The sequence below is a fragment of the Musca domestica genome, unplaced genomic scaffold (assembly GCF_030504385.1).
Source record: "Musca domestica strain aabys unplaced genomic scaffold, Musca_domestica.polishedcontigs.V.1.1 250, whole genome shotgun sequence".
In the NCBI taxonomy this organism is placed as follows: domain Eukaryota; kingdom Metazoa; phylum Arthropoda; class Insecta; order Diptera; family Muscidae; genus Musca; species Musca domestica.
The window spans coordinates 165,436-308,130 of record NW_026712278.1 but is presented as its reverse complement, the minus strand read 5'-3'; the positions used below and the strand labels follow the sequence as shown (position 1 = coordinate 308,130).

The following is a 142,695-nucleotide window of genomic DNA, read 5'->3' as shown; positions in this document are numbered from 1 at the left end:
AAAAAAAAAAATAAAATCCGTTAAAAATTCTGTTAAAATCTTAAAAATACCCAATGCTTATGCGACGACGTGGAGCTGCATAGGAAACTTTTGTCATAAGTTATTACAATATTTTAATGCGAAACTTGAAGAAAAATCTGTTTATAATGTAGCTAGAATCATCAAAAAACACCGAATATAGGGGGTACCGTTATATGGACCTGCACAGAAAATTTTCTGGCATGGACTGAAGTATCCATTACGAACTTCACATGCGAAATTTGAAACAATCCCGGTAAATAATGTCGCTAAAATCATCAAAATACCGAATACCGCGGGGTATGGTATATGGGGGCAATACGAAGACGTGGACCTACATGGCCCATTTTCTGTTTTATGCTGCAGTATCTATTACGAACTTCAAATACCAAATTTGGAACGATTCCGTTAAATAATGTTGCTAAAATCATCAAAATACCCAATATCGGGGGGTACCGTTATATAGTGGCTATACGTGGACCTACACAGATTATTTTCTGTCTTAGGCTATAGTATCCATTACGAACTTCAAATGCCAAATTTGAAACGATTCCGGTAAATAATGTTGCTAAAATCATCAAAATACCGAATATCGGGAGGTACCGTTATATGGGGGCTATATGATAACTTAGACCTACATGGCCCATTTACGAACTTAACTTGCCTACTGGCAAAATATACATGTTTGCAAAATTTTAGCCTTCCATCTCAATTTATTCGAAAGATAGCGCGATTACATCAGACAGACAGACATGGCTAAATCGTCTTAGAATTTTACGCTGATCAAGAATATATATACTTTGTTGGGTCTGACATGAGTATTTCGAGGAGTTACAAACGGAATGGCAAAATTAATATACCCTCCATAGTATGGTGGAGGGTATAAAAATTGGTTTTGAAATGTGTACGAATGTTACAAAATGGTACTATATTTGGTTCTGGTTTGAAATCTAAAATTTGGCATTAGGATCGCTGTACATGTGTATGTGTATGTAATTGTTCGAAAACTATATTAAGTGGTATAAAATTAAGTATTGGGTCAAAGAATATAGCTGAGATTCTGAAATTAGATTGAGATGTCGCCGTTGTAAAAAGTAGCTGGGTTTGGATATGCGTATTATGAACGTACGAAAACTGTAAAATTCCAAAAAATCTGTCATTGGTTGTTTGAATAAAGTTGGAATTCTTAAATTTGGTATCAACATCACTGTTGGTGTTCAGGGTGGGTGGCCCAACTTTGAATTCCACCATTTGGAACGAATTTGGTAATGCAATGCAAAAATAAAATCCGTTAAAAAATTCCTTTAAAATTTTAAAAATTCCGAATTAGTCAGTTACCGTTATAATGAGGACTATACGAAGACGTGGACCTGCATAGGCAATCTTCTGTCACAGTCAGTAGCACCCATTACGAAATTCAAATACGAAATTTGAAACAATTCCGGTGAAGAATATCGCTAAAATCATCAGAATAGCGAATATTGAGTGGTGAGAAGAAACAACTGCAACAAACTTCAGGCTGCTGTCATTTCTAAGCCTCTCGTCCGACAGCTGTTAAAATTATTCCAGTGAGAGCTCATTCTATTGTCTACAAGCGTACAAAATCATTTTGGTGAGAATTTTCCAGAAAAAAAGTTATTCGTGGTCGAATTCATTCTTTATATTTGGCTGGAAAACCACAAGTGGCTATCGTTAGAGCACTCCAGCATTTAAAAGTGAATAAATCTTTTGTGTCTCGTACCATCGCTCGTTACCGTGATACTGGTAGCGTAGCCCGACGTCAAGGAAGTGGACGGAAGAAAACAGCAACATCAGCAGCAGAAATGGTTCGAAAAGTAAAGAAGCGACTTGATCGAAACCGGCGTCGCAGTGGCCGAAAAATGGCTCGTGAGCTGAACATATCGCAATATTCCATTCGGCAAATATTAAAAAATGAGCTCGGGGTAAAGCCTTTGAAATTCCAAAAACGTGCAAGAACTTACACCGCAACAGAAGGGAAATAGACGCAAAAGAGTTAAAGAGTTGCTTCGCTTGGCCGAAAGTGGCGGTGAACTGTCGAATTTGGTTTTCTCCGATGAGAAAACATTCGTTGTCCAGCCGTTTGTAAACAATCAAAATGATCGTGTTTACTTGCCAAAGAGGTCAGCTGAAAATGTGCACCTTCAGTTGGCCACCAGAACTCGAGCGCCGGTCATGGTGATGGTGTGGGCCGCCATAACAGCCGACGGTCGCTCTCTGCTCGTATTAATCGACCGTGGCATCGGAATAAATATCGAATATTCTCGCGAAAATATTTTATAGGGTGTATTAAAGCCTTGGGCACTCAAACATTTTGGCCGCAGACCTTGGACATTTCAACAGGACACAGCCATCCATCACACTCAGCACGCGCCATCCAAGAATGGTTACAAAATGAGGTTCCTCGCTTCATTTTCAGAGCACAATGGTCACCCAAATCTCCAGATACCAATCCGTTGGACTATTGTGTCTGGAGTATTTCGGAAACCAAGGTTGGTACTAAAAAATACCAAAGTCTCAATCATCCCAAGCAGGCGTTTCGCCGAGAATGGACCAAAATACCGCAGAGCAACATTCGGGCATCGCGTGATGGTTTAATTGGCCGTTTAAAGGCCATAAATGGTGTCAAAGGTGACCAATTCCAACAAATCTAAACTTATTCTAAAATTTAACGCTATTTCCGACATTTTTTGCTTTCATTCAATAAAATTTAAAACTAAATGTAAAAATTATGGCTTTTGACTTTGTTGCAGTTTTTTTTTTAACTCACCCTGGGACCTATAGACGTATCTGAACCGATTTTCACAAAATTGTAAATACTTTCTTCTCGGCGGAATTCAATCGAAGATACATTCACGAATATTACACATATGGCGCACTATCAAATTTAAATTGGACAAAAATATATATGGGAGCTGTACCTGGATCTTTTACGCATTTCGAGCGACTATAAAGGGTGATTTTTTTGAGGTTAGGATTTTCATGCATTAGTATTTGACAGATCACGTGGGATTTCAGACATGGTGTCAAAGAGAAAGATGCTCAGTATGCTTTGACATTTCATCATGAATAGACTTACTAAGAAGCAACGCTTGAAAATCATTGAATTTTATTACCAAAATCAGTGTTCGGTTCGAAATGTGTTTCGCGCTTTACGTCCGATTTATGGTCTACATAATCGACCAAGTGAGCAAACAATTAATGCGATTGTGACCAAGTTTCGCACTCAGTTTACTTTATTGGACATTAAACCAACCACACGAAGGCGTACAGTGCGTACAGAAGAGAATATTGTGAAGAGCAACCAGAAGCCGTTCAAGAACTGCCCATGCATCCCGAAAAATGCACTGTTTGGTGTGGTTTGTACGCTGGTGGAATCATTGGACCGTATTTTTTCAAAGATGCTGTTGGACGCAACGTTACGGTGAATGGCGATCGCTATCGTTCGATGCTAACAAACTTTTTCTTGCCAAAAATGGAAGAACTGAACTTGGTTGACATGTGGTTTCAACAAGATGGCCACACAGCTCGCGATTCTATGGCCATTTTGAGGGAAAACTTCGGAGAACAATTCATCTCAAGAAATGGACCGGTAAGTTGGCCACCAAGTCTAAAGTCTACAGAAATAAGCCAGCAACTATTCCAGCTTTGGAAGACAACATTTCCGAAGAAATTCGGGCTATTCCGGCCGAAATGCTCGAAAAAGTTGCCCAAAATTGGACTTTCCGAATGGACCACCTAAGACGCAGCCGCGGTCAACATTTAAATGAAATTATCTTCAAAAAGTAAATGTCATGGACCAATCTAACGTTTCAAATAAAGAACCGATGAGATTTTGCAAATTTTATGCGTTTTTTTTAAAAAAAAAAAGTTATCAAGCTCTTAACAAATCACTCTTTATAAGGGAATTATGCCAATCTGATCCGATTATTACCAATTTAAATAAGGTTTAAATAAGTAAAACCATTGTGAAAGGGTATAACTAATATGCTCTTCGGTAAACTTTAAAACGGTAGATTTTGAAGACATTTTAGTGGAAAAAGTAATAATTTTTCGATTATCCTTTCGATAAAGGAAAATCTTGTCCATTTTGAGTACAAAAATGAACTGCTGGTGAACGAATCTAAAATTTTAAGGTGAACTCTTCGCTGACGAATCAGCGGGCACTTGCTAGTTACATATAATTAGTTCGGAGGGTTCGTTAATATTTAAAATGTATGTATGAAAACCTGTTGCTGATTTTTTAATAAGTAAATCCGCCTATAAATTGACATGCCGAAATTCAGGGTTGAGTAATTAAAAGTCAGTCATATTGAGAATATGTGTCCTCAGATACCTATACGATTTTATTTATAACTCTCCTTATGGGAACTAATTTGGAAAAGTTAATTTTTATATTAAACAACAATTAACCACATAACCCCAAACCTCTTCCTATTAACATATTATTATTAAAAGAAAGAAAAAAATACACAGGCGGTGTAGATGACTAAAGAAACACATTTACGAACGATTAAAGAGCAACGCATTGAATTGGATGGATATCAATTCCATGTTGAGCCATTGGAGAGCGGCCAGCCACCGACTGCAACGATTTATGGTCGGTGGTGTAAACAACCAAACAAAACAAAATCTTGGTGACAACATAAGGCTTAAATAGGCTTATCAGTTCATCAACATCAATTGAATGGCTGACTAACTGACTGGCTGGCTGGCTAGCTGAGCGATGATGGCTTCACACTGCGATGACCTGGTACATTAGTGCTCATCAATAGATGTTCGAACATCTTATTTAAATCCCATTGCCGGTTTTCTTTATTTTTATTTCTTCGTTTAAGACATCATTCAGTGGCTATTGTTGCCACTATTTTGTCTCCAAAAAATCAGACAAAAAACGAGGTGGAAAACAAACTCAACATTTCCAAAACATGGCCCAAACGAATGATGTCGATGCTGATGCTGATGACGATGAAGACATCAACACATAATGATTAGAAAAACTAAAACAACGGTCAAACACTAGCTCCTTTCATCAATGCATTTGAATATCTTTTAATTTATGAGCGAACGGCCGTCCGTCCGTCCGTCCAGCTTTAACTTCAATCAAATACAAATTTAGCATAATTTCCAATCGAATCGCTGTTGGACTAAAACTGTTTGAAAAATGTCCACAAAAATTTAAATATGAATGGAAACAATGCCCCCTCCGGTCATAAAATCGATGACAATTCTTTTGTGATATCGAATTCATGGCTGGAGATCAATAATTGCTTACATATAAATATTTGTGTGCTACCTAGCCATAATGGGCACCCCAAAGCTAAGCAAATGGTGAATATTTTTTGTTGGGTAATTTGCCTAATTCGTCTGCTGCTGCTGCTGAGGCTGTATTGAAATGGAGGGAATTTATTTCGGGGACAGCAAATACAAGAGATGACACAAAACTCGCCTACTTTCTACAAAAAAAATATAACTGGATCAAATCACATGGCATAATGGTCTAGAGCCATTGTCCTCAGGGTTTTATTTTATCGAAATAATACTTTTTTGTCACCAGACTTTATTTGTTAACAAAAGTACATTTATTTCGTAAATATTGGGATTTATTATTTTTTTAAGATAATAGGTGCTTTAGCTTAGATTCCCACGTGAATCTTCCCTGGATACAAGCTTTTCTACATGTAGCATATATTTGGTATTCACATGATATAATTTGATTTATAAGACTTCAACAAGATTTATATAGAAATTCTAGAAAGAAGATATTCACCTACGAATTGTCTGTAAATAGATAGTGGGTCTACCAAAGAGATAGAGGTACATTTTCATACGAAAAATACCTTTTCCAGTACTTTTACAGATCGTAGTCATTTGCCGATCCTTCAATATATAGAACACATCTATCAAAAATATAATATTTAAGGACCAACAATTTGAAAACTTCCAGGGGTGTACCATGCATGGATGTTGGTAGGTAATATTATACAAGTGTATAATGTATGAATGACCGTTCCGGCTGCCTTTAAAGATAAAATAGCTTTACAAGAAATACTTTTAACAAATATCTAATAGATATATAGTCTATAAATTAAAGAGATGTGACTCCTCTTAAAGGTCTTATATGCAAAGAAAATATTCTACACAATTTCCTTAGACGTTCTTCTACAGAAAAGAGACCCTCACCATCTTATCTATAGGTAGAATTAATTCAATGCTTCCTGCACCGGAAGACATTTGTAGATGTGGGGTTTTTATGGATTGAGCTATTTAAGATTAAATTCACACGAACCTTTTAAATCCGCGCTATACAGGGCGAGATAAAAAAACCAGAAAAGAAATTCTTAAGGTCGGGCGGGGCCGACTTTATGATACCCTACACCACTTTGCTAATTTAGTAGAGCTCCGCATAACAATTAATAGTTTTTATGGGAGAATTCAATCATACTCGCCATGATTATAATTATAATTTAAAGTTCAAAGGACCAAATATGCCGAAGCATTTGTATCTTTTAAATTCGGACTTGTACTGCCCATTTGGTGCACAATTAATTTGAAATCGGATAAAGATATATATGGGAGCTATATCCAAATCGGAACCGATCTCGATAAAACATGGCAAAGATATTTCTGAGCTGTAACAAATTGGATGAACAATATATATGGAAGCTATAGCTATATCTGAACCGATTTCAATCAAATTTGGCATACTCATTTTCAGGTCCAATCTGATCGTACGTACAAAATTCCATACTATTCAGACTGATATTACACGTTTGGTGCACAATAAAAGGCAAATCGGACGAAGATATATATGGGAGCTATATCTAAATTTTGACCGATTATCTCCAATTTGAATAGGGTTCGTCCTTGTGCCAAACAAATGATTTGTGCAAAATTTCGTCTGGATAGGACAATAAATGCGAACTGTACTTTGTTTAAAAATTACATGGACAGACGAACGGACAGACGGACGGACGGCGGACATGCATAAATCGACTCAGAATGTGATTCTATGCAGATCATCAAAAGGAACTATGGGTCTACCTCGTTTCCTTTGCCTGTTACAAACAAATGCACAAAGACATGATACCCTGACCGCCTTGTGGTGTAGGGTATAAAAACTGCAACAAAGTCAAACGCCATAATTTTTACATTTTTTTAAATTTTATTGAATGAAAGCCAAAAATGTCGGAAATAGCATCAAATTTTAGAATAAGTTTAGATTTGTTCGAATTGGTCACCTTTGGCATGAATTATGGCCTTGGACTTCAAACGGCCATTGAAACCGTCACACGCTGCCCAAACGTTGCTCTGCGGTATTTTGGCCCATTCCCGGCGAAGCGTTTGCTTGAGGTGATCGACACTTTGGTATTTTTTAATGCCAAGCTTGCTTTCCAAAATACTCCAGACACAATAGTCCAACGGTTTGGGATCCGGAGATTTTGATGGCCATTGAGAGCTGGAAATGAAGCGAGGAACCTCATTTTGTAACCATTCTTGGGTGGCGCGTGCTGAGTGCGAAGGTGCTGAGTTCTGCCGGAATGTCCAAGGTCTGCGGCCAAAATGTTTGCGTGCCCAAGGCTTTAATACACCCTCCAGAATATTTTCGCTATAATATTCGGCATTTATTCTGATGCCACGGTCGTTTAATACGAACAGAGATCGACCATCGGCTGTTATGGCGGCCAGCACCATCACCATGGCCGGCGCTTCAGTTCTGGTGGCCAAACGAAGGTGCACATTTTCAGCCGACCTCTTTGGCAAGTAAACACGATCATTTTGTTTGTTTACAAACTGCTGGACAACGAATGTTTTCTCATCAGAGGAAACCAAATTCGGCAGCTCACCACTTTCGGCCAAGCGAAGCAACTCTTCAGACCTTTTGAGTCTATTTTCTTTCTGTTGCGGTGTAAGTTCTTACTCTTTTTGGAATTTCAATGGCTTTACCCCGAGCACATTTTTCAATATTTGCCGAATGGAATATTGCGATATGTTCAGCTCACGAGCCATTTTTCGGCCACTGCTTCTTTACTTTTCGAACCATTTCTGCTGATGTTGCTGTTTTCTTCCGTTCACTTCCTTGACGTCGGGCTACGCTACCAGTATCACGGTAACGAGCGATGGTACGAGACACAAAAGATTTACACACATTTAAATGTTGAAATGCTCTAACGATAGTCTGTTGTGGTTTTCCAGCCAAATATAAAGAAATCACACTATCACGCTGGAATTCCATCACGAATAACTAACTTCTGGAAAATTCTCATCAAAATGCTTTTGTACGCTTGTAAACAATATGATGAGCTTTCACTGGAATAATTTTAACAGCTGTCGAACGAGTGGCTTAGAAATGACAAGAGTCTGAATTTGGTTGCAATTTATTCATCTCACCCTGTATATGCTGTCGTTTTGGTGTGGCCCCCATTTAAGGGAACTCCAACCACTATTTTATTTTTTGAAAACTCTAACTTAGTCCTCCTTCCGATATTACTGGAGTTTGTAGTTTGAAGTGGAACAGATTTGAATCCAGAAACTTCTGTATAAAAAGGTTTAATTTTCCTAATGGTGGAGGATATTAGAAGTTCGGCCCGGTCGAACTTAATGTATTTTTGTTATACTTAATTTTAGTTGGTAGAAATATTACGATGGGAAAATTTAGAATAAATGAGGCATACCTTTAGAACAGAAACTGCCTTAGAAAACATCCAAACGCAAGTGCATGGCCTAATCGATGCCATGTATTTTGATATGGATTTCATTCAAATACATGTGAAGTTCAGAGCACCCCCCCCCCCTTTCGCTTTGAGATTGAATATTGTTACAAGATTCTAGCAAGATTTGCAAGTATAAATCTGCTGATATTTTGCAATGTAATATTTCTTAACTATTTCGGAATTTTTCTTTCCTCTCAAAATGATGTCTTCTTTTTAAGGCATTAAAGGTGTTTTTTTCGTAAAACAGCTGCCTTGTCGATAACATATCTAATATCCCCAAAATTATGGGTTAATAATTTCCTAAAAAAAAGAACCATTACGAAATGAAAGAAAATTTGCCGATCTTTATCTCCAAAGAAAACACATGGATTATTTACACCTTTCTTGTGAAGTTTATCCTTGCCATGTTCTTTTTTCTCTTCGTATTTCTGGCTAACCGATTAGCAAAAAAGGGGGATACAAACCTTTCATCTGTGTTTTTTTTTTTTTTTCAAAAAAGAGAAAAAAATCCTAATGTAAACCTGGATTATATTACGCAACACACATGCTTAGGTTAGAAAAGAAATCTTGGATTACATCAAAGCCTTAATGGAGGGAGAGAGAGAAGAGAGAATGACAGAGACTGAAAAATCGCATAAAAGACCTGTTCATTTGTTTGTTTTTTGCTTTCTTTAAGAGTTTTGGGGGTATTGAAGAGATCTTTACATATCTGATTACAGATAATCGCAATCAATTTGTTAAAAGGTAAGGTTGGCAATGAATTGATCTGTGATTGAAATGTGGAATCATATGGCTTGGAGATCGAAAGATTTGGAATTTTTTGTTTTAAAAAATGAATGGTGTTCTTTTCTTTTTTTGCACTTTACCCTCCGTGGCGGCATGTGGGTATCTAACTAATTTCTGTTTTCATTTCAAAACCAGCGGCTTTGAATTATGCCGCATTGAAGGCCTTGAAAATTCAATACTTTTTTGTCTTGCTATCAGAGATCGAATGGTGTTTAGAATTTTGAAAATATTGGTAAATTCGGCACCTTTTGGTAAACATGAGCCCTTAACTATTGTCAAAGAACGCCCCGTTTTTTTTTTCAAGCCTTGTTAGAATGGTCCGGTGTTCTGTAACTCATCACAAATTTCAGGAGGCAAGGGTTTGCCATTAGATTTTGAGCCAAAAGATTTTCGAGATCATTTTACCTCATTCACATGTGATTAAATAATCCGAACACATATATGCACACAGAAAGAAGCGAATGCGTATGTGTAACAGCACACATGCAAAATTTTTGAAGAGAAAGAGTAAAAAGGGTTTCCTGGAGACCTAGAGGAGAGGGGTTATAATTTGAAAACTAATTAGCAGCACGCCTACTTTTTATGTGGCACAAAAGGGATTTTTTTTTCTCTGATATCTAGATATGAGTAGACAAGCTGGCTGCCAGCCCAGCCTAGGTAGTGGGCTCACATATGTGTCCTCATAATAACCATCATCATCATCATCATCCTCACCATGCATTGAATTGAGGGGGGGAAACACATATGGTCTCACATAACCATGGCTCACATGTGTCTAATTCCCAAGGATATGTGATATTTTTTTGTGATCCACCAAAAACCCGTCTCCTTGTTGCTGTTGTCGTTATTTTTTTTTCCTATTTTATTTTGCCATATTATAAAACAATAAGACATCCTGTTTTCCAAACAACCATTCAAATATTTTGACTCACTTTTCCATTAAGGAGTTAATAATTCAACAGCCAGCCAACCAACCAGCCAGCCATCCATCCAACAATGTCACAAAGGATATCATTTGCCTACAATAAAAGGATGACCTCTGATATCCTGTAAAAACACACAGGTGATTGGAAAAAAACCCCGCTTTGCTTTTAATGAGAAAGCAATTTGAAAAAATAAATACAAAACGAAGGAAACTTTCCACACTGTAAAGCTCTCCCACCACCCCCCACAACCCTCTTCGGGACGGGGTGTCCCGTCTATTTATTAAACTTATACAATACAACACTCTGGCCAGGGTAAAACATTTACAAACATCAGTGTTATTGTGTTCATGCTATTATATGATGGTCTTTAGAATTTCAAAAGAATGAAGGCAAAAAAAGAATACAACGCTCCAAAAGGATACAATTATTGATGACACTGATGACCCGATGCGAACATTTCCATATGTGACCAACAGAACATGCCATGCATGATATTTTTATTTTCCTTTTTTTTTATTTCACATATTTTAAACAAGTTAAATGCTATTAGCGCAACTCCATAAGAAAGTGGTTGTACGGCAAGTGGGGTGGGGGAGAGGAGGTGGTGGCCCATTTCTTGTACGTCGGAAAATCCACACCGAAAGATGAGTTCAATGTGTTTTCGTTTTTGTTGTGGCGCAAGTCCTTATTTCATACATTCACACCGTAAGCTCAATAGCCTGAAAGTGCCCACTCATACTTTCACAGCTCGCCGCCGCACACTTGCCATTGTTGAAAATTACTCTAGTAGTTTTTTTCTTTCTTTCTTTCTCAATTATAAATTGTTCTTATTATTTTTTGTTTCAAAGAAATAATTATCTTTACAAAGAGACAAAGGAGAACAGGGGGGGCATGCCAGTGGCACTAAAAAAATATTTTTAGAAAAATTTAGGTATATTTTTCAAATGGTCAGTGAAAAAGTATTCTTTGAAAAATGAAAAAAAAATTAAAATTTCACGATTCTAGCCCTAATAGTCCTTGATAAAGGTATTTGAAAAATCCTTAGTGTAGCTTTGAAAATTCATAAAAAACATTCCTAAAAATCCCACAATTATCGGCCTGCTGAAGGGCGAAGAAATGATTTTGACAATGTTGTTTCAGGTCTCTGATAATTCTCTAGAAAATATTCCACTATTTAGCTCAGTTGTCCCAAAGAAAAATATTCATAAAGTATTTAATCTTATAGCTCTGCTTGTCCATGAAAAATAGACCTAGATAGAAAATAGACCTCACAGCATATAGTTTCTCAATCTCAATATGTATATTCAATAGCAGTAAATTTGGCCAGGCCGACCCTTGAATACTCTCTACCATTTCGAAAAAAATTATGAATTTTCAAAAAAGCGTTTAAAAACTGCTCTTAAAATCATAAAAATACCGAACATAAGGGGTTACCTTTATATTGGGCCCCATACGAAGACCTGGACCTGCATAGATAATTGTTGTCATAGGCCATTAGAATATTCAAATACGAAATAGGAAACAATTCCTTTGGATGTACAGTTATATGGGGTATATACGAAGACCTGGACCTGCATGTGCAATTTTTCGTCATAGACTGTAGTACCTATTAGGAACTTCAAATATGAAAACATTTCCGGTAAAAACTGTGACACAAATCATCAAAAAAAAACGTGGACCTATACATCCCATTTTCAATAGCAAAAATCATGCAGACCACACACTCATCTGAGTAAAAGCTAGGGTGATCTCCACAGACGGACATCGCCATACAATGCTGATCAAGAATATATATATATATATATATATATATATGCAATATATATGCAATGTATATTTCGAGGTGTTAACAAGTTAAAAAGCAATTACTTCGGCCGCAATTAAAATACCCTCCACCATTAGGAACGAATTTGAAAATTTTCAAAAAAAAAAAAATTTAAAAGCACCGAATATAGCCATTATATTGGGGTCTATACGACTAGGACCTACAAAGGCATTGTTTGTCATAAGCCATATTCAAATTCGAAACTGCGAATAAACGGTGAATAATGTAGCTAAAATCATCAAAATACTGTATATAGGGAGGTGCCGTTATATCGGAGCTATACGAAGACCTGGACCTGTATAGACAATTTTCTGTCTCAGGCCGTAATATGGGGGCTATTCGAAGACGTGGACCTGAACAGAAAATTTTCTGTCTTAGGATGTAGTATCCATTTCGAACTTCAAATACCAAATTCGAAACGATTTTGATGAAAAGCGTTGCTGAAATCATCAAAATACCGAATATTGGGAGCTACCGTTTTATAGGGCCTATATGAAGACCTGGACCTGCATACAAATATTTACAGTCATAGGCTGTAGTACTCTTTACGAACCTTAAATATGAAATTTGAAAAATCCCGGTAATTAATGTCGCTAAAATCATGAAAATACCGAATATCGGGAGGTACCGTTATATGGGGGCTATACGAAAACGTGGATGGGCATGACACATTTACGAATTTAACCTGCCTTCTAGTAAACTATTCATGTATACAAAATTTTAACCTTCTATCTAAATTTGTTCAAAAGATAGGGTGATTAAAACAGACAAACGGACGGCCATCGCTAGATCGTCTTAGAATTTTACACTGATCCAGAAAATATACATGTTGTAGGGTCTATTATGAATATTTCGAGGAGTTACAAGCGGAATGACAAGGCTTATATACCGTCCATAGAATGGTGGAGGGTATAAAAATCCACATCGTCCTTAAACAAATATTATTCAAAATTCATCCTTGAATACAATTTCTTAAAAATTCACGTCGTCCTTGAACAAATATTCTAAAAACCCTTAAAATTTTTTTCTTAAAAATCCACGCCTCTGGAAAATATTCTTTAAAATTCATCCTTGAATAAATATTACTCAAAATTAAATTTTCTTAAAAATCCACTCCTCTAAAAATATTATTCAAAATTCAACCTTGAATAAAATTTCTTAAAAATTCACGTCGTCCATGAACAAATATTCTTAAAAACCCTTGAAAAAATTTCTTAAAAATCCACGCCTCTTGAAAATATTCTTCAAAATTCATCCTTGAATAAATATTACTCAAAATTAAATTTTCTTAAAAATCCACTCTGAAAAATATTCTTCAAAATTCAACCTTGAACAAAATTTCTCAAAAATTCACGTCGTCCTTGAACAAATATTCTTAAAAATTCTTGAAAAACTATTCTTAAAAATCCACCCCTCTGGAAAATATTCTTCAAAATTCATCCTTGAATAAATATTTTTTAAAATTCATCCTTAATAAATTTTCTCAAAATTCCACTCCTCTGAAAAATATTCTTCTAAATTCATCCTTGAATAAAATTTCTTAAAAATTCACGTCGTCCTTGAACAAATATTCTTAAAAACGCTTGAATTTTTTTTTTTTTCTTTAAAATCCACGCCTCTGGAAAATATTTTTCTAAATTCATCCTTAAATAAAATTTCTTAAAAATTCACGTCGTCCCTAAACAAATATTCTTAAAAATCTTAAAAAAAATTTTAAAAATCCACGCCTCTGGAAAATTTTCTTCAATGTTCGTCCTTGAAGAAATATTCTTAAAAATCCAAGTCTCTCGCTCCGCTGATCCTTGAAAAGAATATTTTTAAAAACCTTCAAAATTAAATTGTTATAATCGAAGCCTCTTGTAAAAACATACTTAAAACACGCATCAGAATCAGGTTGTCCTTGAAAAAATTATTATTAAAAATTCTTGAGAAAATATTCATAAAAATCCCAGATTCTGACTCTGCTGGTCTTTGAAAAAAAAAATCTTAAAAAAGCTTTTGGCTCTGCTGATCCTTAAAAAATGGTCTAACAAAATCCTTTAAAAAATCCACTCTTATGCCTCTGGTCTTCGGAAAATGCTCCTTAAAAATGGTCCTCGCAAAAATATTAAAAAAAATCCAATCAGTAAAAAATAAATCTTAAACAATTACATTTGAGGCTCTTCAAGCCTCTGGCTCCGCTGGTTCTTGAAACAAAAATTTTCTTAAAAATACATCAAAAGAAAATTCTTAAAATCGACGCTTCATGTAAAAATATACTTAAAAAGAACGCTTCTGGATATGGATCATTAAAATCTTATTCTTAAAAATCTTTAAGAAAATATTCATAAAAATCCACGACTCTGGGGCTACAGGTCTTTGAAAAAATATTCTCAAAAAAAACTTCTGGCTCTGCCGATCCAAAAATGTTCTTAAAAATCTTTAAAAAAATCCACACTTGTGGCTCTGGTCTTTGAAGAATATGCCTTTTAAAACCAAGATCTACTGGTCCTTGAAAAAAATATATTAAAAAATTAATTTAAAAAAATACATTTGATCCTCTTCTTGCCTCTGGATAAATATTAAAAAAATCAACGTTTATAGTTTTGAAATATTCCTATAAACTGAAGATTGTAGCTCTTCTCTCCTTAACAAAATTATGGAAATTTAAGTTTAATAATTTGATATTTCTCAAAAAAAATCCTGAAAACCCACGCTTAGATTATTCTCGAAAATGGAATTCCTATAGCTGTGATAGTTCTACAAAAAATGTTTCAAAAATACACGTTTATAGATGGATTATTCTCAAAAATTATTCTAATCTTCTTTGATTCATAATTTTAGTCAGTGTAAAAATATGTTGAAAAATATCAACGATTATAGACCAGTTAGACCTTCAAAATACCATACCAAGACCACAACTCTCCTGTTTCATCAGAGATAATAAATAAATTCTCTCCAAATGCTCATGAATATCCAACATTTCAACAAATATTTTGATATATCTAACATCCTAGTGCTCGTGCTTGCTTCCCCCCTCAAAAAGAGGAATTCAACATCCTGTTCTGATGTTTATTGAAAAACGTAACAGGCGTGCGGCGGACATTGAAATATTTCCAGGGGAATTGAAATGAAATGCCAATTTAGATCATTAGCTCACTTTCGATGCTTGTAAATAAATAAAAGCACGGAATAATCCTTTGGAGTTGGATTTCCTGCTTTCGCAGACGACAACGCATTGCCATGGCTTTTCCTTTTAGCAATTCTCTCAACAATACGTTTGGGTAAGGCATTACAATCTCTTGGGATTTCGGTTGTTGGTGGTTCAAGTACTTGTGTTGTGAATTGTATATATATGTGTGTGTGTGTTTGGAAAACAATAACAAAGTAAAAGCGTTAAAATTGTGGTAATTGTATTGCTAACAGCTAATATTTTATTGATTAAATGCTTGCATTTGAAGCGGCTTGAGGGGGGTCGGAGAAGGAAAGATGAAGTTAAAGTTTGAAGGGGAAATGGTGAAGATAAAGCTGTACTACAATGCCAGGACAATGAATAACAAACATTTAACAAAATAGTAAATATTGATAGGATATATTGCCTTTGGAAAATCAATATTGCAATATTTTGCGTTTTGGAGTGGAATATATATTTTGGAAGAAACCACTCTAAAGAGCTGTATCCCTGGATTTTTTTCAATGCTATAGTTGCGGATATAATTCACAAACTAGTGTCCCGAACCGACGATAATTGTGGACGTTTTAAGAATATTTATTAGAACTATAAATGTGGATACCAGAATTCAAATGGTGTATGTTTTTTAAGGATTGTTAATAGTTATAGTTATATATTTTTTTAAAAAAAATTTTAGGGGGTTTCTCAGAGCAATATTTAGGATTGACTTAAGATGGAGTTTCAGGGGATACCACAGCTTTGAGGACCGTGGGTTTTTTAGAATATTTTTAGAGATATAATCGTGGATGTTTTAAGAATTATAATTAACTTAATTATAAATTTTGACGAATTTTTGTATGAGCTACAATCGTGCATGTTTTTAAGAATTTTTTTTTTTTTCAAAATTATCAGACTGATATATTTTTGAGGGCATTCTGTGTGGATTTTTAAAAATACACATTTTTTAATTTATGGTTTTTCTGGTATACTTTTGAAGATCTGGTTTTTGTATTGTTTAAGTCTGGAGTATTCCCCAATTGGCTTAAATTCATATTGCTATCCATTACAGATAGCAATGTATTTCAAACGAACTGACAGCTTTACAATATTTGCCGATAGCTATCAATTACATGATTTCATCCAGGATTTTCCTTGGATTTTTCAGCTTTTTGATATGAAGAGTTTGGCGAAAAGCAAGCAGATAAAAATCAAGTGTGAAGCATGTGAATGCGAATCGCACTCACTTCATGCCTTCCACAAAATCTGAAAACTCCCACAGTAAATTTTTCTATTTATTATTGAAGGTCTTTCAATGTGGAGGTATATGTCTCAGTGAGGATTGTCAGAATATTTTAAAGGTTCACAATATTTTTGAGGGTCTCAGCAAAAAGAAGTTTCAAGACGTTTCCGCAATATTTTTCAATTTTTCCCGGCGTGGTCTATTCAGAAAATGTCTTGATTTTTTAAATAACATTTAAGTTGTCTCAGTATTAATTTTTCGGAGTCTTTTGAGTATGGGTCATTTGGAATTTTTCTGGAAGTCTTACAAAGTGATTTTTCGGAATGTTTCCAAGCAGTTTTCAATATTGACTTTTCAGAATATAATTACTTTGCTGAATATTTTTAAAGAGGTTTGCTAGAGAAATTATTTTAGAATATGGTTGCAGAGTCTCTTATTGAATAAGTTTCAGAATTATCTTTTTTAATATTTTGAAGCAAAATGAATGTTCAGAATATTTTTGTAGAATTTTTATTTTAAAATGGTCTTATCTCTCTCAGATTTTTCAAGAGCGTTAAGCGTGGATTTTTTTAAAAAACTTTGTTTTTTTTTTATTTGAAGAAGTACTTATCGACACATATTTTTAAAGATTCTCTCGAGAAATCTCCAGAATATTTTTGGATTATCTGCAAGCCCTTTCGATTTTTAAAATATTTTAAAAATCTTTCAGTTTTTGAAATTAGTAAAATTCTCAGTGATATTTTTTCAGGATTTACAGAATATTTTTGAGGGATCTCAGTGGAGAATTTTCGAAATATTTTTTAAGGAGAATATTATTAGGGCTTCTCTGGTTGTACATTTTTTAATATTTTTGAGACCTATCGAAGTGGACTTTCTTGAATGTTTTTAGATTTCCAAAATAGTTGTTTAATGTGTTTCAGTGACGAGATTTCAAAGTAATGACAGGTCTTCTGTGTGTATATTCCAGAATATTTTTGAGACCCCTCGGCATGGACTTTCGCAATATTTCTGGATTTTTATTGGATCTCAGAGTATATTTTGAATATTTTAGCAGGCCTAAATCGTGGATATCGAACAATATTTTAGAGTCTCCCAAAATGGACTTTTCCGAATATACATTCAGAACGCTTTTGGATTGGATTTAAGCGTGGATTATTCAAAATATTTTTGTATGGAGGTCCGCTCGTAAATATGTTTCATTATATTATATTTTCGCTCGAGAAGTTTGGAGAAATATGTTAAGGTATCTCAGAGTGGAATTTATAGGACCTCTGTGAGTATTTTTCAAATTAGTTTAAGGTTTATGTTTTTTCATTAATCGAAGGTTGCTAAGTGTTTATTTTACAGAAAAATTTCATGCGGATATCACGTAATCTTTTCAGAATAGTTTTAAAGATATGATAGCGCGCCCTTTTAGAATTCTAAGGATCCTCAAAGTGGATTTTACAGACAATTTTTAGGAGGCATTCATCGTATTTTTTTCAGTCATTCAGAATGACTTTTACAATATTTTTAGAAGTGATTTCTGTATGCTATGATTTTAGAAATTAATTCTTCCGAATATTTTTGAAAAGGTTGAATAATGGCATTTTTTAAAAAGAAGACTTTCGACATATATTAAAAGAAATCATTGAAGAATACTAGGTGACATAGACATTTTAAAACAAATTTTAATTGACTATTAGTGTAAATGTTGTAAAATATGTTTTCCTTCAACCTTAAATCTCCTGATATTATTTCCCCGTACACAATGTTGCCCACCTCAGCGTTAGTCTATTGACCGAGCGGAAAATTTAAAACGAAGAATAAAATTAAAATTCTAAACTGCGACGCACACCAATCTACCACCCACTACACGCTCTCCAATCACCACCCCTTCTCCGCGCACATTGTTTCGTGGTTTTGTTAAATAATTATAGTGTGACTCTGCGCTGCGGTTTATTCATCCCCCTCCTCGCGGCTAAACATACACCAACACCAAGGGGGATGTGGGTGGCAGGGAAGAGTTTCCGGTAATTTGTTTATTTTCAAATCGGACAAACTAACAATTTATTAAGTTGAGAAATTAGTGTATTATTTATTTAGTTTCTTCCATGTCATTAGTCCAACAAATGGTCAAGGATCATCTTGACATGCAAGTTTGGTTGGTGCTGCTCAAGAATTTTGAAAAGAGAATTATTTTAAGGACAAAATGTAAGAAAGAATAGAAACATAATTGTAAAAGTAGACTTGTGAAACGTTTCCACATCAAATCGCAGGAAAATGCTTAAACATTAAGGAGCTCTTATTTATATGTAATACAGGGTGAGATGGAAAAAACTGCAACGAACTTCAGACTGCTGTCATTTCTAAGACACTCGTCTGACAGTTGTTAAAATTATTCCAGTGACAGCTCATTATATTGTTTACAAGCGGACAAAAGCATTTTGGTGAGAATTTTCCAGAAAAAAAGTTATTCGTGATGGAATTCAAGCGTGATAGTGTGATTTCTTTATATTCGGCTGGAAAACCACAAGTGGTTATCGTTAGAGCACTCCAGCATTTAAATGTGCATAAATCTTTTGTGTCTCGTACCATCGTTCGTTACCGTGATACTGGTAGCGTAGCCCCCGACGTCAAGGAAGTGGACGAAAGAAAACAGCAACATCAGCAGATATGGTTCGAAAAGTAAAGAAGCGACTTGATCTAAACCCACGTCGCAGTGGCCGAAAAATGGCTCGTGTGCTGAACATATCGCAATATTCCATTCGGCAAATATTGAAAAATTAGCTCGGGGTAAAGCCATTGAAATTCCAAAAAGTGCAAGAACTTACACCGCAACAGAAAGAAAATAGACTCAAAAGAGCTAAGAGTTGTTTCGCTTGGCCGAAAATGGTGAACTGTCGAATTTGGTTTTCTCCGATGAGAAAAAATTCGTTATCCAGCAGTTTTTAAACAAACAAAATGATCGGATTTTTACTTGCCAAAGAGGTCAGCTGAATCTGCGGTTGACCACCAGAACTCAAGCATGGGTCATAGTGATGGTGTGGGCCGCCATAACAGCCGATGGTCGCTCTCCGCTCGTATTAATAGATAGTGGCATCATAATAAATGCCGAATATTATCGCGAAAATATTCTGGAGGGTATTTTAAAGCCCTGGACAAGCAAACATTTTGGCCGCAGACCTTGAACATTCCAACAGGACTCAGCACCATCTCACTCAGCACGCCACCACTACCACCCAAGAATGGTTACAAAATGAGGTTCCTTGCTTCATTTCCAACGCACAATGGCCACCAAAGTCTCCGGATACCAATCTGTTGGTCTATTGTGTCTGGAGTATTTTGGAAAGCAAGATTGGCTGCCATAACATCCGATGGTCGCTCTCTGCTCGTATTAATCGATCGTGGCATCAGAATAAATGCCGAATATTATCGCGAAAATATTCTGCAGGGTGTTTTAAAGCCTTGGGCACGCAAACATTTTGGCCGCAGACCTTGGACATTCTAACAGGACTCAGCACTATCGCACTCAGCACGCGCTACCAAAGAATAGTTACAAAATGAGGTTCCTCGCTTCATTTCCATCGCACAATGGCCACCAAAATGTCCGGATACCAATCCGTTGGACTATTGAGTGTGGAGTATTTTGGAAAGCAAGGTTGGTACTAAAAATACCAAAGTGTCGATCTTCTCAAGCAAGCGCTTCGCCGGGAATGGACGAAAATACCGCAGAGCAACATTCGGGCAGCGTGTGACGGTTTCATTGGCCGTTTGAAGGCCATAATACGTGCCAAGGTTGACCAATTCGAACAAATCTAAACTTATTCTAAAAATTGATGCTATTTCCGACTTTGTTTGCTTTCATTCTATTAAATTTAAAAAAATGTAAAAATCATGGCGTTTGACTTTGTTGCAGATTTTTTTTATCGCACCCCGTATTTGAAGAGCTTGAGGAAAATTGGACAACCCTTCATTATTTTGTCCTATTTTACTCCATTTTTATACCCTACACCACAAGGTGGTCAGGGTATTATGTCTTTGCGTATTTGTTTGTAACAGGCAAAAGGGAACGAGATAGACCCACAGTTCCTTTTGATGATCTACATAGAATCACATTCTGAGTCGATTTATGCATGTCCGTCCGTTCGTCTGTCCATGTATTTTTGTAAACAAAGTACAGTTCGCATTTATTGCCCTATCCAGATGAAAATTGGCACAAATCATTTGTTTGGCCCAAGGACGAACCCTATTGAAATTGGAGATAATTGGTCAAAATTTAGATATAGCTCCCATATATATCCTCGTCCGATTTGCTTTTTATTGTGCGCCAAACGTGTAATATCAGCCCGAATAGTATGGAATTTTGCACATACAACCAAATTAGGCCTGAAAATAAGTATGCTAATTTGATCGAAATCGGTTCAGATATAGCTATAGCTCCCATATATATTTTTTATCCGATTTGTTATTTTTGTCCTCCGCAGCCGTAATATGCACTCTGTAACAAAAATATTTGGGGAAATATACCAAATACAGCCCAGAAATACATTTGCTAAATTTTACCGGGATCGGTTCAGATTTGAATATAGCTCCCATATATAACTTCGTCCGATTTACCTTTTATTGTGCACCAAACGTCTAATATTTGTCGAAATGGGATGGAATTTGGTACTTACTTACTTATTGAGTCTAGAAGCTAGTGTGTCAAATTTGGTGAAGATCGGTTCAGATATAGCTATAGCTCCATATATATACTGTTCATCCGCTTTGTTACCCACAGCCGTAATATGCACTCCGTAACAACGATATTCAGGTAAATATATCAAATACAGCTCAGAAGTATCTCTGCCAAATTTTATCGAGATCGGTTGCGATTTGGATGTAGCTCCCATATATATCTTTATCCGATTTCAAATTAATTGTGCACCAAATGATCAATACAAGTCCGAATTTAAAAGATACAAGTGCATCGGCATATTTAGTCCTTTGAACTTTAAATTATAATCATAATCATGGCGTGTATGATTGAATTCTCCAATATAAACTTTTAATTGGTATGTGGAGCTCTACTAAATTAGCAAAGTGGCGTAGTGTATCATAAAGTCGGCCCCGCTCGACTTTAAGACTTTCTTTACTGGTTTATATTATTTCAAGAAATTATGTTCCCTGATAATCTGGAGAGAATATTATGGGAATGACCAATAAATGTTGAAGATGAAACAATTATTTCATTCTTTAAATATTTTATGTCCTGTGGGAATTGCGGTAAAACGACGGCTTACTATCTATTCGAAAGAAGACCACCCTTGTTATTGGCTGCTAATGATATTTATTATGTCCTCTGTATTGATAAGATTAGGTCATTTTTTACTATGTTTCTCCAAAAAAAAAATATGAAAAAATACAGATTTATTTTCAAAAAACAAAAAAACGACCACCCACATCAATTTCCCAGGAGGAATACACATTTACGGCAAACACACCAAAAAGAGAGAAATAAATTGAAACATCACTTTCAATACTCCCATCATGTCAGCAAGCTAGTTGCTTGTCACTCTAATCTGCAGTGATTAATCTCCAAAGGCAACCGAACTACCTAAACTAAGAAGTACCATTAGTACCAACTAAGTACTTAGTTAGTAACAGACATTAAATGCAATCATGTCTCTCTCTCCTTTGAGAGAGACAGGAACACACACAATGCCTAAGCCAAGACCTCAGGAGCAACACTTCATTAAGGCACATTAACGCCTGCCACTGTGTGTTATCGATGATAACAGGGCAGCCAGATCCTTTGCATTTGTGTTCACATGCCGCACAGTGCCCTTTAAAAAGGACAATCACCAATCAAGTCGGCATTTTCAGTCCTTTTGATTTTTTTGTTTTGTCTTGCGAAGCTACTCTTCTTCATAGATCAATGATAAGCTTGGTGAATAGCAAAAAAATCTTCAACTACAATATAGTTAAAGTATAGATTTCACTTATTTGTTATCCTTTCTGCTCTCTCTCACTCTCAACGGTTAATGGTTGCTTTGTTTTTGCAAGGCTCTGATGTCCTTTTGAAGATGCGCCACAATGTTTTGTTTTCGAAAAACAAAACTGAATACCGATCTAATGGTGATGATAAAATTCCATAAGACCGATAAGAAAGGACACACACATAACGAGGTAAAGAAGACAAATAATGTTAAAATGAGAGAAAAGGATTGAAAATTACGAGTATATTGTGTCTCAATTAAAAGGATATATGTATATGCTCTTGAAATTTAGTTTGACTCCACGTTAACGAGGAGTTTCTTTAAAAAATATCGTCCGATCAAATTATGTGAATTTTTTTACTAAAACAGTTAAGTTCGAGCGTTAAGTTATTTAAAAAAAAATCAAAACCCAATATGGACGGTAGCATGCTACAGGAGGTAGAACCCATTACAAACTCTAAATACAAAATTTGAAATAACTAAAAATATTAAGTTCAACCGGGCCGAACTTTTAATAGCCTGCAATAGTGCAGGGCAGGTAAGAAAACATTTTTATATAAAAGGATCTGAATTCGAATGTGTTCCGCTTTAAACTAAACTTAAACTTTCCAAAAAAACCATAAAGTGAGTGGGCCGTTATATGGGGGGCCATACTAAAACGGAAGACAGACCGTTTTATACTTCAAGGATTGTCATCCACCAAATCTTCTTAAATACAAATTTGAAACTATATCGTGTGTAAATATGACTAGGATTATTAAAATACCGAATATCGGTGGGTATCGGTATATGTTCGCTTTAGGAAAAGGTGGACTTAAATGTTTATTGCTTTTAGACAATTCGGTGTAGAATGTGGCAAAAATCAAAAAAAGCAAAAATCATCAAAACAGCGAATATCGAAGACGTGGACCTATAAATACAGTTCCGCGACTGGAGCTAGAACCCATTAGGAACTACATATTCCCTTTTTTATACCCTCCACCATAGTATGGAGGGTATATAAAGTTTGTCATTCCGTTTGTAACACCTCGAAATATACATTTTAGACCCCACAAAGTAGCGATGTCCATCCGTCTATCCGTCGTGGAAATCACTCTAGCTTTCGAACGAAATGAAGTAGGTTGATAAAATTTTACTCAAATGAACATGTCTGCAGGACTTCTGGTATTGAAAACGCCTTCGTATAGCCCCCATATAACGGCACCTCCCGATATTTTTTTTTTTTGATGATTTTAGCATTATTATTCACCGGAATTATTTCAAATTTGGTATTTGAAGTTCGTAATGGATACTACAGCCTATGACAAAAAAATTATATGTGCAGGTCCACGTTTTTTATACCAGCACTCTTCCCCCCCCCCCCCCCCCCCCCCCCCCCCCCCCCTTGACTGATCTAAGAAAACCCCATGTGCATAATTTTTCCACAAAAAAGGGGAATTTCGTATGGAAGCCTTTAAAATTCTATAATCCAATTAATTTTTTTCTGCAGGAATGCAATTAATTAAAATTTTCATGCACTGAAATATAAATCTTTCTTGGAATTAGTTTTATATAACAAAAACTACAATTCATATATTTTACAGATTTATAAAAATAAGTGTTTACTAATTAATGGGTTAAATAAATATTAATAGTTGGTAATGCGAATTAGCGGTTAATATTTGAAATTAAACCACTCATATAAACCACCACTAGATGGCGAGCATCTTACAATGGTATATGTCTTTGCTACAATTCAATTCGTCACTAACTATAAAAAGTGATTTGTAGCTTTTGCCCTAACCTTAAACATTGGAATATAAAATGTTCTATTCCCAACAGATGTCTCTCAGCGCATTTTCCAAGCTAAATTATCCACGTAGTTTATAAATTCAAATCTACTGTGTAGGAAATAAAAACGATTTGAGCATATTTTCAAGAAAATAAGATGAACTGTTATGCGATAAAAATCTCTCCCTTTTCTTAATAGCTAACAATTGACATTTACAATATTTAAAATTGAATTGGGAACTTTTGAGGATTGGTGGCTCTTTCCGAAATCTAGGTATTCCCTGTCCTACCCCCTGCTAAATATTACCATCGTTCTCCACTAATAAAAACGTCGTTTTTATAAAAAAAACAATAAAGGGATTAAGCCTGACAATTTTGCAACAACAATATTTAAATTATAAATATCATAAAAATCGAAGAAGGTGAATAAACTTATAGTTTGGAAGGAGTTTCCTTAAATGTCAAATTAGATACATTTCCATCGTAAAATGGGTTAAATCACTCGAAGGAACGAATATCAGACTGTACTATTTAGGGGGACTTTTCGAAAAGTGAACCAATTTTAAATTTCTTTGCAAGAAAAGTTAAGAAATACCAAATATCTAAAAGTTGGGAAAATATAAATATATTCTTAAGTTTTGAATAAGGCAATTTTTAGATATTTATAAATACTTACCTTACCATAAAAATTGTAACTGTTATTGCTGTAAAAATACGCTCACAATTTTCTGAATACGACATACTTTTCCCAAAAGACATTTTTTTCATATATATATTTTTTTTATTTTCCAAATGATTTTGACTCATTTCTATTGGTATTATTATTTCTTTCACACTTTTACCAGAGCAACACAATCCACCATAACATTTATTTGCAAGGGAACCGGAAATATATTTGACCGCCGGAATGAACAATTTTCGCTCCAACCAGAATTTTCTTTTCAAAACTACTATGATATTATATTATTATTATTATTATTATTATTATTATTATTATTATTATTATTATTATTATTATTATTATTATTATTATTATTATTATTATTATTATTATTATTATTACTATTATTACTATTATTATTATTATTATTATTATTATTATTTTTTTTTTTTTTATTTATTTATTTATTTATTTTTTTTTTCTTTTGATAAAACATAATTTTTTTCCACTAAACATACACCCCCGATTTCATGGGGAAGCATAGACAAATAACAACACATACGACAAGATCACGACATAACCGTTTTCCTAAACAGAACCGCAATTTAAAACGACGAAATTATTTCTTTGATTTAGGTATTAGCAAGGCCTTTGATTGGTGCGAAAGAGACAACACTTGTCTAGAAACTGAGCGGACACGGAAAACGATTGATGTTAAGGCACACGATTCGCTCTTACAGATAAATAGGGCACACGAGTTGGAAAATGTACTTATTTGTTTTGATTATTCAGTCACTCGATTGGCGCCTTTTTCGCTAAGCTTGAAGATTAAGCACATACACACACATGTTCAAATGGATACAAAAAGTAGTAGCGATTCAATTTAAATTTTTTTCACACAATCTTTAAGAGAAAATATTTATATGTTACAATTTTCAAATTATTATGACATTTTTTTTCATTTCTTTAATATTTTTTTTACAATTTTAGCAGTGCACATTACATTACCTAAATGAATATGACGAAAGAACTGAGTGTATATCCATTTTTGCTAAGTCATTATAATTGCACGACAGATTGGAAAGATTGAGGAACGACCAGGATACGAAAAGCTCTTAATATTTTTAGTTACATGTCACTGCGAATATCGCCGACAAACGAACAACTCATTTCTCTTTTACACACAACTCCCTCTCTGGACCTATAAATACAGTTCCGCGACTGGAGCTAGAACCCATTAGGAACTACATATTCCCTTTTTATACCCTCCACCATAGTATGGAGGGTATATAAAGTTTGTCATTCCGTTTGTAACACCTCGAAATATACATTTTAGACCCCACAAAGTAGCGATGTCCATCCGTCTATCCGTCGTGGAAATCACTCTAGCTTTCGAACGAAATGAAGTAGGTTGATAAAATTTTACTCAAATGAACATGTCTGCAGGACTTCTGGTATTGAAACGCCTTCGTATAGCCCCATATAACGGCACCTCCCGATATTTTTTTTTTGATGATTTTAGCATTATTATTCACCGGAATTATTTCAAATTTGGTATTTGAAGTTCGTAATGGATACTACAGCCTATGACAAAAAAAATTATATGTGCAGGTCCACGTTTTTTATACCAGCACTCTTCCCCCCCCCCCCCCCCCCCCTTGACTGATCCAAAGAAAACCCCATGTGCATAATTTTTCCACAAAAAAGGGGAATTTCGTATGGAAGCCTTTAAAATTCTATAATCCAATTAATTTTTTCTGCAGGAATGCAATTAATTAAATTTTCATGCACTGAAATATAAATTTTTCTTGGAATTAGTTTTATATAACAAAAACTACAATTCATATATTTTACAGATTTTATAAAAATAAGTGTTTACTAATTAATGGGTTAAATAAAATATTAATAGTTGGTAATGCGAATTAGCGGTTAATATTTGAAATTAAACCACACATATAAACCACCACTAGATGGCGAGCATCTTACAATGGTATATGTCTTTGCTACAATTCAATTCGTCACTAACTATAAAAAGTGATTTGTAGCTTTTGCCCTAACCTTAAACATTGGAATATAAAATGTTCTATTCCCAACAGATGTCTCTCAGCGCATTTTCCAAGCTAAATTATCCACGTAGTTTATAAATTCAAATCTACTGTGTAGGAAATAAAAACGATTTGAGCATATTTTCAAGAAAATAAAGATGAACTGTTATGCGATAAAAATCTCTCCCTTTTCTTAATAGCTAACAATTGACATTTACAATATTTAAAATTGAATTGGGAACTTTTGAGGATTGGTGGCTCTTTCCGAAATCTAGGTATTCCCTGTCCTACCCCCTGCTAAATATTACCATCGTTCTCCACTAATAAAAAACGTCGTTTTTATAAAAAAAACAATAAAGGGATTAAGCCTGACAATTTTGCAACAACAATATTTAAAATTTATAAATATCATAAAAATCGAAGAAGGTGAATAAACTTATAGTTTGGAAGGAGTTTCCTTAAATGTCAAATTAGATACATTTCCATCGTAAAATGGGTTAAATCACTCGAAGGAACGAATATCAGACTGTACTATTTAGGGGGACTTTTTCGAAAAGTGAACCAATTTTAAATTTCTTTGCAAGAAAAGTTAAGAAATACCAAATATCTAAAAGTTGGGAAAATATAAATATATTCTTAAGTTTTGAATAAGGCAATTTTTAGATATTTATAAATACTTACCTTACCATAAAAATTGTAACTGTTATTGCTGTAAAAAATACGCTCACAATTTTCTGAATACGACATACTTTTCCCAAAAGACATTTTTTTCATATATATATTTTTTTTTATTTTCCAAATGATTTTGACTCATTTCTATTGGTATTATTATTTCTTTCACACTTTTACCAGAGCAACACAATCCACCATAACATTTATTTGCAAGGGAACCGGAAATATATTTGACCGCCGGAATGAACAATTTTCGCTCCAACCAGAATTTTCTTTTCAAAACTACTATGATATTTATTATTATTATTATTATTATTATTATTATTATTATTATTATTATTATTATTATTATTATTATTATTATTATTATTATTATTATTATTATTATTATTATTATTATTATTATATTATTATTATTATTATTATTATTATTATTATTATTATTATTATTATTATTATTATTATTATTATTATTATTATTATTATTAGTATTATTAGTATATTATTATTATTATTATTATATTATTATTATTATTATTATTATTATTATTATTATTATTATTATTATTATTATTATTATTATTATTATTATTATTATTATTATTATTATTATTATTATTATTATTATTATTATTATTATTATTATTATTATTATTATTATTATTATTATTATTATTATTATTATTATTATATTATTATTATTTTTTTTTTTTTTTTTTTTTTATTTATTTATTTATTTATTTTTTTTCTTTTGATAAACATAATTTTTTTCCACTAAACATACACCCCCCATTTCATGGGGAAGCATAGACAAATAACAACACATACGACAAGATCACGACATAACCGTTTTCCTAAACAGAACCGCAATTTAAAACGACGAAATTATTTCTTTGATTTAGGTATTAGCAAGGCCTTTGATTGGTGCGAAAGAGACAACACTTGTCTAGAAACTGAGCGGACACGGAAAACGTTTGATGTTAAGGCACACGATTCGCTCTTACAGATAAATATGGCACACGAGTTGGAAAATGTACTTATTTGTTTTGATTATTCAGTCACTCGATTGGCGCCTTTTTCGCTAAGCTTGAAGATTAAGCACATACACACACATGTTCAAATGGATACAAAAAGTAGTAGCGATTCAATTTAAATTTTTTTCACACAATCTTTAAGAGAAAATATTTATATGTTACAATTTTCAAATTATTATGACATTTTTTTTCATTTCTTTAATATTTTTTTTACAATTTTAGCAGTGCACATTACATTACCTAAATGAATATGACGAAAGAACTGAGTGTATATCCATTTTTGCTAAGTCATTATAATTGCACGACAGATTGGAAAGATTGAGGAACGACCAGGATACGAAAAGCTCTTAATATTTTTAGTTGCATGTCACTGCGAATATCGCCGACAAACGAACAACTCATTTCTCTTTTACACACAACTCCCTCTCTCTAATACTCTAATAGATAAATAGGGTTCACACAATCGAAAATGTCACAAATGCATTCTATTGGCAAGGACAGCAACAAAAACTCGCACACACTCATTTATTGAGGATGAAAACCGAACAGCTACACATAAAGCAAATTAATTTCATTATTTTATTAACCTTTTCTCAACTTTTGATGCGTTGAAACATTAATTCATTACACAGGTTTAATTTTAGAGCACTTTTTATAAATTTTTGAAGTATAAACCACTTGTTTCACATATTTTTAACAAAGCACCGGAATTCGCGACCGAACGAAATGAACACGACGAGAAGACTGATTGGAGTGTCAAATTTTACAAAGCTTCTAATGACTTTTAATAGGAGAGAGACGACATTTGATGCAATTTGAACCATAGACGGACGTTAAAATTAACTAAAGGAATATGACGATATAACTGAATGTATTTCCATTTTTGCTAAGTCATTAGAAGTTATGCGAGAGATTTGATTGTGGTGGGGGAACGACCCGGAAACGGAAAGCTTTTCATATCAGTTGCATGTTACTGCGAATATCGCCGACAAACGAATAACACATTTCTCTTTTACACACAACTCTCTCTTATAGATAAATAGGGTTCGCTCAATCGAAAATGTTACAAATGCATTCTGTGGGCAAGGAGAGCAACATTATTCTACAAAACTCACACACACTCATTTAAAGACGAAGAAACCCGAACAGCTACACATAAAGCAAATTAATTTCTTTATTTTATCAAATTTTTATTACTTTTCCGCACTATTTGTTGCATTTAAACATTAATTCATCAATCACATCTAGTTTTAAAACACTTTTTATATATTTTTAATGCATAAACCACTTGTTTTACATATTTTCAACGGAGCACCGGAATTCGCAACCGAACGAAATGAACACGACGAGAGAACTAATTGGAATGTGAAATTGGCGAAGTCGTTGATGACATTTAATGGGTGAGAGATGACATTTGATGCAATTTGAACCAGGGACGGACGTTTTAATTCAGCAATTACATTTTAAAATGTATGTATTTTACTTGAGACCCAGTTGTTTTTTATATCTTTTATACCTCCACCATTCTATGGAGGGCATATTAACTTTTTCAGTCCGTTTGTAACTCTTCGAAATGCTAATGCCAGACCAAACAAAGTATATATATTCCAGATCAGCGTTAAATCGATTTAGCAGTGTCCGTCTGTCCGTGGTGATCTTTTGAACCAATTGAGATAAAAGGCTAAAATTTTGCACACATATTTTGCCAGTAGACAAATTAAGTTCACAAATGGGACATATTGGTCCACGTTTTCGTATAGCCCCCATATAACGGTGCATCCCAATATTCGGTATTTTGATGAATTTAGCAACATTATTTAGCGGAATTGTTTCAAATTTTCTGTTTGAAGATCTTAATGAGTACCTCAGCCTATGACAAAATTATGCAGGCCCACATTTTCATATAGTCCAAATGTAACGATATATCCCGATATTCGGCATTTAAATGATTTTAGCGACATTATTCACCGAAGTTGTTTCAAATGTCATATTTGAAGTTCGTAATGAGTACTACATCTTATGACAGAAATTTGTCTAGGTTTGTCTGCCTATAGCCCACATATAACGGTAACTCCCTTTATTCGGTACTTAGCGGATATTAGCGACTTTATTCACCGGAATTGTTTTAAATTTCGTAAACGACGTTCGGAATCGGTACTACAGCCAATAAAAAAAACTACTTATGCAGGTCCGTGTGTTCGTATAACCCCCATATAACGGTTTTCATCTAAGAGGTATTTTTCGACGGATTTTTTTTAATAATTACAAGTTGCTTCTAAATGGTATTAAAAGTTTGTTTTTTTGCTTGATATACCCTCCAGAGAATGGAAAAACTCATGATTAACCCTACAAAGTATATACATAGATTCTGGATCAGCGTAAAATTCTAGGTCGATTAAGCGATGCCCGTTAGTCTGTCCGCGTGTATGTTGTAAACTCGCTATCTTTCAAACGAATCTTTGGCAGTAGGCAGTTTAAGTTCGTAAATAGGACATGTCGGTCCAGATTTTCGTATAGCCCCCATAAATTGGTACCTCCCATAATTCGGTATTTTTATGATTTTAGAGACACTATAGACTGAAATTGTTTCAAATTTCGTATTTGAAGATCTTAATGAATACTACAGCCTACGGTAAAAAAATGCATGCAACGATATCTCTCGATATTCTGTATTTTGATGACTTTAGCGACATTATTCACCGAAGTTGTTTCAAATTTCATATTTCAAGTTCGTAATAGGCACTACAATCTATGACAGAAAATTGATTATGCAGATCCACACCTTCGTATAGCCCACATACAAACGGTATCTCCTTTCATTCGAAAAATTTTATCATATTCCATTACCTACACTTTAGCTGGTAAATATGGCTGGACTATTTAAGTATCAGAAATTAGTCTGCAATACTAAATTAGACTTATGTCAAAATGGGTCTTTCAACTGAGAATCGTGGGACCTACCTTAAAACATCAACCATTGTGGACCTATATTAGAAATCTTCTACAGGATTTTATATATTGAAAACAATCTGAAATGTAAAATTATATTAAAATTGGTCCTAACATATGAAACTAAATCCTACTCTTTGAATACAGCAATAATTATTCAGAGGATTATTATATTGTCCATTTTCGCAGCAAAATTAAATATTAATATGTGTGAAGTTTCAATTAAATTCGATCTCCCTCCGTTTTTTGCCAAATATATATTTTTTGAAAATTTAGCAAATTACGTGGAAATGCCGGCATGTCCTTCTATGAAAAGTAAGATTTTTGAAAATGTTGACCGTTTTTGAGAGAGTTAGCAGATTCATCAGTCCTACATATTCTGTCTTTACTCTAGATCTAATGTTGGTTGAAATTTTGAAAATTAAAGATATTAGCCAATCAAAACTTGGTAACCATGCATATATTTTTAATCGAGCAAATTTGTCTGTTTAAATTTTTTAATGTTTCCACCATTAATCCATATTTCCCTTTCGCCAGTAAGTTTTACTATTTTTTTTTTTTTTTTTTTTTTTTTTTTTGATTCGGTATAAATAATAATAGAAATACTTTATTATATTTTTTCTAAAAAAATTATATTAATGTTTTCTCAATTCGAATATCGAAAAGAAGTTTGTTAAAATTGTATTAATTTATTTTAAAATGTTCACTTTTAATATAAGGATTAAAAATGTCATACTACCCTAAACAGTTTTCTTCATCTGCTTTTTGAAGTATTAAAATTGCCATCTCTGGGCCCTTTTAAGCATTTGTCATCTTCCATTTCTCCTTTAATATCCCATACATGATCCAAGTATAAGGTCCCCCTTCCAGCTCAGCTGATTACCAGACGATCTGTCAATTAAATTTGAATTCGCTGCAACAAAAACAAACTTCAAAACGATGGTAGAAGAATTCAGGTAGTCGCATTGCATAGCTGCTGTGGCAAAGAACTGTCAAAGCAATTTTTAAGTTAAAAATTTAAAATGAAAAATTATTCAAAAAATTATTGCAATGCTTGGGAACATTGATATGTCAAAATTGTTAAAATGTTTTGTGAAAAATAATTAGATTTTTATACGTTTTTTAAATCCAACGCAAATTGGAGGTTGTTATGATATGCAATTTTTACAAATATCAACAATTTTTCGTTTAACATTTTTAATTTCAAATTCGGTTTGACGATTCATTGTCCCAGCAGCTGCGTCGATGCGTCTACCTGTATTTTTCTACCATGTGTTATACATACAAAAATGACAACAAACATATTCGCCACAAAATTCTTCTGTCAAGGCGAAAATATTTATTTTCGCCCCAAGCATGAATTTTGACATTTCATCTGGTAAAATAACAGCTGTTTTTAGATTAATTCGCTCGGAGGAAGACCTTATAATTGGGCCATGATCCCATATTTGCAACAAAACCTTCTCTCTTTCTCACCACAGTTGAGCAAATCTTTCATTTCAGTTAGTTCTCGTGTCGTGTTCAATCTGTGCGGTCGTGCATTCTCGTGGCTCCATCCAAAATTGCTTAAAATAATTAAAATGTCGCGAAATAGTCAAATAATTACATAACTAGTGTATTTTCGGTATCAATTTAATCGTTTCGAGCATATAAACTATTACATTTCAAGTTATTAGTTGGTTTTTATGGTGTTGTTAACATTTTCTTTCTCTATGAACGTTTGTGTGTGTATGCATATGCTTATTGGAAGAGCTTTGCAAAAAAAAAGGCGCCAAATGCATTGTTGCATTCGTATAAGAAATTAACACATTTTCGAATGTGTGCACCCTATTTAGCCATCTCTTAAAGAGAAAACGGCTTTAAAGAGGAAGTGAGTGCTAAACAAACAGTGATCTACAAAAACAATAAATTGAAAGATTATTGACATTGTGCATTGTACAAAACATTTGTCAGTTCCTTTCGTACAATATTTTCGTTCATTTTCGCGATAAAGTATGTGCATGTGTAAGAACTTTGCAAAAAGGCGCCATCCGTTTCCAATTGACATTATCGATTTCGTGTACCCTATTTATCTAACTCTCAAAGAGAAATATGATCTAATGAGAATAGCAAAAGAGCAATGGCTATTTCCTTTAACAGAGGCTTCCGTATTCGCTATACGCAGTTATTTCGTCGTGTCCATTCAAAGCGGTTGTAAATTTTGGTGCTTATCAAATCGAATCAAATAATTACTTAAATAAAATAAATTTTGTCAATATGTTGCAGAAAATTAATCAAATACAGTGTTGTCGGTCTTAATTACATATTTCATTTAAATTTAGTGCATTAAATTACAAGATATTGTATAATTTGTGAAAGTTGTTAATTGGTCGCTTCTATGTGTCGTGTGTGTGTGTGTAAATATGGTGGTTTCGCCAAGTCTTACAAAAAAGGCGCCATTTGTTTGCAGTCTTAAAGAAAATGATATTTTCGATTGCGTGTGCCCTAATTATTAATCTCTGTGAGAGAGTGTGAATTAAAGAGGAACAACGAATATATGAATTTCCTCTTTCTGTCATATTTGCCATTTTTCAGTTTTCTTGTCGCGTTCGTTAGAGCTATTGTGAATTCTGATGCTTCCATAATAAAATCGATAGAAATAAAGAATCAGCGATGAAAATATAAAGAAAAGTGTTGAAAAGCAAAATTAAGCTTATATATTTGGGTCATATTCAAATCGTTAATAGTTAAATGACAAGATATTCAATATTTTCATGTTAATATTGGCTAAAATCGGTTGTGTGTGTGTGTATTCTAATTGGAAGAGCTTCATAAAAAGGCGCCAACCGTTGGCTTTCTTAATAAAAAGGTGGTGACATTTTCGATTGCGCGTACCCTATTTTGCCTTCAAGGGGAAATTATGAAAAGTGTTAAGAAATATTGTACAAAAAACGCAATAATTCGGGTTTTCATTGCCAAAATCGTGAGGTATCCCGTTAAAAAAATTAGTAAATTTTTATTTATTTGATCGTAAATTAAAAAAGGTATCAAAAATCAGACAATTTGTCTTATAAAAATATTATTGTCGGGTTCGGGTGTTTTTCGCTGATATATATTGAAATTGATATATATTGAAAATATTCAATAATTTTTATTTGATATTATCAAAAAATCGTTTGTGTGTGTATTCCAATTGGAAGAGCTTCGTAAAAAGGCGCCTACCGTTGGCTTTCGTAAAAACAAAAGTGGTGACATTCTCGATTGCGCGTACCCTATTTTGCCTTTATAGGAAAATTATCAAAGTGTTAAAGAAATATTTCACAAAAAGAACCAAAAATTCGGATTAAAAATTTAGTAAATTTGTATTTATTTGTTCGTAAATTAAAAAAAAAGGTATCAAAACTCAGACAATGTGTGTTATAAAAATATTCTTGTCGGGTTCGGTTGATTTTCGTCGTTAATGTCGGTTATGGAAAGACATTCGTAATAAAAGGTATTTGCAACCTTCGGTTTGATTCGGGAGTGTTTGGAAATTCAAGTTTTAAGCTGTTGTTTCAACAATAAAAATGGTGAGTAATTTAACAGCATAATTTTTAACATTTAAATATTAAAAATGTTTAATACAAATGTTCAATAAGAAAGAGCCCGAACTCAACTTCACTTAAGCTCTAACGTCAACACTTACCAAATCAACTAAATTTTTAATACCATTCACATATTTATTTATTTAAAAATTTTTATTATCAATAATTTATTTCATTTGCAACATCGAGTTCTTGGTGTCGCCATTGCAAATGAATTTTGAGTTAGTTCTGTTGTCGGTTTCAGCTAAATGTTGGATTAAACATTTTTTAAAAATAAATTCAATATACTACAGAATTTGTTCAGTTGTAATAGTAGCAGTAGTAGTAGTGGTTGACTAAACAACGGCTAACATTATGAAGCTTTAATATCAGTCTTAAGTTTACGTTCTGTTGTAGTTTCCTAAAAAAATCAAAAAAGTGCAACAATTTATTTTCAAAATCCAAACCATAGTCATGGAAACCTCTTACATGTTGTTTCGTCTTATTTGGTACCTTGACGGGGAAAGTGGCTGGCATTTCCTTGTGATTCGTCGGCTGATGAGGATTCACTTTCGTTGAATTCGAAACATCTTTTGGTTGCATCACCGCTTCATTGGTTTGGGCAGCAATGTTGGTAGTGTTAATAGTATTTGTTGTTGTAGCATTATTATTATTCAAAACATTTGAATTTTCCTTTGAAGGCGTTTCTGTGGCATCTTTTGGCATATCCGCTGCATTAAAATTTAAGACGGGGATGGGTATAGTATCGTCGGTTACATTGACATCATCGGGTTTGGGTTCTTCTTTCTTTACATGCATAACATCAATCTCGGTCACATGGTTTTTGGGTTCCTGGCAACAAAAAACAAAAGAATATGTAAATAATATTTAAAAGATTTAGACGTCTTAAATCATCGCGGATATTCGATTACGACGGTGCTCTTGAAATCTTAAAAGATCCATGGTTGTATGCCCACCTTCATGCCATCCTCGGCCTCGATGGACATCTGTGTCTTTAGCTGGTGTCTAAAATCTGATTTTGTATTAATTTTAGTCATTCAGAACAGTAGCACATTTTCTTTCCGGACTCCGACTTCAGCAGAGGAAATCGAGCTCTACTCGAAGCCCTGGATATAATCAACAGAATAGTTCCTGACTTGGTGGTCTTTATAGAAGAGGTGAAGGTCGTCGAATTTATAGACGAGCTGTGAAGGTCGTCATCTTTATAGAAGAGCTGAAGGTCGTCGAATTTGTAGACGAGCTGTGAAGGTCGTCTTTATAGACGAGCTTTGAAGGTCGTCTTTATAGACGAGCTGTGAAGGTCGTCTTTATAGACGAGCTGTGAAGGTCGTCTTTATAGACGAGCTGTGAAGGTCGTCTTTATAGACGAGCTTTGAAGGTCGTCTTTATAGACGAGCTGTGAAGGTCGTCTTTATAGACGAGCTGTGAAGGTCGTCTTTATATACGAGCTGTGAAGGTCATCTTTATAGACGAGCTGTGAAGGTCGTCTTTATAGACGAGCTGTGAAGGTCGTCTTTATAGACGAGCTTTGAAGGTCGTCTTTATAGACGAGCTTTGAAGGTCGTCTTTATAGACGAGCTTTGAAGGTCGTCTTTATAGACGAGCTGTGAAGGTCGTCTTTATAGACGAGCTGTGAAGGTCGTCTTATAGACGAGCTGTGAAGGTCGTCTTTATAGACGAGCTGTGAAGGTCATCTTTATAGACGAGCTGTGAAGGTCGTCTTTATAGACGAGCTGTGAAGGTCGTCTTTATAGACGAGCTGTGAAGGTCGTCTTTATAGACGAGCTTTGAAGGTCGTCTTTATAGACGAGCTGTGAAGGTCGTCTTTATAGACGAGCTGTGAAGGTCGTCTTTATAGACGAGCTGTGAAAGTCGCCTTTACAGACGAGCTGTGAAAGTCGCCTTTACAGACGAGCTGTGAAGGTCGCCTTTACAGACGAGCTGAAGGTCGTCTTTATACACGAGCTGAAGGTCGCTTAGAAAGACTCACTTCAGTTCGCTGAGAGAGATTTCCTTCAGATGGTCTGGAAAGACTCCCTTCAGATCGTCTGGAAAAACTCCCTTCAGATCATCTAGAAAAACTCCCTTCAGATCGCCTGGAAAGACCTACAACTCGTCTAAAAAGAATCCCTTCAGCTGGTCTACAGAAACTACCTCACACTTTGTCTTTAAATACCCCCTGTGAGACCGAGATCCTTCGACGAATCAAAAACACTTCACGACTCATATCTTAAGACTCTCCTCGATTCGTCTATAAAAAATCTCCCTTCTGATCATCTTGAAAATCTCCCTCAAGAAGAACTACCTTCGGCTCAGCTATAGAAAGACTTACCGTCCAGAAATGCTAATGTCTATAAATACTGACTTCGGGTCTTCCATAAACACATGATTCTGGTCGTCTATAGGGATTCCTTTCTGCTCATTTCAGAAAAGTGTCTTCTGCATTCTCTTAAAACTTTCTTCCACTGGTTTAGACAATCTTATCTTAAATTCCTGAAGAGCTTTAAAAGGTTTCCATATTTACTCAGGCCCTCACTTCAAGCCCGTATATCTATTATTTTATAAATCTTTCATTTATATACCTTTTCAAAAGACGCTTCGGCCACTATCAGATGATAATTATCCCGGCAATATTGTCTCAGCAACTCAATACCCTTCTCACGACAGTGGCCATAGCGATGTTCCCAGGCATCGAGCAGACGATTATAGTAACGCGGATTATCAACAAATTTCAAATAATTGAAGGTATTTGGTGTTGGAAATATTCGCTCCAATGGACTGCAACGATTCAATTCATCTTCACTTAACAGCAAACAGCGCACATCATCGGGTAATAAATGTTCCAAGATGGCATCCAAATAATCCTCTCGCACTTCAATGGAACGATTGGTAAATTGATTATGTTTTCGAATTTCTTCATTACGTAGGCATGTGGTAAACAGACGTCTATCGAAACACAACGGACCCTCCAGCTTCAGCTCTTCCAAAATATCTTTTTGTTGTTTTTCGTTGAGTTTGGGTGGCACCTGATAGAGGGCAGTGTTTAAGACCGCCTGTATCAGTGGTCCCTTGACGTGTAAATCTAATGGCAAATCTGAATGTAATGAAGGTGAAATATTTATCTCCAACAGCCATGGCACCAAGTTCTCATCCAGCAGCACATCGAAACCAAACAATTCGAAACAATTATAACGGAAATTTACATTCTGGCGATACATTCGATTAAGGCCCGCCTCACCGCTAATCAAGGCTTTGATCACCAAATTACGCAAGGTGGCCCATAGGCGTTTGGTGTTCACACCACGTTCCTCCAGACATGACCACAACGATTGCAGGGTCCATTTGTGACCCTGACACGCATTGACATCTTCATTTTTGTCATAACTTTCGGAGAATTTATTAATGCTATAATTGGTTAGATGCATACACACATCGTCTAGGCTATTCAATTCAGAACTGTATTTAACTGAAAATAGAGAACACATCATTACACATTTACCGAACATTATTCAAAATGCAGAGCACTTGCCGGAAGCAAAACGTGCCAAACCATCTTTGTACATGTACAGGCGCAATGGATTTATTGAGGTCAACACAACATAGATACGCATATCAAACTTATTGTCGTTTATAAGCAGGGGACGTTCAATGTATCTGGAAGGACAATTTAAAATATTATAGGGGAATTCTTATTTTATTACTCATTGCTGACTTACTTTTGTACAACTAATGGTAAATCTTTGGGAAATTGTGACCATTTATTTACAATACTTATGCCGGTTCCTCGTGCACTTGCCGGTGGCTTTACAATCCATTTGGTGCGACGTGCCACATTTCTGGGCCATGCTTTTCTCAACAGCTCTAACTCCTCTGGCATGACATAGGATCTGGAAGTTAAAACAAAAAACACAAAAAAAAATAATGAACAAGTTAAAAAGTTTCGGTCGGTTTTGCCGACAGATGTATACCCTCAGCCAATGTTCGAGTATTTTAAAATCTGTTGACTTCTGGTTTGATTGATCAAATATTTAAACCTTTATGCAGTTGGTTCCGAAGGAATTGGCCATTATTGGCCATTTCGTGTCGGGCCTAAATAAATATAATATAAATATTGCGACGTGCTAGGTTTGGGCTGTGTTGTGTTAATGGAAATTTTGGGATGTACCAGGTCATGAATAGAATCGGATGTCAATTTCGCTTTTTATGAGCTTCATGGATTTTCAAAATTTTGAGCCTTTGTGGGGGAGGTACCAGAATGAGTGGACCGATATATCCCATCTTCACAACGGATGTTTTCTTAGTGGAAATAATGAGATGTATGAAATATAAAGAGAACCTGATTTCGGGTTTTATAAAAGTTTTGGTTATTCAAAACTTTGACCCCTTGTGGGGGAGATACCAGAAAGAGTAGACCGATATATTCCATCTTAACACCAGATCTTGGATTTAGGAAAATATTGGAATGTGTGAAATTTTAAGACTGTCGGATTCCAAAATCACACTATAATTATTCAAAATGTTTACCCTTTGTGGGGGAGGTACTTGATGGTGTGGACCAATATTATCCATTTTTATACCAGACCTAGAACTGACGAAAATATTAGGATTTGCCAAGTTGAAGCAAACCCGGATTACCGCTTCTCTTTCTGCGCAGAAAAAAATATTTTTTTTTCTTTTTTTAAAGTTTTGACCTTGTATGAGGGAGGTACCAGAAGGAGTGGACCGATATTGTCCATCTTGACACCAGACCTTGGGTTAATATAAATATTGGGATGTGTGAAATTTGAAGACAATCGGGCTCTTACATCAAATTTTACGAGAGTTTTAATTATTCAAAATTTTGACCATTTGTGGGGAGGTACTTGATGGAGTGGACCGATATTGTCCATTTTCACACCTGACCTAGCACTGACGTAAATATTAGGATATGCAAAGTTGGAACAAAATCGGATTATCCTTTCTTTTTCTGTGCAAAAATATTTTTTTGAAAATTTCGACCTTTTGTGGGGGAGGTACCAGAGGGAGTGGACCGATATATTCCGTCTTAACACCAGACCTTGGGTTAATATAAATGTTGGGATGTGTGAAATTTGAAGACAATCGGACTCTTACATCACATTTTATGAGATTTGTAATTATTCAAAATTTTGACCATTTGTGGGGGAGGTACTTGATGGAGTAGACCGATATTGTCCATTTTCACACCTGACCTAACACGGACGCAAATATTAGTATATGCTAAGTTGGAGCAAAATCGGATTATCGTTTCTCTTTCTGTGCAGAAAATATATTTTTTGAAAATTTCGACCTTTTGTGGGGGAGGTACCAGAAGGAGTGGACCGATATTGCCCATCTCCGAACTCGATCTAAGTTTGACAAAAATATTACGATGTACCAAGTTTGGACCAAATCGGATACTCCCTTCGAGAGTTATCGTTCGCACCAGCCAGCCAGATAGACAGACAGACAGACGGACGGACGGACGGACATCGCTAGATCGACTCCAAATGTTCTGAAACGGATTTGGTCCAAAGAGACCTAGGGTCTAAAACCGTTATTTCCACTAGGCACGTTTTGACCGTATCAAATGATATATACCCTCTGTAGCCATATGGCTGAGGGTATAAAAAATAGGATCTGCTAGGGCTAGTTTGTATATAATGGATTCTGGATTTTGTGAATCTATACAGGTTTTGTTTAAAATGATTCCAATATATATATAAAGATATTCTTAAATAGTAGTACGTAAGAATCCGTTCCTAACGACACAAAGAGTAATGTTGAGTAGCCTTAAAAAACTTATTTTTAGACCTTTAACAGTACTACCTTCTAGTCGTCTATAAATATTCCATTCGCCTATATATAAGTCGTTTCAACTAATCGTTAGAGACTTATTTCATGCTATCATACATGCTTCCTTCTCTCCTCATTTACAAACCATAAAGATTTTTAGATCTAGAAAGGCTTTGCCTGCTAATGCTAACAAAGATGTCAACAAAGTCTCCAAAAAAACTTATTTGTATCTTTATGTATTAGAAGACTTATTTTTGGGCCTTTAGAATTATTCCAAAATAAATATTCCTTCTTGTCGTCTATAAATGCTCCCTTCCTATAGTCTATGAGTCGCTTCAAATCCTCTAAAAAGACTATCTTAACCTCGTCTCGTCTTTCAAGACTTGCTTCAACTCGTCCATAAAGCCTTGCTGCATCTCGTCTACAAATACTCGATTCAACACATCAATCATTCTTGCTTTAGCTCGTCGATAATGGCTCTTTTCAGTTTGACTAAATACTCCTTTCAATTCATCTAAAAAGATTACCTTTAATTCGTCTAAAAAGACTATCTTCAGTTCGTCTAAAAAGACTCCCTTAAAATCGTTCATAAAGACATCCTTGAGCTCGTCTATAAAGATTCCCTTAAGCTTGTATAAGAAGACCCACATCAGCTCGTCTACAAATACTCGATTCAATTCATCAATAAATTATTGCTTTAGCTCATCGATAATGGCTCTCTTAGCTTGTGTAAAATATTCCTGAGTTTGTCTAAAACGACTCCCTTGAGTTCCTCTAAAAAGACCACCTTCATATCGCGTAGAAAGACACCATTCAACTCGTCCATAAGGACACCCTTCAGCTCGTCTGAAAAGATTTCTTTCAGCTTGTCTAGTAAGACTCCTTCAGCTAGTCCATAAACACTCACATCGCTTAGTATATTAATACTTCCTTCGGATCTTTTATAAAATATAAAATATAATAGTATATCTCCCTCCAAATCATACTTAAATAACACTAGCTTTAGTTCTTCCTTATACACACTATTTGGGTCGTTGAGAAGGACAACTGTTCTGTAACCCAAAAACACTGCCTTCACCCTTTAACTTAGGTATGTGTCTCTGTTTCAGCTGGTCTATGAATACTGTTTTTTCAACTAGTCTATGGAAACACTCCGGCTATTTATAAAAGGACTGTCTTTCCAGTTTTGCGCGTACGAGCTTAAATAAGACTTTATCCTTGAAGAAAGTCTTTCTTTATTTCTGCGAAAATTCCTCCTTAATGTATGTCTCTAGAAAATTCCTTTTAGCTCGCGTGTGTAAAGACTTAGCTCGTTTGACTCCCTAAGACAGCTCTGTTGTAGCTAGTCTATGAAAAACACTCCGTTTCAACATGTATAAGTTTCAGTTCGTCTAGTAAAAGACTTCTTATTTCAGCTCTTCAGGTTATCAGGTTATCTATGAAAATACAGCTTGATTCAGCCTGTTTCAAGTAGTCTATAAAAATAACGCTCTGTATCGAGTAGTCCTTAAAAGTCTCAAATTTCAAATTGTTGATGAATGCCCCCAAAAAGACACCCATTTTTGAAAAGACATACTGTTTCGTCTAAGAATACCCCCTTTCCTTTCAGCATTTATGACGAGAACTCATTCTTTACCCTCGTCTAGGAAAAGACCTCATCCTTTCGTTGTACCTAAGAATAGACCTTTCGGGTCGTCCAGGAAACGACGCAGTATAGGAGCTTATACTCATTACTGAATCTATGAGAAGACTTTTCCTCATCTAGGAAAAGAATCTTTCTTCCACCTCCTATAGTACAATTCTTTTTATAACATGTCTAGAAAGACTATCTTTCAGAAAGTTCGAAAAAAAACTATTTTCTGATCATTTATACTTCAAACATTCAGGACTTGATTCAACCTGTTTCAAGTAGTCTATAAAAATAACGCTCTGTATCGAGTAGTAATTAAATGTTTCAAATTTCAAATTGTTGATGAAAGCCCCCAAAAAGACGCCCATTCTTGAAAATACATCCTGTTTCGTCTAAGTAAACTTCCTTTTCTTTCAGCATTTATAGGACGAGAACTCATTATTTACCCTCGTCCAGGAATAGACTTCATCCTTTCGCTGTACCTAAGAAAAGACCTTTCTGGTCGTCCAGGAAACGACCCAGTATAGGAGCTTATACTCATTACTGAATCTATGAGAAGACTTTTCCTCATCTAGGAAAAGAATCTTTCTTCCACCTCCTATAGTACAATTATTTTTATAATATGTCTAGAAAGACTATATTTCAGAATGTTCGAAAAAAAAAACTATTTTCTGATCATTTATACTTCATTCATTTTCTCCTCTATAAAAGACTCGCTTTTTGTTCGCTTACGAAAGTGCTTTCCATCAGCTGGTGTATATTAGGATTTACATTCTTCTCCTCTTTCAGATAGTCTATGGAAAAAACCCTCTGCCCAGCTAGTCTATGAAAAATACTTCCAATTCTCTCGTCCAGCTCGTGTAGAAAGTCTCTCATTTCAGCTTTTCTAAGAAAATGCTTTATTTTCTGATAGTCTCGGAAAAGACTCTTTCCTGATTCAAATTTAGCTCGTCTTAGAAAATGATCTCTCTCAGCTTGAAAAAGCTTTTTCTATTCTGCTATGAAAAATCTTTATTCTTTCAGATTATCTAAGAAAAAGTTATTTCAGGTTGCCCTTAAAACAACTTTCTTCTTTCAGCTCGTTTAGGAAAAATTATCTTTGTTTCAACTGTTATAGCTCATTGCGAAAATCATTTTTTCCTAAATGTATAAAATGACTATTTTTTAGTTTAACTAGACTCGCCTCTTCCGACTCCGTCGCTCGTTTAGAAAAGGAATCCTTCCTTTCCCCTCGTCGATGCCAAAAACTTCGTCCAGAAAAGGACTTATTCCTTTCAACTCGTCTAGAAAAAGGTTACCTTTAGGAATGTCTATTAAAATACTTATTTTCAGATATGGTAGGGAAGACTATCTCCTGTACATCTTTATTTAAAAGGATTCTATATCCCATCTATTTAAGGACTTTATGTCCTTCATCGACCTTTTACCCAGTACATAAAAAATCCTTTGGGTTTTCATATTTTTATTCTTTCCTAAATTCATTCTTCCCCCTGGGTTGTCCAAAAATGCCCCTTTTCGACATGACTGGAAAAGGTTTCTGATTTTCTATGAAGAAACCTAAGTCCTTCTCCACTTTTCCGAAACTCACTCACTTTTGCATAAATCCAAATTCCTTTTTGCCGAATTTCTTCATTTTGTCATTGATGCTACGCCACATGCTGTCCTTGCGTCCAATGCGAAATGAGCCAGGCATGTGATTGTATTTCTGATGAGAACGGATTGTTCGAAAGCCGGGGCTTTTCATGTGTTTCTCCCAAACGGCCATCCAATCAGTTGTATCTGTAAAAGAAGACGATTTTTATACAGACTTCGTTGTTCAAACTCTAAAATCCGACTTACTTTTAATTATGCGAAATCCTGAATTGAGAACAACTCTCTTGACAATTTTTGGCATTGCTATACTCAGTTTCCATTTAAGAATTTTATGCAGTTGAGCTGACATGGGTGGTCCTCGCTCGGCATGGGATGAATAGTTCAGATAGGGTGCAACATTGGGGAAAAGACTTGGCGAAAGTATTGTTGTGGGGGTGTAGTAGACATAAGGCTCTGAAAAGAGTTATAGATTTTTTTTATTTCAAATCATTGTTGTTTTTTTTTTTTCTTTACTTACTTGTTTTGCTTTGCAGCGTTTCATCACCATCCTCCTCCAAATGGAATGGCTCTCCAACATAGTCCTCCTCAAAATCACTGTCCGTATCGGGATTGACATCATCTATGGCTGGAAAAAAATAATTTCAATACCATATTAACAAATTGAATATTTTTCAATATTACCTGCACTTGGATCATCATCATCGGCATACTCACTGCCATCGTGCTTTGTGGCACCACCATTGATTCCTTGATTAGCTAAAGAGACACCAACAAAATTACTACCAGTAGTACCAGTCTCACCTTGGTTAGAAGAACGCACAGCTGGCATACCATTGGAAATGTTATTGTGTGCCTTATCAGCATTCAAATAATTGGCTGCATAAAAGCTAGCCTCATAGGCAGAGGCTGCGGTGGCTTTGCTGGGTTTCAAGCCATTCAGGGTTAGTATTTTCTCTTTTTCCTCCAATTGCTGACCATTCAGCAGGCTACTGGCATGGAATTGATTGACAATGATTTTGGCATTATTCTTGGGACTCGGGGTTAACGATGCGGATGGAAAAGGAGATGGAGGCATAGCGGCGTTGGCGGGTGTATAAGCAGTTGCAGCATTTAAGCTATTCTTATTACTAACAGTGTTTTCAGCAGTTGTGACTTTAGAATTTGATCCCGTCATTACATTTTTTACTTTACTAGGACTTTGTGGAGCAGTGTTGACATTGGCATTTGGTTTGGCCATGGCCGCGGATGTAGGAACGGCATTCGACGTATCGTTTGTACTGTGACCCGAACGCTTGGCATTAGGATGACTAGAGTTATTGGCATTTGGGGAGGTAATTTTGCCACTTCCCGCCTTTTTCGTAGGCGTTTCTTCTCGTGGTCTCTTTAATTGCAACTTTAGATGATTAGTAAAAGCAAAACGAGTAGGAACAATTATGCACATGAGAGGAGGTGTTGGTATGGGGTGGGTGTGTGTGTTTTTTGGCAGCGATTCAATCAACAGGCAGGTCCATGTGGGAAACGTTAAATAAAGAAAAACGTACAATTATTGGGAAAATGTTAATCACAATTCGAGATTAGTTTGGGATAAATTTGTGTTGTTTTATTTGATACAGTTTTAGGACTTCAAAGATGCTCCCTAACTTATCTATAAAAATTCCTTCTCAATGGGATATTAGGTACTTGTTTTCTGTCGTCTTTAGAGACTCAAGGGATGCTTTTTCCAAAGTCTAGATTCAACCTAAAACGAGAACCAGTAAGGAAAAGTCAATTGTCGGGGAAGGTCGACTATGTTATGGCCTACACCACAGTGCATATATAGTAGAAGTGGATCATACCACCTATCAACATTTAGCCTTAGGGCAGTTATAATTTTTTTTGGAAGGAACTAATATATGTGAAGCATATCCAATTCTGAACCGATTTTCACTAAATTTTCTGAGCTCTATAAGATATCTGGTACCAAGTATAATTGGTATCGAATGTATATTACGATTGTGAGGGACTTAAAGGCCAAATCGGATGAAACATATATGGGAGCTGAAGCTATATCTGAAGCGATTCTCTCCAAATTTGAAGTACTTGCTTCTAGAATACAGATTCGGTCGGTTGTGCCGAAATTCAGGTCATTTGGACTGATATTGGCCATTTGGTGGGCAATTAACCCGAAATCGGTTGAAGAAGCTATATACAAATCTGAACCGATCTTGATAAAATTTGGCAGAGGTATTTCCGAGCTCTATAAAATATCTGGTACCAAATATCATTCTTATGGAGTGCATATTACGAATGTGTGGGACTTAAAACCCAAAATCGGATAAAACATATATATGGGAGCTATAGCTATATCTAAACCGATTTTCTCCAAATCTGATGTACTTGCTTCTAGACTGAATTCGGTCGGATGTGCCAAAATTCAAGTCATTTGGACTGATATTGACCATGTAGTGCACAAATAACGCGAAATCGGTTGAAGGTATATGGGAGCTATATCTAATCTGATTCGATCATAACCAATTTCAAAAGGGTTCGTCATTGAGCCAAACAATATTGTTTGGAAAATGTCATCTCAATTCGATAATAAATGCGACCTGCATTTTGTTCACAAAAATGCATGGATGGATGGACGGGCAGACATGCATAAATCGACTCAGAAAGTGATTCTATGAAGATCCTCAAAAGTAACTATTGGTTTATCTCGCTTACTTCTCCATGTTACAAACAAATGCACAAAGACATAATACCCTTACCACTATGCGGTGCAGGGCATAAATATTCAGATAAAAGCATTCGGAGGGTTCCAATAAGGGTCACACTAGATCGAATTCCTGCAGCCCTTCTATGAAATACTAACTTAGGTCTCCTATGGCCAGTAGACCTCTAGGTGTTTCTATAGCCAGTAGAAGACCTCTAGGTGTTCTATAGCCAATAGAAGAACTCTAGATATTCCACAGCCAATAGAAGACCTCTAGTTCTTCTATAGCCAATAGAAGACCTCTAGGTCTTCTATAGCCAGTGGAAGACCTCTAGGTCTTCTATAGCCAGCGGAAGACCTCTTGGTCTTCTATAACTAAACAAGTTAAAAAGCAGTAAGTTCGGCCGGGCCGAACTTTTAATACCCTCCACCATTTGCAACGAATTTGGAAATTTTCAAAAAATAAAATCCTTAAAAAATTCTGTTAAAATTTTAAAAATACCGAATATAGCCGTTATATTGGGGTCTATACGATGTGGACATACATATGCATTGTTTGTCATAAGCCATTGCCATATTCAAATTCGAAACTGGACCCGCACCGACAATACCAAATTTTAAACAATTCCGGTTAATAATGTCGCTAAAATCATCAAAATACCGAACATAGCGAGGTGCCGTTATATGGGGCTATACGAAGACGTGGACCTGCACAGACAATTTTCAGTCTTAGGGTGTAGTATCCAGTTGGAACTTCAAATACCAAATTTGAAACAATTTCAGTGAATAACGTCGCTAAAATCATCAAAATACCGAATATAGGGGGGTTACCGTTATATGGGAGCTATATGAAAACGTGGACCTACATGGCCCATTTACGAACTTAACCTGCCTACTGGAAAAATAAACATGTGTGCAAAATTTTAGCCATATATCTCAATTCATTCGAAAGATAGCGTGATTACAACAGACAGACAGACGGACAGACAGACAGACGGACAGACAGACGGACAGACAGACGGACATCGCTAAATCGACTTAGAATTTTACGCTGATCAAGAATATATATACTTTGTTGGGTCTGACATGAGTATTTCGAGGAGTTACAAACGGAATGACAAAGTTAATATACCCTCCATAGTATGGTGGAGGGTATAAAAAGACATCTCGGCTTTTATAGCCAGGTCTTCTATAGGCAATAGAAGACCTCTAGGTCTTCTATAGCCAGTAGAAGACGTCTGTGCTTTCTATAGCCAGTAGAAACCTCTAGGTCCTCTAGGTATAGTATAAGACCTCTTGGTCTTCTGTGGACTATGGATAGTAGAATACTTCTAGGCTTTCTATGGACAACATAGATCTGTGGACAATAGAAGACCTGTTATGAGCAATAGAAGACCTCTAGCCCTTCTATCGACCTCTAGGTTTACTCTTGGCCTTCTATGAAAAGTAGGATCTTGGGTCTTCTATACTCCTCTAGGACTTCTACGGACCTCAAAATACATCTGGGTTTTCTATGGATAGTAGAAAACCTCTCGGTCTCTTTTGGACAGTATGGACCTCTAGGACCTCATCTGTGTATATCTTTTATGGACAGTAAAAGATCTCTAGGCCTTCTATGCACAATAGAAGATCTCTAGGTCTTCTATGGACAATAGAACCCTCTTGACCTTTTATGGACAATAGGAGACCTTTAGGTCTTCCATGGACAATAGAACAGCTATAGACTTTCTATGGACCTCTAGGTCTACTCTTGGCCTTCTTCTCGGTCTCTTTTGGACAGTAGAATACCTTAGAGTCTGTTATGGACAGTAGAACACATAGGGGTATCCTATAAGAAGTAAAAGACCCCTGGGTCTTCCATGGTCAGTAAAAGACCTGGGGGTATTTTATGGACAGAAGGAGGTCTGTAGGTCTTCTATGGACCGAGGAAGACATCTAGGTTTTTTTCTTCTAAATATTAGAATAATCAACTGTCGCTAACTGTCAATATCGAAAAAGTTGGTTTAGAATGCATTTTTGTGTTGGGAAATGCGTTTAATACCAAGATCTGACCAACATCTCAAACAAATTTAGTTATTTCAAATTAAACAATCGAAAACAACAACAACATTCCGTAATCCTTCAACAATAAACATAATTGCAATATCAAAAATAGCCACACAACTTACCTGATGTCCACCGGATGCTTGAGATTTCGCATGCTTTGTCGCTGTGTCAGCAGATGCTGCCAATGTTGGGGTTACTTTCACTCTCGTGTTTTTGTTGTCGCTCACATTTCGACGTTTGACATTTCCATTGGTAACCATATTTGCACGGCCACTGGTGGCTGTTGTATTTGTCTCAGACGATGTTGACTTGTTGTTGTTGTTGGATGCAGTTGTATTTGTTGATGCCATCGGATGTGACGACATTTTATTGGCACTTGAATTGTGTTGTTGTTGATGATGATGAGTATTTACCGCCACAACATCTATTTGGCAGCCTTGCGGTGTATGGGCATGATTGTGCGAACCAAGCAATTGAGGTGGCGGCACATGTTTCTGCTTCTGACCATGCATCATATCCTTGTACACTTCCATCTCCTCCAGCCAAGATTCGTGAAAATCTTTTATTTCCAAACCCTTGACATTGGGGCTGGCCATAACTATGCCATTGCTGCGTAACGCTGCAGCCGCAGAGGCATTCTCCTTGGCATGGTGGTGGTGATGATGATGATGATTGCTCTGGTGGTGATGGTGATGATGATGATGATGCTGCTGCTGTTGGTGGTGGTGTTGCTGCTGTTGATGACTCAATTGCATTGTTGGTGTTGTTGGTATTATAATGTCGCCTTGTTGTTGCTGTGCTTGGTTTGACATTCTTTTTTCACTTATCGGGGCCATTATCTTTCAATTCACTTTGCTCCACTTTCAATTTAGTTTTCTACCAAAATAAATGTTGAAAATTTTATTTTTATTTTAAATAAATTTATTTTATCTGCTGTTTTTAAATTCATTCGACTTCAGATTTTTTCCTAAAAATTCGTCAACATAAATTCCAAAACATTGGTCGTTCGCTCGAAAGAATTCGAAACACAGTATGAATATGAAATTTAGTTATTTTTCGTATCGCGATTTTTCATTCGAAATTTTTTTTCACCGTCGTCTTTTCGCTGTGACACAACCGAAATGTTAAAAAATGCAAATGCAACTGAATCAATCTATTTTAAATGTGGCACAGCCCCAAGATTTAATTTTTTTCGAATTTTTATTCCATCTCTTTTGTTAGATTCGGATTCTCTAAATGAATGGGAGAAGAGTGAGAGCGCGCGAACGCATGCCTCCTAGACAAAAGGGGGATTTATGGGACAGACACGTTTGTTACTGCTGCTTCCTGTGATGCATCGTATCGAAGATGCAAATCAATTACAATTTTCTGCCGATCTCTTCTATGTTTATCTATTCTAAACATCAACGATCGATATGTCTAGTTAGCATTGCCACCGATCACAACTTTTTTGTTTTCGTTTCGAAAATTTTTAAATTGGCTAGAGATTAAGAGGAGGAGATGATCAAAAAGAATTAGCGTCTTGTAGTTCATCTTTTAGAGGGAAAGTATATATGCATCCAAAGGAGACTATCAATCGAGCTCGGCTGAATATATTGTTCAATCATTATTGTTGTAAGAGAGTGAGAGAGCAACAAAACGTACTATTTACTTTCACCGTATTGGATTCATTCAAAAAAATACCTGGAATTTGACATTTACAGATATTGGTAAGTATCGACTCCCTCGGCTACTACTTGGTAAAGACCCAACATAGCGGATCCTTCTGATTCAATTTTTTTTTTTGTGGGCTTCGAACGTATTTTCAAACCAAATAAGCTTTAATTTTTCGTTATAGGTTTTCAGAAGACATAAAACATCCCTGTAGAACATTTTCAATAAAAAACAACTATTTGATATAGAAAAAAACTGACATAACATTTTATTGAATGAAAGAAAAATGTCGGAAATAGCATCAAATTTTAGAATAAGTTTAGATTTGTTCGAATTGGTTACCTTTGGCACGAATTATGCCCTTCAAACGGCCAATGAAACCGTCACACGCTGCCCGAATGTTGTTCTGCGTTATTTTGGCCCATTCTCAGCGAAGCGATTGCTTGAGGTGATCGACACTTTGGTATTTTTTAGTACCAACCTTGCTTTCCAAAATACTCCAGACACAATAGTCTAACGGATTGGTATCCGGAGATTTTGGTGGCCGTAGTGCGCTGGATCACTCGATCAAATCGCTTCTTTTTTATATACTAACCATTTCTACTGATGTTGCTGTTTTCTTCCGTCCACCTCTTTGACGTCGGGCTACGCTACCAGTGTCACGGTAACGAGCGATGGTACGAGACAAAAAGGATTTATTCACATTTAAATGCTGGAGGATCACCCTATCACGCTTGAATTCCATCCCGATTAACTTTTTTTCTGGAAAGTTCTCAGCAAAAATGCTTTTGTACGCTTTTAAACAATATAATGTGCTGTCACTGGAACAATTTTAAGAGCTGTCGGACGAGTGGCTTAGAAATAACAGCAGTCTCAAGTTGGTTGCAGTTTTTTCATCTCACCCTGTATATAATAATACTTCTTGATTTTTGGTATTTTTATTGTTTAAATCACAATTTCACACCGAATCACATGCAATGTTGCATTTCGGATTCTGAGCAGATAAAATCTCTCCATACAGAAAATTGTGAAGATGGGTTCTATATTTGGTCCTAATTTCCGGTATTTTTAAGGATTCGGCCACATCTTCAAATCAAACCACTCAGTTATTCATACTTTTTGACGGAGGACGTAACATAAATATTAAGACCTATTTATTCCAACTCTAAAATATATATACTTGAGTCATTCTATACGAGACAAGCAAGTGCTAGCTACTTCGTCAACGAATAGTTCAACATAAAAATTTAGATTCGTTCCAACAATTCAGGAAAGGCCTTTTCATAGCCTCCACCATAGTATGGAGGGTATATTCAGATTGTCATTCCGTTTGTAACACCTCGAAATATTATAGAGTTTAGACTCCACAAAGCATATGATCAGAATACAATTCTATGTCGATTTAGCGATGTGCGCCCGTCTGTGGAAATCATTCTATCTTTTGAACGAAATGAAGCAGGTTGATAAAATTTGGTATTTGAAGTTCGTAATGGATAATACAGCCTATTACAGAAAATTGTCCGTGCTGGTCCACGTCTTCGTATAGCCCCCATATAACGGTATCTCCCGATATTCGGTATTTTGAGGATTTCAGCAACATCATTTACCGGAATCGTTCCGAATTTCGTATTGGAAGATCTTAATGGGTACAACAGACTATGGCAAAAAAAATCGTATGCAGGTCCACGTCTTTGTATAGCCCTCATATAACGGTACCTCCCGATATTCCCTATTTTCATGACTTTTTGCGACATTATTACAAATTTCGTATTTAAAGTTCGTAATGGGTACTTAGGCCTATGACAAAAAATATCGTATGCAGGTCCACGTCTTCGTATAGCCCCCATATAACGGTTTTCATTTATCTGGTAGTTTTTTCGGATTTTTTTTTTTTTGAAAATTTTCAAGTTCCTTCCAAATGGTGAAGGATATTAAGAGTTCGGCCAACCGAACTTAATTTATTTTTACTTGTTACAATTACATATAACAAAATATTTGAATGTACCTAGTTTGAAAAAAACGGAGACTAATTTTACGAACTCGATCCAAGTTTGATAATAATCCCCATCGAGAGCTATACCAGCTACTCATGCAGACGGACAGACTTCGCTAGATCGTTTTGTGGTCTATACTAGTTATTCCATTGAGACACATTTTGGACGTATTGAATGATATATAACCTCCGTTGCCATATGGCAGAAGATATAAAAATGGTGAAAATCTTGCAGTCACAGTTCGCAAGGCTTTAGTTTTGAGTCTTTGAGAAAGGCCAGGTTAGACAATAATAAGAAATTGGTAAACAAATCGAGCTCCTGGGTCAAATTAGACAAACAAATGCATGAAAATGAACTGGAAAACCGGAAACGTTTACTTTACACAAGACGGTGTTATGTGATAAAGATGTTTTTTCTTTAAAATAACCAAAATCAAAAACTTTTTTGAAAAAATTACACAATGCGACACGAAAATTATTAATCACCGCAGCATGAAAGATGACCAAAAAGGAGAAGACACATGTCACGCTGTTTCTCCCTATCCCATCGACTTTGCTGTTATGGGCCATCAAAAATGTTGTCTAGATGTAAGGCCCATATCTTGCAAACCGTTTAGAATTTTGATTTTCTGAGATAAGTTGAAAGCTATTGTCATACAGAACGAAATTGTGATCCTAAAAATCCATAAAACTTCAAGGTCAAAATAGTTAGCGTTAAAATTGATTTATATATTTTTCTCGGGTTCTGTGATAAAAACTCAAACAAATTATCAACGGCGTAAATATACCTGAGGTTTCAATAAAAAAAAACTTTTTGGAGCACATGAATTTTTTAAGAAAGCATCTTCCAAAGGGACTAAAAAAATAGACAAAAGAACTATAAACACAAAATCTTTGGAAATTCAACCAAATTTTTGCAATGTTGATTTTTATAGTTAACTCCTCCTCATCTTAGTTTTAATACTATGACGTTTATTTTTCGTCTTTTTAGCAATATCAGTGAAAATTTTTTCCACGAAGCCGAAAGAAACAAAACTAAAGATAATTGATTTGATATAACTGTATTACCCAGCTGCATGTGAAATGCATTACTGAACCCTTTCAGGTTAAATATCGTTTAAAATGGCACGTAGGGTTATTATGGAACATTAGGATCAAATTATAGTGATATTTTTTCGAACTTTACAACGTAAAGTAGCAAATAAATTCAATTAATTCCATGTCATTTGAATACGAAATTTAAATTTAGCCTTGAATTGGATCCAATTACAGTTGCGAAGTATCTACCCTGCCAATTTATGCTGATGTATTGGCATATTCATCAGACATGATGCAATCTTGGGAACAATAAACAAAAGCAGCAACACATGGCACCCAATTTCGGGTAATGTTGGCGAACAAATATAATTATGTTGGCACAGTTGGGTCTAACGAATTGCAAACTAAATATTTAAGATTAATAGAAAAAGGGAGCAATAGCTTTATCTGAACGGATTTTTACCAAATTTAACATACATATTTCGAAGATACGAAGACATATATGGGAGCTATGTATATCTAAATTTTGACCGATTATCTCCAATTCCAAAAGGGTTCGTCTTTGGGTCAAACAAATGATTTGTGCAAAATTTCATCTGGATCGGGCAATAAATGCGACCTGAACATTGTTTATAAAAACAAATGCACAAATACATAATACCTTGACCAACTTGTGGTGTAGGGTATAATCAGATAATGGATTATTAAATCGATGAGTGCAGGTAGAAGTCATGTTACAGTACAAATAAAGAACACCTAAATCGTGAAAAATGTATTCGGCAAATAGATCATGATGGAGTTTTCATTGTAGACGTGGCTTAAAATTCGAATTGCAGACTCGATTGAACATTTCATCAATTGTCCTACAACAGGCAGCTAGCTTTGAATTCCGTTAAGTCCCTAAAAAATCCAGTTTGAAAATTAGGTTTCGTCTGACAAATCTCTATTCCCTCTTACTTTCTGTAAATTGTTTATTCTATTTTATACGTGTAACCTTTACCCAGACCCCTCTGTCTTGCAATAATTAATTAATTAATACACATGCAATTACCGCCCACTTAACAAGGCGACCGATACGTAGCACACAATTGTCATTATCGATCGACACATATCTTGAATAAAATACTTGAAATAATTTCTCAACAGTTTAGTAATTTCAAAAAAAAAAATAAATAAAGAGGTCATCCTTCTGTAGTTGATGCCAATAGCATGTTTTTGGTCATAAAGCAGAGCGAAAAGAATTTTCATTCAATAAAAATGCATTTTGCCACTACGAAGTCCCCCTTTTACTAGAGTGGCCAGCAAGATGTAGTGGGGATGGCTGGTGGGGTCGGGTGCCGGGATTTGAGTGACATCCCAACTAATTGTTGTTATGGTCACTAGAGACACACACACACACACAAAGCAAAACAGAACAAATGCTATCGAATGCAGGTGAAGGGCAATTCGAATTGGGAGAGATGAGATTATGTCAACACTAGTAGATCTAGCAGCAAGTAATGTCACAGAGTAATCTTATGCTAGAACATTTTTCATATTCTATTCTTACGAACCCAAACCATAAAATTTAACAAAATTCAGTTGGAGGAACGTTGTATGGAATTATTCCTGAAATTTAACCGATGTTGAGAATTATTTTTGGGTCAGCTTGTCGACCATTTCTTCCAACTTCGAAGAGATCGACCTGTATGACTAAAATGCTACTCATACCTATGTTAGCCTGCAATTTTTATGAGATTGGAATTGGGTTATATCGGTCCACGATTTCATATAGCCCCATAGAATGGTACCTCCCGATATTCGATATTATTTTGACGACTGTAGCCAATTTTGAAAACGGAATTGTTTGTAATTTAATATTAGAGCTTCTTAGTGGATTTCAATCTATTGGACAGGATGTTGTTTTTACAGGTCCAGGGATTTGTATAGGCCCCATATAAACGTACCTCTTTATAATCGGTAATGTAAAGATTGTAGCCAAATTCTCTACGGTATTAGGCCATACCTTATGGCCACTATTTTTTATTTATTTATTTTTTTTTTTTTTTGAAAAATGTCTCAATCCGTTTTACAATTTCTACCAAAATAATCTTTAATGCAAGGATTTGAAGCAGTCTTTAATCTAAATCTTAAAAGAATCACAGGTATTATTTTTAACTAGACTACGGCAAAGTAATTGTACTTGGGTACATACCCGGTTATTCGACCCAAACATACGCATAAAAAATCCGTGTTTTATCCACGATATCGTATAGTCCCCATAAACCGGTACCCCAGATATTTGGTATTTTGATAATTTGAAACACATTTCTCAATAGATTTGGCTAAAAATCCACACGATGAGTTCGTTCTGAGAACTTAACCTTAAAAGAGAATTGTTTATCCCGACATTCGGTATTTTGATGATTTTAGCCACATTTTTAATTGAAATTGTCTGAAATTCTACACAAGGAGTTCTTCGTAACTACTTTACCCCTGAAAGAGAATTGTCTGTATAGGTCTTCTATAGCCCCTATACAATGATGCTTTTTTATTCGGTATTTTAATGATAACAGCGACATTATTCACCGAAATTGAGTCAAATTTCGTATTTGAATTTCGGAATCGTTATTACAGCCTATGCAAAAAATTACATATCATCACCAAGTCTTTGTATAGCCTCCCTATAAAGGTTTTGATTTGATCGGTATTTCTCGACGGATTTTTTTTTTTTTGAAAATCGGCCGGCCGAACGTTGCTGTATTTTTAATTGTTTGCTCTGCTTTCATAATTCACGGGTATTTCTGGTAATTATGAGAAATGTTTTCTCGGACAGTGTTATTTTTATGTTCAGAATTATTCTGACAAAAAGCACTTTACGGCAGTTGATGTTGATGACTTGTATGCCCCAATAAGAGACAATAAACTCCCAAAACTAAGAGGATGGTCATTTATTTGGCTTGTAACCAAACTAAACAAAGATTTTTGACCCGAAAGTCCGGGTTCAAGACCCGGGCTGGACCCGGAGCCACTAACCCGATATAGTCAAAATAGGTATTGTTTACAAGCTTATGAAAATACCACCAATATCCAAAAAATTTGGAAGTTGTAGTCAAATATATTGTTTAATATTATTTTTTCCATTAACATTAATTAACAACAAACACATGACTGTTTTTTCTTTGCTGCATTTAATTTGATTACTCCTGATTTTAAAAAACCACTTCTTCTAACTGACATGTCTCGTATGCCCCAATTCACAGGTGTTAAGTTTGCCGGAAAGAAGTGTGTTTAATTTATGCTAGGAACACAATTGGAGCGAACGACGAATTTCGCCCTACGCGGCGACAAAATGAGCCGCGAAAATTCGTCGTATGGAACACAATACCGACGAAATTATAAAACAGCTGATGAAGTTGTTTACTTTTTGTTCATTTGTTGACTACAATGAAAATTATACAAGAACTCACAATTCTTTATAATTTCAGTTATGTCCATCTTCTCTATTATAAATTCACTGATATCCATCCTCACTCAGGCGCAAGTGCACAAATAAATAAACAAATTATTTATGTTTTTTTATACGAATAACAGATAGTAGAGTGACCATAACAAATTTTTAAGTAAAAAGTAACTTTATTTACTAAAACACATAAAATTCGTACAAGTATGGCCACCTTGTACTGTTTTGTTCGCCGGTCGCCGGGGTATGAAATAGAAATAAAGCTAATTGAGTTCGCGGCGACCGACGAAATTTTCGCCGCCGCCGTGATTGTGTGCACTTCCATATACACATATGGTTTTTATTTTTGACGACGAACATACGCCGCGAAAAAATTCGTCGTTCGCTCCAATTGTGTTCCTAGCATTAATTGTTTTTATTTTTCATCACTTTTAAGCACTGCTCTTGAAATTGGCAAATGGACAATTATTCTCTTGTATTATTATTTTTTTCACAACAAACAAGTGCCTGTTAATTGCTTTAGTTGTTATTTTTAATATATTTTTATATTTTCTTTCGGTTTAATTGGAAAAGCGCTACATAACCCATTTTAACAGCTGTAGTTGACGTTCAAATTATCACCAAATTGACCACACTGTCTTTGCCGGCATCCAAACAAAACAAACTCTCTCGCTGCTTAAGGCCTCCAAAATTTGTTTCTCTCTATCTTTATTCCCATGCTCATCAATCAATAATAACAAACACATGCTACGCTGCTTTTGATTTGATGCCCAAGAATTGTTCACATTTCGATAACTTATTTATCTTCTTTTGATTATTGCACATCACGCATTTGTTGTTGACCACGTAAACCCCTGCCCTTGCTCCTTCTCAACCAACAACTCTTTCATTGATTGCATTATTTGCTGCACTTACCCCTCTCACACTTCACTGAATACACACAGATAATTTCCTTTGATTGATTCTTTTTTAGGCTTTGCAACAAATTTGATGGGAAGGTTGGTTGGTTGATTCTTTTGGGGGATTTGTTGACATTGAAATTTTAATTGGATTTGTGGCAAAAAAAAAAACAGAATGGAATATAAAAACACCCACTTGCAATTAATGCAACAATATTTGCGAGTTGTGTCGGGATTATTTTTTGTTATGTCGGCTAATTTTGTATTTGGCTTTAAATTCCAAGCACACTTATTTATTTTGCATTCGTTCTTGACATTTAATTTTTGATTTTATTCTTTGTTAAGTAAGAATTTTTTTAAGATTTTCTTCACGCAATTTCTTCACTTGTTTCTATATTTAGTTGAATCATTTATTTATAGCTTCTTGTTTACATATTGCAAATTACATTTTATAACCACCAGTTAACGCACAGCCTGCCAGCCACCGCACAAAAATAAAAGAAAATCGATACCGAACACACCAGGCAAAGCATGTGTGGCAGCAGCCAACCAACGTTTATTTATCTTTGAATGACAATTCGAGTTCTCCTATCACCCATCATCAGCCGCAAATGCAAATTCAACAATTGTTTTTGCAAAAACAAATCGTAATTAGTGAAATCAGTAACATGCGTACGTACCGTTTAAGTACACGTAAATGCAACGTAGATGTGCAAGCATGGCGTAACCAGAAAAGGTGTTAAATTTCGAAGAAAATGGGAAAAATACAGTTACGTTGCCGTCTGTGTCTGAAATGTATACCATAGACAGATCTTCATGCAAAACTAGATGTATTCCCAGCCTTAGGGTTATTACCATAAAACTTAAAACTGTTAAAGAATATGTTGTCGGTGTTCCTGAACTTTGTACCTGTCCATGGAAGAAAGTCTTATATCTCGGCCGAAAGTCTGCTACTTAAAAAAAAAAAATTTTAAGAAAAAGTTCGACCGCGTATTTGCAATTTGTATCTGTCTATAGGAGAAAGTGTAAAAATCCCGGTCGAAGGTTAAGGATTTTTATTCCCTACACCACATAGTGGTAAGGGTATTATGTATTTGTGCATTTGTTTGTAACATGGAGAAGGAAGCGAGACAGACCCATAGTTACTTTTGAGGATCTTCATAGAATCACTTTCTGTGTCGATTTATGAATATCAGTCCGTTCGTTCATGTATGTATTCTTGTGAACAAAATGCAGGTCGTATTTATTATCCGATTGAGAAATTTTCCAAACCTTATTGAAATTGGTTATAATCGAATCAGATTTATATATAGCTCCCATACACCTTTAACCGATTTCATGTTAATTGTGCACCAAATGGCTAATATAAGTCCAAATGACCTGTATTTTGGTGCATCCCACCGAATCCAGTCTAGAAGCAAGTAAATCAAATTTGGAGAAAATCGGTTTAGATATAGCTATAGCTCCCATATATATGTTTCATCCGATTTGGGGTTTTAAGTCCCTCACATTCAAAATATGCATTCCACAACAATGGTCTTTAATACCAGTTATCAGATACAGCCCAGAAATACATCTGTTAAATTTTGTCAAGATCGGTTCAGATTTGGATATAGGTCCCATATATATCTTCACCTGATTTTGGGTTAATTATGAACCAAATGGCCAATATCAGAGCAAAAGTCCTGAAGTTTGGTAATTCCGACCGAATTCAGACTAGAAGCAAGTAACTCTAATGCGGAGAAAATTGGTTCAGATATGGATATAGCTCCTATGTATATGTTTCATCGTATTTTTTTTTTTTTAATTCCCTCACATTCGTAATATGCATTCGACAAAAATTATATTTGGTAGCAGATATCTTATATATATATATATATATATATATATATATATATATATATATATATATATATATATATATATATATATATATATATATATATATATATATAAACTGCAACCAACTACAGACTGCTGTCATTTCTAAGCCACTCGTCCGACAGCTTTTAAAATTATTCTAGTGACAGCTCATTATATTGTTACAAGCGTACAAAAGCATTTTGTAAGAATTTTCCAGAAAAAAAGTTATTTGTGATGGAATTCAAGCCTGATAGTGTGATTTCTTTATATTTGGCTGGAAAACAAAAAGAGCACTCCAGCATTTAAATGTCCCTCCGTCTTTTGTGTCTCTTACCATCACTCGTTACCGTGAGACTGGTAGTGTAGCCCGACGTCAAGGAAGTGGACGGAAGAAAACAGCAACATCAGCAGAAATGGTTCGAAAAGTAAAAAAGTGACTTGATCGAAACCCGCATCGCAGTGGTCGAAAAATGGCTCGTGAGCTGAACATATCGTAATATTCCATTCGGCAAATATTGAAAAAATGAGCTCGGGGTAAAGCCATTGAAATTATTATAAGTGCAAGAACTTACACTACAACAGGAAGAAAATAGACTCAAAAAAGCTAAAGAGTTGTTTCTCTTGGCCGAAAGTGGTGAACTGCCGAATTTGGTTTTCTCCGATGAGAAAACATTCGTTTTCCAGCAGTTTGTAAACAAACAAAATTATCGTGTTTACTTGCCACAGAGGTCAGCTAAAAATGTGCACCACAACTCAAGCGCCGGCCAGGGTAATGGTGTGGGCCGTCATAACAGCCAATGGTCGCTCTCCGCTCGTATTAATCGACTGTGGCATCAGAATAAATGTCGAATGTTATAGCGAAAATATTCTGGAGGGTGTATTCATCTTCATTTCCAGCGAACAATGGCCACCAAATTTTCCGGATACCATTGTGTCTGGAGTATTTTGGAAAGCAAGGTTGGCACTAAAAAACACCAAAGTGTCGATCACCTCAAGCAAACGCTTTATTCCAAAATTTGAAGCTATTTCCGACATTTTTTGCTCTCATTCAATAAAATGTAGAAAAAATGTAAAAATTATGGCGTTTGACTTTGTTGCAGTGTTTTTTATCTCAGCTAAATACGGGAGCTAAATCTTAACCGATCTTGATACAATTTGGCAGGGGTATTTCTGGATTGCATCTGATATCTGGTACCAAATATCATTGTTGTCGAATGTACATTACGGATTGAGGGACTTAAACGCCAAATCAGATGAAAGATATGCAGGGGAGCTATAGCTATATCTAAGCTGATTTTAACCAAATTTGATGTACTCGTTTCTAGGCTGAATTTGATTGGATGTGCCAAAATTTAGGTCATTTCGACTTAAATTGGCCATTTGGGCGCACAATTAACCCGAAATCGGTTGAAGATATGTAGGAGCTATATCTAAATCTGATCCGACTATTACCAATTTTAATAGGGTTTGTCCTTGGGTCAAAAAGAAAAAATTCATCTCAATCGGATAATAAATGCGACCTGCATTTTGTTTACGAAAACATATGGACAGACTGACTGACATGCTTAAATCGACTCAGAAAGTGATTCTATGAAGATCCACAAAAGTAACTATGGGCCTATCTCGCTTTCTTCCCCAAGTTACAGAAATGCACAAAGATATAATACCCTTACCACTATTGGTCTGTCCCTGAACTGCAAGAATGTAAAAGTTTTTACCACTATAACCGATTTTCGCTCTATGATATTCAAAAAATAGCAAACCTAAGGTAAGAAATGAATATTTTTTTTTAATTATTTACAGTTTCATGCCATTAATTTTCTGAAACTACTTTAATTTCATGAAATATTTTTCCATTGAATTACTCATGATCCAAGTATAAGGTCAAGCTGATTACCAGACGATCTGTCAATTAAATTTGAATTCGCTGCAACAAAAACAAACTTCAAAACGATGGTAGAAGAATACAGGTAGTCGCATTGCATAGCTGCTGGGGCAATGAACTGTCAAAGGAATTTTTAAGTTAAAAATTTAAAATGAAAAATTATTCAAAAAATTATTGCAATGCTTGGGAACATTGATATGTCAAAATTGTTAAAATGTTTTGTCAAAAATAAGTAGATTTTTATACGTTTTCTAATACGACGCAAATTGGAGGTTGTTATGACATGCAATTTTTACAAATATCAACAATTTTTCGTTTAACATTTTTAATTTCAAATTCGGTTTAACGGTTCATTGTCCCAGCAGCTGCGTCGATGCGTCTACCTGTATTTTTCTACCATGTGTTATACATACAAAAAATGACAACAAACATATTCGCCAAAAAATTCGTCTGTCAAGGCGAAAATATTTATTTTCGCCTCAAGCATGAATTTTGACATTTCATCTGGTAAAATAACAACTGTTTTTAGATTAATTCGCTCGAAGGAAGACCTTATAATTGGGCCATGGAATTACTCGTATGCAGGCCAAGAGGTTAATTTTGAAAATACAACGTAATGCTAGGAACACAATTGGAGCGAACGACGAATTTTTTCGCGGCGTATGTTCGTCGTCAAAAATAAAAACCATATGTGTATATGGAAGTGCACACAATCACGGCGACGGCGAAAATTTCGTCGGTCGCCGCGAACTCAATTAGCTTTATTTCTATTTCATACGCCGGCGAACGGCGACAAAACAGTACAAGGTGGCCATACTTGTACGAATTTTATGTGTTTTAGTAAATAAAGTTACTTTTTACTTAAAAATTTGTTATGGTCACTCTACTATCTGTTATTCGTATAAAAAAAACATAAATAATTTGTTTATTTATTTGTGCACTTGCGCCTGAGTGAAGATGGATATCAGTGAATTTATAATAGAGAAGATGGACATAACTGAAATTATAAAGAATTATGAGTTCTTGTATAATTTTCATTGTAGTCAACAAATGAGCAAAAAGTAAACAACTTCATCAGCTGTTTTATAATTTCGTCGGTATTGTGTTCCATACGACGAATTTTCGCGGCTCATTTTGTCGCCGCGTAGGGCGAAATTCGTCGTTCGCTCCAATTGTGTTCCTAGCATAAATCGTAATTGTTCAACGTTTACGTTCCTTACGTTACTATTATATACTTTGCACTCCGTCACCCACTAACCAACCATTTTAAAAATAACGCCAAATTGACAGCACTGACAATTGAAACAAATCTCATTCTCACTCTCTCTCTCTCTCTCTCTCTCTCCCTGAAGGGGTAAAATAGAAAACAAACATAAACAAAGAGCTGCATTTGCAAGAAATTTAATTATTTTATTTGTTGTAAATCGGCGATAGAGTAACAAACTGCAGCGGATAGTTTTTTTATTTCTTATCGCATCGCGGGGCCAGGATAAGAAATGTCTAAAGTTTATTTGATACCAGTTGCTGTTTTTCTAATATTTCAAGTTACGTTTCTGGGAACGTAAGTTTTGTTGTTTTCCGCAAAGGAGAAAGATGATTGACTTTTTTGCGTTGTGGTTTTTTGTTGTTGTTTTTTAATGGATACTGAAAAATTAGTAAATTGTTGTTAACATATTTTTCGGTTCTTTTTTTTGCAGTTACATAGCGGCAGTAGTGCAAGGTCATGTTGTCCCCACCGTACCCTATATCAGTGATGCAGCCACCTATTCACCGGAGAGTTGTGTATTTGGACAAATGATAAATATTGGCAGTGTATTATGTGAGTATGCGGGTGGAGTGGGATTCCCCTCGAAAGTTTTATGGTGTCATGATTCATTAACAACTAATCGTGAAAATATTGTTTTTTTTTCAGTGGGCATTACAATCTACATACGTTATCGCCAAATATTACAACTCTTTGAACACCATCCTGATTTGGGCAACAATTTGTTACGCTACAATCGTATAGCGGTGTGGTTTGGTTTTATCTCATGCCTGGGCATTAGCATTGTGGGCAACTTCCAGGAGACCAATGTACGGGTGGTCCATTTCATTGGTGCATTCTGTTGCTTCGGCTTTGGCACCCTATACTTTTGGATGCAGGCATTGATTTCGTACATGATCTATCCAATAGCCGGCACCAAGCCAAATGCCCATTTGAGATTGGGTATGTCAGTGTGTTGTACAATTCTATTTATACTGCTGGCCGTTACCGGCATTATGTCGCATATTCTCTTCAAAGGCTCAAATCCCAGAAAGTGGTAAGTTCAAATGAATTGTATTTTTGTTTAATACATTTTAAAAAAATATATTGAATTTATTTCCCAAACAAAAGGTATCCCTCGGATGGCGGTTGGTATTTCCATGTCATCAGCTCGATCTCAGAATGGGTTATTGCTACTGTGTTTAGTTTTTACATTTTATCATTTACCCATGAATTCCGAGATGTTGATTTAGAGCATCCACCATTACGTATTATTTCGTATTCTCTAACCTTACAATAAGTTCCGATATTTTTAATTTTGCTCTCTTTATGCATTTTTTTTTAAATTGGTATACATTGGCTTTGAAGCTCCTCTATCCCATAAAGTAATTATTAAATTTTGGTTTAGTCGTCTAAACACAAACCAGGAGATCCTTGTGGTCCCCGATTAATTTTCGATTTTTGTACAGTTTTAACTGAATTTATGGCTGCCAAATATGTTACCTGACTTTTGTTTGCTGTGACGGAAATTTGTCTAAAATGGTATTACCTATTTTAATTTCCTTTTCCAAATTTCTACTAACATTAGAAAGCCCTTGAAAATTGCTTCCAACAAAATACTGGTGCTTCTAAGCGAAAGTTAAACTTTAGTCATATTCATATTATCGTTTTCCTCATTTTATTGATCTGTATAAACTGGCTTTTATTTATAAAAGTTTAATATAAGTCATATTAAGTTATTAATTTTTAACACTGTTTATAATTTGTATACAACAATAACCCAAAGGAATTTATTTTTTTAAATAATAAATATTATAAACGAAACTACATCGAAATTCAATGATGGACTTAAAACACTTGGCCTCTATTGGATATTGAAAAGGAAATCCATAGTTTGACATATTTGCATTTAAAGTTATTCATTATTTTATGGTCGTCCAATAATTGTATCCAACACTAGTTTGACGGCACGGAATTCCACCGCAGTCTCCCGAATGTTGCTTTTCCAACTCCGGATTGTGTATCGTTTGTGCAATTTAATTGCAACGGACTCCGAGGCAAATTAGACGAGATAGAGGAATGAATTGGAGGAATATTTTAATAGTATTGATAGGGGACACCAAGCTAAATGATAATTGCAACCACAATCCCACGGCAGCGCGTTCTACGGCAGCGGATTGACCCGAAGCAACAACATTCCAGTTTTGGCCAGCGGCTGCCAACCCAGTATGTACCCGTTTGTGTTCGACTATTTTTCTGCTTTGGGGGCAGCATATCCCAGAATGCTGGCTCCGGATTTTGTTGGTCCGTGCTGGGATTGAGGAAAACCCCGGACCTTGATTCTGCTCTGCGTGTCACAACGACATCCACCACAGATCTGTTTCGGCGCGGTGTAATGGATGTAGAGAATGGGTGCACTTTAAGAACTGTTCCGGACTAAGGCGTTTGTGAGACTACAGCGAAAGGGATTATGTTGCCACATGCTGCAGTAGCGTTGTCCCCAGCGAGTCCACTTCGTAGTCGCCCTCTCAGAGGCGTCGTCTGAGTATGAAACTCCATCGCAGTCTCCAGAACAGCAACCAACACCGCAGCTTCTTACGCCACATGTAGCCGTTTCAACTCTATATTTTTCATCGTGCTTGCAAGTTAATTGCAACGGACTCCGAAACAAAATAGATGAGATAGTGGAATGAATCGGAGGAATATTTTAATCATAGCCAAGCTGTATGAAAATTGCAGCCTACAACGTTGTTATGGTTACAACGTACCGAGGAAGGATCGCACCAGAAGTGTAGGTGGGGATTATCGTTTCTGTTACACCATTATATTCAATACAGGCCTATATCGCTTGATCTAACCTCTGGTGGCCCATACGTGGAATGTTTGAGGCAGCAGTCAGGCGTGGATCTACCGAGTTAGAAGTACTTAGTGCGTATATCCCGCCGATTTATAGCTGTACATCACGTTATTTGCCCGCTATTGGTAGGAAATAACCACCTGGTACAGGGGGATTTTAATGCCCACCATGAGCTCTCGCGTTCCGTCCTAGGGGATGGATCACTGGTCAGAATTCAGAGATTTCACCAACCTTCTCTTCAGAGAACTGCCCAAACCTTCTGATACTCGTTACAGAAACAATTTTCCGAGGCATCGTCAAAGCTGCAGTCGTTCCAGCCCTTCTGATCTCAGGATCAGCGAATTGACAGTTGAACTCAGTTGTAGCATCATAAGAGAAAAAGGGGCTAGACCATCCGAAGTTTTGCAACATTGGAAGCGATGGATAACGGTTTAAGCGCCCTCGAACCCTGAGATAAAGGATGGTAGAATATCAGTGGCATTTTAATTGACAATTTTTCAAGCAAGCCAGAGCGATTCGAAAATTACTACGTCGCATCTTTCCGTCGAGGAAATACCAACACAATTTACAATGGGTATAGTTGCGAATGTCTTCCGAAACGATAAGTCAGGGTAATCTTGAAACCGAGAATCAAGTATCTCACTAAAGTCCTCAACCTGTCGTTAACCACTCACATAGTTTTCGAAGCTTGAAAATGGGCAGCGATGTCCTGCTACTATAGCTATGCAAGGATACCAGCAAAGACGAATTATACAGACTCATTTCGATGTTGCCGCCTGTAGCGAAGACTTGAAGCTTTACTCCACTCCATCAATAGAGGAAGCTATGCAGTTGCCGACCATGAATATGGATTCTATTTACAACAGCGTTTCACGCCATATCAACACATATCATTTGAGGACTCATCCTGAACTAGCCGTATCATAGAACAGTGTTAGTAGTCTTTGATCAATCAAAGGCTTTTGATACTGTCAATCTCGCCACACTGTTAAAGGAGTGCAACCTACCGGCTAAGTTTGAAACATTGGATATTCTACTACATCTGTGGGCGACAGTATGCTTAGCGCAATTCTGAAACTAGACCTACTAAGTGATAGAAGGGTTTAACGACCAGATGGTTCTTAGATATCATGCAAACGGTTTCTAAGTGCCCTTTTCCAGCTTCTTCGATGAGAGACTTTTAAAGCTGTTGACATAATAGCTTATTGGTAGATAATCAACTGAAATCTTCGTCTGAAAAAAGGCTTCAGATATTTCAGGTATTGTAACGTCACATGGTCACCAAACATTTGGCAATTTATACGTTAGTTTCTCTTTCGAAGCGAATTTAATGATCTGAAACTTGCAATGGATTTAATCCAACCATTGACAAAATCATTCAATTTTGCACGGATCTACATAGCCAGTTTTCTTAATTTTGATCGTTCTATTATATACTCCATTATATTTTGAACGCGACTTGTTTACTTCATAATTGTGGAAATCAGCTTAAAAGGCGCGAGGTCGACTGATTTTCTAAAAAAATTTTATGTCATTAAATGCGATGCAAATTTAGTTGTTTAATTAATTTTTATTACATACACATATTGTCATTAAAAATCGTCATAGAGTACATTAGTCACGTCGTTAAATTCACCTCATAGTTCCGTCTTCGAACTTTAGAGACGAATTTTATCCCAATACAAGCTAAACAAATAAAGACCAGCACTAATTAAACTGAAATTCACCAAAGACGTCAATGCCGGGCTGATCGTAGCGGCACCATTACCATCATTTCCACCACCACCATTCTCCGTTCGTCCCAAATCCAATTGACTTGACAGCTCTTCGGGTACATCTAAGTATACACGATCAAAGCCAAATGAAAAAATCAATTCTCGTAGCTTGGCAACATCAACGTAATCATTTTGAGATGACCATATGGTCAGAGTGCTGTTATTCGTGCCATTGACAGCTTTTACTAAATCGTGCAATTCTTCCTGGCTATTGGCAGCAATGCCAGCCCTTACCGGAAATGTTATTGGCTGTCCAGTTTCGGTGACATTATTGGTTTTAATGGCCACCACCATGGCATCTATTTCTTGGGGCGTATACGAGCCGTTATTGTAATCCGAAGACCACCGTGTTGTCCAACCAATCGATAGCACGGCTTGAGGGAATTGTGATGAGCCAGCAAAGAAACGTTGCGGATCAACGGGTATGGTATTGTTTTGATTTACCGGACCACTTATAATATCGGCATTCAGCCATATGGGGTAAGTCATCTGAGGGGAAGAAAGATGAGCATGAATTGGGAATAAGAAAGAGTGTTGTTTGTAAATTGTGTTACTCACCTCGGGTATTTTGGCCTCCAGGGTCTTTAAAGCTCCTTCGAACACCTCAATCGATTTAAAGTCTAACTTCACTCCCTTCATTTTCTCTGCATTTTCATCATTGTATATTTTGATTTGCTGTAGAAATGAATCAAGGGATATATCGGAACTATTTGCTGGTGGATGAGCCATCACTGGCATATCCGGGCCGGTATTATTAATCTTGCCCATAACAATATCAGCCTCAATCATATCAATGTCACCTAAAATATGGGGAAAGTAAATTTAATTATGAATTTATATCGCCTACTTAAAGAAAAGAATATGAAGTTAGAAAAAAATAAGTTTATTTTTACTTTTGATGACCAAGTTAGAACCCACTGAAGATCTGGCAGGCATACGTCTTTCTACGAGTTAGTCCATTGTTATTCAATTTAAAGTTCAATTTGAATTTATTCCAATGTTCATTTTAATTTTGTCTATAAATCGACCAATTGATATTGGAGACGGGTTGGCCATGTCCTTGGGTCAAGAGGGTTTGATGATATTATACGGGTGGGTGGACAATATGGGTATAATGCATAGCAGTATTTTTTTTATTCACTTCATCGAATGGGGGTGAATAGGTCGAAGAGAGTCTTACGTGAAATTAAGCTGATGAATCAATCAATCCTCCAGCGGCAAGAGGCAATCGAGAGAATCGAACCAAGGAGTCAACATCTAACAAAATCAAGCACGTAAAAAAGAACTTGAAGGTAGTTCACAAATTCGAAGAAATCTTAAAAGTGTCGCCCCATGTCTGCTGCCGACGAAGAGATCTGCCCATATAGGGGTGGTAAGGTCTTGTGTCGATAAAACCGATTATTCCATTCTCCAACGGCAAGACACAAGCTCTGTTGGGTTCCTGGTCACTGCAATATTCCAGGCAACGAGACTGCAGAAAATGGATAGGCTAGGGTCCGAATCAGGTATCATTGAAGTTGAGAACTCGGTCGAACCACCTCTGTGCCACTTTCTACAGCTAATTCATAGACACTACTCTGAGAGAATTCCAAAAGAATCTGGCCCACACTTTCGGAGGAGAGAACAAAGTCGATACTGTCCTTGTCGAAACCTGATTTTAAGCTTGTGGTGGGTATCATCACAGTTCACTGCAAGGTGAGGGCAATGACCTCGAAATGGGACAGCGACGATATTGAATACTGTAGAATCTGTCAAGAAAAAGAAAAAAAAAATGAGGCGATCGAACATTTACTCTGCCACTATCCAGCACTCATTACCGTGAGACACAGGTTGGTGGGAGAACCAAGGGTCACATGATTTGTCTTCATTCTCTAACACTGATCCTATAGTAATTCTTCAATTAGGAAGAAGACTTAAGTGGCTAAAGATGACACGGCAAGATTTTTAGCCGCGGATCTCACGTCTTTTAACGTAACTTAGGTTATCTAAGACAAAGGGTGCATATCATTACCGTCTCCGATAGAGACGGACTCAGGGACTGAATCTCTTAAGGGAACTCTCCAGAAGGAGATCTATGAGTCAATCTTCCAACAGGAGCGATTAAGAACACTCCGAGCCTATAAGAGTTCGTTAAAAAATCCACGCAAATAAGGGAGAGAGAAACCTCGTCGCAATAGAGAATTCGAAAATAGTCACCTGAAACTATTCAAGAGTTTTTCAGATTTTGAAAAGAGAGAAAGGCTCTGCCACCGACATTGAGAAAAAAAAACTTTCCGACTCTGGCAGATAATACCAACTTCGAAGTCACTCACTGGGACCACTGAAAAAACCGCTACTCCCAAAAACTCAGAGCAAAGAGAAATGACTTAAGAGTTGATCTCTACCATGGTACTTAATGGTTTCAAACATCCTTCCAGTAATGCTTTCAACTAATAGACCATTGTAGGTCCACGTTTTGGTATAGCCCCGATGTAAGGACACCTCCCGATATTCAGTATTTTGATGATTTTAGCGACATTATTCACCCGAATTGTTTCAAATTTGGTATTTGAAGTTCGTAATGGATACTCTAGCCTATGACAGAAAATTGTCCGTGGAGGTCCACGTCTTTGTATAGCCCCCATATAACAGCACCTCCCGATATTCGGTATTTTGATGATTTTAGCGACATTATTAATCGGAATTGTTTCAAATTTGGTATTTGAAGTTCGTAATGGATACTACAGCCTAAGACAGAAAACTGTCTGTGCAGGTCCACGTCTTCGTATAGCTCCCATATAACGGCACCTCCCGATATTCGCTATTACGATGATTTTACTTACATTATTAACCGATTTTTTTAAGTTTCGTATTTAAATATTGTAATAGCTTACGGCAAAACTTGCCTATGCAGATCGTCGTCGTATAACGGCTTTATTCAGTATTTTTAAGATTTTAACGGAATTTTTAAATATTTTTTTTTTTGGAAAACTGCCAAATTCGTTCTATACGATGGAGGGTATTCAAAGTTCGGCCCGACCGAACTTACAGTTTTTTTACTTGTTATTAAACCAAAGTCTGGTGTGAAGATCGGTTCACTCCTTCTCGTACCTCCCCCACAAAGGTTCAAAATTTTGAGTATCCATGAAGCTCAAAAAACGGGAAAAGCGAATTGGTTAATATTGGCCAACTGCTTCGGAAGCTCCCCCATAAGGGGTCAGCAGTTTGAATAACCATTACACAAGGCTGGGGGCATACAACTGCCGGTAAAACTGACTGATACAATTGTACTTGTTATATTTGACTTTGATACCATTCTGCATGTGTAGCCAATTGAAGTCCACTTTTCAATTCAAAGAATGCGTCATTAATCAATACTTCAACATATTACACTTTTATAGTTTTCACTATTTTAGAATTTTCGACACATTCTCGCTTATCTTTTTTTTACTTACTTTGCAACGCATCCGTTAGCTCCTTTTGGCTATTGACAGCATGAGCCCAGGTTAAAGCTGTAAGATTTGTTGCACTTTCGCCGCTCCTTGTCGACATGTTGAGATGTGTCGCAATGTCCTTTCCAGCTGCACCCAAACGACTGGCGGTGGCCGCCTTACCATCGATTGTGTATTCATAACGTGAGACATTCGATGCCTCAGCTGTTTCATTGACTAATTTTGGAAATTGGACGGTGGTAGCAGCATTGAGAGAATGCAATAATGCTGAAAAAAGAGAGGTAGAAAACATAAAACGTGGATGTTATATTCTGTTTGTGTGTGGGTAAAGATTTTATTAAATTATATCCCATACAAGTGACTAGGCGAATTGGCATAAAATCGACAAGGTGCAGATGACCGCAAATATCGTTGGTTGCAATGCAAAGGGACCCAAGTCACTTGACCTTTAACTTGAAACAATTTACAAAGAAATATTTCTTATTAGGGTTTTAAAGAATAAAAGCTGTAGAAAGGTTATTGTACGCCTGCGGGATGTTAATTAGCGTTTTGAAAGAATTTTTCTTCTGTCTCATGAATATTTTTACTGCTTCCCATTAGCTTTCAAACCCATACCCATGTTATTCTATTCGGCCGAATTATCTTTCAGATCAGCAAATAGTGGGTATTTTTGCATTTAAAAGTTCTCTTATTCCTTTCAAATAAAAAAAATTGTTCCTTCATTTTTGCGATTCCAGGACTCTAGCTACAGAGTTGCTTTTTTAATTTCAATCAGTTTTCCGTACTTTGTAATGAATACATCATGCATTTAAAGAGACTGATATCTATATATCTGACTATTATACCTAAAGAGAGCTAACATTATTTTACGTATTGGATAAGACAATTTCCGATATTTTATGCTTTAAGGTGTGGATACTTCGCATGACTTATATTGAGACATATCATAAAGGAATGCCAGAATCGCACTCGAATCCTGCCGTCGTCTCCACTTATAATTTGGCATTATTATGCCTAGCCATTATTCCAAGCTGCATATGTGCCTTCACTTTTTCCAAGCATATTAGTTTTGGACTAGCCGTTTATGGCTCTCAGAAGACATAAACTATCACAACAGAGCATTTTCAAGAAAAGTTCACTATTTAAAATGTGTGGGCACCTCCCGATATTCGGGTTTTCGAAGATTTTTAGCCACAATTTTCAACCGAATCGGGTGTTCTTATTGTACTTAAGGTTCTTATTTGCACGAACGTTAATCTTACGAACATTTTTTTAATATTTGTCCACGTTTTGGCATAACCTTGGGGATTGTAGGGCTATTTAAGGTCTTGGTAGCATTTTGAAACAGTAGTGGATGTTATTTTGATATTTTTTTTTCTTGAAAAGAAAACAACATACGTATGGTCATTTTAAAGGTCCATACCACCGAATCGATAAAAGTGTTCCTCCAAATATAAGTGTTTCCAATAAGAGGTGTTATTTTGACATTTGAATAAAAAATATTTTTTTGAGAAAAAGGATCGTAGTAGGTAAAATAGCCGTATCAGTATCGGGATAGAGTTTTTCATAAGCTTACCAATGACATATATATATATTAATATATATGTCAAATTTGCCGGTACTCAAGCATGTTATAAAATTATTAATTCGGCAGGGCCGAACTTTTAATATCCTGCACCATTTGGAAGAACCTTGAAAAGTTTCAAAAAAATCCCCCGAAAAATACGGCTTAAATGAAAACCGTTATAGAGGAGCTATACGAACACGTGGGCTTACGTATGTAATTTTCAGCCATAGGCTGTAGTACCGATTCCATCAAAATACAAAAAATATCGGGATGTACCGTTATATGGGGCTATGCGAAGACGTGGACGTGCATACGCATAGGCTGTAGTATCCTCTAAGATCTTCGAGTACGAAATTGGAAAAAATTCCGACCAATAATATCGCCGAAATCATTAAAATACCGAATAAAGGGAGGCGCCGTTATATGTAGACTATCTTGTCATAGGTTGCAGTGCCGATTCCGAACTTAAAATACGAAATTTGAAACAATTCCGGTTAAAATGTCGCTAAAATAATCAAACTACCGAATATTAGGAAATATCATTGTATGAGGGCTATTCGAAAACGTGGACCGGTATGGCCCATTTACGAACTAAACCTGCTTACTGACAGGCAGACATCGCTAAATCGACTTAAAATTTTACGCTGACCCCGTATTTTGGTTCAGATATAGCAACAGCTCTCATATATATGTTTCATCTGATTTGGAGTTTTAAGTCCCTCACATGCGTAATATGCATTCGACAACAATGATCTTTGGTAGCAGATATCAGATACAGCTTAGAAATAAGTGCCTTAAGTTTTATCGAGATCGGAAAAGATTTGGAAATAGCTCCCATATATATCTGTATCCGATATCAGGTTTATTGTGCACCAAATGGCTAATATCAGCTCAAATGGACTGAATCTTGGCTCATTCGTCCTAAAAATAAGTGCTTCAAATTTGGTGAAAATTGGTTCATCCGATTTGGAGTTTTAAATCCCTCACATTCGTAATATGCAATCGAAAACAAAGATATTTGATACCAAATATCAGATACAGCCCAGATATACCTCTGTTGAATTTCATCAAGATCGGTCCGGTTTTGGATATAGCTCCCATATATATCTTCAACCGATTTCGGGTTAATTGTCCACCAAATGGCCAATATCAGTCCAAATGACTTGAATTTTGCACCATCCCACCGAATACAGCCTAGAAGCAAGTACATCAAATTTGGTAAAAACTGGTTCATATTTAGCTATAGCTCCCATATATAAGTTTCATCCGATTTTGTGTTTAAGTCCCACACATTCGTAATATAAACTCCACTAGAATGATATTTGGTATCAGATCACATTCGTTATATGCATTTGGCAACAATGATATTTGTTACCGTATATCGTATGGAAATACCTCTGCGAAATGTTATCGAGATCTGTTGAGATTTTTATGTACCTTCGATACACATATTTATCAGTTTCTAAGGTTATTGTGAACCATATATGTAATATCAGCCCAAATCTGATAGATTTCTTCATATTCAACCGCATTTTTTTTATATTTGGTGAAACTCGGTCAAGTATTTCTATTTCTCCAAAAAATATTTTTTAAATATAATTCTTATCGAAGTTATGCCATGTTTATGTTAGAGCTTTTTGTAGGGTTAACCTACTTCAAGAGGATTTATTTGAAGTATAAGAAATATATAAAAGTACGTTATATGTAAACGTACTGTTATATTACGCATCCTGAACAAAAGCCTACGTCAAATTTGTTGAAAATCGATCCAGAGTTGAATATAGTTCCCAAATTGTGACTACTCTAAAGCGATGATATGCATTTAAATAAGGTTCATAGTTGGTAGGATCTACTTCACATAAATTCCTAATATAACCTTTTTTGTTACGGGAGCTCTACTAAATAGTGGTGTAGGGTATCATATAGTCTGGCCCGCCCGACTTTTGGTCTTTCCTTACTGTTTTTTGTTTGTGTCGAATTTAGTGTAAATAGATCAAAATATAATTAAAGAATAAAATAAAGATCATAGTTGGCATGGTATGGTTTACTTCAAATTTTTATAATTCATTTGTTACTTTTAGCTTTACTAAATAGAATTAGAGTGTAGGGTATTTAATAGTCAACCCCGACTGAGTTTTGACCTTTCATTACTGGTTTTGGCAATGGATTGGGGATACTTACGTGGAAAACCATTTAATGGCTTGAGCCGCAACATTTCAGAGGTGTCGTCGAATTTTGATTTCATTAGAAAATTATAGGTAAGTTTTTAGTAGAATATACGAAATTTAAAATTGATTTAAATGAAAACTTGACACGTCAGATTTGGACTTGGGACGAACGTCATACACAGAAATCAATTATACATCACTATTCACTTTCTTTTGTTCCTCACTGTAATGCCAGCCAGTTGTCGTCAGTCATGCCCCATGACAATGGTTATTATTGCCTTTTGGCTGACATTTTCTCCACACGTCTTTGAATGGACTTTTCAGCAACAATTTCCAAAACTCTGGTGCTCTTTATACCGTAATCAATTATTTCATTTAATATGTTTTTAATAATATCGTCTTCAATTATTACTAATTTTTTGCCTGATTTCACTTGAGTTCATTGTGAACTTGAAAAAATAGAAAACACATCACTACTCTGTGAAATACACACCAAAACAATGAATACAGTAACTAAAGAAAGACTGTGTGTAATGCTTTTTGTTTTGTTTTCTATTTCCTTCGTTGTTGTTTCTATTGCCATTCGAGCCCCCATCGTAAGTAGCAGTTTTATTTAAAAACTTATAAGAGAGATGGTAGACGTTTTGCTCTCATTTACCCACGAGAAAGCACTATAGTGTTTATTCAGTGATGTCAATCCGCAATTATAAAAATACGTACTCACTATTGTCACACTTAAAATATCAATTAAATTGACACATTAAAACAATTATTTTAGAAACAAGAAAGGATTGGTTTTCTTGATCAGCGAATCCCTGTTCGTCGCTCAGTTTTAATAACAACAAAAACCAAACGAATCGAGATAAGAAGTCCCTATAAAAAAGGAAGCATTTGAGTTTTATTGATGTTTTTGTGCAAAATTTTCCAAAAAATTGGAAACATTAGTGCATGTTGGGTTTGGTCGCAATTAATTAATAACGCCCGATTTTTCTACGAAATTTATTTTAATTCGATATTTGGGATAGTGAATGTTATCCTATTAAAAAAACCAGTAAGGAAAGGACAAAACTCGGGCGGGGCCGACTGTATGATACCCTACACTACCATGCGTATTTAGTAGAGCTCCCGAAGCAAATAAAGTTCATATTGGGTTTTTATATGAATTAGATCATACCAACTATGAACCAAATTACATTGCTGTATAGTGCAAGGTATGGCATCAATAAGGATTATATTAAAAACTATTTATTGGAGCCGGACCGAGTTTCACTAAATGCAAAAATTCGGTTGAATATGAAAAAATCTATTCAATTTGGGCTAATATAACATATACGGTAAGCAATTGCCCTAGAATCGAATGAAGATGTATATCGAAGCTATATAAAAATCTGAACCGATCTCGATAAAATTTGGCGGAGGTATTTCCGAGCTGTATCTGATGTCCGATATCAAATATCATATTACGCATGTGGGATATTTTAACACAAAAATCGGATGAAACATATACAGGGCGAGACTACTGATATTTCTAAGCCACTCGTCCGACAGCTGTTAAAATTATTCCAGTGACAAAAGCATTTTGGTGAGAATTTTCCAGAAAAAAAGTTATTCGTGATGGAGTTGAAGCTTGATTTATTTATATTTCTTTATGGCTGGAAAACCACAAGTGGCTATCGTTAGAGTACTCCAGCATTTAAATGTGAATAAATCTTTTGTGTCTCATACCATCGCACGTTACAGTGTTACTTGTAGCGTAGCCCGACGTCGAGGAAGTGGACGGAAGAAAACAGCAACATCAGCAGAAATGTTTCGAAAAGTAAAGAAGCGATTTGATCGAAACCCACGTCGCAGTGGCCCAAAAATGGCTCGTGAGCTGAATCTATCGCAATATTCCATTATGCAAATATTGAAAAAAGAGCTGATGGTAGAACATCGCAACAGAAAGAAAATAGACTCAAAAGAGCTAAAACGTTGCTTCGCTTGGTCGAAAGTTGTGAAATGCTGAATTTGGTTTTCAACGATGAGAAAACATTCGTTGTCCAGCAGTTTGTAGACAAACAAAATGATCGTGTTTACTTGCCAAAGAGGCCAGCTGAAAATGTGCACCTTCGGTTCATTTGGACTGATATTAGCTATTTGGTGTACAATGAACCTTTTATCGGATATCGGATCTATATGGGAGCTATATCCAAATCTGAACCGATATTGACAAAATTTGAAACATTTATTTCTGAGCTGTATCTGACGTCCGGTATCAAATATCATTGTTGTGGAGTGCATATTAGGTATGTGAGGGACATTAACACCGAATCGGATGAAACATATGTATGGGAGCTATATATATTTCGGAAACTATTTTCACCAAACTTGACGTACATACTTCTAGAGTAAATTCGGTCGGATGTGCCAAAATGCGGGGCATTGGGACTGATAATGGTCATTTGGTGTACAATAAGCCTGGTGTACAATAAGCCTTTATCCAAATCTGAACCGATATTGAGAAAATTAGATACACTTATTTCTAAACTGATATCAGGAACCAACGATTTTTGTTGTGGAGTGCATAATACGCATGTGAGTGCATAATACGCATGTGAGGAACTTTAAAACCAAATCAGATGAAATATAAATATTGGAGCTTTATGTATATCTCTACCAAACTTGATGTTCTTGTTTAAAGGATAAATTTAGTACAAATTCCCAAAATTCAGTCCATTTTGGGCTGATATTAGCCATTTGGTGCACAATGAACCTAGTATATATGGGAGTATATGGGAGCTATATCCCAATCTGATCCGGTCTCGATAAAATTTCACAGAGGTATTTGTGGTCTATATCTGATCTCTGGTACTGAATATTATTTTTGCGAAGTGCATATTACGCATGTGTGACACTTAAACACCAAATCGGATGAAACATATATATGGGAGCTATAGCTATATTTGAACCGATTTTCACAAAATTTTGAAGTACTTACTTCTAGACTGAATTCCATAGAAGGTTTCAAAATTCAGTTCATTTTTACTGATATTGGCCATTTGGTGTACAATAAACCCGAATTCGGTTAAAGATATATATGGGAGCTATATCTAAACTTGGACCGATTCTCACCAATTTCAATAGGGTTCGTCGCCAAACAAATATTGTTTCGAAAATTTCATCTCAATCGGCTAATAAATGGGATCTGCATTTTGTTCACAAAAATACATGAACTGACGGAATGACATGCATAAATCGACTAAGAAAGTGATTCTATGGAAAAGTAACTATGAGTCTACCTCGCTTCCTTCTCAAGGTTACAAATAAATGCACAAAAATTTAATACCCTTACCACTACGTGTTTTAGGGTACAAAAACGCCTATTTGGCATCATTGCCGACAACGCATTATTTTTAAATGGGGGTTGTACTTGTTGTTACTAATATGTGTGCCCTTTGTATACAATCGTCGCAGGAAACACGTGAGCATTGTTTTTGGAAGAGAGAGAGGGAGAGACGATGGTTATAGTTCTGATGTCTGCTTGGAAAGTAAACAAAGCAGTATATTACACGTGTAATGTAAACAAGATATTTTTAGAATAACGTACAAAATGACCTAAGTCCATTAAAAAGAAAAATCAAAATCGATTTCAATTTCGTCTGTTGTAAGTGGTCGTCAATTAGAGAGACTATTGCATTTCTCGCGTTCTCTTGATCCTCTTTGTCGTCTAAGGTTTGAATACATTCTTCACTTTCTGCAATGACATTCAGTAAGGGGAATGCCGTTTTTGTTGTTGGCAAAGCATATTTGGGGCCCATCGACAACAGCCACTGAACGTCGTTTGGTATGCTTACGTTGGTGTTGTTGGTGAACCATTGGTTGTTGTGTTGAATATTCAATATTGATAGTTGTTCTTGTTTTAATTTTTGGTATTTGTTGATGTGTCTTGTTTTGTTTTTGTTGTCGTAGCTGCGACGGAGAACATTTTCGCTCTCAATGTATTTGTTGTAATCTTCTTCGTCCATTACCTGCTGCAGTTTCGTTTTAGTTTTTTTGAGTATAGTTTTGTTGTTGTGGAGTTCTTTATGTTTTTGTTGTATTATAAGCTTTAATATTTTTATGTGGAAATTGTAATTGTATTTTTCGAGTGTTGATAATAAATTTGGCGGGATTTTCTCATTTGTTTGGAATATGTTGTTGTTTGGAATATGTTATTAAATTTTTACGAACTGCGTTCATAAAATGCAGAAATCTCTTTCAAAACACTTTCTATATAAAGAACTAGCTGAACCCGGTGCGCTTCGCTACCCCTTTTGATTTTATATGCATTCAAAATTTTATTTACGAATATATGAGTATATGTGGATTTATTTATTTCATAGCAAATACCAAGCGTGCAGGAAACTGCAATTTTTTGAAGTTGAGTTGCATTTCTATTGCAATTAGTGAATTCGAGGTAGCAACATACTTCCCCATAATAAGCGTATTTCAAATTAATTGTTGTGTTGTTTTTTAGTGTTGGCCTAAGGCGTTGTGGGTCAATGGTTCTTATTAAAAGCATATCCCAATCTGATCCGATTTAAATATAATTTTAAAAAATTTACTTTTACACCAAATTCCGCCACAACTTTTATATTTCATTGAAATTGGTGCTTTAAATATGTGAAATCGGCCGAGAATATATACATGGGAGCTATATCCAAATCTTAACTAATTTCCAATTAATTATTATTGTAACCAAATTCCGCCACACATTCTGAATTTCATTGGAATCGGTCATAAATATCGTGTTTGGTGCATACCATGTATGAAGTCGGCCGAAATATATATGTTATCTGTACCTAAACCTCAACCGATTTCAATATAATTTGGCAATTTTTTTCTGGTGCCAGATTTCGTCTCTCTCGCTTTGGGTGCATCATATATGTGAAATTGGCCGAAAATATATATGGGAGCTATAATCAAATCTGAGCGAATTTGAATATAATTTGTCAAATTTATTTTTTTACCAAATTTAGTCACTCATGGCGAATTTCATTGGAATCGGAAATACGTATCGTGTTTTGTGCATCAAATATGTGAAATCGTCGGAAAATATATATGGGAGCTATCATGGTACAATGATATCAAGGTAGGGCAGAACTACCATATGATTTCAATTTTTTTATTTTCTTGGCCTAATACGTCATCTTTCTTTGTTTATGTATGTGTTTTATTTTCAATAACAAAAAATTGTTGAGAAAACATTCAAATTCAGGTGTTTTCAAAATGTTCATTTCAACGCATGCATCGACAAAATCTAGAGTTTTTGTAGCGAAATAATCCTTTAGAGACATATAGTACACGATTTTGAAAAGAAGTGTTGACCTTTCATTCAGTTATCGCGGTTTTCAATTATTTATTCAAAATAAATGCAACAAGTTGTTTGATTTTTTATTGTTTTGATACTAATTCTGACATTACAAGCCAAACAGGTAGACCTCTATACTTGCAATTTTTTCAAAGTTGACCTACCTTCTCTTCATTGTACCATGGGAGCTATATCCAAATCTGAACCGATTTTAATATAATTTGACTAATTTATTTTCTAATCAAAATCCCGTCACACATTCCCAATTTCATTGGAATCGAACATACATATCGTGTTTGATACACGAAATCGGTTGAAGATATATATGGGAGCTATATCCAAATCTGAACCGATTTCAATATAATTTGGGAAATCAATTTTTCATATAAAATCCATCATTCCAAATTCCGTTACGCATTCCAAATTTGGAGACTGTATCTGTAATCGATCAATAGATATGTGCATACAAAATCTAAATTTTTGGGAGGTACCTCCGATTCTGATGCTATATATCCACTTCCAAGTGGAGTTTCAAAAATATATATAGCCTATGTTACTTTCAGGCGATTTTGCAGTATACATGCAAATTTTCAGGAAAATCTGTTCAGCGGGTTTCGAGTCCATAAATTACAAACATACAAACATTTTCCTCTTTTATAGATATAGATGAACTTTTATTTTTTGTATCAAAGATAGGTAAATTTTTTGTCAAGACATAATGAACGAAACTACAAAGTGACTATTTGTTCCCTCCATCATATGGCGTAGGTTATAAAAAAAGAAAAAAATAATACTTACCCATTAATAAAAATGCGGCAAATAATAAATGTTTATCGCTAGCCATTAGTTTATTGCCTAGATTAGCCATGGTTGGTTATTAATACGCTCCGCTTTATTTTATTTGAAGGCAAAAAATTTTCGTTATAATAACTTTTATGAAAATATTGTTTTCCCTTCAACGGTAGGTGCTTTTTTTTACCGAAAAAAAGCTTTCGAATAGATCTCACGTTTCTCTTGCCTTAGTTTGACTAACGGTATTTTTATTATTTACAAGCTTCAGTTATTAGCGATTGAGGAACGAATGACCTTGACAGTGTGTCAATAACCGTTGCACCACCACAACTTGACACAAATACGATCGGCAGTCGTCTAAAGGTGGCGGGCGTTACTGATATTTCGATTTCTTCAGTTAGTTATTCACTCACGAAGTGTGAGAATTTACGGTAATTAAAATACGGAGAGTAATAATAGTTAGGTTCTCACTATGAGAATCTGGTTTAAATTATTTAATATGAGTATTTTAACGCATAAAGAGTTAATCAAATTAACTGGAATAAGAGAAATAACGGTTAATGCAGTTTAATGTACCCATGCTATGGGAAGCCTCGAACCAAAAAGTATAAACAAATCACACGTATTCTCTCTCAATTTGGCAGGTCGATAAAGTCTCTTTCCACTATTAATGCATACACTGTGCCTTAAGGTTGTTTTACCCCCATTAAATGGTAAATTTTTTGAATGCAAACCATTAAAGATCCTATATCAGCTTGTGAATTTGGAATTCTCAATGAGAAATGAACTTAGTAGTGGTGCAAAAAATTGTAGAAATATATATATAAGGGTTGGGAAATTTTAAAATCTTTTAAAATATTTATTAATTTAGACTTTAACATGTAAGAAAAGGCTATAGTCGTGCGGGGCCGACTATGTTATACCCTACAACACTACAATATGTTAGAAGCCCCTTTATGTCCAAATCCATATTGGAAGATTTCGCTTTTGAAATTAGGATTTTGACTAGGGACATTTGCCCAACATTTATGCACTCCGTCGGGCTGTTAGTTGTTGTAGTCCATTTTACATATAAATATAATCCAATGGTCATCGAAAATGCTAGAATTCTTCCTTGTCCCTAACTCTCTTCACAGGAGTGTCGATTGGCTTCAATTGTGTGATCGGAAAAACATTTCTGTTTTTTGGTTAATTTGAACCCCTAAATATTTTGCAATCATCTCTAAGAAATGCTGGTATTTATTCACACAAAATTAGTGGTCCGTTGTACCCGCTGTCCTAACTCTAACTTTATGCGAGATTTCGTGTCTTTGGTTTCTATTTGTGAAAAATCAGGAAAATTTTTAGTTGTTGATTCATTTCAACCCCCTAATATATAGCGGACATCTTTAAAAACAACAGGCCTAGCCCTTCTGAGCCCAACCCTACCCTTGTAAAAATTTTCGTGAGGATCGGACGAGAATTGTAATCCTTATATAGTAAATCCAACCTGTGTTGTAATGTGAAAAAATATTAAAAAATATTATAAGTCAAATTGAAAAAATCGCATGCGATAAGAAATATGTCACAAAATACTACAAAATCTATATTAACATCATTATTGGTATATTTTTCTGCGATTTTTTTTAGATTTGATACTTTTATGTCAAGAGGGCATTCTGAAATCACAACATTTGTCAAAATCGGTCCAGTCATTCTTGAGATATGAGCATTCTAACTAACATCCCCTTTCTTTGTATATACACATTGTATATATTTCGCTATATATAACCGATATATTTACTATCGGCATCTACGTAACGGTCAGAATTGACCTGTTCGTCTATTTATGATTTCGTCGGGACTAAAAATATTCGCGGTTTAATATAAAATTTGACTTTTATTTAACAGAAATGTTATGGTCTATTTCACCCATTAAATATTACCCGATGACCACCAAAATGGGAAGGCTTATGCCCAGCCCGAAGCTCTAGCCCCATGCTAACTTCCGCTTCGATTGGTCCATAATTGCGTCCTGTAGAGCAACTGCAAAATCAGGAAATTTTTCAGTTTTTGGTCCATTTGAACCCCTTAATATTATGCGACCATAGGGTTCTATTCTGGCCCTAGACCCACCTCCATTCTAAATTTCGTGAAGATCGGGCCATAATTGCGATTAACATGGACAGACGGACGGACGGACATACATAGCTAGATCGACTCAGCTCGGCAAGATAGGAAGATCGATATATACATCCCTATGTGGGAAACCACTATTTCGAGGTGTTACATAATTGTTGGCCCAATCAAATTTATAATACCCCAACATATTGTGTTGTAGGGTATAACAATTAAACTAAAAAATTTGAAATTTCTGAAAAGTGCTAAATTTGGGAAAATTTATAAGGACAAAAAACATGGGACTATTGACTATTTTTAACCAGCTAAACATTACATAATTTTTTTTTTTAATTTTATTGAATGAAAGCAAAAATGTCGGAAATAGCATGATATTTTAGAATAAATTTAGATTTGTTCGAATTGGTCACCTTTGGCACGAATTATGCCCATCAAACGGCCAATGAAACCGTCACACGATGCCCGAATGTTCCTCTGCAGTATTTTGGCCCATTCCCGGCGAAGCGCTTGCTTGAGGTGATCGACACTTTGGTATTTTTTAGCGCCAACCTTGCTTTCCAAAATACACCAGACACAATAGTCTAACGGATTGGTATCCGGAGATTTTGGTGGCCATTGTGCGCTGGGATGGAAGCGAGGAACCTCATTTTATAACCATTTTTGGGTGGCGCGTGCTGAGTGCGATGGTGCTGAGTCCTGTTGGAATGTCCAAGGTCTGTGGCCAAAATGTTTGCGTACCCAAGGCTTTAATACACCCTCCAGAATATTTTCGCAATAATATTCGGCATTTATTCTGATACCACATACGATTAATACGAGCGGAGAGCGTCCATCGGTTGTTATGGCGGCCCACACCATCACCATGGCCGGAGCTTGAGTTCTGGTGACCAACCGAAGGTGTACATTTTCAGCTGACCTCTTTGGCAAGTAAACCGATCATTTTGTCTGTTTACAAACTGCTGGACAACGAATGTTTTCTAATTGGAGAAAACTCAAATTCGGCAGTTCACCACTTTCGGCCAAGCGAAGCAAATTTTTAGCTCTTTTGAGTATATTTTCTTTCTCCTTGCACTTTTTGAAATTTCAATGGCTATACCCCGAGCTCCATTCCTTTTTCAATATTTCCCGAATGAAATATTGCGATATGTTCAACTCACGAGCCATTTTTCGGCCACTTCGACGCTGGTTTCGATCAAGTCGTTTCTTTATTTTTCGAACCATTTCTGCTGATTCTTTCGTCCACTTCCTTGATGTCGGGATACGCTACCAGTATCACAGACAAATGATTTATTCACAACATTTAATTGCTGGAGTGCTCTAACGATAGCCACTTGTGGTTTTCCAGCCAAATATAAAGAAATCACACTATCACGCTTGAATTCCATCACGAATAACTTTTTTTTCTGGAAAATTCTCATCAAAATGCTTTTGTGCGCTTGTAAACAATATAATGAGCTGTCACTGGAATAAATTTAACAGCTGTCGGACGAGTGGCTTTGAAATGACAGCAGTCTGAAGTTGGTTGCAGTTTTTTCATCTCGCCCTGAACAACAATGTTATGTGGTACATAGTTGGCATGATCTACTTAACATAAATTCCCAATATAATATTTTTTGTTACGGGAGCTCTACTAAATACACCTAGTGGTTTAGGGTATCATATAGTCGCACAACTTGAGACCTTTCCATACTGCTTTTTTGTGTTGTATATAAAAATCTTGCCGTGACTCAGAATACTTTGAAAGCTTCCAAAATGAAAGCTAAGGCACTGTTGAAGGAATACAAGGTCATCGCCCGCAAGTTGCCCTCCGAAAAGGAGCCTCAATCTCCTTTGTACAAGATGAGAATCTTTTCTCCCGACAACATTTTTGCCAAATTCCGTTTCTGGTACTTCTTGCGCCAATTGAAGAAGTTCAAGAAGACCACCGGTGAAATTGTTGGCCTATGTCGATTTAGCCATGTCCGTCCGTCTATGGAAATCACTCTGGCTTCCGAACGAAATGAAGTAGGTTGATAAAATTTTACTCAAATGTGTATTATGTCTGCAGGACTTTTGGTATTGAAAATGGGCCATGTAGGTCCATGTCATCGTATAGCCCCCATATAACGGTACCCCCCCGATATTCGGTATTTTGATGATTTTAGCGACATTATTTTAGCGGAAATGTTTCAAATTTGGTATTTCAAGTTCGTAATGGGTACTACAGCCTATGACAGAAATTTGTCTGTGCAGGTCCACGTGTTCGTATAGCTCCCATATAACGGTACGCACCGATATTCGGTATTTTGTATTTCGCATTTGAATATTGTAATAGCTTGTGACAAAAAATTGCCTATGCAGGTCCACGTCGTCGCATAGACCCTAATATTTTTTTTTGAAAATTGCAAATTTGTACCATATGGTGGAGGGCCCGGCCGAACTTACAGCTTTTTTACTTGTTTTATATTGTAAGACTATCCTGAAAGCGTCAGTGAAACACACGGTGTTTTGTTTGAAGGTAAAACAAATAAATATATGTTATACCAAATTAAATCATATACACAAAATTTGTAAATATTTTATTATTTTTTAGTCATTTTTATTTTTTTTCTTGGTTTACAAAAATACATATAATTCATATAAGGTATGTTCTTTTAGGCTTTGGAGCATTAATTAAAAACAAACAAAAAATTAATAATTACTATTTATAAATGCCATTAAATAATATACATATCTAAATATCTTTGTTTTAACAGGTGACTAAATACAAATAGTTTAGATGTGGGATAGATAAATTATAATTCAATTATAAATAGACGAAAATACACAGAAATAAATGAAAGCCTATTTTACTTTAGAATATCACTGGATACTTATGATTACTAAAAGTGATTGAATTATAATAATTTTTTCACATTAAAAAATCTAATAATGAAGATATCAACAAAAGAATACTTTGAATGGAGAATGAATTTAGTGGAAAGAGAAGTTTACAATTTTTCTTAATTTTTTTTTTAGATTTAAAATTTATCCAAAATTAATGAATGTTTTGATTCATAAAAAAATTCAAAAGAGAATTTTAATATATTTTTAATTTTTTTTTAAGAATTTAAAAAATTAATTTATGAATTTTTTGATTCATAAGAAGAGCATTCATTGAAAAGGGATTTTAAGACTCAATTTTTTATAGATCCCAAATTCATCCAAAATTAGTGAATGTTATGATTCATAAGAAAATAATTGATTTCAAAGTGATTTTAATATATTTTTTAAAGTTTTTGTTGAGAACATCCAAAATTAATGAATATTTTGATTTATAAGAAAATAATTTATTGGAAAGTGATTTTAATATTTTTCTTCAATTTTTTTTGATCCGAAATTCATCCAAAATTAATGAATGTTTTGATTCATAAGAATAGAATTTATTGGAAAGTGATTTTAAAATTTTTCTTTAATTTTTTGTTGAGAACATACAAAATTAATGAATACTTCGACTCATAAGAAAAGAATTTATTGGAAAGTAATTTGAATATGTTTCTTCAATTTTTTTTAGATCCAAAATTCATCCAAAATTAATGAATGTTTGGATTCATAAAAAAATAATTGGAAAGTAATTTTAATTTTTTTTTATTTTTTTTTTTTAATCATCCAAAATTACTGAAGACTTTGATTCATAGGAAAAGAGTTCACTGGAAAGTAATTTTAATATATTTTTTTAATTTTTGTTTAGATCCAAAATTAATGAATGTTTTGATTCATAAGAACAGAATTTATTGGATAGTAATTTTAATATTTTTTTTTTCAATTTTTTTTTGAAAACATCCAAAAATAATGAATTCTTTGATTCGTAGGAAATTCACTGGAAAGTAATTTTTATATTTTCCTTAATTTTTTTTAAACCTTTAAAATTAATGAAGACCTGGATTCACAAGAAAAGAATTAATTTCAAAGCATTTGAAAAATTTTCCATCAATTTTTTATGAACGCCGAAAATTAAATTTTTTATATTTTGGTTTTTTACATTTGGATGGGTCTTTTTTACATTTTATTAATCTTTTTTATTTTTATTCTCATACAATTATTTTTTTTATTATTTAAAATACAAAAACCTATGACTACATGGCTGCGAAAGACTCTTTTTACAACATTATTTTCTTTTAATTTTATATTTTTTTTTACATAAAAATCTTTATGTATCTAGCAGGTCACAAGGTTGAGGTGTCCGTCTGGCGTGTGTGTTTGGGCACTTGTGTACGTATATTTTTTGTGTACTATATATAACAAGATAAATCTCAGTTGAACGTGACTTGAAAACTTTGTCTTTTTTTGTTTTATTAGCTTAAAGTTATAAAGCCTTTCCGTGAGTTTTTGTTTTTATTTCTTACTTCCTTAACTATTATTGAAAAAAAAATTGGGGGGATTTAAAAAAAATTGTGGATGTGTGTGTGTATTATACAATGACTTCTCTGGCGACGTGTTATGATTTGGTATGAGTGATAACAACACAGGGCTACAAAAATACTTTTTTCTTTTTGGAAAGTTAGTGAAGATCGCAGATCTTCTAATTTTTAAAATTCCACTTTGAAAAAAATTCACATCTTTCCAAAAGAATACATTCTTTTTTCCGTAATTTAATTTTTGTAGCACAGTGTTATTTTTTTCTATTGAACGTTAACTAATGGAACTTATGACGTAATATGACAATGCAAACTAGTTTAAATTATATCTTAATTGTTTTGTAATTACTTCTAAATTAAAGCTGGCTTCTTAGGACAGAATATTATAATGACATATGTATGTGTGCATATATGTAGGTAGGTAGCTAGGTGTGGGTATCGGCTATTAATGTAATTGTCATTCGTTGTTTATGGCCTTGGATTTGCTTCCACTATTGGCCAATGAACTTTGAACTCTTTCTCAAAATGCAATTATGATACAATAAAAAAAATATTCTAATTATTTTTTTTTTTGAACTTATTTCAAATAATTCTTTAATTAATTAACTTTTTTAATACAATATTTACAAAAAATAGCAAAAATGGGACTTCATTTGTTGTTTTGTTTTTTAATAATAAAAAAATACAATTTTTCACAACAACTGGGGGTGAGAGAATTGATTGGATTTTGCTAATTTTTAAAGGGAGGTAATTTTAAAAAAATATTTCAAATAAAAAAAATATTTATAATTTGGAGAATTTCCATTCTCAAGCTTTTCAAATAATATTTGAAATCATTTAAAAATCCATTTAAATTAATTTATTGTGAAATCACAACTACCGACATATTTTAGAAAAAATTTACAGAAATTTTGAAAAATATAAAGTTTTACAAATTTTCTTTTGTTAACTTTTCCGAGGATATATTAAACTTGTAAAGAATGGAGAAGACCTGAAGAAGGTTTCTATTCCCATAAATCGAAAACCAGGAGGTCTTTTCCATAGACAAGACCTGGAAAACGTATTTTCCAAAGAGAAAACTTGAAGAGGGTGTTTTCCCTAGAGAAGACCGGAAGAGGGTATTGTCCATAGCAAAGACCTAGAGGGGGTATAGTCCATAGACAAGACCTGGAAAGTGTTAGGTCCATAGAAAAGGCCTTTAGAAGAGCTGGATAAGGTCTTTACAAAAATTTTGAAAATAAAAAAAAATTTATAAACATTTTTTTGTTAACTTTTCTCCTGGAAATTGTCTTTTCCATAAAGAAGACTTGGAAAAGGTATTTTCAATAGGGAAGACCTGAAAAGGGTATTGTCCATAGGGAAAACCTGGAGGGGTATTGTCCATAGAAGAGAACTTGAGAAGTTCTTGCCCATAAAGAAGACCTGGATAAGGTCTTTTCCATGGAGAAGACCTAGAAAAGGTTTTTCCATAAAGAAGACCTGGAAAAGGTATTTTCCTTAGACAAGACCTGAAAAACGTTTTTTTAATAGACAAGACCTGGAAATGGTCTATTCCATTGGGAAGACCTGAAGAGGGTATTATCTATAGGGAAAACCTGAAGAGGCTATTGTCCATAGACAAGACCTGGATAAGGTATTTTTATAGGAAAAAACCTGCGACAGTGTTAGGTTCATAGAAAGGACCTTGAGAAGTTCTTGTCCATAAAGAAGAAATGAAGAAGGTCTTTTCCACAGAGAAGTCCTGGAGAAGATATTCTCTATAGACAAGACCTGGAAATGGTCTTTTCTATAGAGAAGACTTGCAAAAGGTCTTTCCCCTACATAAGATCTGAAGAGAGCCTTCTCCATATAAAAGATCTGGAGAGGGTCCTGTCCATAGAACAAATCCTGGAAAGCATCCTTTCCACAGAGAAGACGTGGAGAGAGTTTTCTCCATAGAACGAGTCCTGGAGAAGGTATTTTCCTTACGGAAGACCTGAAGAGAGTATTGTCTGTCAATAGCGAAAACCTGGAGAGGGTGTTCTTCACAGGGAAAACCTAGAACTGGAAAAGATTCTTTCTCTGTAAAGAAGATGTGGAGAGGGACTTCTCCATAGAGAAGGTCTGGAGAGGATCTTGACCATAGAGAAGACCTGCAGATGGTCTTGTCTGAGGGTCTTCTATTTAGAAGACCTTCCATAGGTCTACTATTAAAAAAAAGACCTTCCAGAGGTCTTCTATAAAAAAACGTATCTTCTAGAAGCCTTCTATTGAAAGACCTTCTAAAGGTCTTCTTCGGAGATGATCTCCTCAAGTTCTTCTATGGAGAAAACATTCGAGAGGTCTTCTATGGAGAAAGCCTACCAGACGTCTTCTATATTCTCTATAGACAAGACCTTGAAATGGTATTTTCTATTGAAAAGGTCTTCACCTTACACAAGACCTAGAGAGAGCCTTCTCCACAGAAAAGATCTGGAGAGGGTCTTATTCATAGAACAAGTCCTGGGAAAGATCCTTTCCACAGAGAAGACTTGGAGAGGGACTTTTCCACAGAGAAGATTTGGACCCTCTCCTAGTATTGACTATAGAGAAGACTTGTAGAGGGTCTTGACCATAAAGAAAACCTGGAGAGGGACTTCCTTACAGAGAAGATCTGGAAAAGGGTTTTTCCATAGAGAATATCTAGGGAAAGTATTTTCCATAGAAGACAATGGGGAGATCTTTTCCATATAAGATCTTGACAAGGTCTTCTCAATAGAAGAGGACATATTAAACCTGTAAAGCGTTCCAAATTTAACCACATTTCACACCGGTAATTTTGCAGCAAAACATCTTAAATCACCTCCCCCATCCTCATCATCCAATGAATTCCTTTGCTCACCACCACCGCCGTTGTTGTTGCCTACGCACCGCGCTTCAGCAGGTTATCACATCAGTTGAACTGGTCCGTGAAGAAGTATTACTAAGTAAACCCTCCGTTTGGGAACCCTGGGCACGCAGTAGACTAACGCCGCCCACATTACGCTCCAGCAAAGTCACCTGTTCTTTATGTCTATTGGGAGCTGCGGCATTGGCGGCTGTTGTCACACTCGCACTTGTCACCGTCGTTGTTGCGCTACTTCGTGAGAATGTTTTGAGGAGGACATTTTTCCCCTTGGGATCTTGACAGAGGTGGGTGACAAATTTCGTTGGATACCAACAGATCATAATGGCACCCAGGGCGAAGAGTACACCCGTTATTAGCTGGCCAATCAAGACAATCAACGGCACCAGCGCAATGTCTGAGGCAATTTCTGGTGTGACTCGTACCCGCTCTTCGGCCCACATTATCGGTATGAAGGTGCGCGGGATGTTGTGATAGGGTCTGAAACGGGAAAGGGAGAGAATTTTATTATGGTATCAGAAAAAAGAAATAAAGCGATCTTTTATGCAGGGCTGCAAACCGGTTACGAACCGAAACGCTATTTCGTTAAAATAACCACGGTTCGCCGCTGAAAAAATATTTTAAAAACCGAACCGTGGTTCAAAAGTAGTGTGGACCAATAAATCGGTCCAACCCAAATCGAAAAGTTGTTTGCAGCCCTGCTTTCATGTACATTGGCCATTCCTGGCCTCACAGGAGATAATTCCTTATAATTTTAAAAATTTTTAGGCATACTCTCAAACATTTAGATATGCGTTGCAGGGCCTAAAATGTGTCATTTATGTTGCCCATTTCAACTCTCCACCAACTTACCTTATCCCCGCCACTGGCTCCATCAAATAATTCGCCTGAAAGCCCCCGCCCACATCCATGGGTACACCGGCATTTGGTTCGAGGGTCATAAAGAATTCATGTTTCTCCTTTTCCGGCTTCAAACCTTCAATGGCTTCCAGGTATATCGGATCGGCTTTATAGAAATGGGGATAGGACATATAAATCGATGAGTTATATTTACAGGGAGCTATGCTAAAGACTCCGGAGGCTTCACATTTATTGTTGACACAGAAGCATTTGTTTTCGGGATAAATGGTACCTGTAATGAGGGGAAAAAGAGAATATCTTCAATATTTTGATTTGAAAAAAATCTATTACAAAAAGATAAACCGGATCCGTTGCGTAAAATAGTTATTTTATGAGAAAGATCTTCCAGAGGTCTTCTATACATAAGACCTTATAAAGATCGTCTATGTAGAAGAATTTCCAGAGGTCTTCTAAGGAGGTCTCCTAAAGCTCTTCTAAGGAGAAGATCTCGTACAGGTCTTCTAAGGAGAATATCTCCTACAGGTCTACTATGGAGAGGACCTCCTTGAGTTCTTCTATACAAAAGACCTTCCAGAGGTGTTCGAGGGGGCCCTAAAGGTATTCTAAGGAAAAGACCTCCCAAGGGTCTTCTAACGGGAAGACCTCTAAGAGGTTTTCTCCGTAGGAGATCTTAAAGAGGTCTTATCCATATAGAAAATCTTCCAGAGGTTTCTATGGAGAAAATCTTCTAGAGATCTTCTATAGAGAAGACCTTCTACAGGTTTTCTATGGAGAAGACCTTCCATAGGTCTATGGAGAAGTCCTTCTGCAGATCTTCTATGGAGAAGACCCTCCATAGGTCTATGGAGAAGACCTTCTGCAGGTCTTCTATGGAGAAAACCTCTTTGAGTTCTCCTACGGAGAAGACCTCTTAGAGGCCTTCTATGGGGAAAACCTTCTAGAGATCTTCTATTGAGAACAATTTCTACAGGTCTTCTAGGTAGAAGACCTTCTGCAATATCTTTCAGAGAACTTGTATGGAGAAGACATTCCAGAGGCCTTCTATGAAGAAGAACTTTTAGCGACCTTCTATAGAAAATATATCTTCAAGAGGTCTTCTTCGAAAAAGACCTTCAGGAGGTCTTCTATGGTGAAAGGCTTCAGGAGATCTTTTATGGAAAAAATCTGGAAGAGATCTTCACAGGGCTTCTTTGGACAAGACCTTCCAGAGGTCATCTATAGAGCATACTTTCAAGAGGTCATGTATGGAGAAGTCCCTCTAGATGTCTTCTATGCAGAAGACGTTTAATAGTTCTTCTATGGACGAGACCTTGAGAAGGTTTTCGTCATAGAAGGACTGAGAAGGTCTTCGTCATAGAAGGCCTTGGGAAGATCTTTCCTATATAAGACCTGGATAAGGTCTTCTTCTTCCTAAAAGGCTTTGATATGGTCTTCTTTATAGAAGACCTTGAGAATGCTGTCTTCTCCATAGAAGCTCGTTAGGGGTTGATTTAAGTCTATGGATGAGACCTTGAGAAGGTGTTCGTCATAGAAAGACAGAGAAGGTCTTCGTCATAGAAGGACTTGGGAAGATCTTCGCTATATAAGACCTGGATAAGGTCTTCTTCATTATAGAAGGCTTTTATATGGTCTTCTTTATAGAAGGCCTTGAAGATGTGGTCTTCTCCATAGAAGCTCGTTAGGGGTTCATTTAAGTATATTAAAGACTTTTTGAAGTTCTCCCCTAAGAAAGCCTTTCGAATGACTTTTAAGAGAAGATCTGTACCAATTCTTCTTCATAGAAGACCTCTAAAAATCTATCTCCATTTTTATGTATCTCTTGGAAAAAATGTAAAATTATGCTTCTACTTACCATTATCCACCGATCTCTCAGTTCCACTGTATTTGTAAGCCGTCACACCATGCACGCTGACCGTTTCGGTATAATCCAATGGCACTGCACGGCATACATTTGGCACATACATCCAGACCGAATCTTTCGGTGTTAAATTGGGTGGGAAAAATTCACCCATTGAGCCGCGTACTCGACCACATGCACCGGGAAAGGCGCCATTATGAGTTCTATAGTTCCAGCTATAGATTTGACCCATTTTGGCAATATCATCGGCGCCCGTAAACATATTGAAGTGGCCATCATAGGTGGAGCTACCGTTGCGCTGTAGAGGAGTAGGAGGAGGTTATTTAATAATTCTAAGGGGTAGATGTTGTGTTTAGACCTACCGTATATAGCCATCCTATACGATCGTATGGAACCTCAACTTCTTTTACGAATTTCGCCACAAATCCTCCGATTGTGACCAGCGGATCTTTGTAACCCTTGAAAAGCCATTCATTGGCGGTCTTGGTCACCGTCACCTGGCGACTGCTAAGAGTCATGGCTAGAATGCCCTTTTGAAAGCCATTGGCATCTTTGGCTCGCAGAGCGGCAGACTGAGGGGAAAAGAAATATCGGAAAAAATAAATGATTTATTTTTTTCTTATAATTTTTGTGGGGAAAAGAGACCTAGATGTAAAAAAAAAATTAGGGAAAAATATTTTTCCCACTAAAAATTTTATTTAAAACAAAAATTTAAATTCTCTTTAATTTCATTTTCGGATCTGCTATATTTTTGGTCATAAAATTTTAAAAAATTAGGTTTTTTAGTTTTTTTTTATACTCACATGCGCCACAGTATCCACAGTTGTTACAATATCATCCAACGTTCCATTGCTGCCCTCCGGGTCAAATTGAAACGTGGCCTTCTTTCGAAACGACACCGAATAATTACTTGGATGCCAGACAATATCGACTTTATCTGGCGTTTCACGAAATCTATAGGGGCCCAATTGCTCGAAACGAGGCTTTCGTGGCGATCCCTCGTAGAAATCTTCGGGATTTGTCCAATTGAATAGATACACATCAAAGTCCAGTGGCAGGGGTGATACCTTCCAGCCATCGTAGGTGGGTGAGGTGGGGCTCAAAGCCATTTCCTGTAAAAAACGAGTGGCAGAACAAAAAAAGTACCGTAAATAAGTAAAACTGTAGATAAGACAAAAAGTTTATGTCATTGTTGGAAAAAAGAGCAAAATGGAGAGAGAGGGAGATAAGATCGGAGATATGGTTGTAAAAACAACACGGTATTGCAAAATCATTGAATAAAAAAAAGAAATAAAAAATAAAAATCTGACAACAAAAACAAATGAAAATCCATTGAGGGAGATGATGATTCATATATATATTGTTTTAAATCAGGTTACTATTATCTTTTCAGGGCATTGAATCTATATGAAGATTTCGTCGTTGGAAAAAATAATGAGTAGGAGAGTATTAGTCAGATTTGTCAGCAGATATACCATCAGCATAGACCAATGAATATGTAGCCAAGGAATATGGCCAAGTCGTGCCTCATCGAAATAACGGTTTTAAATACTAGGTCTCTTTGAACCAAATCCGTTTTAGGATATTTGGAGTCGATCTAGCGATGTCCGTCTGTCTGTTTGGCTGGTTGGTGCGCACAGCAACTGTCGAAGGGAGTATCCGATTTGGTCCAAACATTATACATCGTAATATAATTATTAAACTTAGATCGAGTTCGGAGATGGGCATAATCGGTGCCCACAAAAAGTCGAAATATTCAAAAAAAATATTTTACTACACAGAAAGAGAAAGGATCATTCGATTTTGCTCAATTTGCAAATCCCAATATTTGCATCAGTGCTAGGTGAGTTGCGAAGATGGATAATAGTGTGATAGTGTGATTTCTTTAGAGCACTCCAGCATTTAAATGTGAATAAAAATTTTGTGTCTCGTACCATTGCTCCTTACCGTGATTCGGAAAAAAACAGCAATATCAGCAGAAATTTTTCGAAAATTAAAGAAGCGACTTGATCGAAACCCGCGTCGCAGTGGCCGAAAAATGGCTCGTGAGCTGAACATATCGCAATATTCCATTCGGCAAATATTGAAAAATGAGCTCGGGGTAAAGCCATTGAAATTCCACAAAGTGCAAGAACTTACACCGCAACAGAAAGAAAATAGACCCAAAAGAGCTAAAGAGTTGCTTCGCTTGGCCGAAAGTGGTGAACGGCCGAATTTGGTTTTGTCCGATGAGAAAAGATTCGTTGTCTAGCAGTTAGTTAACAAACAAAATGATCGTGTTTACTTGCCAAAGAGGTCAGCTGAAAACATGCACATTCGGGTGGCCACCAGAACTCAAGCGCCAGCCATGGTGATGGTGTGGGCCGCCATAACAGCCGATGGTCGCTCTCCCCTCGTATTAATCGACCGTGGCAATATTCTGGAGGGTGTATTAAAGCCTTGTGCACGCAAACATTTTGTCTGCAGACCTTGGACATTCCAACTGGACTCAGCGCCATCGCACTCAGCACGCGCCACCCAAGAGGTTCCTCGCTACATTTCTAGCGCGCAATGGCCACCAAAATCTCCGGATACCAATCCGTTGGACTATTGTGTCTGGAGTATTTTGGAAACCAAGGTTGGCACTAAAAAATACCAAAGTGTCGATCACCTCAAGCAAGCGCTTCGCCGCAAATGGGCCAAAATATCTCAGAGCAATATTCGGGCAGCGTGTGACGGTTTCATTGGCCGTTTGAAGGCCATAATTCGTGCCAAAGGTGACCAATTCGAACAAATCTAAACTTATTCTAAAATTTGATGCTATTCGACATTTAAAATTTGAGGATTCCAGCTTTACCCTCTCAGCTAATACCCAATTGAGTACGACTTAGTACTTTTCGAACAATTATAGTGCACATTTCCAAAACTACCTCCATATCTTAACCACAGACTCCAACAGTGATATCCGCATCAAATTTCAGGATTGCTGCTCTATTCGTCTACCCAATAATAAATTTAGTACTATTTAGTACTTCTCGTACAATAACAGCACACATTTCCAAAACCACGTCCAGATCTCAATTCTAGATACCAAGAGACCTCAATGTCCAATTTCGAGATTCCAGATCTATCCATTCACCCAATACCAAATTTAGTAAAATTTAGTACTTTTCGTTGAATTACAGTACAAATTTCCAAAACCCCATTCATATCTCAATCCCAGATACCAACAGAGGCCTCAATATCAAATTTCCGGATTCCACCTCTATACATTCACTCAGTATCAAATTTGGTAGCATTTAGTACTTTTCGAGCAATTATAATACGCATTTTTAAAACCACCTCCATATCACAATTTCAGATACCAACTTGGACCTCAATATCGAATTTGAGGATTTCACCCCATACCATATTTAGTACTTTTCGAAAAAATATAGGACTAATGTCCTGGCCACCGCCCACCAATCTCAATCTCAGTCACCAACAGAGACCTCAATATAAAATTTCGGGATTCCAGCTCTATCCCTTCACTCAATACCAAATTTAGTTCCATTTAGTACTTTTCGTACAATTAAAGTGCATATTTCCGAAACCACCTCCACATATCCAGGCTACACATGAACAGTGACCGCAATACCTAATTTCAACTTTTCAATTTCGAAAAAGCCCTTGATATATTTATTCTGCACTCCATCAGTGACTCTCGTTCCAAATTTCAGAATTCTAGCTTATTATTTTCTTCCAATACAAAGTATTAAATTTTTAGTACTTTTCTTCAAAAGAGATCTTGTGTACTCATAGGTGTGATTCCTATTCGATATATCGTTGGAAATCCTAAATTTGGAATGCAGGTCATTGATGTTGTGTAGGATGGAGAAAAATAGAGTTTTTTAGAAATTCGAACAAAATGTGTACCAAACAAAATTTTATCCAAATGTATTTTAGGTACGTAGACAAGTATAAAAGCTGTAAGTTCGGCCGGGCCGGTCTTTGAATACCCTCCACCATTTGGAATGAATTTGGCAATTTAAAAAAAAGAAAGATAAATAAATAAAATCCGTTAAAAATTCTGTTCAAATCTTAAAAATACCCAATGTAGTCGTTATATTAGGGTCTATTCGACGACGTGGGCCTGCATAGGCTACTTTTGTCATAAGCCTTTAAAATATTCAAATGAGAAACTTAAAAGAAAAAATCGGTGAATAATGAATGAATGAAATGATAATGAATTACAGAATATAGGGAGGTACGGTTATATTGGGGCCATACGAAGACGTGGACCTGCACGGACAATTTTCTGTCATAAGCTGTAGTATCCATTGCGCACTTCAAATACCAAATTTGAAACAATTCCGGTGAATAATGTCGTTAAAATCATCAAAATATCGAATATCGATAGGTACCATTATATGGGGGTTATACGAAGACATGGACCTTCACAGACAATTTTCTGTCTTAGGCTGTAATATCCATTACCAACTTCAAATACCAAATTTGAAACATTTCCGGTGTATAATGTCGCTAAACTCATCAAAATACCGAATATCGGGAGGTACCGTTATATGGGGGCTATACCAAAACGTGGACATACATGTCCCATTTTCAATACCAAAAGTCCTGCACAGATAATATACATTTTAGTAACATTTTATCACCCTACTTCATTTCGTTCGGAAGCTAGAGTGATTTCCACAGAAGGACAGATGGACGGACACTGCTAAATCGACATCGAATTTTATGCTGATATACTTTGTGGGGTCTATACCCTCCATATTATGGTGGAGTGTATAAAAATATGTTTGGTATAGCTCCCATATAACAGTAACTACACCTCCACACATTCGGTATTTCTGTGATTTCTGTCACATTTATCGCTGTTTCAAAATTTGGTATTTGAAATTCAAAATAGCCCCCTTATAAAAATTCAAGCTTTAATATTTAATATTTAATTTTTGTTTTTTTTTATAACAAATAAATATGTATGGCAATCAAAATCTCTGTGGAAAAGGGACGTTACTTAATTTCCTCATTTACAGTAATTTTGGTCAACCTCCCTCATTGTCACTGTCTCTACAGAGTTGGTTTGGATATCTTGGCCCTTGCTAAATTATGCTGAGATATTATGAAATTTTTAATTATTTTCATAAAATTTAATCAGTTCTGAATGAAATGCTCCTTTAGACGTCTGTCAATAGCGTTTAAGATATCAACACTATTGCGATTTCATTGGTTTCATCCCCGCAGAGCCTATGTCGCACGCTTTAAAATTATAGTTTGTCTGTTTTGTATTTTATTTTTAGTTTTATCAGCATAAACTTATGATTCATTACTAATCCAAAGCGATTAACGCCTTATCTGCAGATCAACATTTTTTTTTTTGTTTTTCATTTCGGTCTGTCGTTGACTTTGTCATGTGTCTTAAAAAGTTGAAGACATTTTTTTTCCTTAAGTTTTGTTTGTGTGGGATTTAATGGCGTATTTATTTTTGGTATTTCATATTTATAGTCCAAAAATGTATTGGAAATTTTATTAAAATCTAAAAAAAACTTAAAATTTGATCAATAATTGTCCATTTTGATTAGTTTCAAACCAATTTGAATGTATGGTTGAAATGACTTCAAGTGCAATAAATCCAATTTCAAAACAGCGATCATAAAGTGATATATCAAAAACGAATGTGTTGTCACATGAATTGTGCCAGATGTGCAGGAATAAAATTCTGGAGTAAGTAAATGTTATCAGCTTTTTAATGTTGTATGTATGTGTATTGGCAATGGGTTTGAAAAATCTCAATAAAATAGGAACAAACAAGCCACACTGTTCTAAAATAGGAATTAATACAAAAAATGAATAAAAAATATGGAAAACCTTTGAAAATACTCAAGGCGCATTTTTCAAATGGTCGTTCTTGCACAGAATGCCTCCAGAAGGCCTTTTTTATCTGGAAGATCATTAAGACAGCGTCCTTTCATAGGCTCTTAAAGGCATTCTTTTCACCGATATCCGTGTAATCGACCACCTATCATAGAAACCCTTGTAAGGGATATTTTTAGGGTATTTCTTTTAACAGAAGAACTTTTGAAAGTCTTCTGTCCATGAAAGGTCTTTTCACAGAAAACCTTTTAAAGTTCGTATTTTCAAAAATGATATTTGAGATCAGTTTTTTTTATTTTTGTAGACTTGATAAAGGCCTACTTTTCGCCGTATGCCTCTCTTTTCAAGGCGCTTCTACATGGTTATGGTGTCCAAATGTATTCTATGGTAAGACTTCTTGAAAGTCATTTCAAACTTCCCGAAGGTCTTGATGGGAAAAACCCCTCCTTAAGGGCTTCTGTGGAAAACGACCTTCTGAAGGTCTTCTAAGAAAGATAGACATTTACAAGGCATTCTCCTATTCTAAGGATCTTCTAAGAACCTTTGATGCGTTCTACGAAATAAAAATGCATTTTTAAGGGCAATATATGGAAAGAAGAGTCATCTAAGGCCTTCTACAGAAAGATGGTCTATTCAAGGCTTTCCCTAGAACAGAAAGCCATTTAAAGGTCCTATTTTGAATGGGTCTTCTATAGGAAAAATACCCCTTCAAAGTCGTCTGTAGAAAGAAGACCAATTAAACTACCACTTAGAAGGTCTTCTTCGTATAGAAGAAATTCTATACGTATAGAAGAAATTCTATACGAAGAAGACCCTTTTGAAAGGTCTTCTTCTATACGAAGAAGACCCTTTTGAAAGGTCTTCTTCTATACGAAGAAGACCCTTTTGAAAGGGTCTTCTTCTATACGAAGAAGACCCTTTTGAAAGGTCTTCTTCCATACGGATAAGACCCTTTTGAAATGTATTCTTCTATACGGAGAAGACCCTTTTGATAGGTCTACACGGAGAAGACCCTTTAGAAGGTCTTATTCTATACGGAGAAGATCCTTTTGAAAGGTCTTCTTCTATACGGAGAAGACCCTTTAAAGGTCTTCTATGGAAAGAAGACTCTTTAAGGGTCTTCTACGGAAAGCAGATCCTTTAAAGGATCTTCTACACAGAGGAGATCCTTTAAAGGCCTTCTGTAGAAAGAAGACACTTTTAAAAGCCTTCTATAAAAATAAGATATTTTAACCCTTAAAGGTCTTCTATGGAAAGAAAATCTAAAAGAACATTCTAAACAGAGAAGACCGTTAAAAAGAGAAAACCTTTTAAAAGTTTTCTATAGAAGGAAGTCCCTTTTAAAGGTCTTCTATGGAAAGAAGACGCTTTAGAGGTCTTCTATGGAAAGAAGACCCTTTAGAAGTCCTCTATGGAAAGATGATCCTTTAAAGGTTTTCTGTAGAAAGAAGAATCTTCTAAACATAAAAGACCCTTTAAAGGTCTTCTAAGCATAGAATATTCTTTAAAGGTCTTCTGTGGAAAGAAAATCTTTTTAAAGGCCCTGTAAATGTTTTTCATACAGAGAAGATACTTTAAGGTCTTATATAAAGGGAAGACTACTTTAAGGTGTCTTCCATACAGAGAAGACTATTTAAAGGTGTCTTCTAGTCAAGAAGTCAATTTGCTCTTCAAAAATATCCTTAAATGACCTGTAAAAGCAGCTTTTGAAGAAGTGCCTATCACGCCCTCTTTAGAGAAAGTTCCCTTTGAACACTTCCATAGAAAGATAAGCCTTAAATGGTCTTAAATGAAAAGATCATGTAACAAACAACTATTTAAGGAACCCCTTTAAAACGAAGACCCTTTTTTGGATCTTATCTTAAAAAATTAAACCTCTTACATATCTTCTTTGGGAAAATAAATTCTTGAAAGTCTTCTATGCAAAGAAGGCTCTGTAAGGGCGTCCTATAGAAAGACCCTTTTATTGTGTTCTCAAAAAAAATAAATAAATTGGGAAAATAAATTCTTGAAGGTATTCTATGCAAAGAAGGCTCTGTAAGGGCCTCCTATAAAAAGACCCTTTTATTGTGTTCTCAAAAAAACAAGGACATTTGAGGATCTTCTATAAAAGAATAAGACCGTTTCGCTTCCTCTATAGAAATAAGGTTTTTTGTTGTCGTTTGGAATCTTATAGGGGTCTTCTATTTAAAAAAAACCGAACTCACGAACCGAGGCTCACGAAAATAGAAGACCTCCTTTAAAACGAAGATCCTTTTTGGGCTTTCTCTAAAAAATTGGACCCTTTGGGAAAATAAATTATTGTAGGTCTGTCTATGCAAAGAAGGCTCTGTAAGGGGCTCCTATAGAAAGACCTTTTTATTGTGTTCTCAAAAAAAAAATAAGGACATTTGAGGATCTTCTATATAAGAATAAGACCTTTTTAGCGTCCTCTATAGAAATAAGGTTAATTGTTGTCCTTTGGAACCTTATAAGGGTCTTCTACTGAAAAAGAAAACGATTTCAAGGTCTCTAATAAATATAAGACCTCCTGAGGGTCCTTATGAAATTAAGACTTTTTAAGGTGTCTTCCAAGATATCCTCCTTTTTAGGAGTACCTATTTGAAGAATGCCTTTTAAAGGTGTTCTCTGGAAGGCAGACTTTTCAAGGATCTTTTATGATACGATATTTAAAAAATCTTCTTTCATTTATTGGGCACATGTCGCAAAGTGGATAGCTCCAAAAATTATTTTTGAGATGATGATCTAAAATACCAAAAAAAAAATGTTTTTTTTCCAAAATTCACAAATTTTCTTTCCTAGTGGCCTAGAATAAAAAAAATCAATTATCATAATGATAAAATTCCATGGACTTTTCGAGTTACTCGTGTACGAGCAATTTTTTGGTTGATTTGAAAACGAAAAAAAAAAATGTAGAAGAAGACGGCACCTGCCAAGAAGGGGGTGGGGAAGGGGGTTTGATAGCCGGCGATAATGTCGATAATTGTGTCATTATCATTATTTGGCTTCCATGTAATGGATAAACAAACATACGCACCAACACACACACACACACGAAACAAATGATAATAATGCCAATAAAGATAAGCTCCGCAAACAGCAACAACAACAACAAACAAAGGTAAACGCCAGCCAGCCAGGCCAATGGAAAATAAATTAGTTTCTTTTATTGTTTTTTTTTTTGCAATAGATGTCAGCCGTGCCACCTGTTTCAATCAAAAATCCACTACAACAGTTTTTGTTGTTTTTTTTTTTTTTTCTACTGAAAATGACTTTTATTTTTGCTGATAAAGGGAACTATCTATCAACGACTATAAAAGCCCTGAAAACAGTAGCACCACAAAAAACGCGCCCCCTTCTCTTCCCCATTAATTGCAATTCATCAATCAAGAAGGGAACTAACTAGAGGAGGAAAGAAGACATTGACTTGTTCAAAATTGAAAAAAAAGTATTTACTGATAAGAATTTCAAACTCTTATCCAAAGCCAGAACATATGACTTTTGCATTGACCTTGCACTAATTTACAAAATTTTGAAAAAAAAAAAACTATTTCGAAAAAGTGTATATCAACTATTCTGATTATTATTATCAATTCAATAAAATATGTAAAATCAGAAATATTTTTACACAGTGACGATACGAAAACATGATAACTCTCGAAGGGAGTATCCGATTTGGTCCAAACTTGGTACATCGTAATATTATTATCAAACTTAGATCGAGCTCGGAGATGGGTAATATCGGTCTACTCCTTCTGGTACCTCCCCCACAAAAGATCGAAATTTTCAAAAAATATATTTTCTGATCAGAAAGGGAATCGATAATCCGATTTTGCTCCAACTTTGCAAATCCTCAGTTCTCGTACAGATATCTCGTTCGTTCATATCGACCCACTCCATTAAGTACCTCTCCCACAAAGGGTAAAAATTTTGAAATTATAAAATGTGATATAAGAGACAGATGGTCTTCAAATTTCACACATCCCAATAATTTTATTAACCCAAGGTCTGGTCTTAAGATGGAATACATCGGTCCACTCCTTCTGATCTAAATTTTAAAAAAATATATTTTCTGCAATGAAAGAAAAACGATAATCCGATTTTGCTCAAACTTTGCAAACCTAATATTTGCCTCAGTTCTCGTTCGGGTGCAAAAATGGATCATATCAAATCAAATATCAGTCCACTCCCTCCATCTGTGCTTCCCCCACAAAGGGTCAACATTTTGAATAATTATAAATCTTATAAAACGTGATGTAAGAACCCGATTGTATTAAAATTTCACGCATCCCAATATTTTTATAGACTAAAGATCTGGTGCTAAGATGGAATTCTCAGGTCCACTCCTTCTGGTACCTCCCCCACAAAAGGTCGACATTTTCAAAAACAAATATTTTCTGCTCAAACTTTGCAAACCCTAATATTTGCCTCAGTTCTCGATCAGGTACAAAAATGGACAATATCGGTCCACTCTATTTGTGCTTCCCCCACAATAGGTTAAAATTTTGAATAATTATAACTCTTATAAAATGTGATATAAGAATCCAATTGTCTTTAAATTTCACACATTCCAATATTTTTATTAACCCTAGGTGTGGTGTTAAGATGGAAAACATCTGTCTACTACTTCTGGTACCTTCCCCACAAAAGGCCGAAAATTTCAAAAATATATTTTCTGCACAGATAGAGAACCGATAATCCGAATTGGCTCCAATATTGCAAATCCTAATATTTGAATCAATTATAAGTCAGGTGTGAAAATGGACAATATCGGTCTACTCCATCAGGTACCTTCCCCACAAAGCGTCAATATTTTGAATTATTACAACTCTTATAAAATGTGATGTAAGAGTCCGATTGTCTTCAAATTTCCCACATCCCAATATTTTGACTAACCCTAGGTCTGGTGTTAAGATGGAATAGATCTGTCTACTACTTCTGGTACCTCTCCCACAAAAGATCGAAATTTTCCAAAAATATATTTTCAGCAAAGAAAGGGAACCGATAATCCGATTTTGCTCCAAGTTTGCAAATCCTAATATTTGCATCAGTTATAGGTAAGGTGCGAAAATGGACAATATCGGTCCACTCTATCAAGTACCTCCCCCACAAAAGGTCCAAATTTTGAATAATTATATCTATTATAAAATGTGATGTAAGATTCCGATTGTCTTCACACATCCCAATATTTTTACCCTAGGTCTGGTTCCCACAAAGGGTCAACATTTTAAAATTATAAATTATAAAATGTGATATAAGAGTCCGATTGTCTTCAAATTTCACGCATCCCAATATTTTTATAAACTCAAGATCTGGTGCTAAGATGGAATGTATCGGTCCACCCCTTCTGGTACCTCCCACACAAAAGGTCGAAATTTTGAAAATCCATTAAGCTCATAACACTCGAAATTAACATCCGAATCCGTTCAGACGTGGCACATCCCAATATTCCTATCAATACAAGATCTGTTATAAAAATGGTAGAGCTCGGACCATTCCTTCTGGTACCTCCCCCACATAGGGTGGAAGTTTTGAATAACCAAAATTATTATAAAATGCGAAATTAGCATCCGGTTCTCCTCATATTTCACACATCCCATTTGTTCTACTAGCACAAAATCTGCTGTGCTGTGTATCGGTTCACTACTTCTGGAACCTCCCCCACAAAAGGTCGACATTTTGAATATCCATTAAGCTCATAAAACGCGAAATTAACATTCGGTTCCATTTAGATTTGGCACATCTGAACATTTTTATCAACACAGGATCTGTTATAAAGATGGTAGAGATCCGACCATTCCTTCTGGTACCTCACCTACTAAGGGTCAAAGTTTTGGATAACCAAAACGATTATAAAACGCTAAATTAGCATCCGGTTCTCCTCATATTTCACACATCCCATTTGTTCTACTAACACAAGACCTGCTATGAAGCTGAGATACATCGGTCTACTCCTTCTGGAACCTCCCCCACAAAAGGGTAAACATATTGAATATCCATGAGGCTCATAAATTGATGAAATTGACATCCGATTCCATTCAGACTTGGCACATCTCAATATTTTATTTAACACAAGATTTGTTAAAAAGATGGTAGAGTTCAGTCCATTTCTTCTGGTACCTCCCCTACAAAGGGTCAAAATTTTGAATGACCAAAACTATTATCAAATCCGCAATAAACATCCGGTTCTCTTCATATTTTACACATCTCATTATTTCTACTAACACAAGATCTGCTGTGTAGATGGGATATATCGATCCACTGCTTCTGGTACCTTCCCCACAAAATGGTCAAAATTTTGAAAATAACATCCGATTCCATACAGACTTGATGCACCTCAATATTTCCATCAACACAAGATCTGTTATAAAGATGGTAGAGATCGACCCACTTCTTCTAGTACCTCCTCCACATAGGGTTCAAGATTTTGAAAATCAAAACGATCAAAACGCTCTTTAAATGTCACACATCTAAACTTTTCTACTAACGCAAGATCTGTTGTGAAGATGATAGATATCTGCCAACCCCTTCTGGTATCTCATCCCCAAGGGGCCACAATTTTCAGTACTTGTACCTGTCATTACTTGCGAAACAAATCTGGGAAATCAGCAAGCAGAAATATAAATATGGTATTTATCGGAATTTATGATTTTGCATGAAATTGGATAAACGTTCTCGATTTTTTTGCCAATATTTTCGTCTATATTAGATGAATTGTGAAAATGGAACACTTTGACCGACCATATCTGGAACCTCACGCACATTTCATCATTTTCTAAAAATTATCGCATATCTCTTATGAAGTGAAGGAAGTAGTCGATATAGTCCAAAACTGGCATGACGCAATATTTTTATCATATTTATTAAGGTCCGATACGAAATGGACAATATTGGCCCATTCCTTCGAAACTTACTCCATAGAGGGTTAACAGTTGAATAATCATAACAGAAGTCAAAATATATTTAAATAATCGAACAATGCCTGAGGGTCGGCAAAACCGACTGATACTTTTTAACTTTTTGGAAACCCCCACTTAGAAAAAATTCCAAAACAAAATTCATTCAATATATTGGATGTATGTCAGTGAACATTTTCCGGACAAGAAAAACTGAAATTTTTATGCCTCAAATGTAGTTTTTTATGGAATGGAAAAACACATAATCTTCAAACGTAAATACGTATGTTATTACCGCATGCTATTAACATTCACATCAGAGGTCATGTGTATATTACAAGGGGTCACAACCCTGTTTATTAATCTAAACTAAATTTACTGTTAGATGAGGGTGACAGTAATTGAATGTAAAATGAATTTAATTGTTTTCACGATCAAAGTCTTCAAAAAATTAGGCCAACACAAGAACTTTGGCGTTTAACATAGCAAATGACAACAATTCTATGACTAGTAAAAAAAAACATTAAATTTTGACGGCCCTGACTTTTAATACCCTCCACCATAAAAAAAAACATACAAAGTAAAATACAGGAAAACAGGAGATACCTCTGAAAATGCATGCTGTGAAATAGTTGGCCTATATTTGCAGTTTTCATAAAGAATGGCTCAATGTCTTTAACATCATAAATCATCAATTTACAAATATTTTGGTTTTTGGAGATATAACTTTAAAAAATACTCAAAATCGACAGGCTCCGTTATATGGGCGGTTGTGCAAAACGTTTTATATGAGACTAGCAAGTGCCAGTACCTCGTCGGCGAAAATTTCACCTTTAAATTTTAGATTCATTCCAGCAGTTCGAGTTAGGTCTTTTTAGTACTCGAAACGCACAATTTGTTAAGTTTGACATTTTTTAACAAAACTTCATATATCGTACTAAATTTTCAGACTATCAAGTATTATTAATTTTTTCCAAGTATTTCCTTTTTCGGAAAAATAATAGGAAATATTTAGCTTTTACTCAAGAAGTCTTTAAAATCATTTAATTTGAAATTTATCCTGGGGGATATTGGTAAACCCATCGCACAATGACCCCACATCCAATTTTTATGTCCAAAACAATTTCAACACCTCCATATGAAAACCCTAGAAATCTACAATGGCCTCAATATCAAATTTCAGAATTTCAACGCTATCCTTTTACCCAATATCAAATGTAGTAAAATTTAGTACGTTTATCTAAAACAATATACATTTGACACTTCCAGACACTAGCAGTGATCCAAAATTAATACCATTTAGTACTTTTCGAACAATTATATTACGCAAAACCACCATCAGATCTCATTACCAGATTCCAACGGAGAGCTCATTATCAACCTCAGGTTCTACCTTTTCACCCAATAACCAATTTAGTACAACTTAGTACTTTTCGAATAATTGTAGTACACATTTCCAAAACCAGCTCCTTCTCTCAACCACAGACACCAGCAGTGACATCCATAAAAAAATTTCGGGATATCAGATATATTCCTTAGTACTACTTCTCGTCCTTTCGTACATTTATTTAGTATATTCCAAAAGCATCTCCATATCTCAACACCAGATACCAACAAAGACCTTAATACCAAATGTCAGGCTTATAGCTCTATTACTTCGCCCAATAACTAATTTCGTAAAACTTAGTACTTTTCGAATAATTGTAGTACATATTTCCAAAACCAGCTGCTTCCCTCAACTACAGACCCCAACAGTGACAACCATATGAAATTTCACGATTTTAACTCTATGCTACACCCAATGCCCTATTCAGTGCCATTCAGTACTTTGGGTACAATTATATATTTCCAAACCCACCTCCACATCTTAATTCCAGATACCAACAGTGACCTCAATATTAAATTTGAAAAATCCAGCACTATACCTCACCCATTACCAGAGTGGATGTCATTTCTAAGCCCCTCGTCCGATAGCTGTTAAAATTATTCCAGTGATAGTTCATTATATTGTTTACAAGTGTACAAAAGCATTTTGGTGAGGATTTTCTAGAAAAAAAGTAATTCGTTATGGAATTCAAGCGTGATAGTGTGATTTCTGTACATTTGGCTGAAAACCCACAAGTGGCTATCGTCGGAGCACTCCAGCATTTAAATGTGAATAAATCTTTTGTGTCTCGTACCATCGCTCGTTATCGTGATACTGGTAGCGTAGGCCGACGTCAAGGAAGTGGACGGATGAAAACAGCAACATCAGCAAAAATGGTTCGAAAAGTAAAATAGCGGCTGGATCGAAACCCGCGTAACAGTGGCCGAAAAATGGCTTGTGAGCCGAATATATCGCAATATTCCATTCGGACAAATATTGAAAAATGAGCTCGGAGTAAAGCCATTGAAATTTCAAAAAGTGCAAGAAATTAACCCCAACAGAACAAAAAAAGACTCAAAAGAGCCAAAAAGTTGCTTCGCTTGGCCGAAAGTGGTGAACTGCCGATTTTAGTTTCCAGCAGTTTGTAAACTAACAAAATGATGGTGTTGATTTGCCAAAGAGGTCAGTTGAAAATGTGCACCTTCGGTTGGCCACCAGAACACAAGAGAGGGCCATGGTGATGTTGTGGGCCGCCATAACAGCCGATGGTCGCTCTCCGCTTGTATTAATCAGAATAAATGCCGAATATTATGGCGAAAATATTCTGGAGGGTGTATTAAAGCCTTGGGCACGCAAACAGTTTGGCTGCAGACCTAGGTCATTCCAACAGGACTCAGCACCATCGCACTCAGCACGCGCCACCCAAGAATGGTTACAAAATGAGGTTCTCCGCATCATTTCCAGCGCACAATGGCCACCAAAATCTCCGGATACCAATCCGTTGCACTATTGTGTCTGGAGTATTTTGGAAAACAAGGTTGTCACTAAAAATACCAAAGTGTCGATCACCTCAAGCAAGCGCTTCGCCGGGAATTGGCCAAAATACCACAGAGAACAACATTCGAGCAGCGTGTGACGGTTTCATTGGCCGTTTGAAGGCCATAATTCGTTTTTTTTTATCTGACCCTGTATCTTGAGTATTTCGAGGAGTTACAAATGGAATGACAAATTTAATATGCCCCCTATATAATGCTATATGGTATTAAAAGTAAAAAGGTCGTATTTCTGTTCGACACAGAGAACCTTGTAACCTAGTTCCATCCGTAAATAAGGGAAAAAATTCTGAAATGTCTTAAAAAATAAAAAACTTGTGCCTTTAAAAGGGATTTCTATAAGATACCCGCAGAACAAGTAGAGTAAAGGGCACCCTCGTCGATCATTTGCTCTATTTCCAGTGTTTGTAAGACCAACCAGATAGTATGAGTGTCAACACCGGCTACCCTAAACTTGATAAGTATGGACTTCCACAAGAAAAAAATCACATCGTTGTAACCATGACCCACCACCAGGGCTACCTGTAATAATATTTTCCGATCGATTTGCGAATAAGTCCTTAATCGTAGTTAAGCCGCTTATGTGGAACATCCTGGGAGAATTCCGCCAAAAAGAAAAAATCTACTTAAGGGTTTTCTATCTGTAGCGACTACGGTCTATTATGTCCAAGACCTTTCCAAATTCGAAGTTCGAAGTCTAATTAATATAAATTTAATTAACATTGTATAATTATGTTTGGAACCATTAATCTCGTTCATAATCTCATGCCTGTCGCAGCACACTTTTCCCATAAAAATGCATTCAAAAGTAATTGCCCTTGGGTCACACAAACAATTTTATGGACCCTACAAAAGTTCATTGCACTCAAGATGCAAAATTTCCGAAATTGCTTTTTGTTTAACTAAATGTTCTTGTTTATTTTATTTTGCGCAATTTTATTTGACTATTTTTATGTTTTTCCCTCCTCCTCTTTATTATTTTGAATTCTAGCGACATGAAGACAACTTAGGCCTGGCAGGTAAAAAAACATAAGTTAGTTATCGCCAGCAGTTTTTTTTCTTGATTCTAAATTTCACCAGCGACGAGGAAGATTAGATAAAAACAAAACAATGACAACAACACGAAACAAATGGTAATAAAAATGGTTGAAAAGTAAAACAACGGGTTTATTGTTTTAGGGCAAAAAAGAAGTACTGCAAAAATTTTAATCCACAACCGCCCCTATGATTTCTATCAAACACACATTACTCTCGTGGCCACTTGATTGCCTTTGATGTGTCTTTTTTGCTTTGTTTTCGTCCTCCACTTTGTCACTTACCTTTCCACGCATTTCCGTAAACATGTCTATCCAATTCAGGTACAAATAGAGACCGGCCAGGATCGATAGAAATCCGATGCCGATAATTAGAAACCGTTTGATGCACAGACATTGCTGTGAAGTCATGACGCCGCCGCAGGAACCGGTAAACCGGAAACGTAACACAAAACTGGATATACCGTCGTCGTCGTTGTCGTACCGTCGTAGAATTTTCTGTTTCTGTTTCAGGTGGTTCAGAACAACGATGGCCCAACCTTGAAAGTTGTCAACTGTTTGCTAAAATCCGTTGAGCAACGATCTGTTTTTGTTTTGTTTGTGTGTATTTTGAGAGTAGGAGAGGTTGTTGCTCTCTCTCTCTCTCTCTCTGGGTGTCGTTCTCAAGTACTCAGCTGTATTATCAATGAATAACAAACCAAACCAAACGATGAGACATCAACGAGAAAAATTGAGAGTGGGATTTTGTTCATAACCTGAAAAGAGAAGAGAAAACAAAAATTGAGGAATGAGGGAATTTCTCAAACACAAAGTTGTTGCAATGAGAGCAGGAGAATTACAAATGTTATTAACACAGACATTTTAACAGATAGAACACTTAACATTAAATAAATAAATAAGAATAAATAATAATAAAACGAAATAAAATAAAACACTGAATTGGCAAGACCTAAGTTTTGAAACCGCTTTAGGATTGGAAAAATGTTAGAAAGTTTTAGACGACATTTTGACAGGTGTATACCCTCCCTTAGCCTTTGTCAACTTTTTATCGGACGTACATAAACCAACTAAAATAGTAGAGTGATGAGTAAGTGACGGATTCACCAATGCCTAGGCGAAAAAGCTGAAAAAAGAATATTGAAATGTTGCATGTGGGTCAGAGGCTGATGTGTTGAAAATTCGTACTAAAACGTACAAACAAATGAATTTAAAGTATTGGGCATACGTAAATGGCTATACTTCTGAAATTTGTAATGAAAATTACTATTGGAGATACTAACTAGTAAGGAAAGATAAAAATTCGGGCGGGGCAGACTATACAGGGTGAGATAAAAAACATTGCAACAAAGACAAACGCCATAATTTTTTCATTTTTTTAAATGTTATTGAATGAAAGCAAAAAATATCGGAAGTAGCATTACATTTTAGAATAAGTTTAGATTTTTTCGAATTGGTCACCTATGGCACGAATTATTGCCTTCAAACGGCCAATGAAACCGTCACACGTTGCCTGAATGTTGCTCTGCGGTATTTTGGCCCATTCCCGGCGAAGCGCTTGCTTGAGGTGATCGACACTTTGGTATTTATTAGTGCCAACTTTGCTTTCCAAAATACACATTTTCAGCTGACCTCTTTGGCAAGTAAACACGATCATTTTGTTTGTTTACAAAGTGCAGAACAACGAATGTTTTCTCATCGGAGAAAACCAAATTCGGCAGTTCACCACTTTCGGCCAAGCGAAGCAACTCTTTAACTCTTTTGAGTCTATTTTCTTTATGTTGCGGTGTAAGTTCTTGCAATTTTTGGTATTTCAATGGCTTTAACCCCGAGTTCATTTTTCAATGTTTGCAGAATGGAATATTGCGATATGTTCAGCTCACGAGCCATTTTTCGGCCAATGCGATGCGGGTTTCGATCAAGTCGCTTCTTTACGTTTCGAACCATTTCTGCTGATGTTGCTCTTCCGTCCACTTCTTTGACGTCGGGCTACGCTAGCAGTATCACGGTAACGAGCGATGGTACGAGACACAAAAGATTTATTCACAACATTTAAATGCTGGAGTGTCTAACGATAGCCACTTTTGGTTTTCCAGCTAAATATTACAAAATTACACTATCACGCTTGAATTCCATCACGAATAACTGTTTTTTCTGGAAAAATCTGAACAAAATGCTTTTGTACGCTTGTAAACAATATAATAAGCTGTCACTGGAAAAATTTTAACAGTTGTCGGACGAGTGGCTTAGAAATGACAGCAGTCCGAAGATGGTTGCAGTTTTTTCATCTCACCCTGTATTGTTATCAGTAATATTGCAGGAGACACAATATATATATAAATTGCAAGGACTCCAAGGAAGAGTATTCCGATAATTGAAAATTTAGATTTTGAATTGTTATTCAAAATGTCGAATCTTTGTGAAGGAGTTACCAGAAAAAAATGGACCGATTAAGCACATTTTCACACTGACAAATATTAAGTTTGAACCCTATTCAAATATACCCCGTTGGTTTCTTTAAGGTAATGGTCTTCTTACTAGAGAAGACTTTAAGAAGGTCACATTTGTATAAGGTCTTCTTTCTGCAGATGGCCAAAAAGAGGGTCTTCTATCTTTAGAAGACCAGCAGAACAAAAACTTACGGAAAGTCTTCTATCTATAAAAAATCCGAAAATCCTCTTTGTATTAACATGAGACCATCTCCAGACCCTCTTGTGCATGTCTTCTGTAGATAGAAGACTATCTGCAAGTCTTTTGTAAAAAGAAGATCATTTGCAGGTTTTTATGGGTGCGTCTAGAAGACCTTCAGCTGGTCTTCGATGGACAGAAATCCTACTTCTGTTCCTCTGTATATATTCAATTCTTTCTATCCATTCTGTGCAGCAATTTCACTTCATTGCAACGCAATCAAAATCGCAAATTTTCTTAATTCGATAATGTTAATTTGAAAATAAGAAAAATCATACGATTAATTGACAACATCGACTCTGGCTGCCAGGCACGACGGCGTGCCAAATCAGCTCCTACACATAATTTGTTGTATTAAATGACAATTGCAAAGCAAAGCGACAGTGTGTGTTCACTTCAGGAAGCTGTTATTCCAAGCAATTGGAAAACAACAGATCCCATACCAAGCCTCCACTGATTTTGTGTGCTCTGGGTGGTGGTGGTGTCACTTGGTATTGCGTTTCAAAAAGTTTCCTTACCCGGCAGCTACTCGAATTTCAATCGACATGAATTTCTTGATTCGAAAACTTTTACTGAATGAACGTTTTTCTTTTCTTGTTCGACGTAGAAGAATGTGGCGAGATTTATTTGTTAGTTGTAAATAAGTGAATGTATGTGCGGCGCGACGAAGTGTAAATGAAATTAATGTAGTGGCTCGACAAAAATATGCGGGTGCCGAATATTAGGGTGGGTAGTCGAAATGAATTTGTGAATTGAAAAAAAAAATATATGAGATGAAAAAACTGCAATCAACTTCAGACTGCTGCCAATTCTAAGCCACTCGTCCGACAGCTGTCAAAATTATTCCAGCGACAGCTTATTATATTGTTCACAAGCGTACAAAAGCATTTTGGTGAGAATTTTCCAGAAAAAATGTTATTCGTGATGAAATTCAAGCGCGATGGTGTGATTTCTTTATATTTGGCTGGAAAATCACAAGTGGCTATCGTTAGAGCACTCCAGCGTTTAAATGTCATTAAATCTTTTGTGTCTCGTACCATCGCTCGTTACCGTGATACTGGTAGCGTAGCCCGACGTCAAGTATCGTCAAGGACGGAAGTAAACAGCAACATCAGCAGAAATGGTGCGAAAAGTAAAGAAGCGACTTGATCGAAACCCGAGTCGCAGTGGCCGACAAATGGCTCGTGAGCTGAACATAGCGCAATATTCCATTCGTCAAATATTGAAAAATTAGCTCGGGGTAAAGCCATTGAAATTCCAAAAAGTCCAAGAACTTACACCGCAACAGAAAGAAAATAGACTCAAAAGAGCTAAGGAGTTCCTTCACTTGGCCGAAAGTGGTGAACTGCCGAATTTGGTTTTCTTCGATGAGAAAACATTTGTTGTCCAGCAATTTGTAAACAAACAAAATCATCGTGTTTACTAGCCAAAGAGGTCAGCTGAAAATGTGCACCTTCGGTTGGCCACAAGAACTCAAGCGCCGGCCATGGTGATGGTGTGGGCCGCCATAACAGCCGATGGTCTCTCTCTGCTTGTATTAATCGACCGTGGCATCAGAATAAATACCAAATATTATTGCGAAAATATTCTGGAGGGTGTATTAAAGCCTTGGCCTCGCAAACATTTTGGCCGCATACCCTGGATATTCCAAATCGCACTCAGCACGCAATCGCAATCAGCCACCCAAGAATGGTTACAAAATGAGGTTCCTTGCTTCATTTCCAGCGAACAATGGCCACCAAAATCTACGGATACTAATCCGTTGGACTATTGTGTCTGGAGTATTTTGGAAAGCAAGGTTGGCACTAAAAAATACCTAAGTGTCGATCATCTCAAGCAAGCGCTTCGCCGGGAATGGACTAAAATACCGCAGAGCAACATTCGGGCAGCGTGTGACGGTTTCATTGGCCGTTTGAAGCCCATAATTCGTGCCAAGTTTGAACAATTCGAACAAATCTAAAGTTATTTTAAAATTTGACGCTATTTTCGACAATTTTTACTTTCATTTAATTAGATTTAAAAACAAGTAAGCAATGGCTATAGTCCTGCGGGGCCGACCATGTGATACCCTACAACACTACAATATGTTAGAAGCCCCCTTATGTCCAAATCCAGTTTGGAAGATTTCGCTTTTGAAATTATGTCAGCCCAGATATTACCCTCAGCCTTTTGACCAGGGACATTTGCCCAATATTTACGCACTCCGTCGTGCTGTTAGTTGTTGTGGTCCATTTTACAGCTAAATATAATCCAATGATCATCCAAGATTGTAGTATTCTTCCCTGTCCTTAACGCTCTTCTCAGGCGTGTCGAATGGCTTCAATTGTGTGATCAGGATTTTTTTCCTGCTTTTGATTCATTTGAACCCCTAATATTTTGCGATCATCTCCAAAAGCAAGACTCATATAGACTCATCTATATGATTTTCTTGTCTACGATATTTGGCTATAGTCGTCAACGAAATCAGCATAAAAAGCCAGAAGTTCGCATTTTGTGTATTCAGGAAATCGCTAGTAAGTAATGGTCTTATTTTTCAGAGAGAAATGGTGGTCCATTCTACCCGCTGTCCTAAACTCTAACTTCATGCGAGATTTCGTGTCCTATTATGACCTTTATAACGGCTGCAAAATCAGGAATATTTTTATTTGTTGGTCCATTTCAGCCCCTAAATATATTGCGGACATCTTTGAAAACAATAGGCCAAGCCCTTCTGAGCCTAACCCTACCCTTTTCGTGAGGATCGGACGATAATTGGAATCTGCATATAATAATCCCAACCTATGTTGTAAGGTGAAAAAATATTACAAAATATACACTTCAATAGTTGTGTTACAGAACCTACAAATTAGTACTAATTAGTGCTAATTCTGCTAAAACGCGTTCCCGTACTCCAAAAACTAGCAAAACTTGCAGCTCTCTCGATAAAAAAATGGCGCTGAGTGGTGCACATTTCTGCTTATTTTAGCTACATGAATTTGACAGAGCAGAAATGTGCAAATTGTAAATTTGACATTTAATTGGCAGGGCTAACAAGGTTGAAAAATGTTTCAACCTGAATAAGGAATCAGACGATGAAAACGTATTGGAAAACAGTGCAAAATTAGTGAAAGGTTAATTGAAAAATTAAGCTTAAAATCAATGATGTTCGCTTATTACTGAACATGTTCTTTTTATTTTTTAGGTTGGCTGTCTTCCCAACTTGTGGCATTTAGTCTTCTAGCAGACTTAACATTAATTAAACCGGCGGCTCTAACCATGTCAGCTTCTCCGGGGTTGGGATTTGAGAAAACTCCACCTCTAAATACTCTTCAACGCATTCTGAAACAAAACTTTCTAAATAAACAGCATTCAAAAATAATTATTAATTTCAACTTATTTTCAATACTCATTTTTTTAAATTTTGGCGTCCATTTCAGTAAGGGTTACCCAGTCCGATTTAGACTGTTTCCTTTTGGAATCTTGAATGTTGACATTTTATCGCATTTCTGCTAATTTTCCGTTCCCTTATTTTTTGAGCACACCTAAATGAGAATGGCATTTTGTACTGTTCTCTCTTCTGCTAGTTTTAACGCTAAAAAAGTACTGGAACACAACTAATATAAGTCAAATTGAAAAAATCGCATGCTATAAAAAATATGAAAAAATAAAAAATGTCACAAAATACTACAACATCGATATTAACATCATCATAGGCGTCTTTTTTGGGATTTTTTTAGATTTTATACTTTTATGCCAAGAGGGCATTCCGAATTGACAATATTTGTCAAAATCGGTCCAGCCATTCTTGAGATATAAGCATTCTAGCTAACATCCCCTTCCTTTGTATATACACATTATATATATTTCGCTATATACATCCGACATATTTACTATCGGCATCTACGTAACGGTCAAAATTGACCTGTTCGTCTATTTGTGCTTTTATCGGGATTAAAAATATTCGCGGTTTAATCGAAAATTTTACTTTTATTTAACACAAATGTTGTGGCCTATTTCACCCACTAAATATTACCCGATGACCATCAAAATTGGAAGGCTTCTGCCCAGCACTAACTTCTAGCCCCATGCTAACTTCCGCTTTGATTGGGCTATAACTGCGACCTGTGGAGCAACTGCAAAATCAGGATTTTTTTCAGTATTTGGTCCATTTCAACCCTTAAATATTATGCGATCATCTCCAAAAGAAATAGGGTTCTATTCTGACCCTAGCCCCACCTCCATTCTAAATTTCGTGAAGATCGGGCCATAATTGCGACCTGTAGAGTGATTACAAATTAACATGGACAGACGGACGGACATACATAGCTAGATCGACTCAGCTCGGCGAGCTAGGAAGATCCATATATACTTTCCTATGTGGGAAACCAATATTTCGAGGTGTTACATAATTTTTGGCCCAATCAAACTTATAATACCCCCAACACATAGTGTTGTAGGGTATAAAAATGTGAAAATTATTGCGCTTGACTTTGTTGCAGTTTTTTATCTCACTATTTTGGGACTATTTTTGTAGGGTCCTTTAAGATCGTGAATTAGGCTGTAATTCTGTAGTTTTTTCATGGACCGTAGGCTTATAAGTTAGATTTTTTAGTTTCATTTATTCTATATTGGAATAAAGTGAATAGCTTAACGTTTTAATTAAAATTTATAATTTCTCAATTTTTCTCATTTCCTCCTCAAAGTCTATCCACTCTAATGTGTTTCTACTCTCTGCAATAATAAGTAACTAAATGATCTTTTGTTATAAACTTTTTATTATTATTTTATTTTTATTATTTTGATTTTCATTTGCGCTGTGTGTTTTTGTATCGAACAAAAGCATTCAATTTACAATAAATTTATACTCAATTAGAGACGTGCGAAAAAAAAAATCGGAGAATAAAAATTCGAATGAAAAAACCAAAACGTAACACGTCATCGGTCGCGATATGAGCCTATATATTGAATAACCCAAGCAATAGAGGTGTGTCAAAATCGACAGTCTACTAGAAATTCAAATAATTTTTAAATAAACAAAAGAAAATAAAATGAACACAAATATTGAAATCTATTTAGAAAAAAATATTACTATTGTTATGTAAATATTATTTTAATGTGATGGGATTTAAAATTTTATAAAATAAAATATTGGAAATATTTGTATAAGTTTTTTATATTTTAGTATGAAAATATTTGATATTTTCTCAAAAAATCGCAAAATATTGTGTGCTTAAATATACACAGCAGTTGAAAACGATGGGAAACTGGTTGTGGAAATCGAAGAGAAACAAAAAATGCCAATGAGGGTCAACAAGTATCACCAGTATAACCAGAAAACTAAAGGCAGTGAACCCATTTAAGAAATACCCTGCACCAATAATTTAAAAATTGTTTATTGCTCATTTTAATTGAAATACATTTAGAAAGTGGCATATGTCTGGGGTGTAATCGGCGAAATGCTTGTCAAATAAATATTTTCTAGAATTTTCCAATAAAAATACAAATCTCACGAAATACTCGACAAATAAAACACTTTCTAGAATTTTTCCAATTCCAAACTCATAAAAAAGTCTTGTTGCAGATTTGAGAAAAACTCCCTCTCTCTCACTCTCTCAAAAAAAAAAGTTCATCTAGTATTTGCATTCCTAATGTTTTACAAAACAGATAACTGGAAATAGCTAATTACAAAGATGTTAATTTATTGTCATTAGAGGAGATGTAAATATCGTCTCAGAACTGAGACACATGTCAGAGCAATTGTGGTCGTTGAATAACGCCTACTTATGTAGCTTGTGTAGCCAGCCACAAACAATTCTCTACCAAGATGTGTAAATTAATGCGACCAATCTGTTCGGTAATGTTCCATACAAACATATCTAACTACTGCTAATAACGGCCAGAGTTGCCATTCATTTCAAGAAATATGAAGGTGGACCCATTTCTTAAGGAAAAACCAAAAGTCGGGCGGGCCGACTATATGATACCCTACACCACCACGCGTATTTAGTAGAGCTCACCTTACAAAAAACTATCAAATGTTAATGTTGTGGATTGCATATTATGCATGTAAGGGACTTGAACACCAAATCGGACGAAACATATACAGGGTGAGATGAAACTCCAATCAACTTCAGACTGCTGCCGCATTACGAAGCTACTCGTCTGACAGCTGTTAAAATTATTCCAGTGCCAGCTCATTATATTATTTACAAGCATACAAAAGCATTTTGGTGAGAATTTTCCAGAAAAAAAGTTATTCGTGATAGAATTCAAGCGTGATGATGTGATTTCTTTATATTTGGATGGAAAACCGCAAGTGGCTATCGTTAGAGCACTCCAGCATTTAAATGTGAATAATTTTTTTGTGTCTCATACCATCGCTCGTTACCGTGATACTGGTAGCGTAGCCCGACGTCAAGGAGGTGGACGGAAGAAAACAGCAACATCAGCAGCAGAAATGGTTCGAAAAGTAAATAAGCGATTTGATCGAAACCCGCGTCGCAGTGGCCGAAAAATGGCTCGTGAGCGGAACATATCGCATTATTCCATTCGGCAAATATTGAAAAATGAGCTCGGGGTAAAGCCATTGAAATTCCAAAAAGTGCAAGAACTTACATCGCAACAGAAAGAAAATAGACTCAAAATAGCTAAAGAGTTGCTTCGCTTGGACGAAAGTGGTGAACTGCCGAATTTGGTTTTCCCCGATGAGAAAACCTTCGTTGCCCAGCAGTTTGTGAACAAACAAAATGATCGTCTTTACTTGCCAAAGAGGTCAGCTGAAAATGGGCACCTTCGGTTGGCCACCAGAACTCAAGCGCCGGCCATGGTGATGGTGTGGGCCGCCATAACAGCCGATGGTCGTTCTCTGCACGTATTAATCGAATGCCGAATATTATAGCGAAAATATTCTGGAGGGAGTATTAAAGCCTTGGGCACGCAAACATTTTGGCCGCAGACCTTGGACATTCCAACAGAACTCAGCACCATCGCACTCAGCACGCGCTACCCAAAAATAGTTATAAAATGAGGTTCCTCACTTCATTTCCAACGCACAATGGCCACCAAAATTTCCGGATACCAATCCGTTGGACTATTGTGTCTGGAGAATTTTGAAGTGCAAGATTGGCCCTAAAAATACCAAACTGTCGATCACCTCAAGCAAGCGCTTCGCCGGGAATGGACCAAAATACGCAGAGCAACATTCGGGCAGCGTATGACGGTTTCATTGGCCGTTTGAAGGCCATAATTCGTGCCAAAGGTGACCAATTCGAACAAATCTAAAATTATTCCAAAGTTTGATGCTATTTCCGACATTTTTAGCTTTCATTTAATAAAATTAAAAAAATGTAAAAATTATTATATCTGAATCGATTTGCACCAAATTTGAAGTATTTGTTTCCAAAATGAACTCAGTCGGAATTGCCAAAATTCAGTTCATTTGGGCTGATATAGGCATTTGGTGGACAAAAAATCTGAAAACGGATAAACGTATATAAATGGGAGCTATATCCTAATCTGAACCGATCTCGATGAAATTTGACAGAGGTATTTTCGAGCAGTATCTGATGTCCGGTACCAAATATCATTCTTCTGGAGGGCATATTACGCATTTGAGGGACTTAAAACCCCAAATCGGATGAAAAATGTATATGAGAGCTATAGCTATATCTGAACCGATTTTCACCAAATTTCATGTACTGTCTTCTATACTGAATTCGGTCGGATGTGTCAATATGCAGGTTATTCGGACTGATATTGGCCATTTGGTGCACAATTTATCCGAAATCGGTTGAACGTATATATGGCAGCTATATCCAATTTTGAGCGGATTCTCACCAATTTCAATTGAATTCGTCCTTGGGCCAAAAAAATATTGTTGCAAAATTTCATCTCAATCGGATAATAAATGCGATCTGCATTTTGTTCACAAAAATACATGGAGGGACGGACGGACTGACTGACTGATATACATAAATCGTCTCAGAAAGTAATTCTATGAAGATCCCCGAAAGTAACTATGGGCCTATCTCTCTACATGTTACCAACGAATGCACAAAGACATAATACCCTTACCACTATGTGGTCTAGGGTATAAAAATAAATTTTTTATGGCTGCTAAAAACTTCTTCGTAAAAGGGCACAGTTGAATACTTCCCTTAATTTCTGGAAAATAAGACGATTTGGCAACCCAGTGTTAAACTGGACACACATATATTTATATAGTATGAATTTGGTCGGATGTGCCAAATTATTGCCACATATTGGCCATTTGGTGCACGATTAACTCGAAATCGGTTGAAGATATATATGTCAGCTATATCCAATTTTGAACGGATTCTCACCAATTTTTGGATTCGTCCTTGGGACAAGCAAATCTTGTTTGCAAAATTTCATCTAAATCGGATAATAAATGCGATCTGCATTTTATTCACAGAAAGACATGGACAGATGGACGGACGGGCTGATATGCATAAATCGACTCAGAAAGTGATTCTATGAAGATCCTCAAAAGTAACTTTGGGTCGATCTCGCCTCCGTCGCCATGTTACCAACAAATGCACAAAGACATAATACCCTTACCACTATGTGGTGTCGGGTATAAAATACATTTGTTTATGGCTGCTAAAAACCTCTTCGTAAAAGAGCCCTGTTGAATATTTCCCTAATTATTATTATTATTATTATTATTATTATTATTATTATTTTTTTTTTTTTTTGAAAAATAACACCATTTGGCAACCCTGTGTAACACTGGACACGCTTAGCACTTAACCTCGTCTTTCACACATACTTTTATATAGCCCCTTATAAATGAGTGCCCCCTACTGAACTTCCCCCAGGCACCTGCCCTTCAATCCAATCACTTATCAGCCCGATGTAAATTTTTCGCAAAGAAAACAAAAAACATTTTGCAAAGGCTTTCTGTTTGTTGCCCACGTAAAACGTGTTTTACTGATTTAAATACTGCCGTGGTGACTTAACTAAAAAAAGAAATTGAAACTTTGCAATTTTTTTCATTTCTGTAAATTATCAACAATTAAATGTAAATTCTCAATTTAAATTTTAAAATAAATGTTGACATCTGTTTTAACAACTTTGTTTCTCTAAATTACCCTCTGGGGTCTGTTCATTTATCACCCAATTTGCGTGATAATGCATTTGTTTGAAATGAACGAGAAAAATTGATGAGTTGCAAACTTATTAATTAGATTTGCCATCCATAGCCGTTCAATTTCATCAAATCAATTTGTTCGTGTCACGAAACCAGATGATAGCGCATTCGTTGAGATGTTTTATAAAAAAAAAATAAAAAAAAATCAACAATCCGAGATGCTATACAGTATGGGGTGAATGTGTTAGAACGGTAGAAGATCTTGCAGCTTTGGAAAATCTATAGCAAAATTTACTTTTAGCAAAAATGTACCTCGAGGTGATAAGTGATTGGAGGTGATAAATAAGTAGCGAGGGAAGTTAGGGGCACAGATTTATGAGTGACTATACAGGACTGCCCATATTCGACGGACCCATGACTCTTTGGGCCCATTCCGATCGACGAGGCTTGTCCGCAGGCAACATTCTCTGCGTCAATTGAATTTTGTACGGGAACAAATGCAAATCAATGCGAATAATCCGTTGTAAAGTGGACCGAGCCATGCCCAACTGCTGAGAATGGCGTTTTTGGGATGTTCTTGGTGATCTCTCAACACTGGCTCGTACGGCAGCGATATTCTCGGCCGATCGCCTTGAACGACTTTTATATGGCCTCTTCGGATTAGAAAGAGCCTTAGCAGTCGAAAATTTTTCGTATAAACGCTTAATGGTGTTCTTAGAAGGCGCACTTCTCACATTTTCTAATGTTTTAAAAGCACGTTGAGTTTTTACAATTGACTTCTTGTAAATGTCAACTATTTCACAGCGGTCGCGTGGCGTGTATTGGTTCATGGTAAAAATCTGCTTGGACAGACGCTTCAAACGCGGTATGTCATTAAACGATGTGACATCTCTGTCAAAAGTTATGGCGTTGCCAGATGGGTCCGTCGAATATGGGCAACCCTGTATGTTGATTTATCAATGTCCGTCCGTCTGTGGAAATCACTCTAGCTTCCGAACGAAATGAAGTAGGTTGATAAAATTTTACTCAAATGTGTATTATGTCTGCAGGATTTTTGGTATTGAAAATGGGCCATGTAGGTTCACGTCTTCGTATAGCCCCCACATATAACGGAACCCCCGATATTCGGTATTCTGATGATTTTAGCGACATTATTTACCGGAATTGTTTCAAATTTGGTATTTGAAGTTCGTAATAGATACTACAGCATAAAACAGAAAATGGGCCCTGTAGGTCCACTTCTTCGTATAGCCCCCATATAACGGTACCCCCCGATATTCGGTATTCTGATGATTTTAGCGACGTTATTTACCGGAATTGTTTCAAATTTGGTATTTGAAGTTCGTAATAGATACTACAGCCTATGACAAAAAATTGTAGGTCCACGTTTTACAACTCCCCTGGTTCCTCCTTATATTCGGAATTCTGATGATTTTAATAGATTTTGTTTTTCAAGTTTCGCATTTGAATATTATAATAGCTTGTGACAAAAGTTGCCTATGCAGGTCCACGTCGTCGTACAGACTCTAATACTACCGGCTACATTCGGTATTTTTAAGATTTTAACAGTATTTTTAACGGATTTTATGTTTTTGAAAATTGCCAAATTTGTACCAAATGGTGGAGGGTATTCAAAGATCGGCCCGGCCGAACTTACAGGTTTTTTACTTGTTTTTTTTTTTTTTTTTTGAAATTTTTCAAATTCCTTTCCAACGGCTTGGCCGAACCGAGCCACTTTTTACTTGTTAATATTTCCAAACGCCGATTCACGCCGATATTCCATATTTTTAGCCCTATTTTCATAATTGTTGGGCTTTCTGCAATTTTAGAAGAAAAACGATTTTTTTTGCACAGTGTAGTCTCTTGTATGGTATAATTATTTTTTCTATCTCGTCTGAATGGCAACGCCCTTTAGCCGTTGACTTCAATTCAAATTCAAACATAAACAAACAAACAATTATTAAAAATGCACATATTTACCTATACGTACATTTGTATATACAAAACGGGCGATGAGTTATGCACACATTCACCCCATGTCTCTATTTGTATTTTTTGTTTTTTCTTGGGGATGCATTTAATTCTCGGATGATTTTGATTAACACACATTAAGAAATTTGATCTTGGATGATCGTGGGTTGAGATTAAATAATTTGTTGCGTTTTTTTGAAATATAAAACAGATGCCCCGCAGATTTCATAATCCCTTTCAACACCGTGGCAAAAAACAGAATTTCAATACCGTCGTTTTACATCATTCCTCAATTGCCACTTGAAATGGAGCGGCAACCGCAAAGCGACAGCAGCAGAAAGATATGCTCATTCAGAGTCAAGATCACGTCAAACACTCATTCGAAATTTGTTTACATTTGTTTTTCATTCAAAATGTAGGGAAATATTTTCACACTTTTGTTGTTGTTGTTGTTGTTGTTGTTGATTTTTTAGAAAATAAAACATTATTCTGAGGAGGGGGAAGAGTTTTGTAATTCGAAATGGAAGTGTTTACAAAAATAAATGTTACATTGCCACTGAAGGGTTTCAAAAACAATACAGACGTCAATTATGTAAATACAGGGTGAGTTAAAAAAACTGCAACAAAGTCATAATTTTTACCTTTTTAAATTTTATTGAACGGAAGCAAAAAATGTCGGAAATAACATTAAATTTTAGAATAAGTTTAGATTTCTTCGAATTAGTCACCTTTGGCACGAATTATGGTCTTCAAAGGCCAATAAAACCGTCACAAGCTGCTCGAATGTTGCTCTGCGGTATTTTGGCCCATTCCCGGCGAAGCGCTTGCTTGAGGTGATCGACACTTTGGTATTTTTTGTGCCAACCTTGCTTTACAATATACTCCATACACAATAGTCGAACGGATTGGTATCCGGAGATTTTGGTTGCCATTGTGCGCTGGAATTGAACGAGGAACCTCATTTTGTAACCATTCTGGGTTGCATGTGCAGAGTGCGATGGTGCTGAGTCCTGTTGGAATTTCCAACTGGACTCTGCGGCCAAAATGTTTGCATGTCGAAGGTTTTAATACACCCTCCAGAGTATTTTCGCGGTTATATTCGGCAGTTATTCTGATGCCACGGTCGAATAATACGAGCGAAGAGCAACCATCGGCTGTTATGGCGGATCACACCATCACCATTGCCGGCGCTTGAGTTCTGGTGGACATTTTCAGCTGACCTCTTTGGCAGGTAAACACGACTATTTTGGTTGCTGCTTACAAACTTCTGGACAACGAATGTTTTCTCATCGGAGAAGGCAAAATTCGGCAGTTTACCACTTTCGGCCAAGCGAAGCAACTCTTAAGCTCTTTTGGGTCTATTTTCTTTCAGTTGCGGTGTTAGTTCGTGCATATTTTGGAATTTCAATGGCTTTATCCCGAGCTCAGTTTTCATAATTTGCCGAATGGAATATTGCGATATGTTCAGCACACGAGCCATTTTTCGGCCAGTGCGACGCGGATTTCGATCAAGTCGCTTCTTTACTTTTCAATATTTGCCGAATGGAATGTTGCGATATGTTCAACTCACGAACCCTTTTCGGCCAGTGCGACGAATCGAACCATTTCGAACCATTTCTGCTGATGTTGCTGTTTTCTTCCGTCCATTTCCTTGACGTCGGGCTACGCTACCAGTATCACGGTAATGAGCCACGGTACGAGACACAAAAGATTTATTCACAACATATAAATGCTGGATTGCTCTAACGATAGCCAGTTGTGGTTCTCACGCCAAATATAAAGAAATCACTCTATCACTCTTAAATTCCATCACGAATAACTTTTTTTCCGGAAAATTCTGACCAAAATTCTTTTGTACGCTTGCAAACAATATAATGAGCTATCACTGGAATAATTTTAACAGCTGTCGGACGAGTGGCTAAGAAATGACAGCTGTCTGAAGTTAGTTGCGGTTTTTTCATCTCATCCTGTATACGTCAATTATGTAAATGTTTGAAAGATAAACGGAAATGGAGCTTTTACGAAATTTCGAATATTCAAAAGTTTTGAAAATTACCGGCATAAATTGGAATTTATTTATCTGCTATTTTTACATCCAACACATGGCTGATGTTCTATTGTCAACCTTCTGATTTTCTGAAATCGAATCGCATCCCCTTCCACCCCAAGAAAAATAAAACGACATTTCCGAAGTGAATCAGCCAGACAACTTGTGATAATTGAAAATTTCGCAGTTGTTTTTCATTTAATTGTTTACATATGTACATATTTATAGGCCCTGTAACTGATAAGACGCTCAAAACGAAGGCATATTCATGAATCATGAATTGTAAAGCTCGTAGAAATCAGGGTGAATTTCTAGTTAATTCCAATCAAGCTACATTTGAAATTCGAATTTTAAATTGGTTTTTTGTTAGGTATTAAAATCTAAATTTCAAATCAGAATTTTCAAATCAGAAAATAATCGAATAAAATATAGAAATTAGGGTTCCATTTATTCCTTGATCTTCCCAGACCCCCATTAATTTTCTTTGATTTATTTATTTAATTGTTGAATTCAAAATCTTTGAAGATCGTATAAAATCGATTCTTATTGATTTCAAATACAATACCTCTCCGCCTTTGCCAATCAATTTTCGTTTCTATGGCGATTTTCCATCGAATTCAATACATTGTACTAAATATTTCAATTTTTTGCTTATTTTTCAAATAGACTTTTCCAAGCGCATCAATCAAACGAATGATTATCAAATTAGTATTGAAAGAAATCCCAGTCATTTTAATATTAATAATAATAATAATGATTTTCCGATTTCACAGCGTAATTCGTGATTCTTATCAAATTGAAAATGTGTCGGTGTGGCGCCATTTTTAATTGACAGGAATATCAAATATCAAAAGGTCCTTTTTATACCCTCAGCCACATGGCTAGAGAGGGAAATATAATTTCATATGGCCAAAACCTGCCTCATTGAAATGACGGTTTAAGACTCTAGGTCTCTTTGGACCAAATCTGTTTCAGGACATTGGGAGTCGATCTTGAGGTGTACGTCCATCTGTGGCTGGTGGGCACGATAACTCTCGAATGGAGTATATGATTTGGTACAAACTTGGTACATCGTAATATCATTATCAAACTTGGATCGAGTTCCGAGATGGGGAATGTTGGTCCACTCCTTCTGGTACCTCCACTCCTTCTGGTACCACATAAAACTTCGAAATTTTCAAAGGAAATATTTTACTGCACAAAAGGAGAAAGAATTATCCGATTTTGTTCCAACTTCGCAAATCCTAATATTTGCATCAGTGCTAGGTCAGGTGCGAAAATGTACAATATCGGTCCCCTCCATCAAGTACCTCCCCCACAAAGGGTCAAAATTTTGAATAAATACAACTCTTATAAAATGTGATGTAAGAGTCGGATTGTCTTCAAATTTCACACATCCCAATATTTATATTAACCCAGGGTCTGGTGTTAAGATGAACAATTTTGGTCCACTCCTTCTGGTACCTCTCCCACAAAAGGTCGAAATGTTCAAAAAATATATTTTTTTGCACAGAAAGAGAAAGGATAATCCGATTCTGCTCTAACTTAGCATATCCTAAAATGTGCGTCAGTACCAGGTTAGGTGTGAAAATGGACAATATCGGTTCACTCCATCAAATACCTCCCCCACAAAGGGTCAAAATTTTGAATAATTATAACTCTTATAAAATGTGATGTAAGAGTCCGATTATCTTCAAATTTCACGTATTACAATACTTTTATTAGCCCATGGTATGAAGTGAAAATGGAATATATCGGTCCACTCCTTCTGGTACCTCCCCCACAAAAGGGTCAACATTTTCAATATCCATGAAGCTCATAAAACGCAAAATTAACATCCGATTCCATTCTGACTTGGCACATCTTAATATTTCTCTCAACACAAGATCTGTTAAAAATATGGTAGAGATCGGACCATTCCTGCTGGTAACTCCCCCACATAGGGTTCAAGATTTTTAATAACCAAAACGATGATAAAATAATATTTCATATTTCACACATCTCATTATTTCTATTAACCCAAGATCTGCTGTGAAAATGGAATATATCGGTCCACTCCTTCTTGTGTCTCCCCCACAAAGGGTCAACATTTTGAATATTCATGAAGCTCATAAAACACGAAATTAACACCCGATTACATTTAGACTTGGCACATCTTAATATTTCTCTCAACACAAGATCTGTTAATAATATGGTAGAGATTGGACCATTCCTGCTGGTACATCCCCCTCAAAGGGTCAACGTTTTGAATAATCAAAATGATCATAAAATCCAAAATAAGCATCCGCTTTTCTTCCGATTTCATATATTACATTATTTTTATTAACCCAAGGTCTGGTTTAAAGATGAAATGTATAGGTCTACTCCTTCTGGTACCTCACCCACAAAGGTTCAAAATTTTGAATATCAATGAAGCTTATAAAACACGAAATTAACATTCGATTCCATTCAGACTTGGCAAATCTCAATATTTTTTTCAACAAAAGATCTGTTATAAAGATGTTAGAAATCGGGTCATTCCTTCTAGTACCTCCCCCGCATATGGTTCAAGATTTTGAATAACCAAAACGATCATAAAATCCGAAATAGGCTTCCAATTCTCTTCATATTTCACACATGCTAGATCTGCTGTAAAAATGGAATATATCGGTCTACTCCTTTTGGTACCTCCCCCACATAGGGTTCAAGATATGCCACAATGAAAGCAAAATAAGCATCCAACTCTTTTCAAATTTCACACATCCAAACATTTTTCCAAACGCAAAATCTGTTGTGAAGATGATAGATATCTGCCAAGCCCTTCCGGTACCTCACCCACAAAGGGTCACAATCATTAATAATTATATCTGATATAACTTGCGAAACAAGTCGGCGATTCTGTACAACTGGCTATGTTTAAATACTTATCTTAACTAGAAACCTGAGATGAATATGAAATTTATGATTTCGCATAAAATTGGACAGAAAATGTTCGATTTCCTTTAAATTTTGCACATACCAATATTTTCATCTGTATTCACAAATTGTGAAAATGGAATATTTCGGCCGACTATATCTGGTAGCTCACACACATTTTAACATTTTCTAAAAATTATCACATACCTCATATTAAGTAAAGGAAGTAACCAATATAGTCTAAACCTGGCACGACGTAATAGTTATATAACATTTATATAGGTCCGTTACGAAATGGACAATATTGGCCCATTCCTTCGGAACCTACTCCCTAGAGGATCAACAATTTGAATAATCATAGCAGAAGTCAAAATATATATTTAAATAATCAAACATTGGCTGAGGCTATACATCTGTCGGGAAAACCGACTGATACCTTTTAACTTTTTTTTTAGAAAAAAATTGAAAAGTTCGAAATTTAAGGTAATAGCGGCATGCCTTCTTTTTATTATGAAATAAGAACCTGATAATTTTTTTCTCTGAATATCAAAGTAAAATATGATTTTGGAAAAACTTTTACAATCCCTACCCTGAGTTAAGATCACGAGATCGAAAAACTTCCGGACTTCGTCGAGTTTCTCTACAAATTCCTTGGATAACTCATATTTCGGTTGGAGTTTTTCTCCTGCTACCTGCAACAGGCCTTGAAAAAAAAAAAATAGAACCTTCAAGCTCAAACATCGCCTCAGCTTTAATAATCGCTACTTTTTATATGTACCTTTACTTAAAAAGTAAAAAAGCTGTAAGTTCGGCCGGGCCGAACTTTGAATACCCTCCACCATTTGGAACGAATTTGGAAATTTTCAAAAAAAAATTAAATCCGTTAAAAATTCTGCTAAAATCTTAAAAATACCAAATATAGTCGGGGGCCTATACGAAGACGTGGACCTGCATAGGAAACTTTTATCATAAGCCATTACAATATTCGAATACGAAACTTGAAAAAAAAAAATCGGAAAATAATGTAGTTTACATCAACAAAACACCGAATATAGGGAAATACCATTTATGGGGGCTATACCAAAACGTTTACCTGCACAGACAATTTTCTGTCAAAGGCCGTAGAAACCAATACGAACTTCAAATACCAAATTTGAAACAATTCCGGTGATAAATGTCGCTAAAATCACCAAAATGCCGAATATCGGGAAGTGCCGTTATATGGGGGCTGTACGAAGGTGTGGACTTGCATGGACAATTTTCTGTCATAGGCTTCAAATACCAAATTTGAAACATTTCCGGTGAATAATATCGCTTAAAGCATCAAAATACCGAAAATAGGGAGGTACCATTATATGGGGGCTACACCAAAACGTAGACCTACATGGACCATTTTCAATACCAAAAGTCATGCAGACATAATATACATTTGAGTAAAATGTTATAAACCTGCTTCATTTCGTTCGGAAGCTAAGTGATCTCCACAGTCGCTAAATCGTCGTAGAATTTTACGCTGATCAAGGATATATATACTTTGTTGGGTCTAAAATGTATATTTCGAAGTATTACAAACGGAATGACAAACTTAATATACCCTCCATACTATGGTGGAGGTATAAAAAGGAACTTCTATATGTCTAGGCCGTCCAGAATTCCTGCAAACATAGGACGATCTTCTAAAATTCTGTGTACAGAAGATTTGCCATAGATCTTCCACGAATAACATTTTATCGTAGGTTCTCCTGTACTTAGAAATATTTCTATAGTTTTGAACAACCTACAATTCTGTATTAAAAAAAAACATATTTTTTTATTATTTATTATAAAATTATGCGGAACCACATCGACTCCCACAAAATACGCATTTATTTTTCGTTTCAGACACCTGTTGAGGATTATTTCATTTGCTGTTTTCTCACAAAAACAAAAAACCCCAAACCGATTACTCACTCTTTTCTCTCATAAATTATTTATTGTGGTGGGAGCGCGCCCGAGTGATCGCGCATAAAATGTCACATTTGTTTGTTTGGTGCAAGAAAATAACAACGACCTTCACAAAAAAAAAAAAATTTGCATTGGCGATTTTTTTTATTTGGTGTTTTTGTTTTTGCTGCCTAGCTGGCTGACTGGTTGTCCAATTCGAACCATAATTAATATGCCAATATGTAAACGCCCCTCTTTATGGGGAGCAAAACAAATCGGGTGCTGAGAAATTATGTTGTTTGTACTTAAGAATGAGCATAAGGCACGGACATGATCAAATCGAAAATGAGAGAGGGGTGACGTATCAAAGTAAATTTGTAGATTTGCACACACACACATACACTCATCCAAACGATAAAGAGATAACAAATGTCTCAACTCACTAAAAAAAACACCCAAAATAATAGGCGAAATAGTCGAGCAAGAAAAAGAAGAAGCATTAATAGCAACAACACTAAAGAGATCGTAAGTTTTTTTTTTTTTTTTTTTTTTTTGCGTCTCATTGCGTTAGCTGTCGGGAAACGAACTTCCCATAAAAATCATTGGTGTGAGCATTATATTTCTACAGTGCGGTACAAAATTTGTAAGTTAACTTCATATAACCTACCAAAGTATTGAACCTAGCTAGACCCACATTATCATATCGCTCATTTACCCAAAGGGTGTTACATATCAAAAAAAGATTCGAAAACAACTACTACCCGAATTACAATTTTTGCGAAGAGATCACCCGTTGTCAGTGCTAAATTTCTGTAAAAGGCCAAGCATGTTTTGAATTATTTAAGTGCTTCATAAACTCAAACTCCTCGTAAAAAAGCTATTACTTCTTGAATTCTACCTATGGCAAAAAATGTACAATTATGAAGAAGGATTCGTCATAGATAAAAAAATATCAATTCCAAAAAAAAAAAAAACAATTTTTGAGTTCATGCTATGTATGCGCTTCTAGACATCCATGATAATTTGTACTCTCTACAGGTCACAGTTATAACCCTATGTTCACTAAATTTGACATGGGGTCAGGATTTGGCTCGGATTTTAGAGATTATTGAAAAAATGTTTTTGTCATAGAAGTTATTTTTAAAATAACTTCTGGGGAGAATATCCCAGACAAAAAACAAGAGAACTGATGAGGATTGGTGGCTCTTTCCGAAACCTAGGTATTCCCTGCCTTACCTCCTGGTAAACATTACCATCGTTCTCCACTAATAAACAAACGTTGTTTTTATAAAAAACAACAACAATAAAGGGATAAAGCCTGACCATTTTGCAACAACAAAATACTACGGTATCCCGAACAAACAAGCCAACACGGTTCGATTATTGCAAAACATTTAGGGGATGATATAGTTAACAAGTTAAAATGAATCAGTCGGATTTTCCCAGAGATGTATACCCTCAGCCAATGTTCGATTATTTAAATATATTTTGACTTCTGTTATGATTATTCAAATTGTTATCCCTCTGTGGAGTAGGTTCGGAAGGAATTGGCCAATATTGTTCATTTCGTATCGGACCTAAATAAATATGATATAAATATTGTGACGTGCCAGGTTTGGCACGGATATGTGATAATTTATAGACAATGTTAAAATGTGCGTGAGGTACTATTTATAGACGACCGAAGTATTCCATTTTCATACTTCGTCTAATACAGATGAAAATATTGAAATGGGCAAAATTACAAGAAAATCAAACATTTATATCCAATTTTTTCCGAAGTCCGTATTCATATCACGTTTCTGGGGAAGAGAAATATTAAGATAGTGCAAGTTGTAAAAAATCGCTGATTTGTTTAACAAGTTATGTCAGATAAAAGTATGGAGAATTGTGACCCTTTGTGGGTGAGGTACCAGAAGGGGTTCGCAGATATATATAATTTTCACAATTGGTCTTGTACTGGCAAAAAATTTTGTTAATTTCGCGTTTTATAAGCTTAATGGATATTCAAAAAGTTTACCCTTTGTGGGGGAGGTACCAGAAGAAGTGGATCGATATTTTCCATTATTAAACCAGAACTTGGGTTAAAAAATGTTGTGCTGTGTGTAATTTGAAGATATGAAGAAGATTTTATGATCGTTTTTGTTATTCTAAACTTTTACCCTTTGTGGGAGAGGTAACAGAAGGTAGGATCCGATCTCTACCATCCTTATAACAAATCTTGTGTTTATGGAAATATTAAGATATAGTAAGTCTGAATGGAATCGGGTGTTACTTCCGCGTTTTATGAGCTGCATGAATATTCAAAATTTTGACCCTTTGGGGGGGGGGTGGGGGAGGCAGCCACCAGAGTGAGTGGACCAATATATTCCATCTTCATACCAGATCTAGATCGAGGCTAGATCGACTCCAAATGTTCTGAAACGGACTTGGTCCAAAGTGATCTAGGGTCTAAAACCATTATTTCAATGATGCACGTTTTGGCCGTATCAATACAATGTTAATGAACAGTCCGATTGCCTTCGTAATTCGTATATCCCAGAATTTCTAACAACCTTAGGTCTGATGAAAAAATAGGATAGATCAAACCACTGCTTCTGGTACCTCTCACACAACGATAATAAAGGTATCGTAAAGGTATAGACAATAAAGGTATCGTTTTAAAAACTTTAGTTCGCGTTGCCAGTTGAACATTTCCAGAAGTAAATATATAGGAGTGTCAGCTATAAATTGGCATCAATTTTGTTGACCCCCCAAAATGGACCCTTTTTTTAATTTTTGAGGGTTTTATAAAAATCCGGGTCCAAAAATCGATACATGATGTGCAACACTAATATCATCGGACCTACAAGAGATATCGATACACATCCACACATTTTGGAAAGGCCAGAGTGTAGACTACAATGTAGTATGCAGTTTTCGACCATTATAGGTCCATTTTCGACTTTTTATGGGTTTTTCAAAAAGTTCCGGTACAAAAATACCAATTTTCTTCTATTACTCTGGAACTAATTTAAACCAACCCATCATACGACCACTTCTTAATATAAGCATTCAAAAGATATCTATTTTGTACATTTCAGTTCTGTAGAACCGTATAAAATCCGGATTTTGAACCCGATCTTCCGGGTCGGATAACCGCCGTAATCAGGTTAAATTTCAGGTCAATCCGAGCATAGCGCTAAACTCAACTTAAGCCAAATTTCAAAAAAAAAACAAGTAAAAATACTGTAAGTTCGGTCGGATCGAACTTTGAATAACCTACACCATTTGGACATTTTCAAAAAAATAACATCCGCTAATAACTTTGTTACAATCTTAAAAATACCGAATATAGCCGTTATATTGGAGTCTGTGCGAAGAACCTGCATAGGCAACTTATTCATAAACCAGGACAATATTCAATTGTGAAACTTGAATAAAAAAAATTCGGTGAATAAGCTACTTTATTCAAAATTCCGAATATAGGTATGTACCGTTATATTGGGGCTATACGATAACGTCAACGTTCAAACACCAATTTTGAAACAATTCCGGTGAATAGCGTCGCTAACATCAAAAAAATACCGGATATCAGGAGGTACCACTATACGGGGGATATACGAAGACGTGGACTCGCACAGAAAATTTTCTGTCATAGGCTGTAGTACCCATTACGAACTTCAAATACAAACTTGGAAACATATTCGGTGAATAATGTCGCTTAAATCACCAAAATACAGAAAAAAGGGAGGAGCTATTATATGGAGGCTATACCAAAACGTGGACCTACATCACCCATCATCAATACCAAAAGCCCTGCAGACATAAAACACATTTGAGTAAAATTTTATCAAACTACTTCATTTCGTTCGGAAGCTAGAGTGTTCTATGATGTATATTTCGAGGTGTTACAAACGAAATGACAAACTTAATATACCCTCAATACTATGGTGGAGGGTATAAAAATTGAAGACTTTGAACTAAACTAAGTTAAGCCAAAATTTATAACCGAACAAATGTGTTGGATAACTATTTTCATTAGCTTTCAATTGACACCTATATTATCCATATCGGTTTAGACCCTAAACCCAACATAATCCTTTATACCATTATTTTTGTCCCCCACTGTACCAAAAATATGAATGCATATGTATTTATTCGAAAATCAAACATATATATGGGTATGTACGTATTTCAACTGGGTGCGTTATATCAATTTTCCAATTTTAAAACATTTAAAGTTCTGACTTATAAAATATGAATAAACTTTTCTTCTATTACTCATACCTTTTTAAACAAATAGAAATACTTATGTTGGTGGTGGTGTTGTTGTTGTTGCTCTTTCCCATAAATTATTATGGCAAATAAAAATTAATCCACATTTCGATGGCGTTGTTGTTGGTAATTTCTGGTCTTGTTTTTTTTTTTTTTTTTTGCTGACTAGACTTGACTTTGACAGTAGAAAAAGTGGTTTTGAGTGTCAACAGTTGGACTTCTTAACACTTGTTGTTGTTTTCTTCTTCTTCTTGGTTGTTTTTGTTTTTATTGCTGCATGTCATTAGCTCCGAAGCAGCTTTGTAATCTCACATAACAACAGAATTAAATGCAAAATGAAAAGAAGTGAAAAAAAAAAACAAAATTGGACTTTTGTTTATTTTCTTCTTTTTTTTAATTTTGTTAATAATATTTACACTGTGCATTTGGCTTTCTTTGTTCACTGCTGATAAATAATGCGTAAGTATGTGTGAGTGTGTTGGGGGTTTGGAAAATTATTACTTTTTTTTCATGTTAAAAATTTACTTGATTTTAATTCACTTTTTTATATCGCGCCACCAACAAAAACATTTTTCTGTTTTTTTTTTTATGGGGTTGGGACAGCTAGGCTCGCTCTTTTCGTTTCAACACTTGAGTTGGGTGTTTTGCTGCTGTTGTTGTTGTTATTATTTATTCACACTTGAATCTCTTTGGCAGGCAACACCATGAAAACAACAACTACTGCCTTTGCCACTCTCACACATTATGTCAGTCTCCCAATTTTGCCGTTGACATTTATTTGACAAATTGTAATTTGTTTTTCTGTTTTCCATTCCTTTTGATTTATTTCAATATTTAATTCATTTATGTACTTTAATTATATTTCACTGATAAATTCTTTAGCAGAGCAATCACTTGGATCGACACAATACGCGCCCGTGTCTTGCTTTTTTCGCTTGCTGTTCGATCTCACAAATTCCACTCGTCGTTTGGTACTATTTCTTGAACCATCTTCGTAGGAAAAAATCTCTATTTCATCGATCAGCTAACAAAAATCTACGAAGTAAACAAATGAGGCTATTCTCCACTCTGTGCTCTCTCTCCCTCCCTCTCTGTTACTCTTTTAGTAATTCTCTCAAAATGTTAACGGGCACATCATTCAACAGATGTTTCCACCCATTTAACATTGATGGAGAAGTGTTGCCAATTTGGCGTTTTTTCACAGATTTTTGGTTTATTGGTATTCAAAGCAATTTTAAATTTTTTGTAACAAATGGTTGGGAATTGACTTCATATTAAAGAGGATTAATGAAAAACAATACCTGAATAGTTTCAAAGTAATTATCATTCATTTGATTTGAATTTTCCCCACGGGTCCTTTTTTGTCCCTTCGTTACATTTTGTCCACTACTCATTTATACGTCTTTGTTTACTTCGTAGACAAAGACAAATGTAGTTACAAAATGTAACGAGTAGCTTTTTAAACCCCGCTTTGCGACATCTTAGCTTTTTTAATTCGCTAAAAAGACTCGCTCATTGGTTCACGACCAAAAAGCATCAGAAATCCCTACATCCTGTAAAAAAGGTAATTTTAATTGTTTTACGAACAATTATCAATAAAATATCAGTCCACGACTGCATTGAAATAAAAATTCTAATCCTTGTGTTTTATTTATCTCTTTTCTTTCATTTTGCAACGCAAACATTGGTCCAATCGAGCCGGATTATTTTCAACGAAAACTAACCCGTCTCTTTTTCCCTTTTACAAAGGCAATCATCAACATCGACTTCGTCGAGGACAACAACAACCAAACACAAAAGATCAACGATCACCAACATTATTGTATTTATTTATCGAAATAAATTAATATCAGCAACACAGGTATGTACACATCTTTATTTATTTTACAAATAAATAGTGACATACCGTGATTCTCGTATTGTGATAAATAATAATAAAAAAAAAAAACCGTCGGTCGTTTTGCAGCGCGTCCGTCCGTCCATTTGCCGTCGGTAAATTTCATTTTAAAAACAATATTTTGTGTCAAATCGGTCACTGTAAATTTTTGTTTACAACAAAAAAATATACACACACAATCACAGTTTTTTTTTAATTCATTTTAATTTCATTTTATCGCGTTTTCGCGCATTTCTTTTATTTTTTTCCTTTTTTTGATCATTTTGGTGTTTTGTTTTTCATTTATTTCTTCTTCTTTCTTCAAAACACCAAAATCATCACAACAACAATTACCATATGAGAGAGTAATTGTCATCTCTGCTGATTGTTGCCACCTTGTGACATATTTGACACTTACATTTAAGTACCATATGATCGAATTTATTAGGGGTGTTCACACTACCTAATATTATACAACATATCGATCAAAATATTTTAGTGCCATTTTCGGATATTTTTTGTGTTGAATCCTACGGATATCAACAAAAATTAAATTTTATTTGTGTTTTCGACACTGTGCACCCTATATCCGGTCTTATTATTAAAATATTATTATTTTCATATAAATATAATATAACATATTATATATTAAATCAAAAATTATTTAATTTTTTATAAAACATTTTTTGATTAACTTTTTTGTTGTTGTCCGCTACCGATTGAAAACGTGCATCTTACAGTCCGTGCACCCTACAGTCGGTTTTATTGACATTTTTAATATTTTTTCGAATTTTTGATTTTTATTAAAAATTTTGATATTTTTTCGTTGGCAATTGTTATCTTCGATACTTTGTCATAGTTTTCGTGTATTCTACGATACACTGAAACAATTTACAAAATTTGGAATACACTGAAAGAAATTTTGAGTTAATATTTATTTTTTTTTCTTAAATTTTCTACATTTTTGTGGTTTAATCACGTTAAACCTCAATATTTTTGCTGTATCTACGATACTTCATTACGATTAGTCAACGACTAATTATAAATCAGTGTATTTTTAATAAAACACATTAATTTTCTTGAAGCATCACGTGCTTTAAAGTACATTTTATTAATATTTTTGTGAAAAACGTTAACTTTTTGGATTTTCACAAAAAATATTCGACATTACGTGTCAATTTCTAGAAATTAAAGCATTTCGTGCAAGTCTTTCTAGATTTTTATATTTTTGCTAATATTTCTATATCTTTTTTAAAGATTTTCATTATAAGAATTGTTTTTCAAACAATTTTTTGAGAATTCTTGGTGTTTTTGCTACTTTTTCTGCAGTTTTCTTAAACAAAATACAGTTTTCTACGAAAACTTTAGACATTTTTCTAACTTTTTTCTGAATTACGTTCATTTATTTAAAATAAAATGCCACTCACACCTCTAGATTTGTTCATCCGAGCTACTGATGCTTTGGTTAAATTTGATGCCAACTTCAGTTCCCAACGGGACGACGAGCTCGATGTCTATATTTTAGAATTACAGGGAGCTGAGGTCAGAACGTTATGGGAAAAGGTGAAAACCGTTTTCGACAAGTGTCTTAATTATTTTGCTGAAGAAGACAGTTCAGGTGAGGACATCACTGCCGCTGACACAAAATACGATGTCGCATTTAGATGTTATCTAAAGTATTGGCTTCCATAAACAGGAAGTTAGATGAACTTCGGGCTCCGCCTAAGTCATCAATGGCGACATCTTCTCCTCAGGTTAGCGTAGGTAATAGGTCAATCAATCAGCCTACTCCTCGTTCCGAGGATAGAGCTTCGAATTTGGAGGCTTCGCCTCATTCGCCCATATCGTATAACTCATCACTCACATCCTGTGGTGGTGATAATTCTGGTCATAGGTTAAATTTACCACCCTGTGACATAGAAATATTTAATGGCGACTTTCTTTCTTGGCCTACGTTTAGGGACTTATTCTCGGCAGTGTACATTAACAATACTGGCATAAGTGACATTGAACGTTTATGTCATTTAAACAATAAGACCAGTGGCGACGCCCATGACATAGTGGCTAAGTTTTCACTTACCCACAAAAACTTTGGTCTTGCGTGGAAAGCTCTAAAACAAACGTACGACAATCCACGTATATTGGTGAACCACCAACTTAACTTTTATTTGACCTGCCAGTATTAGACAGTGAGACAAGTTTAGGTCTAAAGAAATTACAAAGAGGCATAAATGGGTGCATTTCGGCCATGTTAAATTATGATGTGCCAACTGAAGGCTGGGACCCTATTCTAGTGTTCATATGTCTTCAACGGCTCCCCAAAAATAGTGTCACACTTTGGGAACAAAGTATTAAAGATAAGTCCGCCTTGTCTTCCTGGGAAGATTTGGATAAGTTTCTTACAGAACGTATCCAAACTCTCACCTGCCTTCGTGACATTCGAGGTATTGATAACGTCAAACCTCAAAGTAGTAAAAAAGTTCGTTCACATTTCACGAATGCTGGCACGAACCGATCCCCTACTTTCACACCTCGTAATTCTCCTTCGACATCTAGGCCATCCCGAGCATCCTCCAATAAAACATGCATTTTATGTCCACGACAAATGCATCATATCAGAGCATGCCAAAAATTTCTAAAACTTTCAGTTCCTGAAAGAATTAACACCATTAGGCGACATAATTGTTGTTTAAATTGTCTGTCCCCTAAACATTTAGTCAACCACTGCAGTAGTCCATACAATTGTAGTAAATGTAATAAAAGACATCACACTCTATTACATAGAGATAATTCCACGTCTTCGACTGCAGCAACTTCTGAAGTTAGGAACGTAGCTTCTTCTGATCAACCCTCCACTTCTTCCGGTCTAACTTCCAGCTCTGCTAATAGACAGGTATTTCATACCGCTCAAAGTCGAAATGTTCTATTAGGCACGGCAATGGTGAACATCGTTCACCAGGGTACCACGTACCCTGCCAGAGCATTAATTGACCCTGCTTCAGAAGCTTCTTTTATTACAGATCGCTTACAGCACATACTAGGCATCGCCTCCACTACTACTGTTGCTACCATTTCTGGTATTAATCAGGCAGTTTCGACTACGTCGCGCAAGTTGTGTTCAATTTGTATAAGTTCTCCATTGGATGCTTCGCTTTCAATGGAAACTACTGCACTGATTTTACCTTCCATCTCTGGCAATCTGCCTTCTTTTTCTGTCAATAGCGACTTCGTTTCTCGTTTGCCAAATCTACGTTTGGCTGATCCAAATTTGTTCAACAGTCGCCCTGTGACCTTTTGCTGGGAGCAGATCTTTATTCGAAGATTCTGCTACAGGGAATTCATACTAATATATTTGGCTCCCTAATAGCACAAAATACGGTCTTTGGTTGGATCCTTACTGGTTCTATTCCCCCTCAACATTTATCAGTTTTTTCAGTTAAAGTCAGTCTATCAGACGAAGAAAACCTTAACAAGGTTCTTCTTCGTTTTTGGGAACTGGAGGAAGTTCCTAAACGTCCAATTTTGTCGCCCTCCGACCAGTTTTGTGAGGCAAATTATAAACGTACCACACGTCGGGATTCAGAGGGCAGGTACGTGGTCAGCCTTCCCTTCAAGACCGAGTTAGTTGGACAGGAAAACTTAGGATTTCCCGTAATAATTGTTTACGACAATTTCTTCGAAATGAGGCATCTCTTCTTCGAAAGCCACAAATCAAAGCAGTCTACGACCAAGTGGTTAATGAATATTTAGATTTGGACCATATGAGGCCGGTAGTTGCCGCGTCAACAAACTCTACGGTTTGTTACCTCCCCCACCATCCAGTAATAAATCCCGACAAACAGACTACCAAGCTTCGAGTGGTTTTCAACGCCTCGAATAAAACCTCCAATGGGAAAAGTCTTAATGATATTTTACATGTGGGTCCCACTCTGCAATTAGACTTAGTATTTCTTATTCTGAGGTGGAGATTATTTAAATTTGTTTATAACTGCGACATCACACAGATGTACCGCCAAATACGTGTCGATCCGGCACATACTCCCCTACAGAGAATACTTTTCCGGGATTCTCCTCAAAAACCTGTTCAGGATTTTGAGTTGCAGACGGTGACATTCGGCGTAAACTGCGCCCCCTATTTAGCCATACGGACGCTTTTACAGTTAGCTGACGATACTGACGATGAATATCCTCTCGCTGCACACATACTACGTAGGTGCATGTACGTCGACGACGTGCTAACAGGATATCATGACTTGCGTACAGCTTTAAATTCTCGCGATCAATTAAGATCTGCTCTTTCGTCCGCCAAATTTGAGTTGAGGAAGTGGACATCAAATGACCGTGCTATTTTGCAAAATCTTCCTACGGAAGATTTAATAGACGCCAAAGTTCTTCTTTTGTGGAAGCTAGCAGTTCCAAGCCGTTAGGTATACGTTGGAATGCTCAGCTTGATTTGTTTTTCTTTAGTGTGAATGCTCTCCCCACCAAAGCTCACTATACAAAACGAGAAACATTGTCCACTATTGCCAAACTATTCGATCCTTTAGGTTGGTTAGGCCCCGTAATTGTGACAGCTAAAATTGTTATGCAGAAAATCTGGACAGATAAAATCGGCTGGGATGACGCACTTCTGTCTACGACAGAACGTGATTGGCAAAATTTTGTGGATTGCTACCAGGATGTGAATTCCATTCAAGTTCCTCGGTGGGTCCATTATACGCCAAGTTGTTCCGCCGAACTTCATGTCTTTTCTGATGCCTCAGAAAAAGGCATACGCGGGGGTGATATATATTCGGATTTATAACGCGAATAAGACATTATACTCACCTCCTGACCTGCAAAACTAAGGTAGCCCCCCTAAAGACAATTTCCTTACCACGGTTGGAACTTGCGGAGACCGTTTGGCCTCCAAATTATTAAAAAATATTATAGTGAAATTGACATTCATTCAAAAAATTTACTGTGGACTGATTCTACGATCGTCCTCTCCTGGCTCAACAAAAGTCCATCTACGTGGACGACATTGTTGCCAACCGTGTTAGCAAAATTCAGGAGATAACAGACGTAGGTAATTGGCATCACGTGCGCTCTGAAGATAATCCCGCTGATTTAGGCAGCCGGGGGTTTCGCCTTCCGAGCTCGCCTCCTCTAATCTTTGGTGGAATGGACCACATTGGCTACGCCAAAATAGTTATCATTGGGATTTATCCAGTTTTCCTCAGCTTGACACCGAAATTGAAAAGCGTGCTGTCAAGACTCATGCCTCTTCTTCAATAATTATTGGGACCCTTAGAAGATTTCTCTTCGTTAGATAGGGCTCTTCGAGTCCTCTCGTATGTTTTTAGATTTTCCATCGGACTCATCCTGCTCATAGAGGTCGACACATTTACAATGAGAAGGCCTTACTAGTTCAGAGATAAAAGCGGTAGATTATACGTCTGGCTGTTTTATCTCAAAAAGTCCACTTTGAAGATGAGTACCAGCTTTTGTCAGATAAGGTTCCTTAAATGCAAAGAGTTCTCTTTTACCCTTAAATCCATTTCTGATGATGAATTCGGGGTAATTAGGCTATGGACGCTTGTCGCAAGCACCTACTCTGTCTTACACAGAAAGGCATACCTATTCTGCCTCGCCAAAGTCGTTTTCACGCACTTACTACTTCAATTCATACATGTTATTTCCATCACGGTGGAAATCAACTGATGTTACGCATCATTAGAATTGAATATGGGTCCCACGACTCACTCACTAATTAAAACAACTATAACTAAATGTAAAACATGTTTATTGGACAAAAAACGGTCTTGCTCTCAGATAATGGCTGCCCTTCCTCCGGAAAGAACATTATTATCAGACCCTTCACCACTACTGTGTTGATTTCGCAGGTCCCTTCGACCTTAAATCGTTTACAGGCCGCTTTTCTAAAATCCCCAAGGTTACGTTGTGTTTGTTTGTTTTTCTACGAAAGCAATACATCTTGAGGCTACTTCTGATTTGTCTACGACAACATTTTTAGCGGCCTTTCATCGCTTATCTCCAGACGCGGTTGTCCAAAAACAATTTTTTCTGATAACGGCACCAACTTCGTTGGAGCTCTAGGGAAATAGAAAATAATTTTAAAACAGTTCTCCGTGAAGTCGTACTAACTTGG

At 35.8% G+C, this 142,695-nt stretch overlaps 4 protein-coding genes across 7 annotated transcripts; 1 reads left to right on the top strand and 3 right to left on the bottom strand.

Moving 5' to 3' along the window:
* Nucleotides 1-35,464: 35,464 nt before the first annotated feature.
* Nucleotides 35,465-58,517, bottom strand: LOC109613485 (uncharacterized). Of its 2 annotated transcripts, XM_059123842.1 has the most exons (12): nt 58,128-58,517; nt 49,209-49,962; nt 45,180-45,741; nt 45,030-45,104; nt 44,866-44,973; nt 44,595-44,801; nt 44,348-44,534; nt 39,049-39,219; nt 38,862-38,986; nt 37,915-38,798; nt 35,801-36,163; nt 35,465-35,732 (listed from the first exon to the last, which is right to left on the bottom strand). In XM_059123842.1, exons 2-12 carry the CDS (start codon nt 49,920-49,922, stop codon nt 35,685-35,687), a joined length of 3,444 nt encoding a protein of 1,147 aa, XP_058979825.1. In that variant the 5' UTR covers nt 49,923-49,962; nt 58,128-58,517; the 3' UTR covers nt 35,465-35,684. The 2 variants fall into 2 exon arrangements, with proteins under 2 accessions (XP_058979825.1, XP_058979823.1); XM_059123840.1 differs by having other exon boundaries at nt 45,030-45,741.
* Nucleotides 58,518-63,197: 4,680 nt separating this feature from the next.
* LOC101891433 (DNA damage-regulated autophagy modulator protein 1-like) lies at nt 63,198-64,926 on the top strand. Its single transcript, XM_005192157.4, has 4 exons — nt 63,198-63,420; nt 63,557-63,678; nt 63,772-64,159; nt 64,234-64,926. The coding sequence occupies exons 1-4, from the start codon at nt 63,356-63,358 to the stop codon at nt 64,400-64,402; spliced, it is 744 nt and encodes a 247-aa protein (XP_005192214.1). The 5' UTR covers nt 63,198-63,355; the 3' UTR covers nt 64,403-64,926.
* Nucleotides 64,927-67,509: 2,583 nt separating this feature from the next.
* LOC131802992 (protein FAM151B-like) lies at nt 67,510-81,384 on the bottom strand. Of its 2 annotated transcripts, none has more exons than XM_059123843.1 (4): nt 81,028-81,384; nt 71,169-71,432; nt 68,293-68,534; nt 67,510-68,223 (listed from the first exon to the last, which is right to left on the bottom strand). In XM_059123843.1, the coding sequence occupies exons 1-4, from the start codon at nt 81,095-81,097 to the stop codon at nt 67,618-67,620; spliced, it is 1,182 nt and encodes a 393-aa protein (XP_058979826.1). In that variant the 5' UTR covers nt 81,098-81,384; the 3' UTR covers nt 67,510-67,617. The 2 variants fall into 2 exon arrangements, with proteins under 2 accessions (XP_058979826.1, XP_058979827.1); XM_059123844.1 differs by lacking the exon at nt 81,028-81,384 and adding an exon at nt 74,914-75,458.
* A 6,005-nt stretch (nt 81,385-87,389) lies between these two features.
* Nucleotides 87,390-135,656, bottom strand: LOC101887977 (protein peste). Of its 2 annotated transcripts, none has more exons than XM_059123837.1 (7): nt 135,194-135,656; nt 110,085-110,554; nt 93,901-94,209; nt 93,460-93,669; nt 93,092-93,395; nt 91,231-91,510; nt 87,390-90,858 (listed from the first exon to the last, which is right to left on the bottom strand). In XM_059123837.1, the coding sequence occupies exons 2-7, from the start codon at nt 110,208-110,210 to the stop codon at nt 90,411-90,413; spliced, it is 1,677 nt and encodes a 558-aa protein (XP_058979820.1). In that variant the 5' UTR covers nt 110,211-110,554; nt 135,194-135,656; the 3' UTR covers nt 87,390-90,410. The 2 variants fall into 2 exon arrangements, with proteins under 2 accessions (XP_058979820.1, XP_005188827.2); XM_005188770.4 differs by lacking the exon at nt 135,194-135,656 and adding an exon at nt 134,681-135,157.
* Nucleotides 135,657-142,695: the final 7,039 nt, after the last annotated feature.

What these genes read in the sequence shown, in the direction of transcription:
- LOC101891433 (XM_005192157.4), top strand. Translation starts at nt 63,356, where the DNA reads ATGTCTAAAGTTTATTTGATACCAGTTGCTGTTTTTCTAATATTTCAA. An exon ending in CAAGTTACGTTTCTGGGAAC is followed by an intron (nt 63,421 to 63,556) that starts GTAAGTTTTGTT and finishes TTTTTTTTGCAG; the next exon opens with TTACATAGCGGCAGTAGTGC. An exon ending in AAATATTGGCAGTGTATTAT is followed by an intron (nt 63,679 to 63,771) that starts GTGAGTATGCGG and finishes TTTTTTTTTCAG; the next exon opens with TGGGCATTACAATCTACATA.
- LOC131802992 (XM_059123843.1), bottom strand. Translation starts at nt 81,097, where the DNA reads ATGGCTAATCTAGGCAATAAACTAATGGCTAGCGATAAACATTTATTA. An exon ending in TGCCGCATTTTTATTAATGG is followed by an intron (nt 71,433 to 81,027) that starts GTAAGTATTATT and finishes CTCTTTTTTCAG; the next exon opens with CATTATTGCATTCTCTCAAT. An exon ending in TGGAGGCCAAAATACCCGAG is followed by an intron (nt 68,224 to 68,292) that starts GTGAGTAACACA and finishes TCTTCCCCTCAG; the next exon opens with ATGACTTACCCCATATGGCT.
- LOC101887977 (XM_059123837.1), bottom strand. Translation starts at nt 110,210, where the DNA reads ATGACTTCACAGCAATGTCTGTGCATCAAACGGTTTCTAATTATCGGC. An exon ending in CTGTGGATACTGTGGCGCAT is followed by an intron (nt 93,670 to 93,900) that starts GTGAGTATAAAA and finishes TTTTCCCCTCAG; the next exon opens with TCTGCCGCTCTGCGAGCCAA. An exon ending in TGAGAGATCGGTGGATAATG is followed by an intron (nt 91,511 to 93,091) that starts GTAAGTAGAAGC and finishes CCCTCATTACAG; the next exon opens with GTACCATTTATCCCGAAAAC.
- LOC109613485 (XM_059123840.1), bottom strand. Translation starts at nt 49,922, where the DNA reads ATGGCCCCGATAAGTGAAAAAAGAATGTCAAACCAAGCACAGCAACAA. An exon ending in GAATTTGGATTTATGCAAAA is followed by an intron (nt 39,220 to 44,347) that starts GTGAGTGAGTTT and finishes TTTAACTTCCAG; the next exon opens with ATCCTATGTCATGCCAGAGG. An exon ending in TTTGGCACGTTTTGCTTCCG is followed by an intron (nt 38,799 to 38,861) that starts GCAAGTGCTCTG and finishes CTCTATTTTCAG; the next exon opens with TTAAATACAGTTCTGAATTG.